A 144,179-nucleotide genomic window follows, 5' to 3' on the forward strand; every position below is an offset into this window, starting at 1 on the left:
GCCACGAAGCCCACTGGGAGTAGGGGAACAAGGGGCAATATGGACACCCTAAGGGTTTATTCAATTTTAGGTGATTTAAATTGAATATAATTCGGATTTCTAGCAATTACATTATACTATTACTCGTTAACTACCAGTTCTGTTTTGAATCGTATTGAAAATAAGGCAATTTCAATCAAATAGGACGATTTTGTAATAGTTAACTTTTCACTACACTCGGGAAGGTAGCGGGGTAGATTGGACACCCCCATGGGGCAGTATGGACACCCTCATAAAATATGAAGAAAATTATCTTACTTGTGATTATATGCCATTGTAACCTATTTTATGGATCATGCAACATAAATATTACCCAATTGTTCATCTTCCTGTCAAGATTTTGTATGAGACACCTAAAACTGTGTTTGGATCATCAACATCCGAAAATCTGTTTTTTCACTCTACTGGCATCGCCAATCCTTCCAATGGGCTGTACCGATCAACTTGCCAACGAGATTGCCAAATCTATACAAAACACTTCCTTTTTTTGTCGCACTTTCAGCGACTTTTAATGTATATATATGCTTCTATGGTATATATGTCATGTACTGGAACTTTTATAGCAATTTATAATTCCGCACCATAAACACACGAAAATAACACTATATGAAAGCCAAGTTCGATGAGTTTGAGGTTATGTTTTTAATTTTTAAGGTGTCAGTTCTACGCCCATATATAGTGTTCAGTTTGCCTCAACAGGAGAACAAATTTAAAAACTGTTGGAAATTTTGTAAAAATCAAGGAAACTTGTCACAAATGCATACCAGAGCACTGTAAATAACAGAATTTTGCTATGGGATGATCAATAATTGAGAAATCATCTTCTGTGGTAAAGTAAAGCTTATTTTATGGGAGGTGAAACTTAATTTTTAACCATTTGGAAGACATTCTAACTTTTTTGTCAAATTTATGCGCTAAGAAAATAAAACAATGACTTCTACGCTATAAATTAGTTGTTTATGAAAGGATTATAGAGTTCGCTGCATTGAAAGTAGAAAAATGATTGAATTAACAAGAATATTGGGGGTGTCCAATCTGCCCCGGGTGTCCATAATGCCCCCTGGTCCCCTATGTATAGGAGTATATGCACTATAAGGTGCCCTCCTTAGCCTAGCGATGCGCGGCTATAAAGCAAGAACCATGCTGAGGGTGGCTGGGTTCGAATCCCGGTGCCGGTTTGGAAATTGTCTCGACTTCCCTTGGCATAAAAGTATCATCGTGTTAAGCCCTCAGTACACTGTTTGTCATGATGACAAATATTTGTCAAGTTTATCCGGATATCTATCAGACTGACCAGAAATCGGCATGGATATCAGGCTGACTTGACAAATATTTGTCATTATGACAAACAGTGTACTGATAGCTTTAGCCTCATGATATACGAATGCAAAAATGGTAACTTGGCTTAGAAACCTCGCGGTTAATAACTGTGGAAATGGTGAATGAACATTAAGCGAGACGTTATTGTCCCAGTGGGGGATATAATGCTAATAATACTAAGAAGATGATGCACTACATGCTGCATTTGACCGGAAGATTAGATAAGCATTTCCCCCCAATATTACACAGGGATTGTCATCTAGCCAAAAAATAAACAATATAATATTTGAAAAAAATGTAGTATAGCTTTAATATTGTTTATCGAGAAAACCGTTACAATTGTCAACAAAATTGAAACAAAAAAGTTCCGAAATAAATACATATGTATTTTTGTTTTCATACCTGCTACAATCATGCTTTATCAGTATTTCCTATGCGTAATCATTATTTCTTAAAAATTTAACATCTACATCAACAGCCCTAATTCTTATTTATACAAACAGGGATTTCATTACAGTACATTTTTGTATCAACTGGTAAGAATTAATATAAATTGTACATATTATATCTGGAAATAGCTCATATTTAATTGTTACAGCATAAATATTACGAATTTCCCAAACAAAGGCTATACCGCCGGCTCCAAATTTTGAGATCAATCACATACATGCCGCTGCAAAAAAAAATGACTAACGGACGGGCAATTTGCAATTTGGAAAAAATGTTAAACAAAATAAATAGAATGATTTGCTTTGTAGCATAAACTGAAAGCATTCCTAATTTATTGAGAATCAAATGACTGAATTCATCTGAAGTGTAAAATATCTAGAATATCCAAGACCAATCGACATGGCAGCATTATATCTTTTAACCCAAATGCAACAGCTTTTGTACACTATGTGTCTAGCTTGCGCCCATTCTGAATGGTGAAGCTAGAAAACTACTACGTTTGGGTGATATTATCAGTGTACTTTTAATATGGTATTATTTTCTGATTTTATTGTTATACAAAAAGTACTTTGTGATGTTATTGCATAGGTATATCGCTTGAATTAAGCATGATGTAAACCAGCAAGTATCTCTATTTTAAGTAAAGGCATGGCGGTTTTGTCATGTTTTGACCGAGGTTTTGTTTAATTCAAATAATATGCAATTCGACCACAAAAATCTTGTAATTTTGTAAGATTCTTCGGATCATATTGGGGCGTAATAGATCTTCAAAAAAACTGACAATAATAGGCCAAACATGCCAAAACCGTAATTTTATCTGCTTAAATAAAATATATTTTTTAGGAAAATCATCGTCATAGAAAAAAATGATACAAAAACCAACCTCTGATTTTCAATAACCATCACGTAACCGATTCGAACAATAAACACCATTATGACCTTAGCATGTTACGTCGCCTTCTACCGAAATTATAATTAGAGGGATAGACGGCTTTGGCAGGTTTTGTTCTATTACTGGCAGGGGGTTTTTGTCGACCAAATTTTATGAAATTTGGCCACAATATTCTTTGATATGCAAAGAATGTTTAGGCCAAATTGGAGCCTAGTTAGCCATAAAAAAACCCCTGCCAATAATAGAACAAAACCTGCCAAAGCCGTCATTCCCCCTATTTATATTATAACCTAATTCGAGGTTGAGAAAATGCATATTTGTGACAGTTTTAGTTAAAATAAGATTTTAATATGTTTCAAATCCTGTGCGAAAAACGTATTCCGGCAAAAACACGAAGAAACAATCAAAAATAGTAACGTGCCCAATAGTGGACCCCCAACCAATAGTGAACCCTCTAGCCATTTTTCCATTATTACAGCACAATGTAAACATTTTGCTATGAAAATCCATCGGGAGAACCTACCTTACAGTCCTGTGATTTGATTACTTGCATTGGAAATGCTATGGAAAGTAAAATTAGATGATTTTTTACAATTCTATAAAAAATAAACACGAGAGTGTTCATTATAGGAATATTTTGGAGGGTCCATAATAGAGAAGAAGAACGTCCCGAAACGGAACATAAAAATCCAATGAAGTGTCGACTATAGGTAAGCAATTTCCTATTACGGACCCACAGGGGGTCTACTATTCAATTCAGTCGAACTTGCGTCGACTTGCGAATTGCGTCGTGTATTTGAGTGTTTTATGTATGTATCGTGAAGAGGAGATGCAGAACTTGGTATTAGGTATCTAGCAGAAATAATATGTTGAAAATTTCTACTCCTTATGACAGGAAGAGCAAAATTCCGCTACTATGGGGTCCACTATTGAGCATTTTACCCTATACTGAAAATTTTCCAACACATGCATTTAGAGTGCGTGATTGGTCGTGTTTCTGGTCGGTATGCAATAAGTTCGCGTGGTATGTAACAAGTAAAACTGACACGGTCACATCACTTATCAAAGTGAATACAGTACCAACGATGCATCTTCTGCTTCTTCTACGGCTCTGCATTCCAACTAGACCTTGACCTGCTTTTCCACTGTTCAATTCGTAATTGAAAGCTTTTCTATGGCCGCCAATGCATGAGTATGTGTGTGGGAAGTACAATGGATTGGATACACTATGTCTATGGAGCCGACAATGTTTTGTACCCATAAACATACTAGGTCAGACCGAGAATCAAACTCGCCATCTCCTGATTGGTAATCCTAAGCCTTTGCACGGAAGGGTTACAGAAGACCCAGGATGCCTACCTAATAATTAATATTACTTCCTGTGATTCTTGTGGAGATGCAGAGGCAAACTCCGTCTTAAAATATCAAAAACCATTCACTAATATTCCTTCCATCTTCCAACTGTCTACAAGGACGTGGGCGTGATCATTTATCATTTGAGTTATTGAAACTTACACACTGAGAATCCCTCGGTCTTAAAAATAGCTGGTGCCACCCAGCAATTCCAATAAGACATTGATGTGAAATGATTCGATATCTGTCGAGAGTAATCTTGCTTAAAATTACTAGATATAAAGTCTGACGAAGACACTGACAGGTCATCAATCGAACTTTCGTTTGCAAGATCCAATCGAACATGACGCTTGCGCTTGAAGCAGTGAAGAGTATCGAAATTATTCCAAAAATATAAAAAGCTTAAGTCCAAAGAAAAAGGTAAACGAATTTGTTCGGATTCGGAATCGGATTTACTAGTTGAGCAGCATTTTATTTGATTTTTTGCGAATAAAATGTGGAAAAGGTGTTTTTTTCTTTGTGAAAGCAACATAGTAAAGCTAATAATCGTGCGAGAGCTTGAACTTTTTCAAGGGATGCCAAATTCTAACAAGATTTATTTCTGATTGGAAAATCTCACGGTTTTCACTCCGCCAGACTTTATATCTAGTGACTTTAATCTTGCTATGAGAGCAAGAGTTATTAGAAAATTATTGAACTGTCACTTTCTTTCTTCAAATAAAGCTGAAAGTCTGTTCAATAAAGACAAAAAAACAAAAACTACACACTACACCCTTTTGTCATCATTATTATTGTCCAGTTTGTATAAAGCACTTGAATTACACAAACGCGGATTTTAATTGAAACGCCAAACCCAACTGAGCTAACTCTCGAACAATAATAGATGGGAAGTTCGCCATTTTGTACTCGCCTTCTCACACTTGTATGTCACACTTTTTGAATGAAAATTACATGGATATTCAATCGTCTTCCTCTCTAAACCCTACGTTATTTATGGATGTTCCCTAAGAAGCAAAATGACAAACTGGACTTTGAGTTGAGTGTGAGATTTTGCTTTTAACTTCCAAAGTGTCATTTCTAACCTAATAGTGTTTATCAGGAATTGCGCTCAAAATTCGGCCATAATTTTTGTTTTTGTTCTACCACGTACTCAAGCAAACCAAATGCCAGAGAAACATAGGAGAAACATAAGAAATTTTTAAGAGGTGAGCCAGCCTAGGGTTGCAAACCTCTTTATTAAAGAAAAAAAAAATAAGAAAATTATTTTGATCTTTTAGTTGTCACTTGTCATAAGACGAGTTCGTACAATTTCATTTAATTCCACCACTTGATTATACCTTTGACAGATACGTATTTCGGATTCAACAATAAGGTCGTTTTCAGTGTCTCGTACAAGTCGAGTCAAGTACGGGACATTGAAGACGGCCTTACTGTCGAGGTCTGTCAAAGGTACAATCAAGGGGGGGATTTAATGGAATTGTGCGAACACGTCTTACGACAAGTGAAGTCATAATGGTTTTATCTTGATTTCGTTATCGATTAACAATTTGATTTTTGTGATTGTCAGATGAATTACAGGTCGCTGCTTTCACGTTATATCATCTATGCATCCGTTCTCATGGTACACTTTCAGTTTCTTTTTTTATGTTGAATAACAGGTCATAAAAAGTATGTTCCGGTAGTCGAGTATAGCACAGTTTCATTTTGATTTTGAACAAAAAAATTTCATTCGTGTTTAAATTACAACAATATGTCCATTGACTTCTTGAGCTTCTAATAACTTTTACCTAAACGAAAGAATTGAGATACTTGCGAGTAGGATTTATACACCGTACTGAAATCAATATACAAAACATACATAAAAAATAGAAAAAAAAACGATAGATTTCCAGTAATACAAAAGTAAGAATTCAGTTTTTGATTCAAATTACAGTTAAACAGCAACTAAGCACCGAACAACCAATTTGTTAACGTTTTTGCACTTGGTCGATTTTCTATCGTCTCATTGGTGGCAGATAGGGCGAGTATGCCGGGTACATGGAATTCTGTTGCGCGCGTTGAATTGCCGAAGGATCCTGATATTGTGATTGCATATTCATAACTCCCATCTGCACGGGAATTTGTGTGGCATTATTTATAAATCCTGCTGCGGGATTGGTGATGTAGCCTCCAGCAGATGACGGTTGAGCAGCGGACATTCGATACGAGTTCAGTGTACTGTATGGTGACATGAGATTTGGATTTATTGCAACGTTTGGACTAACACGACTCGAGCTATTGCTCATGTGTTGAATGGGAGCGGATGCAGTATTCCGAGCTAGGCGTCCACCGCTGTTTTGCGATCCAGTGTAGTACTTGTGGTAATTGAGCGATGGCATCTGCGCTTGAATAGACGCCGGCGGAGTAGAAATATTGCGCACTGCGTTTTGATTAGTCATGTGAGAGGATGGAGATGGTGTAATGGAACCACCAACATGTGAGTGGTGATTTGGTGGAGGAGTAATGTTGACTCCGGCAGGCGGGGTGTTGCACGAAGATCCCACCATATCTACGCTTGTTGTCAACTGCTGCAATTTCGTCAAGCACGATAGGGAGCCCTGAATAACGTTACCCTGACTCACTGTACCCTGTAGGTTCGCAGCCTGGCACGAATTATCCATTTGAGGTGTTGGTGTAGGTGTTGGAGTTGGTGTAGGAGTGGGCGCAGGAATGGGAGTATGGGATTGAGGATGACTTACGTTACCGGACTGAATATAGAAATTGTTTGCCGACGATACCGCACAAGAAGAAGGAGACGGTCCAAGGCGCTGATGTGGACTATGAAGGCTATTCGGTGTTGCAAGGCTTGTATGGCTACCGGACATCCGGTGTTGAATGACCGTTGTCATCGGGACACTTCCATAGGATGTCGGAGATTGGGGATAGGCTTGACTAGAGATTCCTAATTGTGATGTAATGTATCCCGATTGATGCATATTTTGCGAATGGTTCTGATGATTCAGTGATGATCCAGTTATGTGTCCGTAAGATTGGTGCATTTGCTGCTGCAACGCCAACTGATGCTGGTGTTGCTGCTGCTGTTGTTGCTGTTGTTGAGCAACGTTCTGTTGTTGCATTGACTGTTGTTGAGACTGCTGCTGATGAAGCCCTGGACTTGTTAATGGTTGAATAGCATTTCCTACCGGAGGAGTGGCTCGGTTATGATGACGTTGCTGTTGATGGTTATTTACAGGAGTCGCTGTATTTCTGCTAACCTTGGGAGTCAAAGATCGATTCGTGCTTGAATTACGAGTGTTTTGGTTCTGTAATTGTTGCTGCTGAACCTTACCACGACCTCCCCCAGTATTAGAGTTGTCAATATTTGGATTATTATTGATGATTGCCATCGATTGCTGCTGCGGACTAGATGCCGGCACGTGGGTATGCATATTCTGTATTTGTTGCTGCATTTGTGTTTGATGTTGCTGTTGTTGCTGTATTGAACAATCAGAGTACTGATTAACCTGGTGTGGTGCAACACTAGATGGCCTTATACTTTCAACAGAATTTTGAGCAGTCATGTCACTCGATATACTTGCCGGAGACTCTAAACCCAACTGGGCGTCTAAATCACATTGTCCATATTGATGTAAACTATGCACGGAATTTGTTGTTGAATCAGGCGTGTACACACCAATTGATTGCACTTCTTGTGTATTTCCGCCCTGTTTCAAGTCTGTTGCCATGTTGGAACTGCTGTTGGTAGTTTCCTGATGATTAAGATCGTCGTTCGAATAGTTACTTTTGTTGGAAACTATTTGCTGTTGCATATTTTTATTCATAACTTGTTGGTTGTGATGCGCTTGTTGGTGTTGTTGCTGTTGTTGGTGTGGCTGCATAGCAAGCATCTGACAAGAAGCAGACTGTTGGGTGGCATTTGCATGTGCAGGTTGCTGATTCTGCTGCGTGTGGCTTGATTTGTTGCTGATCATGCAGTTGTCATTGCCTTTGTTTTCCATTTTTATTTTGGTGCTTGATTTCATTGAATTATGATTGGAATACTGCGTAGAGCTCAGCGATTTGGCACACGAATTACCTTCTACGTTGACTGTCATATTAACCCCGGCTACATGTTGTGGCGTTTGATGGTCGTTGCCACCACTTTTTATATATTTCTGATCCTCTATTACCTTCGAATTTTTGTTGTGCTTGTTATTATCTGCATTGTTGCTTCCCGCCACTTGATTTGATTGAACTTTCTTGTCCGCTCGCTGATTCGAACGCTCTTTTGCTTGATATGATTGTTGATGCTGTTGGTATTGCTGCTCCTGATGTTGAAGTGCGGTTTGATATAAATTAGAGGAAAAGCTTCCATAGGCCATAGATGTAGCCAAATCTAGATGGAACTTGTTGGGTGACTTCTGACTAGTAGCATCAAGGTGGGACAGGTTGTAGCTTGAATAATACGGGTCTATTTGCCAGTATGGATTCGTTGCATGATAGTTTGGCAGCTGATTGATAGGTGGAAACTGCGGAGGAATTTTATTCAAGTCAATGGTCTTTGCGTCGTGCATACTATGTTTTGCTGAATACTTCTCGGTCCTAGAACTGGAATTAGTAATCGTAGAACTTCCTCCAATTTTGTTGACATCCTGTTGAACATTTGATTTTAGTTGATCTGAACTGAACCCACTCTTTGCACAGCTATTTGCTACTCCTGATGGAATACTTTTGGTTGATTCTTTCTTGGTACTTTCTAGCCTCTTGGAACTTTGGCTGCTGCTACAGTTAATACTCTCCTGATCAGTTTTCAGTTTTGTTTCGTTTTTTGATTCCGATTTAACTAAAGCGTTCGCCATTTTTTTTACATCTGACTTACTCTTTTTTAAGTCTTCAGCACCAGTGCATTTATCTTTCATTTTTTTCGGCTCTGTACAAGCTTTTTGAACAGCCTCATAAATTGCTTGATTTTCTATCAAATTTACAGACTTATTAGATTCAGAAGCCTTGATTTTCTCATTACCGGCCTGTGCTAACTGCTGTGCCTGGCATGCTGGGTCAGATTTCGGAAACTTTCCTGGCAAAGGTTCCTTCTTTATTTCCAGCGCCTTAACCGCTGATGGCAACTGTTCGTCTCGCATGTTAGATGCGATGGTAGCTGATGCTGCCGTTGACTGTACGTTGATGCATTTAATATCATCGCATTGCTGTATGACGGATTTCTCTTTGGATTGTTGTGTTTCAGCTGCAAATTGTTTGTTGGCCTCTTCAGCTGCGTTTTTTATAAACTTTTTTTTATGCGATCCTGCCGCTTCTATCGTACTGACACATGTTATGTTATCCGATAACCCTACTCTTTCTTCTGCATCCGTTTTGATTATCGACTCAGCGGATATTTGAGTCATAGCAACTTTGCTATCTGTTAGATCAAATGTGGAATGTTCACTTTTTAGTTCTTTTTGTGAGTTTTCACTGCTCGATTTTACATCTACAATTATCTTAGGCCTGCGAGATTCCATATTCTTGTCATAGTTCTCGTTAATCTTTAAAACACTTGCCGTATTACCATTTTTGCTACTACTGCTGCTGTTTCCCGTCTCAACTTGATTTGAATTTAGGGAAGGAAAAAACATGTTTACCTGCTGTTGAGTAAGTTCTTTCACGGGGCTTTTTGATTCAACGTTATCCTTCTCCGGCAAAATATCTGCGTTTCCCCTCGCCGGGTCTTCGTTTTTAGTTTCTGTTTCCGATTTTTCACATACAATTCCAGGGGCAGGTTTTGATTCAGTTATAACAGAAATTTTCTCGCTAAAATCAAGGGATTTCTCTTCTATATTTTCGATGCGTTCCTTCGATTTTTCCCCTGGAAGATCAGTCGTATCGTGGGTAGTAATCTGCGGTAAAGCTGGTGATTGTTCATTCGCCGCTCTCTCTTCTATCCTTAAATCTGTACAAGTAGATATGGTTTGATTTAACGAAGGAGTTTCTAAGTGAAGATTTGTTTTTTTCTGAGCTACTTGCGTGTTTTCCGTTACAGGTGTGGAGATTTTTCCGTTGTTATTAACGGAATCATAATTATCACAATTAATGTCAACACTAGACAGCACCACTTCGTCCGTACCGCTAGAATTTTCTTTAATTTGTTGAATACTAGAAACTTCAACTGGACCAGACTCCTCTTTTTGCGTTGGTGGCAAACATGTCTCTGATGGCAACGTTTCATTCAGACCTTCGTCTTCGTTTTTTCTTGTATCGTGGGGCTCACATAAATCGACGCCAACAACACTTTGCTTTTTCGGCGAAAATTTGTTTTCAGGTTCATTTGAATTTACTTCAGCAGGTTTATCGACTTTCTTCGTAGTATCATCTGGTGTTTGCTCTTGAACTTCCCCTATGGTACTATTATCGGTTTCCGTCCCAGGATCGTCACAACTTTGCTCGAGTGATAATTGTTGTAGTGGTTCACAATTATCCTGAAAAGGCTTCTTTTGTTTTTCAATTGCTTCGATGTCTTCCTGATTTTCTAGAATAACATCCTTATTCACTAACATTTCACGCTGGTTACTTGACGCAGACAGGTCTCTGGAAGGTGATGCATACGATTTCTTCCTATTTACAACTTCCTCTTCCATTTCATCATCTGCTTCTCCAGAGGACAGTTCACTAGAAGAATTCAAATTTCTACAACTGCTTCGCCGAGCTTTCCTTTCATCAGGAGAAATAGTTTTTGCTTTTTCTTGTTCCGAATTTGTTTTGGTTGGTGTGGTGTTTTCATGACGAGAGTTTGTATCACACTCTCGACTGTCTTCTGTCGTGTTATGAGGTACCGATTTTGTTTGAGGTACCTCAGGTAGAGTCAAATGCTTTTTTGAAACCTGTGACGTTACAGCTTGCCCATCACTATCGGCATTCGTCGCAGAGGTTGCTGCTATCCTGCTTGAATTTCGACTACTAAACCGTTGCACAACCCGCCTTTTGACCTTAAGGGGTATGTCCGGAGTCGAGAGATCATGCGTCGGGCGATCCTTATCCACTTCATTTGTAGGCACTTCATCATCAGTGGTCATATTTTGATCGTTAATACTGGATTCGGCAACACTAGTCGACGGATCTGGTTGATTCGATAATCGTCTTTCAGATACACGTCGTCTCCTTTTAATATCGAACGTAGGGTTAGGTCCTTCATCTCTGGAGGCATCAACAGGAAGTTCCTTTGACCGTCTTGAGGTAATCGTAGGTTTAACAGATTCTCTTAAAGGTGACTCGCTGTTTTCAGGACCAAGACGAGTTCTTTTTGCTTCACCTCCAGAATGTTCGATATTTTCTGATCGCCTTCGTTTTCCATAGGGCACCTCCACTGACATGTTCGCAGTTTCAACTGTTGATAATTTTCCTCCTATTGCGTCATATGTTGTTTCGTTATACTTGTTAGGCCTTACACGTTTACGCCCTGAGGATGTTGCCTCTAAGATGTTCGGAGGAGGTTTTTCCACTTTATTCTCAACAACTGGGAAAGGATCTGGTTGCTTTTCAGCTGTCAACTTTTTAGGCAGTTTCAATGGCTTAATAGAGGAATACCGTTTGCCTCGTTTTTTGACCCCCCTGAACTCTTCACAAACGTCGCTCTGCAGAGCTGCTACAACCGAAATAGGATGTTTACCACTGTCCGGCTCAGGGGTCTTGACAACTTCATCACACTTATCCAATTTTAATCGTTTGTCTATAGCCGTCGGCGCGTCTGGTATGTTATCATTATCGATAAAAAATGGTACAGCTGATAATAACGGGGTCCACCGTAAACATTCTTTGTCAATCGTTCGCCTAGTTCTCGAGTGTAAAGATCGTTCATAGTGCATTTCAACAATATTCCAATCTACACAAATTACCGGTTGATACAATTTAAATGCACCCCTTACTACCTTTATGTACTTAATGAAGTTTAACAACTGAAAAGCTAAAGCTACATCTGCAATCACAATACCTGTTTCATGTGAAATTGTTTTCAAAGAGACTGATCTTTTCCTGTTTTGATATAAGTAGTCTAAAACTACCGATCGCCAGTACGCATGATACGAAACGCGACCTAAATCGGAGAGAGGTTTCTCTGGAGTACCGGGTTGACCTTCTTCGCGGCTTAACAAATAGCTGAAATCAATCAAAAAGCGACCAAACCCTTGTCGCTGGTATTGTGGCATCGTCATTATGCACGACACGTTGTACTTCTGCTGACAATGTTTCTCTTTTGAGAAATACCCTACAAGATGATATCCTTTGCGGTCATACTTGGTAAGAACGTAGAACAGAAACGGTTCTACATCGTAGTACAATGTTTTATGATCTAAAAACAACTTCGCTAGCAAACAAAGATTTTGGCAATAAATTTTGTTTGAGTTTCCATCTACTTCAAAGATGGAAATATCGTTGCAGCGGTAGATTTCAGTCCCGGGTGGATGCCGCCACGAACATTTGTCCTGATGTCGCTGCAAAACAGCCTTGCTTTTTGTGTATTTCAAGCAAAACTCGCACAGGAACAGCTTTGGTAACCTAGAATCAAAATAAAATAATAATGAAAATTCGTATACAGTCAATCGCATAGTTGAGTGCGCCTGTTTGTTTGCAAATTTGAAGGACAATCAATTTGTTCTCAAGGGTTCTTCTAATTTATTTCAAGAGTTTTTATTTCATTAGAGGGTATAAAAAGTATGAAAATTATCTCCAATGTCTATTTATTTGAAAATCTTTGCAAAAAGGCAAAAAAATATTTAAAAAAAAATTCGCTACCATGGCAATCATTGCTTTGAAGGGAGCTACTCCAAATGACATAATGCCTTTTGACATAAGGGAAGATCCATAAAGTACGTCACGCAAAAATCGTCGATTTTCGACCCCCCCTCGTCACACTTTTTGTAATGAACCTCTACAATTTCTGTATGGATCGTCACGCTGCTCTGAACCCCCCCCCCCCCTAGAGGCGTGACGTACTTTGTGGACGGCCCCTAATTCCGTTTGCTATAAGGCCGTTTATTTGGCGATACCCCGTTTGGCATAATTTGTATGTGGTGTTAAATTGAAAGCCGTTTGGTATAATGGCCATTTGGCATAATGTGCATGCAATGTCGCCGTTTGGCAAAAAGGCCATTTGACATAATTTACATATGATTCCAAATTAATTGCCTTTTGGCATAATTCATATGCAATACCAAATTTAAAATCGTTAATACAATTTAGAAAACACTTAAGCCTTCTTGCGTCAAGGTTAATGATTAAATGAAAAGCTGAAAGTCAAAGAACTGCACATGCAATAAAGAAGGGTAAATTACAGGAAAAATAATAAAAGCTTTGCTATAATGACTTTCAACAAATAGTCTGTCGAAAATTCATTGAAATAAACAAAGAACTGCTAGCGTTTCAAAGAAGGGTAATTTATAGGAAGTGAAAACGATAAGGTAATAAGGAAAATTGGAAGAAATACGTCTTCAGCAGGATATATTCACAATTTTACTTTATACCGTTTTGCGGTGTACGCGTTAGTCTGGTGTAAGATAAAATGTGTTATTTTGCTTTCTTTAAATGCTCTTATTTGCCCGGTATAAGGCAAAACGACATGTTTAGCCTTTCTTAAATGCATGCATTTGTCCGGTGTGTTATTTTGCCTTCTTTGAATACTCGCATTTGTTCTGGTATTGGCAGCGAAACGGTTCACCAAAAACTAGTACTAATTACGGAATGTTATACCACCAAATGATAGGACTAAACGCAGAATGGAACACTGCGTAATGATAACTATCGCGATGTGGTACACCAAGAAATGAATTACCGCGGAATTTGTACCGCAAATTGTCGTACAATCTTTAAAGCTTTAATCTTTACTTAGCATCACGCAGGCAAATTATGGGCGCTTTACCGTAATATAGCAATACAAATATGATGTGAATTATGTGAAATGGCCATTAAGTGATCAACTTATATGAATTATGCCAAACGGCCCTCAATTTGACACCACATACTAGTTATGCCAAATGGCTATTATGCCAAACGGCCCTAATCCCAACTGGCCATTATGACAAACGGCCTTCAATTTGATACCGCATACAAATTATGCCAAAAGACCATTATGCCAAATGTCCCTTATACCAAATGGCCATTATGCCCCATGAAAAAAATTCACAAAAAATCAAAGAAAATTCAGGTAGTATTTCAAAAGCTATGGAAGTTCAGGTTAACTAAGAAATTATTAAATACCAACCGTGTAAAAAAATATTGGGTGTAGTATTTGAAGGCCGTTTGGCATAATGCCATTTGGCATAACGAGTTGAATAGCCAGTGGCCATTTGGCATAAACATAAAAATAATCACAAGGATATTAAGGCCATTTGGCATAATCTTCTTCTTTTTTTTTTTTTTGCTTGTTTGTCTGGCTAAGACCAGGGTTGGTCCATCTTGCCGCTGCTTTCTGTTCTGTGTTTTTTTGGTTGTTTCTTGGTTTTGCCGGTTTTTATTTCTGTGGTCGTCCGGAAAGCCGTTATATTTCCGTTTTGGTTTTCTTTAGGAATTCTGTTATCGCTTTGAGTTCTGCTTCTTTTCCGTCTTTGAGTATTTCGGCTAACGGTTTGTATGATTCCAGTATGCTATATTGTGGCCTGATGACAGCCCACTTGATGCAATGGTACAGGATATGGTCTAACGTTTCTTCTTCTTGGCATAGGTCACAGTTGGTGTCTGCAATCCATCCCCAGCTTCCTTTTCTGTCCTTTGTCATACAGTGGTTTGAACGAATTCTATTCAATGTTATCTTCTCGTCGGTTGTTAGTGCCATGTTTTTGAACCAGATTTTTCGTCCCGGTACCTTCGCAAATTCAAAATGTAGTTTTCCTTTTGTCTCCGATATCAGTGTGTACTGTTCACTCCACTCCTTCCAAATAGTGTATTCTGCTAATCTTATCGTGTCTTCCATCGTCAGTTTTTCAAAGTTGGTTTGTTGTCCTTCTGTTGCTTTCACTGCTAGTTGGTCTACTGCCTCATTCCAGCGTATTCCTACGTGGCTAGGTACCCATTGTACAAAAATCTGTTGCTTCGTGTTTTCTGCCTGGACTATGTCGTTGCTGATCTCTCTGACTATGTGATTCGTTTCTGTGTACTTCTTAGCTTGCAGCATTTTGCATGCACTTCTGGAGTCTGTGACTATTACGGTGTTTTTGTAGTTATTCCTTCTGCACATTTTTACTGCTTCTCTTATTGCTATCAGTTCTGCGTTGGTTATGCTTGTATTTGGGTTGATTTTCTCTGTCAAGTGTTCTGCTTTTTCCGTGTCTAGCACTGCAATTGCTGTTCCTTCTTTATTCTTCGCTGCGTCTGTGTAGATCTTTTTCGAATTACAGTATCTCGTGTTCATCAACTCTCTTACTGCCTGCTGCCATTTGTGCTGGTTGACGTCCGTCTTCTTGTCATTTATGCCCGGAATTGAATCGAGTACTGCGTCCTTTTTTCGTTTCCAGGTTGTCGTTTTTGTCGTGCATTGCTCTGTTCTGTTTGCTAGTTGTGCTATGATGTCCTCGTGTTCTACTATTAGTTGTGTAATATATGTTCCGTTGCTTTTCTTTTCCTGTAATGCCTTCTCCAGAAAACTTTTGTTCGGGTTTCTACTTTGTAGCGTTTTGATGATATCCTTCAGGGTTAGTCACTTCACGCTGTTTGCCATTGGGGACAGTCCGCTGTCCGCCAACATCACATTGACGGGTGTGCTCCTTATGTACCTCATTGCTACTCTGACGTATGCGTTCAGTGTTGTTTCTAATTTCTTCCTATGGGTCTGCGCCGCATTTCCGAATATTTGTGCTCCGTATTCTAGCTTTGATCTGACTACTGCATTTCCGATTTTTATGAGCGTTTCTGGGTCCGATGGACTTGTTTTGTTGGCAAGCATTTTCAACATATTTATACTTTTCGTCGCATTGGTTCTTATGTCTTCTATGTGTTTCCTATGTGTTAAGCTTCTGTCTATGGTGTATCCCAAGTGTTTGTGCGTATTTTGTAGTTCGATGTGTTCTCCCTTCACTGTTAGTTTGATTCGGTCATCTGGGATCTTGCTGAAGTTGATTACCGCGCATTTTCTTGAGTTTATCATCAACCCTTTTTCTTCCATTTTGGTTGCTAGCTTTTGTAGAAATCGGTTTGCCTTGCCTATAACTTCAAACCCTTCTCCTAATACTGCGATTGTGAAGTCGTCGGCGTATTGGTTAAGTATTACCCCCTCCTCTTCTATCTGGTGCAAGTCTGCCGTGTACAGGTTAAACAGTAGTGGTGATAAGGGGCAGCCCTGCGGCACACCTCTGTTAACGGTTGCTTCAACTAACTTTTCTTCAGCCGTGATAACGATTCGTCTTCTTTTCAGGTACTCGAATATCCATCTTCTGCAATCCTCTGGTATTCTTGCTTGTCCTATAACGTCTAGCAGCTTTTGCCCGTCTACTTGGTCGAATGCTTTGCTTATGTCCAAAAATATCACTATGCAATTCTGTTTGTTTCCTTTCGCTTCCTTTATCGTATTTATTAAGTAGTTGACATCACTAATCGCTGAGTGTCCTTTTCGGAAACCAAATGACCGCGTGGGAAGCAGGTTGTTGTTTTCTATCCAGTTGTATAGCCGGTCTTTAACAAACGTATTAATTATTTTTAGGAACACGTTCATCAGGGCAATTCCTCGTTTTGAGTCTATGTCGTCTGGGTCTTTATTTGGTTTTTGGATTAATACCAATTTGCTTGTCCTCCATTTTTCGGGTATCTTTTTCGTTCTCCAAACGGTGTTGAGCTGATTACATACTTCGCTGAGTATGTCTATCCGTAGGTTTTTAAGCATTTTATACGATATATTATCCGCACCGGGCGCCGAATGTTCCTTCTTCTTTTTCAGTATATCCATGAACTCCTCCCATCCTAGGCTTTCTTGTGCTTCCTGATTGTTTTCTCTGCACACCGCTGGCCGCCATATCAGGTCCTTGGTTATTTCCGTATAGTTAACCGCAACAAACTCCTCTGCAATTTGTTGCTTTGGGTTGTGGTCAGCTCCTTTCTTTTTCCCCGTTAGTGCTACGTCTATTCCTCGTATTATGTTCCATATTTGTTTTGGTGGTGTCTGTTCATCAATCTTTTCCTTCAGCTCTCGTTCGTATTTCCTTTTCTCTCTTCTTACCATTCTTTTAAATTCAGCTCTGGCTTTCTGTAGTTCCATTTGATTGTTCAGCGAATTGTTTTTATTGAAGATCCTTAGTTTCCCCCTTTTGATGTTGTATGCTGCCTGAATTGTGTCTGTCCACCATTTTTTTAGGAAGTTGGCTTTGCGATTTCTTATTACATAGCTGGCCTCTTCAATTTTTTCTTCGAAAACTTCCTGCATCTCCTCAGGGTTGTAGAGAAACTGTGGTTGTATCGAGTTTAAGCCTTCTATCGCTTTCGGCACGTTTATTTTTTTTGTCGTCCTTCTTACCATCGGTATCGTAGTTTGTATTTCCATGACGATGCACATGTGGGCGCTACCAAACTCTTCCTCAACTACTGCCCACTCCATCTTCGCTGCGATTCCTTGTGTGGCAAACGATAGGTCTATTGCTGTCGGAGAACTATTGATTCTTGGAATTGTTGTTGCTTGTCCCTGGTTTAGTAGTATGAGTTTTGATGCGTCTAGTTCTGTTGCTATTGTTTTTCCTCTGTCACATGGTCGTGCATTTCTTTCCCATAATGGGTGTCTAGCGTTGAAGTCGCCAGTTAATATTATCTCTCCTGCCAAGTTTTCTATGACTCCGAATAGTTCTTTGATCCCGTCTACTGTCCTCTTTGTATATTCCCTATCCGGTCTTACGTATACCGACACTATCGTGAAATTTATATCTAGATTTTTTGTTTTAACTGCCAGTACTTCTAGGGGCTCCCGGTTATATAATTGGATTTCGTCGTATGTTACTCCTTCCTTAAGTAGCAGTCCCACTCCTCCAAAGCCTTCGTCTCTGCATTTTGTGAGCAAGTTATATCCTTTGATTTTATACTTTTCCTTTGGCTTCAGCCATGTTTCTTGTAAGCTGGCTACTGTTATATTTTCTCTGTTTAGAAACACAGAAAGTTCTTCCCTTGTTTCCGTTGGTCTTATTGACTGTATGTTGTTTTGTAGTATTCTTATTTTTTTATTCTCCATTGTCTTGGCTGTCCTCTTCTGTTGACTTCCTGCTATTTTCTTCGTCTGTAGCCATGTTGTTTACAAATTCTGTGATGATATCTTCGATTACTGTGCTCGTTCTTATTATTAGTTCTTCGTAGCTCCTGTCTGATTGCTTGTTATATACCTCTTCCCTTATAGCGTCCTGCAACTTCTTCAGCTTCCCTACCAAACCTACGTTCCTCCAGAAAGCCCTAATATCCCGCATGAAATTTTCCCGCTCCGTTGATTTGCACGGGTTTTCTTCCAGTCCGCTCCGTTCCGTCCTGCTTTGTCCTTCTGCCTCCTTGCTTGATTTTGGTTTGTTGTTGTTTCGTCTGTTCGTTTGATCTCGTTTAGGTCTCCATGCTCGTCTTGTCGTGGTGCTCGTCTCTGCTACCGACCTATTGTCTTCCGCCTGCAGTCCCGGAAATTCCTCCTCGTATTCCTCCAGTAATTGGAACCTATTCTGCAAGAAGCTGCTTCTTGCCTCCTTGTAGGACACCTTTTCCCGCTGCATTTTCTGTGCGATCAGTCTCTGCTTGTGCCTTTCGGGACAATCTTTACTGTTTGCCGCGTGGTTCCCGCGACAGTTTATGCATTTTGTACGGAAATATTCTTCGCTGGTGTCGTGCTGGATACCACACAAGTTGCATTTCTTTGTCCTTTTACAGATACTAACTTTGTAGCCGTATCCCCAACACTTTTGGCACTGTTTAAAAGGGAACAGGTAGAGCTCCACTTCGAATCTGTATCCGTAGATTGCAACGGTTTTTGGCAATTCCTCCCCCTTGAATATTAGTCTTACGTTCTTTGTCTCGGTCAAATTTTTTTCGCTGTTCATTTTTAAGACCCTTTCTACTTTGTGATGGATACTTCTGCTTCGAGCTCCTCCAATAGTTCCCTGTCTTCGTATTTAAATGGCACCCCTTTGAGCAGTCCCACAGTTTGTTTGAGCATCATCGGCACATAGCACTTCGGGTTGTGGTTCTGTAACGATATCTCTGCGAGTTTCCTGGCTTCCTGGTCTGACGGGAATGTCACTCTATACCGGAATTTCCCGATCGCTTGTATGTCTTGGTACCCAGTGACGTTGTTCTGCTTCAGACATTTTCCAACATCCACCGGGTGCTGCTGAGTCGGCTGGTCGAAGTCCACCGGTTCCAGATATACCATGTTTCCAGTCCAATTATCCGCCTCCCTGGTTGTCTTTTGTTGTGTCCTATTTATCTCCAGCGCTCGTTGATTTTGTGGTTTGTGGTTTTTTTTTGCTAGTTTTGGGTTTAGCTCCTGTCGTCTTTTCGTTTGTCTTCATATATTGTTTGCGTGTTTGAATTTGTGTATTCATTTTCACGGTTTTATTGTCTATAACTTATCTCACTAAAACTTTTCTCTCCGTATTTCTATATACTACACTACACTATCTAGGTGGTGCCACTCGTGGCCCCTCTGCTCTATTTACAAACTGCCGTTTCTGTTGTACCTGCTACTGACTTTCTTGTTTTGCTGCTAATTTCCTGCTTTTCCTCTGAATTTCTCTACTCTATATATTGCCGTTCACTTCACTTCATCCAAAATCTATATGGTTCGAAGCACTTTCCACTAAATTCACGGAAAAATCACTCCTTCTCGAAACATTGCAAAACGCGTTTTCCTATCGAATGTTTATTTCCTGTCCGTAATGCTTTCAGAGCGAGCAGATAATCTTCTTCTTCAACGACTTGGCCTTTTTTCGCAATGCTACTGGAGACCCCGAAATAACCAACAATTGAAAAAAATTTAAAACCTCCAGGTAAACGCGTGCTTTACAGGAGTCATCTGTCTTATTGCCTTATTCTGGACACATGCATACTTTGAAGGAGTTATTAACTGTTTCGCATAATTCTGGGTAAATTCATGATTTAGATGGAAAAATAATATATTCATTTATCATTTACTCTTTTGCCTTATTCAGGGCAAATACGTTCTTTTGAAGAATGAATACAAACATACACTCTTTGCCTTACTCCGGGCTTATGCGTACTTTTGAAGAAGAAATCATCTACTCTTCTGCCTCAGTTCGGAGAAATGCATACTTTTAAAGAAAGTGTCATCTACTATTTTGCCTTATTCCAGTCAGCCTTGCGAACAAAGGCGTAGGATTGCCAATCCGGGGATGGCGAGTTCGATTCTCGGTCCCAGCTTAGGATGTTTTCGGTTCCGGCTTAGAACATTCTCGGTTCCCTACACTCTAAAAAATCATCACGTCATATTCACGTGAAAAATCACGTAACTGATCTGTCTTGAACAAATGACGATTGTTACGTGACGTTAGTAATGCTCACCTTAAATTCACGTAACTTTTACTAAAAATCTTGGTGAACATAACTGTATATCCACGTAAACATTTTAAGTAAGATTGTGTTAGTGTGCCTGCATCTTCTCTCCTTGGAAAAAATGTCAACGAAGGTCGGATGAAACTTATTAGATTCGTTGAGAAATGGCGTGAAAGCAGAGGAAGCTGCATGGACATCTAGAATTACAGTTTTCCGATAGCGTTAGAAAATTACTTTTCGTTTGATTAACAGCAATAATAGTAGCAATTTTTGAACAAGAAAGTGGTTGCAAATTCTCAGCGATACTCATTGCCATCATTTCTCAAGAAATCTGATAAACTATATTCGACATTCGCTGGTATATTTGAATTTTTCTTCAACAGTGGTTCTGCGGTTACTCCGAAGTGCACCAAATGACGGCGTTCCTTTCCAATGATCAAAACACCATTTTGCATCAATAAATCAACAGGGCGAAAAGGTCTCATATTTATGGACAGTCGCTGATCAGTTTTGCATTTATTACAATATCACTATATTGCCAATACATTTCAAAACATGTAGTGGTTATCTGCTGCCATGTAGCTTTCACTAAAAGTTCACGTAACTAGTACGTACAAATCACGTCAGTTTCACCTGAGCAAACACGTAACTACTTTCAAGCTTCACGTCATTAGTACTGGAAGATCCAGTAAGGTTCACCTGATAAATCACGTAACTCAAGGAAACTAAATTTCGTTCAGGTTACATGTCATTCAGGTCACTCTTACGTGAAAAGTATGGTGGATGAGAACCACATTTGTTTTCAGGTAAACGTGACGTGAAGATTTTTCAGAGTGTAGGCACAGTGAATAAAGTGTACTTGCCATACAAGATACATACTCATGCAATGGCTGGCATAAAAAAGCCTCATATTAATAAGTGAGAAAATGCTAATACTAAGTTTGAAAACAGACCAAATTGCTGTTGGAATGCAGAGCCATTGAAGAAGATGTGCGCAAAAAAAACTAAGTGGCTTAGACCTCCTAGACAATGATGAGACAGACATGGTGACGAGCCTGAGAGCACGCGCGCACGTCATACTTTATCGAGCTCCGTATTTCCAGAAAATCCAGGAGGAAATGAGCAGGCTGAAAAACAACAAAGCACCTGGGGTTGAACAACTGCCAAGACTCTCTCCCAAATTTTAAGCCGTCGACTAACACCAGTTGCAAGAATTCGTGGCAGTATCAGGCGGGATTCATGGGCGAACGCTCTGCCACTGACCAAGTGTTCGTCCTACGCCAAATATTGCAAGATGCCGCAAATACAACGTACGCACACATCATCAATTCATCGACTTCAAAGCTGCATATGATACAATCGACCGAGATCAGCTGTGGCAACTAATTCACGAACACGGATTTCTGGATAAACTGATACAGTTTGTCAAAGCAACGATGGATCGAGAAATGGAGAATGGAGAAATTCGAGAAGGCAAAAAATAAATGGATAAATTGACAAAATTTAAAAACTCATCAGTTTTATTTTAAAAACCCAACTTAATTCACCGAGTGGTGATACTGCCTTTCTCGCATTTAGCCAAGACACCAACCTTATATGGCGCTTATATAATTCGATTCCATTTTCTTAATAACTTTTAAACGCAATGGTCGATCGTTACCAAATTCAATAGTGATCAACAAGGCTTTGTCCCCTGTCGAATGCAACTTGTTGCGAGAAAATCGGTTAAGAAATACTATATGAAAAAGTGGCTAATGTTTTTCGGTTTTCGTGTGCACACACACACACATACACACGGACAGACAGACATTTGTTTAGTTCGACGATATGAGTCGATTGGTATATAACATCATGGGTCTCCGAGACTTCTATAAAAAGTTCGATTTTGGAGTGAAATTATAGCCTTTCGGTACAACTTTGTTGTACGAGAAAGGCAAAAATGTATAAAGTTGAAAACTTCATTATTTTACCATTCAAAAATTAAAATATGATCTCCCCTCAAAACATTAAATTTTACCACGAAATTTCGATGGGGGAGAGGACAGATAAACATGATAAAATTTGTTCCGGTCTAATTGAAAGCTTTTCTATGCCTGTTGTTGCATGTATATGTATTATCATCCTTGGAATCATCCTTGACCGGACCGAGAATCGAACTCGCGATCACCGAATTGGCAATCCTACGCCTTTGCTCGCAAGGCTCATTGGGAACCACATAAATTAGCCATCCTCATGGTTTTCCCATACATTTTGTCGATTTTCAAATACCTAAAATTGTTCAATAAGCTGGTGAATATGTCAAAACAAAGAGTGGCATGTTAAATACAACAGATAAAAACGCCACTCAGAAATAAACTATTTAAATTTGATTTTTATCTAAATAAACAGTAGGTACCTTTTGCCTTATTTAAAGGTGTACACACGAATCTGTTTTTACACGGATTTGTAAAATTGCCGTGTAAAAAAAATCCCATACAAAATTTTTGCAAAGTTGCTCCATTTTGCATGATTTGTCGAGAAATCATAAAACTTTTTTTTACACGTATTTTCAAATTTTGAACTGAAAAAAAGAATCGGGTGTATTGTACTCCGATTTGTTGGTAAACAAAGTGGAACGATGCGATTTGCATAAAAAAAAGTCACATGTAGTTTCATTTAAAATAGCAAACCAGTCTCGATAATTTGATTTTTAAAATTATTTTTACCATCACTGGTCAACTATTTTATGCAACCACGCTCTTTGGGTTTGCCGTATTAGGTTGAGCTGATTGGAAGAACCTTTAAGTTACCTTTGAGGAGTCACGGAATCGATGGGTAAAATAAAAATCTGTATATTTATCTGTTATATTTACCTAGCATATTCCTGGGGAAACGGACTTGAATACCAAGTTTGAATTTCATATTTTCCAAACTCTATTGCAGCAGGACACCGTTCTTGGGCAGCCATAAACTTGGAGGGCGATTGCAGTGTAGCAGTGACGGCAGTTTTCTTTGATGGCGAAGAGGTGGGCTCAGGGGTGACATCCTTCATGAATACTTTAGAATCAAGTCGCATCATCTCGGCGAGAGAAATAGCAGCCTGGTCGCGCACCTGCTTGTAAAGGTCGGCATCCTTCCGCGTTACTCCGTTGGGCAATGTAGGTTGCTCTATATTGGGAAGTAAAAGAAAAATGAACATTAAATTTAGCCGCATCAAAATATTTTATTAAATATGTACAGTACAGTCCATATGATTTTGATGATATGCATTAAAAATGTTAATATGCAGATGGATATTGATAAATAGCAAATATAAATCTAGTCTTTTAGTTAATTTTGTATTAAAAACAGATGAAATAAAATCCATCTTATTAGCTATGTACCATGTCGGTAAACCATATAATAAAAATGCCATACCTTGGAACTTCTTAAGTACCTACTTCGAAATCAATTCAGCACCAATCTAATCAATATGTGGGTATAATAAACATTTATCAATATTCCTGTTTACAAGGTTGATATGCATTCTCGATTTAAACAGCATAATGAAATAGGGTATAGCAAAACCAACCCCATTGTATTTTACTTGTATTTTTATAAATAGGGTTACTAATACACCTAGGTTTATTGTTAATTTGACTGAACTTCAACAGCGTTTCAAATACCACCTAAATTTTCTTGTTTGTGGATTTTTTCGTGGTGTCAACTCATTGTTTCATTGACGTTAAGAATCAGAATCGACTTATGCCAACCCACGTAAAAAAAACCTGGGCGAATATAACAAATCAATAACAAACAAAGCCCATAATAATCCACCTAGCGGTGATGGTGCCTTTTTCGTAATAAAACAAGAAAACACATAAAATTACCATAAAAGTACATAAGAGAGGTCAAAATTGCACATTAGATACAGATAGATTCAGTTATTTCCATCAATTCACATTTATTTGCGTTCATTTGAATGCATTGCAGCAGTTTCTGAAAAAATCGATTTCCGACATCACCTCAAATCGTCGAGGTATATAACACTATGAGTCTCCGAGCCTTCAAAAGTTCGGTTTCAGAGTGATCCTATAGCCATTACGTATAAGGTACACCGGGGCAAGTTGAAATGCGGGGCAAGTTGAAACGGAAGCTGTAATTCAGATAGGAAAAGACCGAATACTCTGATATTTATTTTCAACAAACTACTCGTCTAAACGCACCTTCTGACTGCCATTCCCAAAAGATTGCAGCTTTCAAAGGCAATCCCTGCCATTGTTTATTAGTCGCCCTTTGCAAAATCCAAAACAACTATTTGACGTGCCAATGAAACAGGTCTCAAAATAATGTTTGGAAGAGTTTTTCATCAAATTTTCACGGTAGGTAATCATTCAATGTTGAATAAGCATAATGATTAAGACAAATCGATGAAAGACCCGTTTTAATTTTTGTATTTTGGTTGTTTGATATTGCTCTGCATGTTCAACTCATCGGGGCAAATAGAAATGCGTGGTGCGGGGCAAGTTGAAACAACAATTCAAAACGTCACCCTTGCAATTAAAAGTAATTTTTTTTCCAGAATACAGCATGGTTTCAAAAAACATACATTCGAAAAACACAAATTTATAAAAATATGCAAACTTCTGAACATGAATTTAATAAATTTCCGCCCATGCCGTCATGAATGCAACCCTCCTACAATCTCCACTAGAATGAAAAGGGGTCATGCTTAAACTGCAGTTTTGAGATTCTTAATCTACGAGCACTGACTCTCAGAAAAATAAAACATAGAGTATGTAAACATTTCGTTAACTCCACCTTTCACTTCCCCAGCTGCTTTTTTTCCAATCGAAGAGTTTATGAGTGATATGATGGCTGGTTAGTTAATGTGCATTTGTGAAGAAGCCACAATCAAATTAATCAACTGCGCAATATACAAGTGAACCAAATAATGAAGCATCCTGAATAGCAATCCGAGTGGTCACCAGTAGGAGGAAATCAATTTGATAAATTTTCAGCGTAGTGCGTTCTCCAGAATTTGGTCTCTGAAAATACGCTTGGCTTTGTTGTACACTGCCCTTATTTGCCCATGTCGTTTTCGCCGACTTGAGTAATTTGCTGTTGAATTTATCAAACTTGTTTTACATGGAGAGAAAATTAATAAATCGAAAAAAAAAATTGGTACCTCTTCAAAAAATTTACATAATATTCCTTATCCGTATTTATTGCTGTGGGACAATTAAATGGAACATAAACTTATTTTTTTTGTGTAAAAGAGTACCTATCAAAATCTGGAATCTGATTTTTATGCGAGTAAATATTAAGATGGGACAACAAAAGTGGGATTTGTTTTCAAATTTCTAGAACAAAGCCTACTATTTCATTCAATTTTTCTTAAACAGGAGACAATTTACAACTTACAACTTTCTGAAAGAAAATTAAAATCGTCAAAAACTTACATGGGACTCTTATGCGAATCTTGGCAGTTTTATAGTCACCTTTACAACCTCGTGCTTCTTGAGTGTCACTGAGCACATACATTTTATTATTAATACGGCAAAATTAGCTTACGTCTGAATATAACACAGTGTTTCAACTTGCCCCGATTCGCGGGGCAAGTTGAAACGATGCACATAAAAAAATAATTTAAATATTAAAAATATTTAAAAAAAAGTTTGTTAAGGTTGTTTATTTTTTATGTATAATATTTGGCCCGAACTAGCAAACACCGCAAACAGATTCAAAATATACCAAAGGGTGATTTTTTTAAAGCACTTCGAATTTCAACTTTGAAAAAACCGTTTCAACTTGCCCCGGTGTACCTTACTTAGTACATATACGAGAAAGGCAAAAAACAGATTGAGCCGTAATCGTTCCTTTTGCGAACTTCATGAATTGTAGATTTGTAGAATTTTTCGTAATTTCCTTCGTTCCTGTATGTTTGTTATGTAATGACTTTGCATTTCGATAATAATTTGGAATAGGGTTAGGCGGGGCAAGATGGGTCACGGGGTAAGATGAGTCAGGGCCGTTTTTGAGCATCGTATACATTTTAATGTGGAGATTGTGACTTTGTAGGAGGAATAATTTGCTTCTACTTTATTGTCACTCGATTTGATGATAAAATTTCATTTTGGTAGAGTATGACAAAGTAAATTATTTTTCAGCATTGTTTTTTATTCAAGAACATCATTTACATTAAACTCATCTATCTGTGTGTTATTTAATATTGTGAATAAAAACAATTTTAGAATAATTTAAAGGAATTTAAAGGTGACCCATCTTGCCCCGGCATTTTTTGATTGACACAAAAATAGACTTCAAATGAAATAAAAAGTAGAATTTTTGATATTTCATACCCCTGGCTTACAGATTATGAGCTATTTTTATAGATCCACGTTGAAAAGCTACATTAAAATGTTTCTATTTTGAGGCATTGAGGGTTCGCCTTAGGTGACCCATCTTGTCCCATCATACCCTATGTTTGTCTGTCCACTAAATGTCTGTCTCATTTGGAGAATTAAACTGAAATTAAACTCAAAAGTGACATTTCAATAATTATCGAATAACCCTGCTCGCAGAGCAAGATTACTTTTGACAGATATCGAATCATTTTGTATCGATGTCTTATTGGAATTGCTGGGTAGCACCAGCCATTCTTATGGCCGGGTTATTTGCTAATTTTTGAACTGTCACTTTTAAGTTTAATTCTTCAAATGAGACAGACCCTAACGGTGTTTAAATAAGCATAGTTAATAAAATAAAAGTACAATACAAATGAGCGAAACACGATACATAAACTAGATTACTTCTACTATTACCTCAATACCACTCAATCTGCAACAATAACAATGTTCATTTGGCTCACGTTTTGACAGTTCTCAATGCTCGATTGGCTCACAATGGCCGCTTTTGCATATCTCTTATTATAGGATTACTAGTAAAAAACTAGGAGCATCTTATTAATATTGGAACAAATATCCTGAAACTAACAACTTTAGTGTGATCAACTCATAATATTAGGTTTGAAGATTTATTATGCACCACAGAAGTTATGTAATACTATCGACAGACATATGATTTCCGCAAAATGATTTTCGTATCACGCTGTACGCGTACAGTGACAAGATGTCACACATCTTTCCTTTCCAGCGTTGTATCTATTTGACAGCTTTGTTTTGATTCTACCGTTTTCCAAAACTTGTTTTTCATCAAAATGTATAGAAACCATAAACTGTTACTATAGTTTTTATGAGTATTACACAATATTTAGGCCGGTCCCAATGCTAAAGTTGCAGTTGCAACTTGGTTTTATTTTTCCAAAAAGCTAAAACAAAACAAACTAACATTTTTCGCGGTAGTTTTTACCTCGCATAAGAAACGGCAAGAAGTGTGTCTATCATCTAACACACACAAACACTATTAAATGAATTTGAAACTCAGTTTCATTCCAGTTTCAAATCAGCTCATATTTACAACAAACCAGTCGAACAGTTAGTTTCAAAAAGTCAAGAAGTGCAGTCAGTTTCAAAAAGTGCTCGAAAAATAAAATTACAACTCTGCGTTGCAAACTGGTAGTTTCAGTTTCAGTTTGATATAAACCTCAATAAGAGACGTTCAAGTGGTCTAATTCGAATACTTTCTTTGATCCCCAGTAAGGAAGATCTTAAGGATGAGCTACTTCAATTAGACATGAAATGAAATATGTAATTTGAGTCGAAAACCAGCGTTTGAAAGCAAGTGCTTGTAATATTAATCAAAAAGTGTCAAAATACTTCTTAGCAAACAAGTAGATTAATACATATAAACACTTTATATAATTATAGAAACGATGATTATTAATTTTCCAATGATTTAGATGCTTCATCTCACATTAATTTGCACTTATCTATTGAAGCTATTTAGAAATTTAGATTTCAAAACAAAGCAACATTCCCATCATGACTGCTTGTAATGTGACATGTGACCAGGAGCCCGCTACATTATCATCTCGTCTCTTGAAAATGAAAACGCAATTATTTTCGCTTTCACATGACGATCACGAAAACTACTTGTACTGCTCCCTAGTACGAAGAAAACGTTTCGTAAAGCGGAAAATTCTCCACTGATCCAATAAGTATAATTCGGTCGAAAACGGTGATCATGTAATTCCCTTTTTCATTCTTCGGTATTACCTGAATCAGGAATTTCTTCAGAAAGTCCTTTAGGAACTTCTTCATAAATTTTTCCAGGTATTCCTTTGAAAATTCCTTTCGAAATGAATTGTTTTGGTCAGAAATTGTTTCGGAAATTTCATTTTGCTGCCATAAAAAAAATCAGTAACATTTTTACCAAAATTTATCGAGAAAATAATCGAGTGCAGGTGGAATGGTGGTAATCATAGAATATTGCAATCAAACACTGGAGTCGGGTTTTACCCGGAAGATACGGAGTCATTAAAGGAAAAGTCTATTTTTCTTAAGAAAGTTATTTTGAGCTTTTTAGCGGAATGTCTTCATTTGTCATAAGAGACGAGTTTGTACCATCCCATTTAATTCCACCACTTGATTGTACCTTGACAGATACGTGTTTCGATCCCAACAGCAAGGTCGTATTCAGTGTCTCGTACTTGACTCCTTAAGTCACTCAGTCAGACTCTAGTCAAGTACGAGACACTGAAGATGACTCTAGTCAAGTACGAGACACTGGTGGGGTCGAAATACGTATCTGTCAAGGTACAATCAAGTTGTGGAATTAAATGGGATGGTACAAACTCGTCTTATGACAAGTCTATTTTTCTGTTAATAAAAAAATGTCCGATGGCAATAACTTATATCATTTTTACTCAAATCTCGAATACAACTCATATTACAAACACTGGCGTTTTAGCGCCCAAATATTAAAATCGATTTTAGATACGGAGGATCAAAATCACATATACGAATTCAATACTGGAAAGAACTACGCGAACAAAATTTAAATGGTCCTTCAAAACCGAATGTTCAGAATTAGTCATGTTCGAGATTTTAGTCATAACGATACTGAACTTATACTCAATTACTTCTGCAACTAGCGTTTTAACTTCGTAGCTAGTGGAAAAACATCGAATTCAAAATAAATAAAAATAACTGACGCATGTTCATACCTGATTTTTTATATACATCGAGGTACCAAACACTTCCCGATATTGCAACACTCCTCCTGAGTATTGTACGCCTCGCAACTTGCTCGGTTCCTTTTATTTCCTTTAATTTTTATTAAGGTGACTTTCAACTTAAAAATTGCTTTTATCTGAGGAGTATACTACACGGAAGAAAAAAACCCAGATTAATCCACCTACAGTGAGATTTTGACCCTTCCTTAGTTATAAGGAAATTTTTCCAGACTTCAGTATTTAAAACGAGATAAAACTACTCAGCTTCCCACGGCGATTTACCGTGAAAGTGATAAAATAATTGCCTACCCAAAGGCGGATGTCATGGGTTGAGTGACAACTCAACGAATGATAACGTACTGTACTTCATGCTGCCTATCTATAAGGTGCTCGTCGGATTGAATAACTATTGTAACATGGTTAGCAACTATCGTAACGCTGATTGCATATATTGTACTCGTAGTTTCCAGCGCCCTCGATATTAATTAATCCAGAACTAACTAAATCAGTCATTAATCTGAGCAAAACTCAATAGCGTTCAATAATAACATATGGATGCCTAATTTGCTAAAACTAAACTTGTTCAATACCTTAAAAATGAGCAAGATTTTTATGGTAGTAAATTTCAGAATTTTCCCACATACGCACACATACATGCATATAAGTGATCTATTAGTGTCTCAAAACATGCTCACATTTGCTATCTAGCTTCCACTGAAGAAATTTTTGAAATCCCTTTCAATTTTTACGTTTTTGCTTTTCTGAGAAGATTTTTTTGTACATGCTTCTATATGTTCCTCAATTAAAATAATTTGTTTCTTTGAAACAAATCAGAAAAATGGGCATAATTCCATGTTATATCATTTGTTACAATTATATTTTCAATGTCAAAGTGAATTTGTTTAAAATACCATACATTTTATTGAATAATTCACGAGATTTCTTGATAGATTAATACGTAACACACCTGCGTAACGCATACAAAGTGAAATTATAGACACTTCCGAAGGAAGGGTCAAAAAGTACCCAAAATTGAGTATTTTTAAACTTACTTTTGAGTTATTTTTTCTCTTCTCTTTCACCCACTCTTTCTTTTGTTGTCAAAAACAAAAGAGCCAAACAATCCAACGACGCCAGTTTAATACGAGAAGCCAATTTTGAGTTTTATTACCTGAGGTCGAAATTGAGCGAATTAAACTTACATTTGGGTAAATAAATTTTCCGTTGGGTACTTTTTTAACATGGGAGTAAAGGCAAACTACTTCGACCCTACTTACTCAATTTTGGCTTCCCGTACGGATGTTCGAGGTTGGGTGAATTAAACTCACTATTGGGCAGTTTATTTCTTCCGTGTAGGGCACCTCCCCCGAGCCCAACCTAGAGGTCTCGCCATAGCTAAATTTACGAAAACAGTTTAAAACCAATTATTAAATAACGTGTTTCAGCTATATGTTCTGTCTGTAAGATTCTGCCGGCTGTCAGTCTATATTCTGAGTTTCTGATAATTACTGGTGACTTTTGGGCTCTTTTGAGCATAAATTTCGGAATAACTTGTGGTTCCGTGTGAGTTGCTTGACGCTGAGGTTTTTGACGTTTGTTTGGTTTTATTTTTCGTAAAACAGTACCGCCTAGTCCAATTGCGAATGACCCGCAATCCGATGTTTGTACTGCAATCCCTGCCGACCAGTCTCTGAATATTTGGTTCAAATCTTCTCCTGGACGTCGCGTCGGTGAATCCCGTAAGGCGCTACCTTTGACTTACGCGGCCAATCCATGACCGGACTGTATCGGAACCGATCCTGGGTTCATAACTTATGAATTATTAGAAGACCTTCCTACCTATTTATGACGGTCGTACACTCCGTGTTGATCGGAGCAAAACCGAATATAAAATCATGTTCCAGGTCGCGGATTCTTGGGCCGCCAATCGCCAGTCTCCCTGCACAGGCCGAACTCTTTCTCGATTGCACGCAGCCAGCAAGTGTGGGGTCTACTCCAGAGGCTACGTCCTCTTCTAGGTTCTCTGCAAAACAACACTTCAGCCCTTTACTCTTCCGTTATACGTACTACATTTCCATTCTACTGTAAACTGCCGTATTTCATCAGCCTGCTGATGTCAGCATTTTTGTACACTTGGTATAAATCGTGATTCATGCGTCTGCAGATTTTATACCATTTCCCACAACGCCGCCAAGCATTTAACGTAGTGTTTTTGGCACAAATTCTCCGAGAATGCAGTAGTCTGCATCTTTCAACGTCTATGGTGGCCCTATAGAACAACTGGACAACTCTACATATGCGTACAAAGCTAGTTTTGTTCGGGTCTGTAAGCTGCAAGACTTTAGCTGGCTACGCAACTCGCAACACCCCTTTTCCCCTCACGACAATTTTTTTCCTGTTCTGGTGTGCCACTGCGACCACTTTATTGCTATTCGCAGTCTTTGAAATCATTGACACTTGCCTTCAGTGACTGCTTACACGATAGAGCATTTACACATTTTATTGACATCACACATCCATATGAATAGGAAACCCAGCAAAGATGGGACAGATATGCGATTCACGGCAGTATAATTCTGTCAAAATTTGCATTTGACAATAAAATTTTCAGTTAAAAGCTCTATTTTTTAACATTAGGGCACTCACACAACCAATCTTCATCAGTAGTCAAAAATCAGGGATACCAACTTGACAACCATCTCCTTGACGCCGAGTCCCCAAAAAAAAGTCCCCATGCAAAATTTCAGCTCAATCGGACTTCGTTAAGCAGTCAGCTGTCAAAGTTTGATTTTTTAGAAACACGAAAATTTCGGTACAGGATAATTTCGAAATGGATTTTTTATTGTTTATGCCAAATGTCGTAGAAATGCATGAAACGTCGAGATCTGGTGTTAGCCAAAAATAAACAGTTTATCCTTAAACGAAGGAAATTCGAGTCTATCAACCATCTGCAGAGTAAAAAGAATTAAGTTTTTTTCAGAGACTGCATTTGGTAGCGAGAACTGAATACAATGAATCCTTATTACATACTACAACTTATTGCACTAGCTCGAAAAATGGATTAAGCTAGGGCTTGATTTGGTAGATCTTACTCCGTAACACACTACGTAAAAAGGGAATCCAGGCCTTATTATAACTAATATAATATTATTTTAAGCTTTTTATTTGCAATAATAATGAATAAAAAGATAAATAAATGGGAAAATCAAATGTTTTTAGGGTGATTGTAATTAGCAACAAGAATGAACGGAATTAATGCCATTTCAGATTATTGGAATTTGGACCACAGAATTGCTCGAGTTTGTTTTCACTATTGGAACCTAAGTCTATGAATGCATCCCAACATATTTTTTTTACAATAGTATATAGAAAATGACACTATGTAGCAAAATTGCAGCTTCAAAATACTAAACGGCTATTTTTTGAGTTTCTAGACATTTCGCATTGTCTGAGATGAACGGAATAAGGGCCCGGCACGGTATAACGGAACATGCGGAAATGAAACATGTAAATCAAATTGGGGACCATAATACGCAGGTACACAAACATGAACACAACATATGTGTAAGAATTATATTTAGAATTAAAAGTATTCGATACTAGGGACCGAACCCCATCAGCTGATTCAGCTGTCAGAAAGAAGAAGAAGATTGAAAAGTGTAAAACACTTGTAACAAGCATAAAACCCAGAGCAAAATACATTGCGTTCTCTTATCAGGACAACTGTCGAAGCGAGTAGCGTATTTTATTACCAGTGAGAAAATTACAATATGATGTTGCAGAACAACAATTTGTCATGAGGCGCACTCAAGCGGAGCGTAAATTGAACGACTGAAATAAATTCGTCCATTACTAGCACTCAAACCATATTTGATAAGTTTTGCGAATCTGGCAGCTTATTGATACTAATTAATGAGTTTATGTGTGTTACTTCTACGTGAAGTTAAACGATTTACAATGATATGGAAATGCTAATATCATCTTCCAAACTTAGACGTACATGTTCATGATAGAATTAGAGGCGAAAGTATAGAATTGATAGTTCCGTTAGGATACGGCAGGCATGAAGAATGTTTTACACAAAAGACTTTGAAGTATGCTTTTTTGACTATAAAGTATTCAATTATGACTTCGAAGTACATACTCTCTTTCGTGCGAGAATGGGACTACACATAAAAAGGAATAAATATTATGCATAATTATGACTAATCTTTTATTCAAAAATGAATAACATTTATGCATAAAAACAGGAAAGTGTGTAGAACTTATTCTTTTTATGCGTCAAATTTTACTCCTTTTGTGGGTAGTCCCTTTCTCCCGGAAAAGAGTGTATTTCTGCCCAAAAGAGCATACTTTCAGCTGTGCGTGTATAGAATTCGATTTGAAAGCGAGCGGAGGGCAATATTTATGATGGCACATATCGCACGAGCTTGGCAGAAGAAAGGTCGAGCGATATGTGCCATCACAAATATTACCCTCCGCTCGCTTTCAAATCGACTTCTATAAAAACATTCTCCATGCCTGCCGTATCCCAACGGAACTATCAATTCTATACTTTCGCCTCTAATTCTATCATGGACATGTACGTCTAAGTTTGGAAGATGATATTAGCATTTCCATATCATTGTTAGCTTATTGATGTTTATTACCTACACTCTAAATAATCATCAGGTCATATTCAATTTAAAAATCACGTAACTGATCTGTCTTCAACAAACGACGATTGATACGTGACGTTAGTAATGTTCACCTGAAATTCACGTAACTTTTACTAAAAATCTTGGTGAATACTTTTGTATGTACTCGTAAACAATTTTAGTAAGATTGTGTTAGTGTGATTGCAGCTTTGGCATTTGCGGTAAACAATCTTCACGCTAGTTACCTGAAAACAAATATGGTTCTCATCCATCACACTTTTCACTTGAGAGTGACTTGACACGTAAGAATTAATGACATATAACCTGAAAATAATTAGGCTTCGCAGAGGTAAGCGTTATTTCAGGTGCAACTAGGCGGGGATTCTCCGAACCTGCATATTCTCTCCTTGAAAAAAATATCAACGGAAGTCGGAGGCAATTTATAAGATTCGTAAAAAGTGATATGAAAGAAAATGAAACTACATGAAGCCTAGAACTACAGTTTATTCGGTAGCATCAGAATAAAAAAGTTTTATTCCAGATTTAACTTCCAAGGGTGGACTACTTTTTGCGGAAACAGCAGCAATTTTCAAGAAAGAAACTAGTTTCATCATTTCTCAGCAAATCTGATAAATTTCATTTTACATTCGTCAGTAACTATGAGCTATTCTCCAACAGTGTTTTTGTGATAACTCCAAAGCGCAATGGCCGAATGACAGCATTCCATGTCTAACGATAAAATACCATTCTGCATCAAATGCATTTCAACGCATGAACAACGCGAAGAGGTCTCCTCTGCGGCTGCGGGCAGTAACTAACTTATTTTATATTCATTAAAAAACAATTTTGCAATATATTTTAAGCCATGTGGTGATTACCTGATGTTATGTAGCTTTCACTAAAAGTTTACGTAACCAGTATGTAGAAATCAAGTAAGGTTCACCTGATCAAAAACGTAACTACTTTCAAACTTCACGTCATTAGTACTGGAAAATCCAGTTAGATTTACCTGATAAACTCAACGAAGCTAAATTTTGTTTATTGCCATTCAGGTCAATCTCACGTGAAAAGTATGGTGGATGAGAACCACATTTGTTTTTAGGTAAATATGACGTGACGATTTTTCAGTGAATGGGCCACCTAAGGAAATCGTTCCGAAAAGCGCTCAAAAACTAAAAAATCATCAAAATCAATCGAGAAAAATGTCGTAATATGGATGAATATGATACTCCTACAACAGTTTAGAGTATTCCATACAAAATGATGTGGTTCTGGAAAAAAAGTGTTATAATAAATTAAGATTTGTATCAGTACAAACATGGGTGCACAATATTCAATTATAATAGATCTTTTGATTGTGATGCACTTTTGACTTTGAGTTAATTCAGTTTTGTGTCGAAACCCTTTTTTTATAAAGTTCAAATCTTATAATAATTTTGCCTATGCAGCAAAAATTTACATTTTCAAGTGCATTTTCATGTTCGACTTGATTTTTAAGGCGGTTTTCACGTTGAGGCTTGTGTGGAGCATTCTTTTAAAGATAATATAACTTTTACATGCCAACTTGCCAATAAGCTAAAATTGAGGGTTGCTCACATTGCCCCGTATGTTCATATTGCCTCTACTGCCTCTATACCATAATCGAAAATAATTTACCGCTGTAGCTCAATTACTTCATTATGCAAAGGGTCATAACGTAGGGTGATTTGAAATCCAGTGCCTTCGCAAGGCTAACTGTCGGATTGAAATTCATACCTAATTTGTATGATATTTGTATCATGGTCTACTTCATAGTCACATTGCTACAGAAATTATCAATGGCTTTATAAAAAAAAAATAACGAGCTGAAGTATGAATTAAAATTTAAACTCCCAATCATATGTTATACCTACTACATAAGTTAATTGCAGTGTTTTATTTTTACACTACATAGTTTGTATGAAGGTTCCACAGCCACCAACCATGTCTCTTCAAACAATATACGATACAAAATAAGCGGAAAACAAAAAAATGAAGCGAGGTAAACGATGATCGCAATACGTTCTTTCGTGATACCGTTAACAAGGGACGAACATTCAGAATAAAGCTATGGTTACAATACAAAGATTAAATATTTTACCTTCTTTGAAGCAAAAACAAGACGTAGAATTTCATTTAATTCTAGATGTGTACAAAAAAAACTTTTTGTACATTTTCAAATAGAGAACACTTGGCAGCAAGTCATCTTGGCAGACTGTCGGCTGGCAGCTAAGCTATTGAAATAAAATTCCATACAACCATACAACACTAGTAACTAAGCAATACATGATTAAGGTTAGGCTTCCTCTCCTGATCATAATGTTACTGTCTCATGTGCTTCCCCGGACCATTTTGTGTTATGTTTTACACACTAATAAACAATAATACTATTCTGCCACGTGCCTTTAGAGATAGCTGCCAAATGACTATGCCAACCAAGTGTTCTCTAGGCGGAAACAAATCGCCAAGCATATCGTGAAATTGATCGCACGCAAATATGCTAAAAATAATCAAGATAATCCTCACTATGGAAAATTAATCTCTATGCAGGAAGAACAGTAGCTTTCATAATACACCACTGTGATACTAAAAAGGCATGGCATTAAAAGTTTATAGATTTACTTTCATAAATTGGAAAAAAGACCAATAAAAAAGTACCACTAGTTTCTAATTTGCCTAATTTAAAGAGAATGTTTAGTCAATCGTCATATGAATTGTTTGTTCTTACCCAATCTAGAGGGAGCTATGCTGTATGGTGGCAGGTGGTGTAATATGCCAGATGCACTTGCTTTTCCAGCAGGGACAGCATTGTAATCACGTGCGATGGATGCGACGGAATAGCAACTAACAGCTGGTTTTGGCAAAACAACATTACTACTACTACTACCAGAGGGACTAGAAAAATTGTGTGCTTTTGTAGTATTGTACATTTTTAAGATCTGGGGATCGTTACTGATGAGACGAGATTTATGTTGCTGTTCGAAATGTTTCTCATTGATAGCTTTCTTCACCAGTTTGCTCGGGGAGAGCCTTTCAGGCATTCCTTCCTCTCCGATCGAGCTCATGAATAGATTGTAGTTTTCTTTATATAGCTGCTGATTGTGCCTTAGCGAAGAAAAGCATCGACTAAGAATGGTTTTCTTACTGCAGGTTTCCGAATCTTTCTTATTGTCAGGTTTTGCAGCGGACTCAGTATGTTTTCGCTTCATAGTAAGGCGCTGGTCGTAGCTCCTGCAGGTACTTTTTGACTCTTTTAACAGCTTTTTATTAGTTGACCTTGGGTCAAATGTTGAAATGCTTTGTAAGCTAATTTTCTTTTCAACTAGTTGAACGATATTATTAGGAAAATATTGCATCAAATTGTCACTCTGCTTTTTATTTCCTTCCTCTAGTTGGCCGTCTATTTTTTTGAATATTATATTTGTTTTTTTGCTATCACTTTTGGCGATTTCTGGTTTACTTTTTTGACTAAAAATGTCAATATTCTTCTTCGCTTCGGCCGCAAATCCCCATGAATCGCTGGCGCTCATTGTGCTACCAATGAATGACATAAATGATTTGGGATTCTGAACACCAACACGTGGAGTCGCATGAGCAGAGAGTGATCCAAGTTGACTATTGGTGGCTGACCAATAATTTTCACTGTTATCACAGGTGTTAATACTTTTAAGCTTCGTTGGTTCATCATTGTCAGAGCTTTCACTGTCTTCAGAGTCAATAGTACTATCTGAACTTGTGCTACAACTGTCACTTGTCGTATAGTTGTGTAATTCGTTATTACTGCTAGTTGATTCAGAGGATGACTCGGACAATTGCACTGAACGACAGTGTGCATCAAAGACGTTCGTTGAATCTTTGCCTCGACTACGTCTATATTTTAATCTTTTATCGACATCTTCGTCACTAGCACTGCTGGTTTCTGTATATTTGAAAGATTCGTTCAGTTGTTTTGCAAATTGTGCATCGCTTCTTGTTCTTTCACTATCAGACTTCGCTTTAGGTTTAGCTTTCTTTCTGTTTAAAGCGGAAAATCGTGATTTTGGCTGCTTCTCGCATGGCATACGATCGGAATTGTAAATTAAATGTTGCTGGTTTGACAAAGACAGAGGCAAACCTGTCTGTTCGCTGTGTAACAAGCTTTTTGCTTGGCTCAATAACAAACTCTTTTCATTTATCCCAGTATTTTTGGACATCGTCATCCTCATCATCGGATTTGGTACAATAGTAGAAGTAAATTTATTGAAATGTTTACCGGGCAATTCCTCGATCCGCTCCGTAGGTTCTGGTGACGATAACTGGGGCTGCTGCTGCTGCTTGATACGACGTGAATTGTTATTTTTAGACGACGTGCTCATTTTTGGTGTTTTCAATGAAGCACTAGAGCTTCCCTGTACAGGTGATGCTATATTTTTGCGCATCGATGAGGCCTCTTGCAGTAGTTGGTTGTCCAGTAATGATCTGAAAATATTAATAAAAAAAAAAGATGAATCCACCAAGCGGTCGTGCATTTACAATTGTCTTCTTCTTCTTCAATGGCACTACATTATAACTGGAACTTGGCCTGCTTTTCAACTTAGTATTCTATTAGCATTTCCTCAGTTATCAATTGAAAGCTTTTCTATTTCAAGTACAATGGATACATTATGCCCAGGGTGTCGAGAATGTTTCCGGGCCGAGAATCGAACTCGCCATCTCCGGATTGACAATCCTACGCCTTCGCTCGCAAGGCTACTGGAGACCCACTTTACAATTGTATTATGGCCATAACTTTTGAGCTCATAGTCCGATCTGGTCCATTTTAGATAGGCCCCGTTGAATGCAACTTTTCGCGAGCGAGTGCTAACATATGAGCTTGACTTTCTTACATTTCTTTCATACACGCATACAAAAACACAGACATCACCTCAATTCGTCGAGCAGATTCCATTTGTTTATTAAAAATATAACATCAACAACAAGTTGTTTTTTTTTTCCTTTTGTTGGAGCACGCTTTGTCCGGCAAAGATAAAAAGAGTAAATGATTCCATGCATCTTGAAAAGCACGCATTTTCTCGGAATAAAATAAACGAATAGATGACTCCTTTATTTGATTGAAGTACGCAATTGCCCGGGAAAGGCCATATAAGTGATACATTCTTTTGATACACTTACATTTTCCCGGAATCAAACGACAGCATACATGACGCCTTCTTTCAAATTAAACATTTGTCCGAATTAGGGGAAACTAGTAGATGCATTGCTGGGAAAAAAAAGTGAAAGAGTAGATGACCCCTTAAAAAACAATTGCTTGGAATAAGGCAAAGCAGATAAGCAAACATTTTCTCAAACTTACACAAAAGAGTTAATGACTTTCTCAAGCATGCGTTTGGTTTCATTTTAAATTTTATTTCTGTTCCTAAACATCTCGCTTATACCAATCAGATAAAAAGCAGAGATCGTTCATGCCATTCGTTGTCAACAGTTGTAGTTGTGTTTCGAACTAACTGCCAACAATAAGTCTAACTCCCAACCCAACAATCAGTTTATGCTTTGGAAAGGCAAGATGCGTGAACGGTTCTCGTTATTTCTTATCGAAAATGCTTACAGAACTTTCACAGGTAGGGTAGGACGGGGCAATATGAGCACCCTGAAGATGGTACCTAATACCTCCTCAGCAAACATGCTTTTCTATATTGCAATACGCCAGTTCTTTTTTTGTTGCGTCTTATCTAACATCTAGACTAGAACGCGAAATTAAAAAAGAACAGTAATCCCGATAATTGCGAATTAACTATAACTCTCCTTTTGATTGTTTCAAATACACTACGGGGCAAGATGAGCATCTCTATGGGCCAAGAAGGTCACCCTTCTAAAATCAATTTTTCTAACTGAAATGTATTAGACACCAATATTAACTAAAAATAAAAGCTTTTAAGGTGACTCGGCTAGGCATGTAGATTGCGAGTAAGCACGCGCCGGTGATACTTTTTCAAAATCATATTTGTTGTAGGAAAAAAATTAAGCATTCAATGATGAAATGATGACGATTTGATGATTGTTTGTGCTTCCCGTGTCACCTTAATGCGCATTGGATATATTAAAACAATAATACTGTTTTTTTGATCGATAAGTTATTATTTTTCATTGATACCATCAAAATCACATTACCTGGTAGCTTAAATTGTCAAGACTAGAGACCAATACTTAGAAGAACTAGATCTATGTTGACCACTTGAACACTATTTGTTTTAGTATTGTGAAAGCTAGCAGAATCTCAAAATTTCTGTTGTAGAGCAGATTTCCCTTTTACCCTTTTTCATTGTCGTTTTCCCGTCAGTCTGTCAAGCAAATAATGGAAGTTCTAATTTAAGACGTTTTAAACACACAACGAATGTTATCTGGCGATTTGAAATGTAAAATTTGAGCAGAATTTAAATGTAGGGGTGATCGGGGCAATATGGGCCACCTAAGGAAATCGTTCCGAAAAGCGCTGAAAAGCTCGAAAAATTGTCATTCAAATGTAGTTGACTTAAACTAGGGAGTGTTACCTTTCATATTACGTCGATGAATGGTGAAAAATGTGTTTGGAAATTATTGGAATGCACTTTTGAAAATGTATTGATTTCAATGTGTGTTCCCGACTATACGGGGCAATATGAGCCACCATTTGGGGCAGTATGGGCCACCCATCCAAATCGTTTTTTTGAAAGTGTGGTAATCTGGAATAATATGATATTCCTACAACAGTTTAGAGTATTCCATACCAAATAAAATTATTAAACCGCACAACAGCGGACCGAACCGATTTGCCACTCTTCACCGTTTGAATAGCCATATTTCCATTGATCAATAGTCATTTTTCTGTTTCGATAGCAGTAATGCGGTGTTGTAATTTTTCCGCAATGAATATTATATGTAGATGATAATATTCTTGTATTTGGCAACTGAAATTTGAACTTGTTCGCATATTCAGGCCTGATACCTTGCTCTGTGCAGGTATGCCCATATTGCCCCATAGACTGGTTTTGAAAAGATTTTTTTTTGATTAATTCATATTTGTATCAGTACAAACATGTGTGTACAATATTCAATTATAATAGATCTTTTGATTGTGATGTATTTTTGAGCTACATTTCAATTAGTTTTGTGTCAAAACCTTATTTATAAACTTCAAATCTAATAATAATTTTGCACAAGCTGCGAAAATGTACATTTTCAAGTGTATTTTCATCTGTCATAAGACGAGTTTATACAATCCCATTGAATTCCACCACTTAATTGTATCTTGACAGATACGTATTTCGACCTCAAAAGTAAGGCCGTCTTCAGTGTCTCGTACTTGACTCGACTTGAGGAAAATGATCGCAGCTTACACTATTTATACTATGCGTAGGTATAATAATTTATCTAGGTACTTATCTTACTACGGTGCTTCGAAATACGTATCTGTCAAGATACAATTAGGTGGTGGAATTCAATGGGATTGTATAAACTCGTCTTATGACAGGTGAAAACATTCCACTAAAAAGCTCAACATAATTTTCTTATGTATTTTCATGTTTGAATTGAATTTTTATGCGGTTTTCATGTTGAGGCATATGTGGAGCATTCTCCTAAAGATCATATAACTTTTACATGGTAAAACTTGTCAATAAGCTCAAAAAGAGAGTGGCTCATATTGCCCCGTATGTTCATATTGCCCCTACTGCCCCTATAGTTTAGTTTATAGTTTCTTGGAGCCGACAATCAGTACCTAAAGGCAGTCTATGTTGACAACGTGTGATACCATTGCCACCTCCAAGTAACACTTCTTGAAATAGGGATATACTGCCGTGAATCGCATATTTGTCCCATATGAATAGGAAACCCAGCAAAGATGGGACAGATATGCGATTCACGGCAGTATAATTAGATGTTATGTTATTGATTATACCAACATTATTTAAATGGCGAAACACAAGACTAGACCTTAACATAAGTGTTACCGTTACTAGTATCAATATTTAGCACAATTAGTTTATGTTCATGCGGTGAACACTGTTTGTACTGAGTATTGCGTAGTAGCATATTGTCAAAATTTCTGTTATTGTTTATAATTTGTATTTCGTAGTTATTTTACGGTCTTTCTGTCAATTGTTAATCCGGATCCAAAAAAAGTTACAACGAAAGTGAATTAGTTTAACGTGGAGTAGAACATAGGGTTTCTTGGATATGACATTAGATACCTAAAAGCAGTCTATGTTGACAACGGGTGGTAATATTGTCACCTCCAAGTAACCAATCTTGAATAAAAATGTAATGAAATTTTTCAAATTGAGATCAAATCAGCGAAATTCTGCAAATTTTGTTAAGGTAATAAGACATATTCGTTTAAGAGTTGTCTTCATATTTCACACATAGAAACAGGGTTTTGGATAATTGTGTATTTCGTTAAGTCATCATAATATCTGAGTTCTAAGTAACGTCCGATGCTAAAGTTATATGAGTTAAATAAATAGTCAGTATTTTTTCAATATAGTCTGTTGTTGGAGAACGTATCATAATATAAAAAGCAATTTTGAGAATTGCGTCGTCGAGCCATATGAGTTCAACCTATTGTAGCAAAGCCAGGGGATACGAGTGTTAGTAGGTTTAAAAAGTTCATTTCCCAATAAGTCAAACGTTTCACATGATGTCACTTCATTTCACCCTGTTCAATTCACCCATAACCTATCTGTCATTTTCTGTACCTCGCGTTATTCAGTTTAAGTCTATAATATTTGCAAATCATGTTGCGTCAACTGTTAGTTCACTAAACTTCCATTCTTCCCATCTAATACCATTGGTATTATACCAATCTACGGAGGGGTACCTACGCTGTACCTTACCTTCGGAAATAAAAGTCCAACTTTAGCTTTTCATACACAACACAATACATAAACACATTTTTGGCTCAATAAATAGTTCAATGATAATATAAATATAAACAATGTTATTTCAAGTTACCTAGAGTTTAAAATTTTTATTAATTTTAAAGTGTTTGTAGAATGAATTAAACAATCTCAACTATAATACACTCTAATAAAAGAAAATCGGCCTGAGATCATTACGCTAATAGAGGCAGCGAATCTACTTAGTTTTTTTGCTACAAGTTACTAGTAATACTACTCCAGCTACTGCTATTACTACGAAAAATATATTAACTATTAAGACAACTATTACTACTCCTAAGAGCTACTACAGCGGATGATCGTTAGCTTCCGAAGTCTTTCTTATTTATGTATAAGGTTAGTAAAGACTCGTACTGGGCCCTGCCGGCACCTCTAAACTTACGCCTAGTCGGCTGACGATAAAGGATGTGCCAGTGTTCAATGCGCATATTAGGGGCGTGGAGCGTCAAGTTTCAAACGATTTTGTTTATGTAATTAAGAATTGTAAATTACAATTAGTCAACAATTGTATATATGTAATATATGTAATATGCATGTAATTGGAAAATTGTTATGGATCTAAAAAATATTAATAATGCGAACGCAATACAAAGAACAAAATTTATTGAGGGTGAATTTAGTTTAACCACCGACGAACCGACGTGTCACTGGCGCTCTCTGACTGTCTCACGCTTTTTAACGGTCATTCGCTTTTGCGGGCGATCGCTCCTGTCAAATGAGCTAAGACACAACTCCGCTGCAATGTTAATACACGTAGGTTGGTGGCTCAGCTATGAAAACTTCGCGAGCCATTATGGTGGTGGCGGTAGTGTTCGATGATTTTTCATCATGGCGTCGTGGGCAGCAAATTTGAATTATTTTCCATGGAGTGACACGTCGGTTCGTCGGTGGTTTAACTCCATTAATTCATGTTATACCGAGATACTTGACGAACCACCGTCGATCCCATCATCCATGGACAGGGATACCATCAAAATCACATTGAATAAGTAACAAAAATCAGGTTAAAAATCCAGTATATTTGGTAATGTACGTTACCCAACATATTCAGCGCATTATAAATCATAATAGTAGGTAGTGCAAAAGAGTTTTAGTATTTTGTGTATTATTTGATTGTTACAAAATGGGGTGCTCATTTGCTAATTCATGTGTATTTCAGATTAATTTTATTTTTATATGGATGTTTTCTTCTTACTGAAAATCGGCGTGTGACGTCATCGTGGTTTAGTCCATGGCTGCCGTGCGGCTCACCAACACAATCTAACAATTACCCACTTTCTCACTTCGATTAGCACCGAGCAGTTTGTTTGTGATAGAAAAAGTGTCAGAACTAAAGCCCTCTGTACACCTCCCGTGAACATGAACATGAACAAGAGGTGAGAAAGAGCGATAATTTCACAGTGAACATCGTCGTGGACAATCGAGTCTAGTTGGAAGTGTTGAATTATTGCCCATGAATGCAGGCAGCAAGTAAGTGTGCAGTAGTAAACGAAGAAAATTAAAAAAAAAACTTATTGTCGCATATATGTACATGAATTATTTGAGTGGGTAATCTACGGAACGATATTGATCAAGTTGATTAATTTTAATCATCTTTTCGTTTAAATGTTCGGGAATTTTGTTATGAAAAGCCAGTAGGTACATGTACTTAATGATTTCTGAATGGCAAATTTTCAACTGTGCTACCAAATGTATACATTTTGCACCGTTCAAAGCTGAATTAACAAGTTCCGGTGATCAATTGACCTGAATCCAAATATTATCTTTCGATTGGTTCGCATCAAAGGAGTTTTGGCAAAACTACCCACGAAGCATGTAATTCACATGATTCATTCTGTTCCACACATTAATACAATAATGTTCAATTATGCAATTATAGTTAAGAAAATACGAATTTACGAAAAGAGAAGTAATTTCTTCTAATTTTCTATCTAGTGACTTCTATCCCATTTGAACGATTAATTTTGACATGTAGTAACAAGTTTAATTTGATGAGGAGTTTTTTAATTTTTTTTTTACTTTTGCTAGATATCATTTTTGACTTTCTATTTTGGCTTACATTTGTTTAATACTTTTATTCATCTCATTTTTTATTTAATTTATTATTCATTTGTTCGAATAGTGTTAATTACTGTTTGAATATTTGACCAGTTCGCCAATAAAAAACCCAATTTTTGCTCAAGTTTTCGTGTATTAAATTCAATTGATCACGTATCGTATATCCGTACCGTATTTAATTGTTGTGTTTACTTTTGAAAGTCTTAATATGTATTCAATAATTTTTGCTGTGATAAGATTTTTTGATAGTCATTATCCAAATTATGTAAATTACTCGCATAAACTGTTTCAAATGAACAACTTCATTGAATAAACTAATATAGGTATACCTAATCACAAACATTCTGAATGATAATTAATATTAATATCTGTACCTCGTGGATGGTCATAACGCAAAGAGCATACGAGCATGTGTGTACCAAAAAACGAGGGCAGACAGACAGGCAGGATGAAAACGACAGAGAGGCAATCTACACATCTTGTTAGATTCTTCATTCTCCCTGTATTGCTGTGGTGGATATATGGCGTATATGGTGTATATATCAGAGAGAAGAGAAGCTTTCTCTGGTAAATCAGGTAAAAAATTCCACGGAGCTCGTTCACGTTCGAATGGCAAAAGCATTCTGAAAATCTGTTCACCGTGAACGACAGAGACGATGCACAAGCATATCGGAAGCATATCAAATGATTCAGTAGTAGCAAAGCAGAAAAAGTATGCCAAGCATTTATAACCAATATAGCTAAGACTTTGAATGAACAAAAGAATTAATAACTAAATAAATGACTTCAAATTAATGGGTTGATAAATTAAAAACATGAACAATCGATTAAATTACAAAATTATTGATTTGAAAACCTAATAAATGGATAATTTTTTAGATTAATAAATTCAGAAATGAATGAATTTATAAATTATCGAATAAAACAAAATAAATATAATAAAATAATCAAAAATAAAATAGTAAAATAATAAAAAATATTTCATAATAAGTTTATAAAGGTATGTTAATAAATTATTAAATTACCAAATTGATAAATAAACAAATTTATAAATTTATAAATCAATGAAATAATAAATTAATAAATTGATGAATAAAAAATTGATAAATTAATCAATTAATAATTAATAAATTACTAAACTGCCGCTGCAAGCATAACTGTCCAATATTTACATGATTTGCTATCTATATGGAAAAGTTATGCTGTTATGAACAGTAAATTAATAAATTAAAAAGAAATTAATAAACTAATCACTCAAAATCTAATATATCAACAACAAAAATAATAAATCAATAAATTTCTTTTGAAACCTAGTAAATCAGTGACTTAATAAATAAGCAAATGAACAAATTATAATTAATGAACAATAATGATGTTGTTGTAAAAAATACACAAAAAAAATGAAATTTTTTCCTTCATTGCACATTAGGTAATCCGCTTTCAAAAGAGGAAAAAATAATAACTTTCTTTACCGACAACAAAGAGATTAATGGCTTATTCAAAAAGAAATTTTCCAAAGAATTTAAGAATCAAGGACGTGGAACACTTCTGTATGTAGTTATGAGGCTCGTTTTGCCCCAATGTCCCATACATCACGAGTTTACATATTTTTTGTCATTTTATCTTTAGGACATTGCTCTAAAATTGTGTTTATTTCTTCACTGTGGATCGACAGAAGGGCACTACATATATTTTGCTGGAAAAAGTTGAAAATTTCAGGGATTTTGGTGTTTAATAAGCGTCAAAATGCATTTTATTTGAATCTCCGGCCGCGTCAATTTGAAATCGTCGCAAAGCAAATTGTCGCCAGCAAACATGGCCATAAGATCTGTCAGATCAACTACGAACAAAATTGTTTGATTTCAATAATCAGATTATTTCCAGGAATTGAGTACTTTTTTTTGCATGTTTTAATGATTTGGCTTTGCATTAACACAGATTTAAATAAAAGATATTGGCGACGATTTCAAAGGTGCATAAAAAGTGATCGACGCGATTTGTTACCAGCGAAACTAAAAATACTATTAATTTAAATGATATTTTCCAATGATATAATGAAAATAACAAATAATCATATATTTCATTGAATGTATTGAATTATAGGGGACTTTGGGGTCATACGGGTCTAAAAGCTCATTAAATATATATATTTTTTTACAAAATGGGATAAATTTTTCACGGACGACAGAGGAGAATGAGAGCTTATTTAAAAGAAAATTTTCAAAGATATTCAGTGAGTGATTTTTATAGACGCGAGGAAACTACTGTATGTAGTTATTGAGCTCGTTTTACTCCAATGTCCCATAAGTCAATTTTCTTCATATTTTTCGTCCTTTTATCTTTAAAATATTGTACTAAAGTTGTGTTTTCCTCTTCATTGTGGATCCTCAAAAAGCACTATACATATTTTGTTGGCAAAAGTTGAAAATTAAAGTGTTTTTGGGGTAAAATAATCATCAAAGCGCATTTTTGTGAATTTATTTTTAATATAAAATAAGCTTCTGAGCTTGTTGACCTCAAAACCCCTCGAATCAATTTTTCAATGCAATATACGAGTATTTGTTATTTTCATAGTATAATCGACAAATTATTGAGCTATATAATTGCATAGTGGAATTGGGGCGAAAAGGCATGAGAAAATAATATTTCCGATCTCAGCCGATCTATTTTCACATCGAGTCTCAAATAATATAATAACTCTTATCTATTAGTGCGATCGGGTATGGTTTGGAAATGTTCGACATCGGCTCTATCAAGAAGTATTTAAAATTGTATTTAATCCAATAAATCACAAAACAAAACATTTGCGAAATGATTTATGATCAATGTCTGTACAACATTTTTGGAAAATAATATCAACAATTATCTGTAAATATTATTTATTTTTACAGAATACATGAAAAATTCACATAAAACGCACTTTGATGCCTATTTGACCTTCCCTTAAATTTCTAACTATTGTCATATTTAGTGCACCTCTATGGATCCACAGTGAAGAGATGAACACATTTTAGAGAAATTTCCTAAAGATAAAATATAGAAAAAATATGAAAACTCGTTGGAATTTGTGTTGGGAATCCTACACCTTTGATCGCAAGGCTAACTGGAGACCCGTATAAATTAATATAATTTAATAAAAATAAAACACCAATAAAAAACCAAATCTTCCAGTCGTATTTCTTTTGTACATAAATTAACTATTACATCAAATATAAATCATAAAATAAAAAAAATAAAATTATGAATAAATACAATGGTTTCTAGTTAGCCTTGCCAGCAAAGGCGGATTATTCTCGATTTTCGTTGCGGTCTAAAAGTTTTTTTTCGGGTTTTCGGCAATCTCGACTCACTGGGTATAGCGTATCTTTGTACTTGCAACATAAGACACATATCCATGCAATGGACGGGTACAGAATAGAAACATCAAATAATAACTGTTGAAATGTTAATGGAAATTGAGTAAAGAAGCAGGCCAAGATTCAGTGGTAATATAGAGCCATTGAAGAGGAAGAAGAAGAAGAAGAAGAAGAAGAAGAAAAAGAATGAATTAATTTTTTTATGAATGAAGTAATCTATCTATGAAAATATAAATTTTTCGATTGAATATACGAATGATTGAAGTATTAAAATAAAAAATATTTAAAAAGAAAAAATAATATTACCAAATAATAAAAAAGAAACACAATTCATTTATGAGAAACTACTGAGTTAGTTTCCTTCCGACCAAACCGATACGAGTATTAAAATGAGCGACAGCGACACACAAAGCAGGAACCCACCGAAACCGATTCAACGAGAACAGTAAACACTCTCGGTCGGTGTGAACTCCCAATCCAAATCAATCTATTCTCCTTGTATTTTTGAATTCACCACAGCTCCACGTTCATGTTCACCGTCGCGTTTACACTTGCGATGAGTTCACCGCAGATACGATTTCACGATGATTTCACAGGCATGACCGTGGAATGCTCATAAATCTGATATTATTGATGTTTTTCATGTTTTATGCATCTCACTACTAAATGCAGCATCTGCCTTTCATTTGAACATGATTCCCTCACGATTTGAGTATGTATCAAGAAGTTATTATCGAAAAACAGTTTGTTCACGTTCACGTTCACGGGAGGTGTAAAATGCGCTTAAGTTAGAATCTTAATCTACATGTTGATACATTATCGAACCACCTTCTTCTTCATTGGCATTACATGGGGGATGTGCGAAACAAGTTGAAATGCATCATCAGAACCAGTGCCCCCTCAATTGGGGCTTATTAAAACAAATTTATCATGGGTTGTAGCCCCCGAATCAGTTAATTATCGCAACAGCTACCAGACCGCATCGTGCTTTCGTGCTGTGCGGTTCTTTCTCTCTTTGCGGAAGGAAGTTTTTAATACTACCCGAAGCTATTTTAATTTCAACAGTGCTTCTTAGCGCTATTTGTACCCACTGATCCCGTTACGATCTTTGCAAGGACCCGTGCCTTCGTTTTACGTTGGACCCGTTTGCGGAAGTAAAATTCCGACAAGCGGTGGTAATCCTGCAGGGACACCGTTCTGGGAAAAACCCTCTTAGAAGGTCACGTCTCCACGCTCAGCCATGAGCATTAATAAAAACAAGAGGAAGGGTGAGTCTCTGAATTCTCCACTTCCTTCAAAGAAACAAGGTTTCAAGACCGTCCTGTCCAAGCGCGGAAAAAATAGAGGGAAGCTGGAGACTTCAGATATTCCTTCTAAATCTAACGTTAACATTATTTCTTCTCCTATCGAACTAAGCAATCAGTTCGATTTGATTGATGACGAATTTGAGAAAATTGAATCTACCTCTAGCCCAGGTGATTCGATTCATGCGAAGAAACAACGGATTCCGCAAATTGTGGTATCTGTTGCCGAGTTTTCTGGCTTTCGGAATGAAATCTTGAGTAACCTTCAGGGGATCAAGGTTTCATTTCAGATTGCTAGGAAGGGTGACTGCCGCGTTTTGCCGGGATCCTTTGACGATCGCAAACGTCTTCTTCAGTATTTAACTGAGAAGCGCCATAAATTCTTCACATACGACGACAAAACTGAGCGATTGTTCAAAGTCGTCTTGAAAGGTCTCCCCAGTGATGATAAATCACTGGATGAGATTGAAATTGAAATTTCTCAATTACTTGGATTTTCACCAGTCCAAGTAATTAAGATGAAAAAGAAATCCCACTCTGGTACTTCCCAGAGGGGCATTTCTCAAGAATTTTATTTAGTTCATTTTAACAAAAGTGAACTAAATAATATGAAAAGTTTGGAAAAGGCCTGTATTATGTCCCATGTCCGTGTTACATGGGAACATTTCCGCAGGCCTGGGGGAAATTCCCAAAACCCCACCCAGTGCCGTAAGTGCCAAAAGTGGGGTCGTGGAACCAAACATTGTCACATGGATGCTAAATGCATGATTTGTGGTGGAACCTCTCACGCCAAGGACGCATGTCCTGTGAGAGAAGATTTATTTATTTATTTATTTATTGGGAGCAGGGAAAAGCCCGCTTGAGTTGAACAGTTAGAAATTCATTAGCTCTCACTCAAGCGGGCGTGAGATTCCAATAAATTTAAATGTGCAAATAGTGGGGGCAATCATAAATCCAATTGGGTTGTTTAGTGGTATATATGTTTTTACATATTCTGAATCTGCATAAAAAACTGAGACTAACCCCAATTTTTCAGAATTTTTGGAGCCCCGGAACTATTTTTAATTTGCATTTTAAATTTGTATGGGGCTAGAAATTTGTTCTTATGCTGCATGGGCCAACTGTCATTCTATGAATGTTAGTGTCATTCTATCGATTAAAATGGCTTATTGTTTGCTGTATAAAAATGTAAATAAAAGGTTTACAAAAAAAATAAAAATATGTTGGAGATCAGGAGAGCATGCTCTTTATGTTAAACTATAAAAAACTCGATATTTTTCTGAGCTAAACAACCCAATTTCTGGGAATGCCCTTCACGCAAAAAAGTTTTGAATTCCCGTGCAAAATTGATGACGGGAAATTCCACTCGGATCCCAGATTCGACGGGTAGAAATTTTTCAAACGCTCAAATTTCGAAACCAGTTACCGGTCGAGCAATTCATAACCACCAAAATTCACAAACAAATTTTGCCGCTCGTCAACGGGTAGCAAGCACTTCAGAAAATTCCAATTTTTCAAATATACCTACGTATGCAAACATCGCTGCTGGTAGACAAAATTTCTCTTCTCAAAATGAGGTCGAAGTCAAAATAAAAGGTCAAAGTCGAAGGTCAGAGGTCAAAGGTCAAGGTCAAGGTCAAAGGTCAAAGACAAAATTAAAGGTGAAGGGTCAAGGTCAAATTCAAAGGTCAAGGTCAAGGACAATAAAAGGTCAAGGTCAAAGGGCAAAGGTCAAGGTCGAAGTCAAAGGTCAAAGGTCAAAGTCAAAGGTCAAGGTCAAGTCAAAGGTCAAGGTCTAAGGTCTAAGGTCAAGGTCAAAATCAAAGGTCAAGGTCAGAGGTCAATGTCAAAGTCAAAGGTTAGAGATCAAAGGTCAAAATTCCAATAAAGATTTTAAAAATCCAATAAAAATTTTAAAAATCCAATAAGATTTTTAGAAATCCAATAAGAAATTTATAAATCCAATAAGAATTTTAAAAATCCAATAAGAATTTTAAAAATCCAATAAGAATTTTAGAAATCCAATAAGAAATTTATAAATCCAATAAGAATTTTAAAAATCCAATAAGAATTTTAAAAATCCAATTAGGTCAACGTCAAAATCAAAGGTCAAGGTCAAAATTAAAATCAAAGGTCAAAGGTCAAGGTCAGAGGTCAGAGGTCAAAATCAAAGGTCAAGGTCAAAATCAAAGGTCAAGGTCAAAGGTCAAAATCAAAGGTCAAGGTCAAGGTCAAAATGAAAGGTCAAAGGTCAAGGTCAAGGGTCAAAAGTCAAGGTCAGAGGTCAAAATCAAAGGTCAAGGTCAAAATCAAAGTTCAAAGGTCAAGGTCAAAATCAAAGGTCAAAGGTCAAGGTCAAAGGTCAAGGTCAAGGTCAAAATAAAAGGTCAAAGGTCAAGGTCAAAGTTCAAAGGTCAAGGTCAGAGGTCAAAGGTCAAGGTCCAATAAGACTTTTCACATCAAAGGTCAAAGGTCAAGTCAAGGTCAAAGGTCAAGGTCAAAATCAAAGGTCAAAGGTCAAGGTCAGAGGTCAAAGGTCAAAATCAAAGGTCAAGGTCCAATAAGACTTTTCACATCAAAGGTCAACGGTCAAGTCAAGGTCAAAGGTCAAAGGTCAAGGTCAAGGTCAAAATGAAAGGTCAAGGGTCAAGGTCAAATTCAACGGTCCAGGTCAAGGTCAAAATGAAAGGTCAAGGTCAAAGGTCAAAGGGCAAAGGTCAAAATGAAAGGTCAAGGTCAAAGGTCAAAGGTCAAATTCAAAGGTCAAAGGTCAAAGGTCAAAGGTCAAGGTCAAGGTCAAGATCAAGGTCACAGGTCAAGGTCAAGGTCACAGGTCAAGATCAAGGTCAAATGTCAAGGTCAAATTCAAAGGTCAAAGGTCAAGGTCAGAGGTCAAGGTCAAGTCAAAGGTCAAATTCCAACTAGAATTTTTAAAATCCAATACGAATTTTCAAATCAAAGGTCAAATGTCAAAGGTCAAGGTCAAAGGTCAAAATCAAAGGTCAGAGGTCAAAGGTCAAAATGAAAGGTCAAGGTCCAATAAGACTTTTCACATCAAAGGTCAATGGTCAAGTCAAGGTCCAAAGGTCAAAGGTCAAGGTCAAAATGAAAGGTCAAGGGTCAAGGTCAAAATGAAAGGTCCAGGTCAAGGTCAAAATGAAAGGTCAAGGTCAAAGGTCAAAGTCAAGGTCAAGGTCAAAGGTCAAGGCCAAAGGTCAGGGTCAAGGTAAATGTCAACGTCAATGTGAATGTCAAAGGCCAAGGTCAAAGGTCAAGGTCATAGGTCAAGGTCAAAGGTCAAGGTCAAAGATCAAGGTCAAAGGTCAAGGTCAAAGATCAAGGTCAAAGGTCAAAGGTCAAAGGTCAAGGTCCAGATCAAGGTTAAAATAAAAGGTCAAGGCCGAAGTCAAAGGTCAAAATCAAAGGTCAAGGTCAAGGTCAAGTCAAAGGTCAAATTCCAACTAGAATTTTTAAAATCCAATACGAATTTTCAAATCAAAGGTCAAATGTCAAAGGTCAAGGTCAAAGGTCAAAATCAAAGGTCAAGGTGAAAATTAAAATCAAAGGTCAAAATCAAAGGTCAAAGGTCAAGGTCAAATTAAAGGTCAAGGTCAAGGTCAAAGGTCAAAATCAAAGGTCAAAGGTCAAAGGTCAAAGGTCGAGGTCGAAGGTCGAGGTCAAAGGTCAGGGTCAGAGGTCAGAAGTCAAAATCAAAGGTCAAAGGTCAAGGTCAAAATTAAAATCAAAGGTCAAAGGTCAAAGGTCAAAGGTCAAGGTCAAAGGTCAAAGGTCAAGGTCAGAGGTCAGAAGTCAAAATCAAAGGTCAAAGGTCAAAGGTCAAAGGTCAAGGTCAAAATCAAAGGTCAAGGTCAAAATAAAAGGTCAAAGGTCAAAATCAAAGGTCAAGGTCAAGGTCAAAATGAAAGGTCAAGGGTCAAAGGTCAAGGTCAAAGGTCAAAATCAAAGGTCAAAGGTCAAGGTTAAAATCAAAGGTCAAGGTCAAAATCAAAGGTCAAGGTCAAAATCAAAGGTCAAGGTCAAAATCAAAGGTCAAAATCAAAGGTCAAGGTCAAAATCAAAGGTCAAAATGAAAGGTCAAGTTCAAAATCAAAGGTTAAGGTCAAAATCAAAGGTCAAAGGTCAAGGTCAAATTCAAAGGTCAAAGGTCAAGGTCAAATTCAAAGGTCAAAGTCAAGGTCAAAATGAAAGGTCAAGGTCAAAGATCAAAGGTCAAGGTCAAAGGTCAAGGTCAAAGGTCAAAGGTCAAGGTCAAAGGTCAAAATCAAAGGTCAAGGTCAAGGTCAAAATCAAAGGTCAAGGTCAAAATGAAAGGTCAAGGTCAAAGGTCAAGGTCAAATTCAAAGGTCAAAGGTCAAGGTCAAAATGAAAGGTCAAGGATCAAGGTCAAATTCAAAGGTCCAGGTCAAGGTCAAAATAAAAGGTCAAGGTCAAAGGTCAGAGGTCAAAGGGCAAAGGCCAATATGAAAGGTCAACGTTAAAGGTCAAAGGTCAAGGTCAAATTCAAAGGTCAAATTCAAAGATCAAAGGTCAAAGGTTAAAGGTCAAGGTCAAAGGTCAAAGTCAGAGGTCAAAGGTCAAAATGAAAGGTCAAGGGTCAAAGTCAAATTCAAAGGTCCAGGTCAAGGTCAAAATAAAAGGTCAAGGTCGAAGTCAAAGGTCAAAATCAAAGGTCAAGGTCAGAGGTCAAGGCCAAATTCAAAGGTCAAGGTCAAGTAAAAGGTCAAAGGTCAATTTTAAAAATCTAATAAGAATTTTAAAAATCCAATAAGAATTTTAAAAATCCAATAAGAATTTTAAAAATCCAATACGAATTTTTAAAATCCAATGAGGATTTTTAAAATCCAATTAGGTCAAGGTCAAAATCAAAGGTCTAAATTAAAATCAAAGGTCAAGTTCAAAGGTCAAGGTCAAAGGTCAAGGTCAGAGGTCAGAGGTCAAAGGTCAAAATCAAAGGTCAAAGGTCAAGGTCAAAGTCAAGGTCCAATAAGACTTTTCAAATCAAAGGTCAAGTCAAGGTCAAAGGTCAAGGTCAAAATCAAAGGTCAAAGGTCGAGGTCTGCCTTCGTATTTCACGACTAACATTATTATCAGCCGTTAGCAAGGATCCAAGGGAGACGAATTCATCGACCACCTCGAAAATATGTATGTAGCTTGTCTCGATAAATTCACCACCAGTACAACTTTTGTTATTTCACGTTTCAGGCAGGTAAACATTTTTTAGCGCAATATTAGGCAGCAGGCACGAAGGTCCATCACCTTGTCTTATCCCCGGCGCGATTCCAACGAACTGGAGTGTTCGCCCGAAATCTTCACACAGTTTTGCACACCATTCCCCGTTGCTTTGATCAGTCCCAGGGAAGCTGTTCTCGTCCATAATTTACCATAGCTCTACGCGGTGTACAGGGTGTCTGAAAATTATCCGTACAACAAGATAGGTTTATAATCATCCTTTGGAACAAATTGAAAATTCAGCATTGCAATGCATGCTGGTTTTTAATTTGTTCAAAAAAAATAATTATGATAAATTCAATGATGAAGAAGGCAACTCCTTTTTGGCAATCCCGAAAAAAAAACATGCACATAGACTAAAAGTTTTTTTATACATGAGTCCCAGTCAGGGTTTGCAGAAATCGCTCTCAATAGATATTGTGCCTTGCAACAAAATGACAACTTTTGTGATCATTTTCCAAGACTCTCATAGATATGGAAAATTTATCCATAGTACAAAAAGCACGTGCTATCAAAGCATTCATCGTCAAAATCGGTGTCGGAAACAAAAGAACGGTGACGTCAAACTCACACCTCATGGATGAAATTTGTTGTGAGTTTGACGTCAGCAATCAGCTGATCAGAAATGTTTACACTTTTTGAGCTACTAATACGAACAAAAGGCACGCTCAACCGGACCTGTATAAAAGAAATGACATTGGATAAAACCCGTACCGAAAATCCGATAAGAATTGTCGGAAAAGTGTATGTGAAGGATAAACCCTAAAGTAAAAGTGAACACATTACTACATAATATCGTGCTGCAAGGGTCACTGGGTTTGAAAACAAAAAGAGAGAACAGAATTATCTTGTCAGTCACAACCAACACAGCGAAAAAAACTTCGTTTCCGTTCGCCACCCACTAGGACCGCCAGCTGTGAAGCAGCGGTTGGCCGTGTGAAAAGGAAAGAAGTGCTCGTGAGTAGCCCCGTGATGGGGAAAAAAGGGGGAATGGTGTGACAGAAGAAAAGGAAGGAAGCGTAGACGGTTAGCAGGCATGCAGGGTAGAAGTTAAAAGATGGGGAAAAAGTAAACAACCATGTTAAATACGCAGATCAAACGAGGAAAATAAAATGTTTGCACACAGCTTTTCATGAATTGAGGCGGTTTTATGTTTGCTAGCCGGTCCGATCTTTGCTCTTTGCCCCCTGACAAGGACAAATCTAACAAACCCTCAATACGTTCCTCCAGGATTTCCTTCGGAAATTGAGCCAAAAATTCTTTCAGTAATTCTATATTGAATTATCTTGGCGATATCTTCCAGGAATTTCTCAGTGACATCTTTCAGATATATTTATTTTTTCAGGAATTCCTTGGTGATGATTTCTTTTGAAATTTATTCTCGGAATATTTTGAGCACTTTCTCTGGAACTTGCTGTAGGAGTTATTATGGATATTCCTGCAAGAATTCTTCCAGACAACAACTCTGGATTACTTTCTTAAGCTCCTTCAGAAATTCCTCTCTAATTTCCTTCAAGCATTCCTTTGGGGTTCTTTAAGGACATAGTTGGAAGAGTACCACGATGGCAGCCAATATGGCACCGGAACTTCCACGGGCCAACCCCACACCTCCCGCACTCCTCTCCCACCAACATTCGAATGCATCGAACAGCATCGAACAAAAGTTGATTATTCAAATTACTAACCTGTTCACAGCATATTTCCTTACTTCCCGTGATAATGAACATGTTTCTTCAATGAATCCTATGTATTCCGGCTCGAATTGTAGCATAAATCAGCAGTTTCGTGCCAATTTAATAGCCGTTCACGATTTGGTGGGTTCATCACTGCACTTCACTTCTTCTCAAAGGGCATTGGAAAAATCAAGTTTTTACTCACTGCTCCGCACATGAGCAGCCCGAAATGTTGATAGAATACAAATTAAATACCACTTTTTGAAATCAGTCACCTATTTGAACCGAAAACTTAGTATAAACTGCTAGTTTTGCCCGAAAAAACGATTAAAACTGATCGCGGAGCGAATGTAAACACTGCGGTGCACCGGCACCGGCAGCAGCAAACTAATAAGTAGGGTGGTTCAAAAAATAATTTTGCTTCGCCACGCTCAGTTGATTATGATTTATAATTTGGGTGTCATCCAATGATTTGGGCTGGTTTGAATAGAGGCTTACCGTGCGCAGGTCGTTTCAGGTTTGTATGACAGTTGATATGGCAAGGTTGAATTTAGCATTATTCTGATTCTGGCCCTCCGTCATTGGGCGATGGCGAGGGGGGAGACCATATGACTGGATGAAATATTTAAGAGCTTCAACTCCATAGACAATCCATATTGAATGGTCGTTCCAATAGTTGGGAGTCGATTTTAATCGAGGTTGCGATTCTTTCGCATGATAATTAGGCTTCTCAGAAGGCATCAGTGAAACGTGCAATTCAACAAAATACCCAGAATTTGTCTGTGATATCTATCGCACCAGGGGCAGATACTTCTAGTCTAGTCTAGTTTACACTATCGTACCAGGGGCAGATACTTCATACAAAAAGTGTGCCATAAGGGTTAGTGGAGTATAAAATGCTATATTAGCGTTACGTAATCAATGGATCTTTCCTGCGGTGCGGTTTTCGTTCACTGAAGTCTCTGGAATGTTGTTTTCAGCTATGTGGGTTCTCTTTTCGCCAGCGTTTGGAGGGAAGGCGCCGTAGGCAGTGTAATAAAAGGTTTAGTTTCCCATACTAGTTTTCATACAAACTTGAACCGGATTGCGCTCAACTCGTTTTTGTTCAAATCGGTTTTTTGAGGACACTCGGAGCATGGGACGGAATCTAGTGAGCGTGGTGGTGCTGGATCGTTTTTTGAACCACCCTACTAATATTTTTTGTTGTTTCATAAATACGACACCAATACTACTACAGTATATGAAAGTTTTGATTGTACCTATACTATCAAAGCTTTGTTTTGGTACTCAACCCACCTTCACCTTAAGGAATTCGTTCGGAAGATCCAGTAAGTGCTGCAGTTTTTTTGTCGCATGTGCGTGAAACGTTTCAACTTCGCGCAACATTTCGACGTATCAACAATGCAGCGTACGAAGCAGCGTAACATTTCGACGAAAGTAGCATGACCTCGGTCATGCTGACGTATCAAAACGACGTATGTGATTTATCTGTTGCAGAACGTTGTAACATATATTTTTATCAAAATAACTGAATTATACTGAATAAGGAATTCATGATGGAACTTCCGGGGCCATTCCTGGAGAAAATTCCGGAGGAATTCCTGGAGGAAACTTTCGGAGGAATTCCTGAAGGATCTATCGGAAGAATTTCTGAAAGAATAATTTCTGCAGAATTATCTGAAGGAACTCTATGCAGAACCGAAATTTTATTTGGAACTCCTGGAAATGTTCACACGCAGTGCAGATTTCAGAGTCAGTGACGATGAACCTTTTCATAATGTATCGATGAGGTGTATTCAATTGCAACAAAAATGATTAGTTTCTAAATAGGAATAAAAATGAAATCTGAAAACTTCCAAGCTCATTTTCTCAGCTTGATCAAAATGTTACATACGCCGATTTGAAAAAGTTCCCGAGATTTGGTTTGAAGAGAGCAGTGCTCGTGAGTAGCCCCGTGATGGGGAAAAAAGGGGGAATGGTGTGACAGAAGAAAAGGAAGGAAGCGTAGACGGTTAGCAGGCATGCAGGGTAGAAGTTAAAAGATGGGGAAAAAGTAAACAACCATGTTAAATACGCAGATCAAACGAGGAAAATAAAATGTTTGCACACAGCTTTTCATGAATTGAGGCGGTTTTATGTTTGCTAGCCGGTCCGATCTTTGCTCTTTGCCCCCTAACAAGGACGAATCTAACAAACCCTCAATACGTTCCTCCAGGATTTCCTTCGGAAATTGAGCCAAAAATTCTTTCAATAATTCTATACTGAATTATCTTGGCGATATCTTCCAGGAATTTCTCAGTGACATCTTTCAGATATATTTTTTTTTTCAGGAATTCCTTGGTGATGATTTCTTTTGAAATTTATTCTCGGAATATTTTGAGCACTTTCTCTGGAACTTGCTGTAGGAGTTATTATGGATATTCCTGCAAGAATTCTTCCAGACAACAACTCTGGAATACTTTCTTAAGCTCCTTCAGAAATTCCTCTCTAATTTCCTTCAAGCATTCCTTTGGGGTTCTTTAAGGAATTCGTTCGGAAGATCCAGAAGATCTTTCAGGAACCCCTCCGGAAGCTCTTCCAGGAATCGCTCCGGATATTCTTTCAAAAATTCTTCCGATAGATCCTTCAGGAATTTCTCCGGAAGTTCCACCAGGGATTTCTCCGGAGGTTCCTTAAAGAATTCCTCCGGGAGTTCCTCCGAGAATTCGTCCGGAAGTTCCTCCGAGAATTCCTCCAAAAATTCCTTCAGACATTCCTCCATAAGTTCCTTCAGGAATTCCTCCATAAGTTGCTTTAGGAATTCTTCCATAAGTTCTTTCATGAATTCATCCGGAAGCTTCGCCAGGTTTTCCTGCGAGGAATTTACGCAGGAATTCATGATGGAACTTCCGGGGCCATTCCTGGAGAAAATTCCGGAGGAATTCCTGGAGGAAACTTTCGGAGGAATTCCTGAAGGATCTATCGGAAGAATTTCTGAAAGAATAATTTCTGCAGAATTATCTGAAGGAACTCTATGCAGAACCGAAATTTTATTTGGAACTCCTGGGGAAATTTCAGGGCAAATTGTTGGAGGATTTTTTTGGGCTTTCCTTGTTGGACTCTTGAAGGACTAGGAAGAAACTCTTAGAGGATTTCCAGGATCAATTTCTGGAATATTTTAAGGAAAACTTTCTTGGATGAATTTACGGACGATCTCCAGGGGAAACTGCTTTTGAAACATTATTAGGAGGGGTTGCGAGGATTTTCCGGAATATTTGCAAATTGCATTTTGCAAATTCTGGAGGATTTGTATTACAAGCAGCTGAGTGATTTTCAAAAAGAAAAAAACACTCTTGCAGGAATATTGATTGTAATTTCAAGATGAATTCCTGTCAAATAGGGAATCTCCTAGATGAATTTCATATGGAATTCTTGGTAAAAAAAATGTGCACATCATAGAATACCATTATATACATATATCAAACCCAAAGTGAATTTCGCTATTCGCAAAAATCAGTGCGAGTTCTTAAACGTTTTTATCATGATATGATTAGTCGTGGCCATCGCACTGTCAGTCCGGTTGGGTGATCATATGTTTCGAATCAAAATAAACAGGATACTACGCACATCAACATATCCAATGACAGATGGAACTGAAAATGTTTTTTTATTCAGGGTTCGGGTTGGCCTTGGTACTGACCCAGGTTTAAAAACGAATTCGACATTAATAGGGTGGGGCCCTCCTTAGCCGTGCGGCAAGACGCGCGGCTACAAAGCAAGACCATGCTGAGGGTGGCTGGGTTCGATTCCCGGTGCCGGTCTAGGCAATTTTCGGATTGGAAATTGTCTCGACTTCCCTGGGCATGAAAGTATCATCGTGTTAGCCTCATGATATACGAATGCAAAAATGGTAACCTGGCTTAGAAACCTCGCAGTTAATAACTGTGGAAGTGCTTAATGAACACTAAGCTGCGAGGCGGCTCTGTCCCAGTGTGGGGATGTAATGCCAATGAAGAAGAAGAAGATAATACATTTCAGTTTACAAAGATTGATTTTTTAAAGGGTGTTCTTCTTGCCCCGTATGGATGCTTATCTTGCCCCGTAGTAAATTTGAACCCGTCGAAAACACAGTTTTAGTCAAGTCACAATCATAAGCCTTATCGTTCTTTTTTAAATTCGCGCTCCATTCTAGATGTTAGATAAGGAGCAACAAAAAAGAACTGTTGTATTGTAATATAGTTGCTGAGAAGGTATTAAGTCTCGTCTCGTCGAGTCAAGTACGAGACACTGAATACGACCACACAGTTGTGGTCGAAATACGTATATGATGAAATGTATTATAGCACCAATATTAACAAAAAATAATAGCTTTCAATGAGCATTGGCTGTATTAAAAAAAAATAAAAGTGTTTTTGGGATCGACAAGTTATTATTTTTCATTGATACCTTCAAAATCACATTGAATAACAAAAATCAGTTTAAAATTTCAGTAAATTTGGTAATGTACGTTACTCAACAGATTCAACGCATAGTAAATTATGATTGTAGGTATTGCAAAAGAGTTTTAGTATTTTGTGTATTATTTGATTATTTCAAAATGGGGTGCTCATCTTGCCCCATTTGAGTTAAATTATTCAAGTCTTATTAATCATGGTCAAATATTCCATTGTGAATATTTTAAATGGCCCAAAAGTTTTCTTTGAAGACATATAAAATGTGAAATTAGTAAAAAAAATTATGAAAAAAATTATTTCTTGAGCTTGAGCTTGATTGACAGCTCGTAGTTGCTACTCCATTATGACCAGATCAGCTGTTCTTGCACAGGGAACCAACAGATGTTTGCTTGGGAGTTTGGGACTAGCACACATCTTTAATGTACAAGTACTGGTGATCTCATTTGTTAGGTCAAACTGGGGCCTGCCACGTCAGAATGCAAGTCAATGTAGGGAAGGGGGAGGAAATGATGATGCAATCACTCGCCCACTGAAAGTCGAATATACCTCTGCACTTGATACGAGTTCATGCGGAATTTGTTGGAATTTCTGGGTTAGGTTGGAGAGGCAGAGGTCCGTCTTGGTTAACGAGCTGCCAATGTGATAGATAGGAGAAGGTAACTGATGGAATTTCTAATTGGATGTAGGAAACGAGCTCTATAGTTCATTTCCATTTCAAGCAGATTACTGTTAGAATACTCAAGTTGAAGGTATAGGAATAGAAATGGAAACGGTATGGAAGTCCATTTCCAGTTCTAGCGATTGCTAGAACATGAGAAATAAAGAGAAAGATACAAAGTAGGAAAATGGAACGGACCTGGGATTGAATCCACGACCTCCTGCGTATGAGGCAGAAGCAGTAGCCATATGACTACCAAGCCCGCTTAATTTAATGAAAAAAATGATTTCTTATAAGAAAATCAAAGTTTTCACCAAATTTTGCTAATTCATCTGTATTTCAGATTAATTTTATTTTTATAACATCTTTTCATTGTCAAGTCTGTTTAACAGTGTGCGGGGTTATTTAAAGAAAATTCCCTACAATGAAATATCGGTTCGGTATTTTTTCAAGTTGTGCCAGCAATTAGAACGGCACAAATATTATTTTCCCATTGACCTTTAGAAAATGATTTTTCCAAGAGGCCTTAATGCAGAGTCAAACTGATAATTCCAAGCAATGCCAGGTACATACAGCATACATTCATACATATTTAATTTGTCGTAATTTATATTTTGTACAGTTGAGTACTTACTTCTTTTTTTTCTTTTCTTCCTTCTCTGTTTCATGTCGCTTTTTTGGTAAAGGTGTGGTTTCCATTTCCGATTTGATATTTTGACTGTAGAGAGCCAGGCAGGGGGAACAACTGAAAGCAAACCTAATGTATCGCTGACATGGATTATGATTTCAAGTACTAATTCTTACCTCCAAACAGATTTTACTTTTTTGTCGCTAAATGCGGGGTTCATACAGGCGAAATGAAAGTTCTTCAAACAATAGTTACAACTAAGCACACAAGGTCCCTTTTGGTTCTGTGTCGAACAAGCATCACATGACTTACATTCTTCACAGAACCACTTATTGCCTTTTCTCACTAATGCAGCCAATGGTATGTCAGTGTCATCTCCGTTAGCGCACTTGTTATGCAACGACATGCCACAACCGCTACAAGAACTCAATGATTCTGGTAATCCTGAAGGACCCTTCGCATCAGTTCCGAGGCACTCGACGCAAACTGTGTTTGTGGATTTCTGAAAATATGCACATAGGTCCATTGTTATTAAAGTACTATTAAAAAAACATTGATAGCACTCACTTTAGTTGAAATTTCACTCAACATTTTCTCCTTTTTCTTAGGTGAAGAAGACTTTCGCTTGATCAAAGGTTTCACTACGCTTCCAAGTTTGTATAGTTTTCCTTCTTGAAGTAGACTTCCTTCCCCCGCAGCAATTCGGATAGAATTTTTTATCACTAAGCTAAAATCAGTTTCGCTGGTTATATCCAGATTGTTAGTTTGCTGCACATAGTTTTCAATTGACTTCACACTAGACCCATCGCATTCTCCTAGGTCACGCACGGCTTTTACAACAAATAATGACAAATCACTTTCATTTGTAACCAACACGACGCGCCTTTGCATGTTTGATGGAGCTTTATACGAATGTAATCCTTTATTATACACTTTCAGCACTGCTCCAGCTTCCACGGCTTCTTCGAGTTTTTCTGCAACGATGTCTTCATGAAACTTGTGATGGCTACCAATTGCTTGGCATATCCGTTGAACGCTGGGACGTTGCTTCTGGCAACGAATACGGCGTATTGCTTCAAGAATCCATTCCTTCCAAACCTGAGGACTAACATCTGCCATGGTTTCACGCATCTTGCTATTGGGCTAGAAAACAAAATAAACCAACTTTAAAAGGACATACCTATGTAATTTGTCTTGTTTTTTCACGTTAAACGAGTTGTACTGTAAAACTAGAGTAGCTCGCCGAAAATGATTGTTTTTGGAGTCACGTCGACAGTTCGAATCAGCTGTTTTCTTGTTTTTATCTAATGTAACGATTAGTTTGAAATATAGACAGTAAATTTTACTATATATTGCACTTCATAGTGTGAGCCCGTTTGTTTGGTTGTTTCGCGCTGTACATTCTAATAGGTCGCATCATTAATTATACCTGTTTTACTTTTCGGTTAGTAGGGCTTTAGAAGTTTTTCATACGATTTCCAATACGTGTCTCTAGTTTATTGATACCATTGCATTCTACGCATAACATACAGAAAACAAGAATAAAAAATAAAACTTTACAAACATTATTTTGTGTTTGGACGGACCTAACGGAATGTTCTTGCAGAATCATAACAAAACATGAGCATGAGCATGAGCAGGATAACCGTACAATTCGTAGTTGCTACTCCGTGATTGATTAGAACTTGCGAAATTGCACAGGGAACCAATTGAATGGAGCTTGGGTTTAGCTATCATTCTCAATGTGCAAATTTCGGAAATTCAATGCATTTTACTAAGTCAATCACGGCGCCGGCCACGTCCTTACGGTCATCAAGAGAAGGAAGGATTATTAGTTCAACTCTCGTTGCTACTAGAGACCGAATATACCTCTGCATCTCCACGATAGTCTTAGGATAGGATATTGTGTTAGTATGAAGGGATATATTATCTGGATTCACTTTGGTAAGTGATGCGATCTATGGGATAGGAATATATGAATGAGAATTAGAAGTACTAGAGTAATGAGAAAGTATTAAAGTGAATTCTAATGGGATTCATTTTTTACAATTAGAATTTGAATGCTATTGGATTCTAATACCACGCACACGTCTACCACACCATCGCTACCCGCACATCAACCTCACACATTCTTACTTGTATGAGGCCTGCACGAGCATAGCGACCGTATATAGCATTCGTATGCGGGTACAAATGAATACCAATCTATTTTTACATTTTATTTACTGCTACTAAGTAACAGGCAGCTTTTCATAACAATTCTATATTTAGAATCATACTTGCTAGCAATGAGAATTTGATTTGCAAAGAGATTGAGTTATATGATTAACGAAATTATCTAATAGGAAATTGGAAAGGGCCAGGGATCAAACCCTTAATCTCCTGCTTATGAGGCAGAAGCAGTGACACAAGGCCACCAAGCACCCTTATGTTCTTGCAGAATCATAACAAAACAAAACATTAAGGGTCGATTTCTTCACCAGCCGCGCTAGCTTCATAAACCTGGTAGGGGAACGGTTCGCCACTTCATCTCATAGCTCCTATTTCCATCCCATCAAAAACAAAGCAATGAAAAGGAATTTGGTTTGTTTATTATTTTTGTGATTTTTTTCAGCAGTAAGCACGCATGTTGACAAAAAGAAGCGACGAATTTGGTGCCGTATTTCTTTGTTTAGCGATGAGATGGATATATGTACAGTGAGATGGAGATCGGAACAGTTCCCCTATATCGTAAGCTTTGCTTATATTTAAACGTCACTTCTAAGCCAAGCCTAAAAATTGTATTTCTTCACGCGCGCTTAAAGGTTGGAGGCCGTCGCTTAACGAGACGTGTTTAACTAATTTTCTATTATCCTTCCATTACTTTCCAATTGAAACGTCATTCCCAGACTTTTGTTTTGATTGTTGTTGATGCGTTCAATCTTGCGTTATAATGTTCAAAGTGAATTCAAAAGCGAATTCGTTCGGCCAATTTTTCAAAAGAAGAGGAGGAACTGCTGGTACAGCCCGCATTGAGCCGGCAGTGCGTAATCGAGTGCAAGGCGAGTGACGCACAAAGAAACGAAAATAATTCTAAGGCATGGGACGATATCTGTTTCGAATTCAATGCAAACTGTCTTAACACGGTGAGTGAAATAGCTGAATTTTAGTACTTTTTGAGTTTTTGCGGTTTCTTTTTCCGGTTAAAAAAAGAACGCATGCAATCAGTTCAAAAATATTTTTTTAGGTGCGCACTGCAGCGGTACTCCGGAAAAAGTATGAGAATATTAAAAAATATATCGGCCAAAATGCTTCGAAAGGAAAATGTCACGTAAGGCCACCGGAGGTGGTAGAGGTCCTGATGATGTTGAGGAAGCCCACGAGCGAAGTTTTAAAAACACGCAAGAAGCGTCAAGCCTCACGACAAGTGACGACGGTTGAGTCGAAACTTAAAAAGAAGTTGTTGGAGCGTGACCGTGAGATGATGGAAGAGCTTCAGAAATGAAAAGTAGAGCTTGAAACAGCGCATATTACATTCAAAACCAGCAACATTAAGCTTCAAACATAGCAGCTGCGTTACCAGCACATGCGGGAAGAAGGGGAAGAACATGCTGTGCGTATGAAGCTTTTGGGAGTCACAAATTATCAGAACCCAGGAAACCAGAATAATAATTCTGGATCAGAGAGTGAATGAAACTATTATATGTCTATTACAATTCCACATTCCACTTGTTGAATGAATTAATGAAGTTAGAAAATGAGTTGCATAAACTTCGTATTCTGAAATTTCTCTGTATATTGCTGCATTTTTATGATTTGTTCACTTTACTTCCGAATAAAATATTTGACATAGTATTTGAAATTAAATTAGCATCAAAACCGATAGAATTTCTTAGCATAAGAGCCTTTAGGGCTTCATTCTTCTTCTTCTTCAATTGCTATACAATCCCACTGAAACTTAAGCAGCTTCTCCAAAAACTTATTCCAGAGACGGAATTCCGAAAAGTGTTTTTATGGCGCACACTTAAAATAAATCGCCGAATTCGGTGAAATTTAACCGAAATCTCAACAGCAGAATTGTTCGGTAAATAATTTTACTGATTTTCGGTGATTTTGACAGTTCATCAATGGTAAAAATCACAGAAAATCTGTAAAATAATTACCGAACAGTTCTGCTGTTGAGATTTCGGTATAATTCACCGAATACTATGAAATGAGTTGCAATGTGCAATATTTACAGTGAAAAACCCTAGTATCATTTAATATACTAAATGATAATAACACTTATTATCGTTTAGTGTATCAAGTGATACTAGTGTTTCACGCTGTAAATATTAGACATAGAACAATGTACCCTTAGACAAAGTTGTAGAGGGAAAATAGCGCTAGAAGTCCACCATACTACACTTTTCGGAATTCCGCCTCTGGAATAAGTTATTGGCTGAATACTAAATGATAAAGAAATGATAAGTTCAATCCCTGAGCACATGTTTTGAAATAGACAAATTGATATCAAATTTGCGAAAAAGAATCCACGTGTTTCGGAGGGACTCGAACCCTAAACCTCATACTTCCTTTCTAATGTTCTACAAGCATTTTCACAGTTAATAATTGAAAGATTTTCTATGCATGAGTAACTATGTATCTTGTGCGGCAAATATAGGGTGTCCCAGAAAGTATAAGCACGATTTTGATGCGCCCCTATTGTTTTCAGATAAATTTTAAATGGCAGGTTATCACTGAGCATCATAGTTTACGTTATAATCTCTCGCTCTGTGATTCATAAGTGCCATTTGGTTAAGTTTTTACTGGAATGCGAAACTTTTACCTTGAAAAGTGCAAACTGACTTTGTACGAACGATGCACTACTCCCAACATTCATTTAGTCAGATGGCGAGATAATGAGATAAGAGCATCGGAGTAGTTTAGTGTGGATTTTACATTTCAGGACATGAACAAATCTGAACGTAAATTGGTCCCTATGAGCCACATGCTCGATCGGAAAATCTTTCAATCTTTTCCCGTTAAACTGGTACCTCTGTTCAAGATTTGGAAAAATCTGATAACATCGAAGTATAAAGTCGACCAAACGAAACAAGACACAAAATGAACTAAGGACTTTCAGGGAGCAGAAGAAGAAAAAAGAAGTGAATAACATGCTGTATATGTCAGAATATGGGCCCATAAGTTATACAATAAACTTTTGTGTGGAAGATCGTTATGCAAGGTGATGATGATGATAAACCATGAGTGAAGCTCGGTTATAAAATTCTTCCACGGGACCATTTCAAGATGATCAGTATTGGCAAAGTATTGACGATGTTGATAAGCAACTTTATTTAGGAAAATTCTGTAAAAAAGCTATGATCTTGTAAGCAATTTGTAAGTGTGGAGTTCTCTTAAATCCATTTGCAGCGTTCGGATACAGTTGATGTGTACTAGACTTCCCCAGGAAACAAAAGGTTGTCGAATTCTACGGGGCACCCCCCAGGATTGTGCCTTTGGGTAAGAAAATCAATCTCTGAAAATTTCAGCTCAATCGCTTGTTGCATAAGCTGGCGCAATTGATTTGAAGTTTGTATGGTGGTTTTAGCCAAAATGCATAGGAAAATACACCTCCGTCACTCTTTCGTTCAGGAAATTGGTTCGGTATGCCCGATTGAGCTCAGAATTGCAACAAAGACAATTGATATGTTAAAGATCAATTCCACGGAACATTGTACGATAATTAAATGAACTTTTCTATAGTTTTCGGCTGATCTATTAGGGGTTACGTTGTGCACTTTGGAATTCATTGATTGCCATGAAAAATATACGCATGCTATCAAAGATGCCTGCGATGTGTGGTTTCGCGCGCTCTCAAACATATGCAGATAAACGCGCGCCACAGCACATATCTAAGCCACCTTTGATAACATGCGCACTTTTTTCATGACAATGAGTTCCAAAGTGCACAGCCCAACTCCTAATAAATCATCCGAAACTTTATAAAAAGTCATTTAATCACCGTACAATGTTCTGTGAAATTAATCATTAACATATCAACTGCCTTTGGTGCAATTTTGAGCTCAATCGGGCATACCGAACCAATTTCCTGAACGAAAGAGTGACGGAAGTGTATTTTCCTATGCATTTTGGCTAAAACCACCATACAAACTTCAAATCAATTGCGCCAGCTTATAACAAGCGATTGAGCTGAAATTTTCAGAGATTGATTTTCTTACCCAAAGGCACAATCCTGGGGGGTGCCCCGTAGAATTCGACAACTTTTTTCTCCCCATACAAGACTGGGCCACTCTAATGTGTACGTTCAGGAATTCTTGTAGCGGCGGTTACTGTCCATTATCCGAAAGCAAACCCAGTAATATTTTGGCTGGTTTTAATATCAGTGTATCACGCGATGGACACGGTAGTCTGGTACAAAGCAAAAAGAGTCGAATCCGTACTCAAGAAGATAGATTCTCTAAATCATTCCCGGGGAATTCCTATTAGAACTTTTTGTGCTTTGACAAAGGCACATTTGTGAAAGCATATTAAGGAAGCGGACTCCATCATGACTTTGCAAATTGCAAAAAGAATGAAAATGTAGCCAAAATCATTGACAAACGGTCCGTGCTGAAGCTAATGGGTACCATCTGATCAATATCCCAATCCTTGGCGTACGATCAAAAGGATCTCGGAAAAGTGAACTGGTCTGCAGTAAAGCATAGTAAAGGACATAAAAGCGAAACAATAACCAAGTAGGGGAACTGTTCCGATTTCCATCTCACTGTACATATATCAATCTCATCGCTAAACAGAGAAATACGGCACCAAATTCGTCGATTCTTTTTGTCAACATGCAACATAATAAACAAACTAGGAGCTATGAGATGAAGTGGCGAACCGTTCTCCTATTTCCAAAAAACAAAGTCAAAATGTTATTTTTCAATCGTGCTTATACTTTCTGGGACACCCTACAATGGATTCACCACAGACAAACAGACGTAACAGCTAGAACAATTGGTTTTAAAATCCATCGCCCAGCTATTCTACCACCACCTAACGTGCATGTTGTACGAAACAAAGTTTAGTACGATAATGTCAACAGAAGGCGTGTGTGAGATGCCAAATACAAAGGTATACGATGCGCGCGCCCCTGGATGTGAAACTCGCCAGCAGTTGAATTTAAAATGACCGTTGAGCTCATGGTCGATGGGAATTTCCTCAGTGTTACGTCTGTTTGTCTGTGGATACACTATGCCCTGGGAGCCGAGAATGTTTCCCATCCGGAAACATCTAAGATCGGACCGAAAATTAAAATCCCCATCTCCGAAGCTTGAACGTCTTTAGTATATCCCTTGATTGGGGATATTTTTGTTTCTAGCCAAAAATCCAAATTATTCACAAAGTAATAAGCTTCTGTAGAGTCTGTAAAATCCTGTAGAACTAATTGACCAGAGGCACTCTCGAAACCCCGGAATTCGTTATTATGTAAGGTGATGATTGTCTATAAATGAGAAGAAATAAACCTAGTCAAATGACCAGTGGTTAGTTACCTTTTAAAGATTTATTGGAAGTATATCCGTATCTTGCAAGAATGACACGCTGTATGACACGCTTAAGACTTATAAGCGGAACTGGGAACCAACAATTCTACTGAAGAACTATAAGAAGTGTACACAAGTTTTGTTTTAGGGTAGTTCTTGGTCTTTTTATTCGTTAAGAACAACTTTGGAAACAAACCAAATGAGGAATTTATGTATGTATATTGTATTGTCTATCCGGAATAAACATAGAACGCTTTTTATACCGAAGTTGGGTTTTTCTCCAGATACATGCAAATAACCCAACTTCGGAAGTCGTGCGCTGGATTCGCCTAAGGATGCGCTAAACAACGCATCAATCAGTTTGACAGATAAAACTTCGGAAGAAAGTTCGGTTCGGAAATCCCGACTTCCGAATTCTAAGTTGATGCTACGCCGACAATAATGAGTTTAAAGTTGAAAAAAATATTGTCGAACAAAATGTTGCGCTTCTCTCCATGTTGGGGGCATCTGGAACAATAGTGGCAGCCAACATTTCCTCAAAACCTTCGATTTCTTCAGGTGGTTCTTCGTATCAATTGCTATGTTCTGCAATACTGCACATGCTACAATAATCAGTTAAACTGTGGATATTCTAACACGCATGCCTAAAGATGATTGTATGTCATACCCCAGAAACCCATTGCCCAGAAAGTGATTCCCCAGAAATTAATTCCCCTGAATGCACTACTCCCCAGAAAACCATTCCCCAGAATACCACAATCCCCAGAAAGACATTCCCCAGAATGCCCCTATCCCCCGAAAGACATTTCCCAGAATGCCTCCATCCCCCGAAAGACATTCCCCAGAATGTCCTAATCCCCAGAATGCACCATTTCCTAGCTTAGTCTAAATACTTCGTAATTGCTTCATCCCGGGCAAATGCGTATTTTTAAAGAAGGAGTCATGTACTCTTTTGCCTTATTCCGGGCAAATGCATACTTTTAAAGAAGGAGTCATCTACTCTTTTGCTTCATCCCGGGCAAATGCGTACTTTTAAAGAAGGAGTCATTTACTCTTCTGCCTTTTTCCTGGCAAATGCGTACGTTTGAAGAAGTAGTTATCTACTCGTTTGCCTTTTTCTGGGCAAACGCATACTTTTAAAGAAGAAGTCATCTGATATTTTGCATTATCCCGGGCAAATGCGTACTTTTAAAGAAGGAGTCATCTACTCTTTTGCATTATCCCAGGCAAACGCGTACTTTAAAATAATGAGTGATTTACTTTTTACTTTTTCCGAGCAAATGCATACTTTTGAAGAAGTATCCGAGCAAAGATGGAGAGCAAATCGATAACTAATTTTGTTGTTGTGAAATCGCCTAATTTTGATAACTCAGCATGATATCCTTTTGGTCGTTTTAACGGTTAAAATAACAAAATGTATAGCAGAAAAATCTTACTGTGACATCAAATTGAAAATTATTTCTGCTGTCGATGAGAGCAAATCGAAAACTGATATTGATATTGGTTTTGGATAACGAAATAAGTAATCAGTTTAATATCAGTTCATATTATTCAGAAATCAACATCAAATTGATACCTAAATAAGTTATCAATCATGAATATCAAAGTTTATGTTTATGATGTATTGTTTATGTTTATGTTTATGATATGATGTTTATGTTTATGATTAAGTTTATGATTTCAATTTGATGTCGATATCAAAATATGTTTTCTTTTTGCTCTCATTATGATGTCAGGCTTTGCTCGGGTAGTTATCTATTCGTTTGCCTTTTTCCGGGCAAACGCATACTTTTAAAAAAGGAGTCATCTACTCTTTTGTCTTATTCCAGGTAAATACATACTTCTAAAAATGGAAATCATATATTCTTACGACCCATTGCATTTCATATTCTTTTCAACGATTATGCCAAATGGTCATTATGCCAAACGGCTTTATGCCGAACGGCATTATGCCATATGGGCTTCCCCCAATATGAACAACGAGTATAATGGATTATATCCCGGGTAGAGGTGAATAACAAACAAATAACATAATAATAACAAATTTTGCTATGATAACATATTTAGTTATTCTTATGTTATTCATAAATAACATAAAATAACATCCCAACAACAAGTTTTGTTATAATAGTAAAAGTAGTTTGTTTTATGTTATTGTAATAAAGAGCCCAACAACAAATGAAGAACATATTTTGCAATCATAGCAAAGTTTGTTATTCATTTATCATTTACAATTTTCAACATATAAATAATAACTTATTTTGATATTTTCTTTTCTTCGAATATTTTGCTATTGGTTTGTTATTATAATAGCAAAATGAGTTATTTATGAGTTATTTGCTAGTGCAATGTCTGTTATTATTTTTGCTATTTTATCAACTATATCAAACAAACTAATATCAGATTTTGCTATTCAGTTATTCATATATTAATAGTAAAATTTGATATTATTTTCCTTTTTTCTTCTACCCGGGATTCGTTTTGCCTTATTCCGGGCAAATGCGTACTTCAATATAAGTATTTTTGCATAGAAATATAGTATCTAGTATTTTTAATTTATAGAAATGACAGCGAAAAACATAGTTTCTTAGACTGATACCTTTTTCTGGGGAACGGGTCATTCTGGGTTTTTTGGTTTCTGGGGAATGGGTCATTCGGGATTTTTTTTTCTGGGGAATGGGTCATTCTGGGGATTTCTTTTCCGGGAAATGGTGCATTCTGGGGAATATCATTCTGGAGAATTGGTCGTTCTGGGAAATGGAATTCTGGGAAATACCATTCTGGGGAACTGATTCTGGGGATTGGTATTCTGGGCATTGACATACAACCCTAAAGGATTCTATAACATTCCCCAGAAAACCATACCCCAGAAAACCATTCCCCAGAAAACCGTTCCCCAGAAAACCACTCCCCAGAATGCACCATTCCCCAGAAAACCATTTCCCAGAATGAAACATTCCCCCGAAAACCATGCCCCAGAATGCACCATATCCCAGATTTTTTTTCATACATTTAAAAAGACTTCTGCAATAAAGAAAAACCCAGATTAATCCACCTAGCGGTGATGATGCCTTTCTCGCTCATTATAAAATGTGTCATGCTCACCAAATTATTTTATTTATTGCGTAACACAGAGAATACACCTTAACTTCTGAGTCCATAGACCGATCCAGCCAATTTTCAATAGGAAACAATGGGACAAGATTCTGCGTCGAATTCATTTTGTTGCGAGCAAATCGGTTACGGGTAAGTGCCTAGACACATTCCACGTCAAGCAACCGTGCGAGACGGTTGATAAGTCCGCGTGCGCTCATTCTTTTCGGGTTTTCCCAAAGTGGTTTTTACCGAAAATTATATTGGAAGAGGTGCTTTGGACTTCCTTTAAGTGGCCTTCAGCAAGGTTTTTTCTCGGAGCTCAAGGAAAGTGACGCATCCAAAATATTTACGTTATTTTGGTGGCATCGTCACCCAACAAGCTTCATCGCCCCACGCCGGCATTTCAACGAGACCCGATCGTCAAATACCATCGCCAACGATCGGGTTCATCCAACACATACGACCGCCCCTCGTGACTCGTACCATCCAGCTGCAGTGAGAGGTCGTTCAGCGTGATTGGCTTCGATCATACCACGGGTGAGTGGTCGCCCGTCCCGTGTGTGCGGCAACCGGTAGCAGCCGCAACGTAGAAGTGTGAAAGCTAGGTACATACTCACGTCTCTGCTTATCGTTTCCCCCCTTTTTTCAGTCTGGTTGATTAGTTAGAATAGTTCGTTTTTTTTTCTCCATTTTCCATCATTATATCATTATTTTGTGTTTGTGTTTTTTGTCCCTGTAGTAAGTGCTAAACATCAAATTGTGCGCGTTTCGCTGCTGCGGACCACTTCGTGTCCGCAATGCGCGAAGGCGAGGAAGGCGGGGGTTCATCGAACTCCATGTCTCATGAAGTTTTGTTGCATTCTGGTGTACCGATGCAACAGAGAATGGACACTAGCAACATTACCTCTCATACGACCCCCCGCCCCAAGGCCTACCCTCCCGACTCTAGTGGGCCGTATGTTGTTTTCTTCCGACCCAAAGGCAAACGGTTGAATATAAGTCAGATCAGCAAAGATCTGGAAAAGCGATTCTCGTCTGTCACGACCATCGACATGGTTGGGTCTAGTAAGCTGCGCGTCACGGTCAGTGACCGCAAACAGGCCAACGAGATTGCCACCTGTGAGCTTTTCACTCTCGAATATAAGGTCTATTTGCCGTCAGCAGAATGCGAGATCGCGGGGTGGTGACGGAGGGGAGTATGACATGCGACGATCTGAAACAAGGTTTGGGTCGTTTCAAGAACGTTTCTTTGCCTCCTGTTGCAATACTGGAGTGCAAGCAAATGCATTCCGTGTCGCAGGAGGGAGAGAAGCGAGTTTATTCTCCGTCTGAGTCTTTCTGAGTCACCTTCACCGGGTCCGCGATGCCTGACTACGTAGTGATTGGAAAACTTCGTCGACCTGTGCGGCTGTATGTACCGAAGGTGATGAATTGTGTTAATTGCAAGCAGCTGGGCCACACCGCCCAGTACTGCTGCAATAAACCTCGCTGTGCATCGTGCGGAGAGAAGCATGTGGATGGCGCGTGCAAGACGGCACCAAAATGTGTCTATTGCAACGAAAGCCCTCCACATGCTCTCGAAGTTTGTCCGAAGTACATACAGTGGCGAATTCACCAGAAACGGTCTCTTCAACAGCGTTCTCGACGAAGCTACGCCGATATGTTGAGGAAGGCCGTTTCACCGGTAGTTTCAGACACCATCTACTCTACTCTTCCTTTGGACGATCAAGGTAGTTCTGACTCCGAAGTTGGAAATGGAGTTCCCTTTGTTTTCAAAGGCTCAACGAGGAAACGAGTAAAACAGAGCCAGCGACCCTCGAAAAAGCCTAGGAAGCAGCCTGAAAGTGAGCCCCTATCCAACATGGTCAAATCCAAAGTAGGTGGAAATGCTCAAAACGTTCAACTTTTGTGGTTTCACATCAGGATGAACGAGACTTTCCACCGCTTCCGGGGACATCTAAAACCCCAGATGCCCCATTTTTTGCGATTTCTCAGCCAGAAAGAGAGCATAGAGAGCGAGCAGAAGAACCTCTGAGCGCTCCAATGTTCACACTTTCTGGCATCGTGGAGCTCATCCTCAACTTCTTCGATGCTTCCGACCCCGTGAAGAACATGGTCAAAACTGTTCTTCCTATTCTGACTCCTCTCCTGAAGCAGCTGGCTTCAAAAATGCCCCTCCTCAAGTCATTCGTATCCTTCGATGACTAATTTCGTCGATAAGGTTCATATGATTTCGATTCTACAGTGGAACTGTCGAAGTATTCTTCCAAAATTAGTTTTTTTTTAAAATAATTTTTGGTTAACAAATTACAATGCGATGTTTTTGCTTTATGTGAAACATGGCTAACATCAGATGTAAACCTTCATTTTCCAGATTTTAACATCATTCGCCGCGATCAGGCAAATGCATATGGAGGGTGCTTTTAGGGATCAAAAACAGCACTCCTTCTATAGGGTCGATTTTGCTCCGATGTCAAGCACCGAAGCTGTCGCATGTCAGGTGACTATTCGAGGAAAAGACCTTAGTATCGCCTCTATATATCTTCCTCCAAACACCGCGATATCTCGTAGAGATCTCTCGCACATCTGCTCGGTTATGCCCGAGCCACGGTTGCTCTTGGTAGATTTTAACTTCCACGGAACAGGCTGGGGAACTGTACGACGACAACCGTTCATCAATGATATACGACCTCTGCGACGACTTCAACATGTCAATTTTGAATTCAGGAGAAGGTACACGAGTGGCTCCTCCAGCAAGAGATAGCCGTCTAGATCTTTCCATTTGTTCGAGCTCATTATCGTTGGACTGTACTTGGAAGGTGGTCCAAGATCCCCATGGTAGTGATCATTTGCCGATCGAAGTTTTAATTTCCAATGGGCGTAATCAATCCGCTTCTATCGACCTCTCATATGACCTCACGAGGCACATTGATTGGGTGAAATATGGGGAGGCCATCATCAATGGCATACAGTCGATAGAAACACTTCCACCGCGGGAAGAGTACCAGTTTCTATCTCAGTTGGTTATTGACAGCGCTCTCCATGCACAACGCCGGCCGGTGCCAGGAGCTTCGGTTCGTAGGAAACCACATAGTCCGTGGTGGGACACCGCGTGCACACAGTTCTATCGCGAGAAATCCAACGCGTTTAAGGAATTTCGGAAACACGGATCGATCGTTCTTCACAAACGGTACATCGCGCTCGAAGTCCAGTTCAAGAAGCTGGTCAAGGTGAAGAAACGCGAGTATTGGCGCACTTTCGTTGAAGGGTTGTCGCGCGAGACTTCAATGAAATCTCTTTGGACCGTCGGAAGGAGAATGCGAAACGCGTCGTCCGTTAACGAAGATCGTGAAAGCTCGTCGCGGTGGATACTCGACTTTGCAAAGAAAGTTTGTCCGGATTCGGTACCAGTGGAGCAAGTATCACGTGATACTTTTGCTGACAGGGATGATATGGATCACCCCTTTTTGATGATCGAATTCTCGCTCGCTCTCCTTTCATGCAACAATTCTGCTCCGGGGATGGATGGAATCAGGTTCAATTTGCTCAAAAACCTCCCAGACGCCGCGAAGAAACGCCTATTGAATTTGTTCAATCAGTTACTGGAGTGCAACATTGTTCCGGATGATTGGAGAGAAGTGAGGGTGATAGCCATCCAGAAGCCCGGAAAACCCGCGTCGGATTATAATTCGTATCGCCCTATCGCGATGCTATCATGCCTTCGGAAGGTGTTGGAGAAGATGATCCTCTTCCGGCTGGACAAATGGGTTGAATCTAATGGTTTGTTGTCAGATACACAATTTGGTTTTCGTAGGGGAAAGGGGACGAACGACTGTCTTGCGTTGCTTTCTTCAGAAATTCAGTTAACTTTCGCTAAAAAAGAGCAAATGGGCTCAGTATTTTTGGACATTAAGGGGGCTTTTGATTCAGTTTGCGTCGATGTCTTATCCGACAAGCTTCACGCCTGTGGACTTTCTCCAATTTTAAACAACTATGTGTACAATTTGTTGTCAGAGAAGCGTATGAGTTTTTCTCATGATGACTAGGCAACCTCAAGAATTAGCCTCATGGGTCTCCCCCAGGGCTCATTTTTGAGCCCCCTTCCTTACTATTTTTACTTCAGAGACATTGATGAATGTCTCATGTAAAATTGCTCTTTGAGATAGCTTGCAGATGATGTTTTTTTTTGTATCCGTTTCGAAGGCAATCGCAATCGATCTGCAAGGACCATTGCAAGATACTTTGGACAATTTGTCTACTTGGGAATTCTCTTCGAAGAAAACTGAGATGGTTGTCTTTTCATAAAAACATAAGCCGGCTAAGTTCTCGCTTCAACTGATGGGTAAGACAATCACTCATAGCATGTCTTCTAAATACCTCGGGGTCTGGTTCGACAGAAAAGAATCAACTTCATGCGAACAATAACCGGAACATGGTGGGGAGCGCACCCCGAAGATCTCATCACGTTGTATCGAACAACAATTCTGTCGGTTCTCGAATACGGTAGCTTCTGCTTCCAGTCCGCGGCGAAAACACACATGCTGAAGCTCCAACGGATTCAGTACCGCTGTCTCCGTATCGCGTTGGGTTGTATGAATTCGACTCATACGATGAGTCTGGAAGTACTTGCGGGAGTTCTTCCTCTGACAGATCGTTTTGCGGAATTATCGCTCCGGTTCCTCCTCCGTTGTGAGGTGCTCAATCCATTGGTCATTAACAACTTCGAGAAGCTGCTTGAACAAAACCCTCAATCTCGTTTCATGAGTATTTACCACTGGTATATGACGCTGGAGGTATGCCCATCTTCGGTTGACACCAATCGTGCTAACTCCTTAGACTCCTACAGTTCCTCTGTTACTTTTGATCTGTCCATGAAGCAGGAGGTTCATGGAATACCAGACTCTATTCGTGGGGAGGTATTACCTCCATTATTTGTAAGCAAATACGGGCACGCCAGCCAGGAGAGAAGCTTTTTCACAGATGGGTCAAAAACGGATGACTCCACTGGTTTCGGTGTTTTTAACGTTTTTCATAGCGCCTACTTTAAGCTCAAAGAGCCTTGCTCTGTGTATACTGCTGAGCTAGCAGCTATACACTATTCACTTGAGCAAATCGCGTCCCTACCTCCTGACCACTTTTTCATCTTCTCCGACAGTCTAAGTTCACTGGAGGCTGTTCGGTCAATGAAACCGGTTAAGCACTCAGCGTATCTTTTGAACGGGATACGGAAAGCTTTGAGTGCTTTATCAAAACGGTCTTACACAATCACCATGGCTTGGGTCCCTTCTCATTGCTCGATTCCGGGAAATGAGAAAGCGGACTCATTGGCTAAGGTGGGCGCTATGGAAGGTGATATTTACGATCGACAAATCACCTTCGATGAATTTTTCACATTAGTTCGCCAGGAAACCTTGAACAGCTGGCAACAGAAATGGACAAATGGGGAGTTGGGTAGATGGCTGTATTCAATTCGCCCGCAGGTGTCGAAGCGTCCATGGTTCAAAAAATTGAATATGGGACGAGACTTCATTCGAACCATGTGTCGTCTAATGTCCAATCACTACACTTCAAACGCACATCTTTTCAGAGTGGGGCTCTCAGAAGGCAATCTTTGTGTTTGCGGCGCAGATTATCAGGACATTGACCATGTCGTGTGGGCGTGCGATGAGCATCGTGGCCCCAGATCTACGCTAAATGAACATCTCCGGGTCCGAGGAAAACAACGAAAACCTATTAGGGAAGTGTTGGCGGGTCTTGACCTCGAATACATGTCCCTTGTCCACCAATTCTTGAAAGTAGCAGATGTTAGGCTGTAACCATTGTCCCCTTGTCGTACCCCATCACGAATGTCTTTTTCTTGTTGCTCATCAATGTCTGTCGTTATTCCCTCTCGTATTTCTTCCTCTTGTTGTCTCCCAAGAAAATATTTGTTTGTTCCGTTACAGATGAAACATCGTTAAGCATCTAAACCATGTAATTATTAGAATCGTAATTAGTAAATACCTTAAATCCCTTTCCTTTCCCTTTGTATTATTGTATTCCCTAACCTCGACCAAACCGCGAGTTTTTCGGTTCCCCAAAACTAACATTATTTGTAAGAATCAAGATTAAAATTGTACTAGAAACATGATTTTGGCTCCGTAGCGCTTTACGGCAAATGAGCCTTTCAAATAAACAAAAGATTAAAAAAAAAGTGCCTAGACTTTTCCACTCCTTGTTGTATAAAAAAAAGTATTTTGACCATAACTTCTGAGCCCATAGTCCGATCCGGCCAATTTTTAATAGGAAACAATGGAACAAAAGTCTGCGTTGAATGCAACCTGTTGCGAGCAAATCGGTTAAAGGTAAGTATATGAAAAGTGTGCTAGACTTTTTGCGCACAAACACACACATACGACATACACACGCACACACATACACACACACAGACATCACCTCGATTCGTCGAGCTGAGTCGATCGGTATATAACACTATGGGTCTCCGAGCCTCCTATAAAAAGTTTGTTTTTGGAGCGAACATATAGCCTTTACGTATACTTTGTATATAGATTTTCTAACAGATGGCAACTAAAAAACCGTAATGAAAGAATGACTCGGGGAAAAAACACTCATTTGTCTTTTCCGAGCAAATGCGTATTTTAAAAGAAGGAATCATCCATTCTTCTTCTTCTTCTTCTTCTTGGCATTACATTCCCACACTGGCACAGGTTACCATTTTTGCATTCGTATATCATGAGCACGGTGATACTTTTATGCCCAGGGAAGTCTAGACAATTTCCAATCCAATCCGAAAATTGCCTAGCCGGCACCGGGAATCGAACCCAGCCACCCTCAGCATGGTCTTGCTTTGTAGCCGCGCGTCTTACCGCTCGGCTATGGGGGCCCCTATTCGTTAACCTTATTTCGAGCAAAGTCGTGCTTTTCAAGAAGGAATTATTTACTCATTTTTCTATTCGTATGCCTTATTTTGGACAAACGAGTGCGTGGCACAAAAAATAGACTCATTTGCCCTATTCAGGAAAATGCGCGCTTAAAAGAAGGAATCATCGACTTAATTGCCTTATTTCGGGCAAATGCGTGGATCCCTATTGGTTTCCTTAATCAAGGCGTGTTTTTTGTTTGTGGTGAAGCCAGAATAGACGTGACCACGTGATACGACGTGACACGACAGTGCAGTTTGACATTTCATTGATAAAAATGTTATTCCTTTGCGTGAGCCGCTTCACGTCGCATCGCATGTCGCGTTTACTCTGGCGGGCACCTTATGGTCATTATGCCAAAAGGCACATTGTATTTGAAACTAATAGCTTCCAACAATTACCACAGTGGTCCTTACACATCCAACTCATCTCAATACATAATTTTTGTATGGTCTGGCGATGATCTTTGTAAGAAAACAAGAAAATTAAATTATTTTCATCTATGTATTCTGTTTTCTGGGGAACGGTACATTCTGGGGAATGATTTTCTGGGGAACGGTACATTCTGGGGATTGGTTTTGTGGGAAATGGTACATTCTGGCGGTTGGTTTTCTGGGGAATAGTACATTCTGGGGAATGGAATTCTGGGGTATGGTTTTCTGGGGAACGGTTTTCTGGGGAATAGTATAGAACCGTTATTAATAGTTATTAAAATGTGCTGGTCGTGTGATGCTCCCGGCCATCTTGCAACTATATTCAAAAGTTTTAGATTTGCTGAACTCACTGTTTGCACATTTAGTGAGAACACTGAGAACCATGATTTGTGATTTCGATAATTCTCAGCATGATCACCTCCAGGTGATTGCATCTTGACATGTGTACGATAAATCGTACCAATAGTGCGAGAAACTTTAGCAATGCTGAAGAAATCGCGACTTGCAGCGATTAATTGACTTTGGGTGCTTGGCATCTGAATGAAGCGTTGACGTTGTTCAGCTAATGCCAACGAAACTCGCTGAATAATGCGGCAAACAGACGAAACACATACGCCAGCAAAACTCGGCAATCGCTATCTGCATAGATCCCAGTGCATAAAACCGAAGTGTTATCAATAGCTGCACCATCGTGTGAATGTGCCGTGATCTATATGTTAGATATTCAATCAGATTTAATTTAAATATTATGAAAGCTGTGTTCATATAGTACGAAACTCACCTTGTTTCATCAACTTCAAAATTATTTCGAAGACCATTGCGACGGTGATTTTCTGAAGGCGGAATCTCGTAAAAAAAATCCTGATCATCCCATGTATCAATACTTATACGAGTACGTATTTTATACTCACGACGTGCTAATTTTATGCCAATAGTATCGCCCTCGTCTTCACTGTCACTTCCCAAAAATGTCCAACGAGGCCGATCCAAAATGTGCTGACGTCGTGAGTTCCTTTTTAAATTTGCACTTTTTGATACCTTCCAGAATATTCAAAATCTAATTGTCAAATTCTTCAATGCTTTTGCGCTTAGCACTCTATAGCAATGTCAGAACATCGCTTCAATTGAACCTCGCTTATCTTAAGCGTGACGTTTCATAAGCCACGTTTAGTAGTTAAGTGAGGGTGAAGAAATCAAAAAAAAAAAACTAAACCAAGTTTAAGAATTGTTTGAACCTCGTTTAATTTATAGCAAGTGAATAAATTGACTTTGAATGTTATTTCAAAATTATTGATCTAATAGTAATAGTAATAGGGCTATGGAGCCAATGGGAGTTATTCGGAATCATTTTACAAAGCAAAAATTCCGACACGAAGGAAGATGGGTTTTACCCACTGACAACCATAGGACCATAGGTTGTCCGGTAATGCTGGCATAAACATTGATTTCTTGCATATGGTTTGAAGCAGTGGCGTAGCCAGAAAATGGGTCTGGGGGGGTGGGGTTTCTGAACATTTTTTAATTTCGAGAAGGTTCGAAAAAAAATTTCTTCTAAAAATTTTGTCTCTGGGGGGGGGTTTATGTCCAAAACCACCCCCGTGGCTACGCCACTGGTTTGAACAATCAATTTTAATGACATTTTTTACTACTACATTTTCCCTAATCTCCATATAAATTTAAACTGCGGTGTGTAAAGCGAGGATGCTACCAATCGAGCCTATATTTTGCACAGGTGATTGGGGACCCAAAGCGGTTCAGAAAAACTTTGCTCTCACTTGTCTGGATGAAGTTTGCGTTTTCCATACTGCTCTAGTATGTATGAAAGCTATCATTGAGTTATATTCATCAAACATTTATAATGAATCGCCTGCTTTGAGCATGCTTACAGCGGCACACTAGGAGTTAACTTTCTGAAATCAGTATGGCGAAAGGCATCTAAGGCTCGATTTCTCAAAATTAAACAGCTTGATCGAAAAAATATTTGGTAGACGTAGTAGCGGACACCTTCCTACACTACTGGTACCAAATATTTTTTCGTGAAAAGTTCCTACTTTTGAGAAATCCCGCTTTAGATGCCTTTCGCCATACAAATTCCTGACGGTTAACTCATGCTGGCTATTTTGCGCATATACTATAGCGCCTGGATGTGGCATCGGCGAGTAGGAAATCAGCCACTGCCAATAATTCATTGTAATTATTATTTTATTGAATACGATAACTAGTTAGTACAATACTTCTTATCAGGTCAAGAAAGAAGCTATGCAGAAATAATTACATTTAGAAATTAATAACATTAGTTCGTTACCTGAATTAATATTTTGAAGAAAGCTTTAACCCTTTATAAGGCAGACGAATCTAAACAATAAATTAACAAAAACAACAATAGGACACAATGTTGACATGGTATTAAACTCAAATGTATGTTTGTTATAGGGGTAGTAGGGGCAATATGAACATACGGGGCAATATGAGCCATCCTCATTTGGAGCTTATTGACAAGTTTTAGCATGTAAAAGTTATATGATCTTTAAGAGGATGCTACACATATGCATCAACGTGAAAACCGCATTAAAATTCAATTCAAACATAAAAATACACTTGAAAATGTAAATTTTTGCTGCATTAGGCAAAATTATTATAAGATTTGAAGTTTATAAATAAGGTTTTGAAACTGATTAAAATACAGGTCAAAAATACACCACAATCAAAAGATATATTAAAATTGAATATTGTACACACATGTTTGTATTGATACAAATCTGAATTTATCATAAAACTTTTTTTCCCCAAAACCAGTCTCTATGGGGCAATATGGGCATACCTGCCCAGAGCAAGATATCAGGCCTTAAAATACGAACAAGTTCAAATTTCAGTAGTCAAATACAAGAAGATTATCATATATGTAAGATTCATTACGGAAAAATTACAACAGCGCATTACTGCGATTGAAACAGAAAAAATGACCATTGGCCAATTGAAATGTGGCTGTTCAAACGGTGAAGAGTGGCAAATCGGTTCAGTCCGCTGTTGTGCGGTTTTTTAATTTTATTTGGTATGGAATACTCACAACTATTGTAGGAATATCATATTCTTCTATATTACGATACTTTTTCGCCTAAATTAACGTTTTGGATGGGTGCCCATACTGCCCCAAATGGTGGCTCATATTGCCCCGTACAGTCGGGAACACACATTGAAATCAATACATTTTCAAAAGTGCATTCCAACAATTTCCAAACGCATTTTTCGTCATTCATCGACGTTATATGAAAGGTAACATTCTCTAGTATAAGTCAACTACATTTGAACGATGTTTTTTGAGCTTTTCTGCGCTTTTCGGAACGATTACCTTAGGTGGCCCATATTGCCCCGATCACCCCTACATTAAACAGTTCAGAAACATTGAAAAATTGGTGGCAATATAGTTGCCACTGCCCGCAAAACGGTAAAACATTGGTGGCAATATAGTTGCCACTGCCCGCGAAGCGGGACAACATTGGTGGCAATATAATTGCCACTGCCCGGCAAGCAGGAAAACAGGTAACAACAAAAATATAAAAAGATTTTTAAGAATTTGGTTTTACGTAGAATTAGTCAAATCAAGGTACGTTACATTTTTTGGTGAAGAGTTCTAGTCAGAAAACGCATTATAAGTGAAAAAAAAAGTTTTCATGTTTTTTCTCCCAAGGGGGGACACTCTTGGGAAAAAAAATACAATTTCGTCAAAAATCCAAAAACCAAATATACAGAAAGGCAAAGCTTTTTTCACGCTAATCACGTAGTAATCTAACACAGGAGATTCAAAATAATTGATACCAACGGAAAATATATCTTTGTCGTTTTTTTAACGAATTATAACTGAAAATCCTTCTTCCACTCGAAACTTACGATATGTTCGTAAAAAAAACTGTTCTCAAATTGACATTTCAATTTTTTATGGCTCAAATTCATCTGGGGTGTTACTAGGAAGCAAATAAAGTCACTACATGTGAAATAATAAGTAGAGCTCTTGTTAATAAATAGAAAAACATATTAGGGTAACCGTACCCTTAGTGGAGGTAGCACCAATAGTGGAGGTAGTGGGGTTTTAATGAGATTTATCATAAATATACCATTTACAATGGCTTTAGTTGATGCGTCGTGCTTTAAATATGCTGTTAAATGCAACTTATCCTAAAATTTCGCTTGAAAAACTATTAAAAACAATGATTTTCCTTAATAAAATTGACTTCCTTGCACCTATAGTGGTGCAACTGTACCAATAGTGGCGAGTCCCATAAGAAATCAATGGATAGCACCACTATGGGAACCAACATTAATTTTTACCGCCACTAAAGGAACAGTGTACCCATAGTGGCGCAAGCAATATTTGGTAATTGTTGATGTTAAATGACATCAATCTCATTTTTGTTAGCAAATTTATTAGTTTATCTATTGACTAAGATATTAAAGCTGTAAATTTCCCATAATTATCAATTTTTAAAAATATTTTCTTTTGTGGATCTACTAATACCTCCACTATTGGTACCGTTACCCTATTTGTTGGTGGCAATATAGTTGCCACTGCCTTATAAAGGGTTAAATGTCATGATCATTTATACTTGGGCAAACATTCAGTCTATATGTAATGGATTTTATGAAAGTTTGAAAATAAATTTAAAATTTTCTTATTTTTCGTATCAATGTTTTCTTATTTTGCGGACAATGCACTATCCGACAATACTAGCGCGATATTAGCATAATGTAAACACTATTAGCAGATGTTTACATTGTGCTAATTTCGCGCTAGTATTGTCGGACAGTGCATTGTCCGCTAGAACTAGCGAATATATAAACGGGCCATTACTTTTCCTTGACCTTATCTAAAGTTTTATAACTAGCAGGCTTCCGTTGATCAGATAACAATTACAATTAAAAACAGTCCCAATGAAATTATCTAATTTCCATGTCATTCCCAGTTTATCTCGAATGGGTAGCACCTATTCATATTTTTTTACTTCCCTTGCAGGAACTTAATATGCTCATGAGCATTATGAATGATGGGTATTTATCACAATATCAAATCAATCACAATTATTCAAAAACATAAACTTCCGTGCCACTTGGAAGGACAACATTGCTTTTCAACAACAGAAACATTAGCATCAACGTGGTACGGATGTCATTTATGAACAGCCCCTCTATAAACGAGTATTATTCATAATGAATTCACAGACGAATGGACATGCCGACGGCAGCCATCTTGCACATAAGAACTTTTCTTCCTCGCAAAAATGTCTACAGAAAACGAGCAGAAAAGTAACCCACTCACCTGCAATGTCTGCAAAATGGACCTAGACGCAATCCGTACACTTATATAAACAGCATCAATTCATTTGATCCATTGATCTAAGGCCGCTGCTTTGAATCTCCTGGGCCGACGGCAAAAATTCCCCGATGGCTAAAGCCTTCTGTAGACACTTTTCTCCACTGATTTTGATTAGTATTTTCCGTAACACAACAAATTCGCACTTATTTAACACTGTAAATTGGACTTATTTTCGGCAATTTTGATCTTTGAACATTCAATAGCCGTTTACGAAACGATTTGCAACAAATCAATCGTTAATTAATCCCACGATTTGCACAGAATTGTTATTTTATTGATACACACATCGCACTTCAACTGCTGCGTACTTCTTTGACAAAATGGCTAATTTTTTTCATTTGTAAAACGAAGACCGCGCAGTGAGTGGGTTACCTTCAATGCAGCGTTCCCAAATGGTTTTCAACATTAAACATATTTTATTTTGACGTATAAAAATCCCGCCTAAGATACACGACTAATTTAAATCACGTGCATTTTGAGAAAAAAAAAATCATGCAGGCATGATATCTTAGATTAATAATACATAGATACACCACTCAAGGTGAACATCGGGCAACAAAATAGCAGCGCTGTTCACACAACTACCGGTCATTGGGTGAACTAGTTGCTCCCTGCTCATTTCACGCTAACAAGAAACAAATCGAGAGTACTTTTTCAATTGAGACTATTTGTTGAAAGGATGTATTATATTTTTCTAATGTCGAATTTTTAATTCCCATTGCAAACGTAGATTAGCAGCAGTTCCAGCATAACTTCTGTTGATTTTTTATTTACACAGGTTGAATTTAGTTTAGCACTAGTCTAAACCCCAAAACACGTAGTTTTACACTGTGTTATTTTACAGTTTTGCACTTGATTCACCAATACAACTATGTTGGAGTTGCCAAAACAATATGGGTGAAATAAACAAGTAGAAGGGAAAACAATCCACAAAAAAAAACAATCGTTCTATAGCTAGTACAAAATACCTAAGAAATTTGTTTGGCAAATTTCAGAAATTTCAAAAGGAATTCTTTCTGGAATGGTTTCAAAGTTCTTCTGGAATTCGTTCGAAAATTCTTCCATTGATCGTTTTGAGAATTCCTTAAGGAATTATTTTGGGAAAAGTTCCAGGAATTCATTCAAGAAAATCATTATAAAATTCGTATAGATTTTTTTCGTGAATTCTTTCTGAATTTTTTATTAAATTTCTTCGGAAATTCTTCCAGGATTCTTTTCTTGAATTATTCTATGTATCCCATGTATCCTTGTTGAATTCTTCCAGGAACTCATTGGAGAATTCTTTCAGGAATTCATTCATAAATTCTTCAAGAATATTCCAGGCTATGTTATAAATGTCATTGGCATGTCACTTGACTTATTTATTCAGAGCTTTTGTAGAAGCCTGGCTCACTTCATAATTTTTATGAAGCCATAATCCTTGAGTAGCCCAATATTTTTGTCCAAAAGTACATGGCTCTAATACTAAATCTGTGGTTAGAGAGTGGAATCTCTCCAAAATGTCACTTGTCATTTGACATAATGTAATTTGAATTACATTTTGCCTCGCGCCTCAGATTACGATTTAATTGCTACAAGCTCGTTATCATTACTGAACTGTTGTCTATATACAGTAGCCGTTCGATAACTGCAAAATGTTTACTTTTCAGTTAACGAATGCCGTTCGATAACTGCAACGCATTCTAGACGTCAAACGGTTGTCAATCGACGTCAGATGCAATAAAAGTGCATCTAAATGTGCAGCGCAATGCAGCTGTCATTGAGTTTGACATCAGTTTGAAGTTTAGCGGTCCGATAATTGCAAAACTGTTGCAACTATCGAATTGCAGTTAAAAAGCATTGCAGTTAAATGACTTGCAGTTATCGAACGTCTACTGTACTTTTGAAAAACTATAGCTTAAAAAAAAGTTCTAGGAAAATTATACAAATGAAATTTTACAAGGAATTGATGGTTGATTTTCAAAAGTAATTTGCAGAAACAACTCCTGTAAGATTTTCAGGAGAACACCATTTAGATATCTCAGGAATATCTGCAATATTTTTAGAAAAAAAATGTATGAATAGGAATATCAATTAACCACTTGAGCTAAACATTTTACCTCGTTTTATTGTCTCAGTCAACTCTTTGACTTATTTGAGGTTGACTTCACTTAACTCAAAGTTTATGAAGCCTCTAATTATTTTAAAATCTGAAAAAAACGAAAAATAGGTTAATTTGTGAACTAGCCTGATGTTGGTTCAAAATCGAACGAATGTTCAGCCAAACCTAAAAAACAACATTTTGACGATTTTTAGTTTTAAATTTTGAATATAGTAAGAGATGTCAAAAAACATGGGTTCTTTGGGATAATTGACCTTAAACATATCATCGGTTGAGCGAATAAAAAACAAGAAGGGTCAATAAGAAATTCGTAAGAAATCTTAGGTACATTTTGCTGATTGGAAGCCAAAATACATGTGATAGGCCGTAACTCACAATTGTAACCAACCAGGATGAATGAAGACTGCATTCCTTCTCGAATACAACCTGTTGTGATGAAGTCGGATAACGCTAAGTACCCAAAAGTGTGTCACAATATGTTTCCATATATGGAAATTTGGTACTATTGTACTTTTTACTACATGCGAGCTGTCATGTTATGAAATCTGATGTGAGTCCTGGAGGTTTAATAAATTTTATTATATTTTGAGTTGCTTTAACTTCAATTAGGGTAAATGGGTTTGACCGTGCAAGTGTTAAATGTCAATTTGAACATTCAAATCAAAATGCGCCCGACTGTTCTGTTTCTGAATGCGCACCCCACTGTGTTTAGTTCACCCAACGACCGATAGAGTGTTGTTTCCTGTGGATTGCAAGCAGGGATGCCCCAGTGAGCAATCTATGTATTAATTATCTAAGATGATATGCATATACACGCTCATTTCGATTTTACTCACCGGTGAGTAGTTTTGTATTGCCGTCTCTTTTTATCCCATAGAAATTTTACTCACTTTTTAAAGTAAGTTCAAATTTTGAGTGGTTCAACTTTTTATCAAAAGTGAGTAAAATTTCTGTGGGAAAAAAAGAGACGGCAATAGAAAACTACACACTACTGAGTAGAAAAAACTAGCAATGGGTAATGTTTTTAACATAACCGCGAGTAGACGCAGGACTTATATAAACGCAACAAATTTACATTTGACTTCTAACTTTTGGATCTATGGAGTTTGATTATAGGTATAGATATTGGAAATGACAACCTCCATGCTGTGTAGAATTATTATAATAATAGCTATAGCGATATGTTTATTCAAAGCTTCTGGAAATAAAACAAATAAACAAATACATAAATAAAAATATAATTTCTCAGAAAATGAAAAACAAAGAATAAGATTACGTTTATTTAAATATTCTTCTGGAAATTATTTTTTGCGGACTTTTTCAAAACATTTACATGTAATACAGCAAAATTTTCTAGCCTCAAATGGATATTAACCCTTTTGCTGATTGTGCATCTTTAATTGCTAATGCATTCTGCGAATAAATGAAAGTAATTATTTTAATCCAATTTTGATTCTCATCATTGTAGTTGATTTTTTTTTTGCTGGGAATCAGAACTGTTATAGTATAACCATGTTTTAATGTACGTGTCGTTTAGTACCAAGCACAACTTAACATATGGTCCGTCATATGCTATGACTCGTACCCATCCTGGGATAATGTGGATTATGAAACCAATCACTTTTCGTGGATGGGTAGGTTAAATCCCTCTAATTTTATTCATCTTCATCCACCACCACTGCCCTTGCTGCCTTAGCCATCATCGGCCACTAGCCATGAACTCCGAGCGATGGGATGGGCGATTGCATCCATCGCAAACGACACCACTGCATCCGACCATCATCAAGCACAGAATGACAAAAAAATGCGCCCACTTATTTCATGCATATTCGCAGACCCACCCCAATATTATATTCTACTTCTGGCGACTGCATGCTGTGTACGTAAACAAACACAGCGAACGAACGAAACAACAAACGAACAATGCGCGAGCAAACAGCACGTCAGTACGCATTGCTTTCACAAATTGTAATGACTTGCACACGGCAGGCACTGCTTCTTTTATACACGAAGAAATTCTTCCGCTAGACCCGAAGGCCCGTGACATACCGCATTCTGATGTCCGTGTTAGGAATGCACGGGATTGAGTACATATGAAATTTTTGCTGGCTTTGACAAGAATTGAAATTTCCAATAGTCTTTCGTTAAAAATCAAAGTTTCAATGAAATAGGCAAATTGCTGGAGAGTGTCTGAGTCGATTGATATATACTCAATCAAGTTGAAACCCGAAATTGGGTGCTAGCGAAGTTGGATTTTTCTCACAATCCGTACGTTAAACCTAACTTCGGAAGTGGTGCGCTGAATAGCTCTTCGCGATATGAAAACAGCGCACCACTTCCGAAGTTAGGTTTAACGTACGGATTGTGAGATAAATCCAACTTCGCTATCCCCCAATTCCGGTTTTCAACTGGATTGAGAATATAAATATTAAAAATCCATCGAAAGATAAAGGCGCTAGTAACGTTTGAAATCTTCCCTTCCAGCGTAACGCTCTCGATTTCCAAAAATCTAAATGACACCCAGTATAGTAAAGAAAGACGTAAGTCCTACGTCAAAAATGAGCGTGTAGGCCATTTCATGTGACAATGGGCCTTTTCACGAGACGTTTAAAAACAGCTGATTTTATCGTCAAATGACAGTTCTTCTATGAAAGTGACAGCTTCGGACTTGCAGGCCTGTTCAGCGGTTGTAAACAAGTGCAGTCTCGGCAGTGTCACATGAAAAGGCCTATTAGGGTCTCGCCGACATTTCTCACCAACACGATCGCAGGTTCGTGGTTGCAAACAATCCCATTTGATTTTGCCGTGACAGCTGCTCGTGGTTGCAAACAAACCGAGTAAAAGTGTGAGTGAAACGTGCGTGTACGTACACGATCGCTGAAAGCCTAATGCCGGGACTGCACTTGTTTACAACCGCTGAACAAACCGTTCAAATCCGACGCTGTCACTTTTATATAAGAACTGTCAATTGACGGTAAAATCAGCTGTTTTCAAACGTCTCGTGAAAAGGCCTATATCGATATTCGCCTCCACGTTAAGTGTGAAAACCCAAAATTAGGTAACTTTTTTTTCTGGAAATAAATTTGCATTAATATTAGAGCATTAATTATCGGTCGCGAGCATTTTAATCACCCGCGCAGCGCTGTAATTTTAGTTTCGTCACTCGTTTTCGTATCGGTCACTATTTTCGGGTCTCAATTTGGTTGCTGTATTCCGTACCGGTGACGTTTGACAGTTGACAGTTTATCAAATAGCTGCGCTGTTACCGCACTACCAAATTTGGTCAGTCGCGCAACTGTTATAGCAGCGCGTTTAGTAGCGATCGGTAAAGTGTCAAATAATGATACTGCGCTGCCAAACGGCTTACACTCACCACCGGTAATCTTCACACCCGTTTCAAATCACTCAGAGACTGAGTGAAATTGTATTGCCGTCTCTTTTTTCCCACGGAAAAGTTACTCAATTTTCGTAAAAAGTGGAACTACTCAAAATTTGAGTAGTTGAAATGGGCGTGTTGCTCTTAAGAGTCTGTCACATATTTGAAGAATTATTAACTCACTGGCGAAAAGACCTTTTTTCCCTTCCCCTCACCCAGGAACGACAGTGGGCTTTCCTCCAGCTAGTGTCAAACAGTACAGTGACCGATTGATTTTTACACACCGACAAGCCGCCATTACCGAGCGTGGAAAGCTGGATATTATCAATTTCCCACCTTATCGGTCGCGACGATTTGAAATCGTCGCAAAACAAATTGACGCCAAAATCGTCGCCAGCAGAAATGGCCATAAGATCTGTCAAATCAACTGTGAACAAAATTTTATATACTCAATAATCACATTATTTCCCAAAATTGAGCCCTGTTTTTAATGCAGATTGACATTATTTCCTAATAAAACTAACATAATTTTAGAATAAAGATGTTGGCGACGATTTTGATAGTGCCTAAAAAATGGTCGGCTCGTTTTGTTACCAAGGAAACAGACAATATCAGTGCACTGTTTGTCATAATGGCAAATATTTGTTAATTCAGCTTGATATCCATGTCTATTTCTGGCTAATTCTATCCAGCTTTCCACGCTCGGTAATGGCGGCTTGTCGGTGTGTAAAAATCAATCGGTCACTGTACTGTTTGACACTAGCTGGAGGAAAGCCCACTGGCGTTCCTTGATGAGGGGAAAGGAAAAAAGGCCTTTTCGCCAGTGAGTTTTCCGATTGATTTTTACACACCAACAAGCCGCCATTACCGAGCGTGGAAACCTGGATAGATATCCGGATAAACTTGACAAATATTTGCTATTATGATAAACAGTAGACTGCGCAATAGAGACCGCGGGCTTTATGCTACATTTATGCTACTATAGATAGTGGAATATATAGATGAGCGAAGATAAATCCTCTGTCTCCAAACGAACTGTCAAACGTGTCTCCAAACGAGCATGACGTCACGATTTCAATGGAAACGTAAAGGGCTGTGACGTCATATGCGGGTGTGCACGGGCAAAAAAATCGACACAGCCATGCTTTCGCTCATCTATAGATTCTACTATCTATATATGCTACGTTCACACACAAAAAAAAATCGTTGGTGAAAATAAAAGAAACGTTGGTAAAATTAAGAAAATTCGTTAGTGATTTTCAGTAGAAAGTATAAGACTGTTAAATCTACCAGAATAAAAATGTCACTTTAGGAAGAACTTCTACAAGAGCCAACTTTTCAAAATGACATGTTCCTCTCAAAACTAATTGTGTATTTTACATTTGAATCAACTAGTGTTGTTTTCAAAACAACAAGTAGGCTGCGCTTTCAATTTGAATCCTGTGCTTTAAAATCAAATTTTATATATTTATTCAAATTTATTAATTCATTTCCTTTTTTTTTATTCCTAATCAGTTTATTTGTTTCTATTTTCATTGATATTTATCCAGCTTTCCACGCTCGGTAATGGCGGCTTGTCGGTGTGTAAAAATCAATCGGTCACTGTACTATTTGACACTAGCTGGAGGAAAGCTCACTGGCGTTTCAGGGTGAGGGGAAGGAAAAAAAGGCCTTTTCGCCAATGAGTTTTCCTCCAGCTAGTGTCAAAAAGTACAGTGAGCGATTGATTTTTACACACCGACAAGCCGCCATTACTGAGCGTGGAAAGCTGGATAAATATGCCATTATTCTGACCCCCGCACCCCCGCCCATCGTCACATCCTCCGCAAGCACCGTGGTGGTGGTGGTGCTGTTGCCGCCAACACCGTGCTTTTAGTTGTACTGGTGGTGATTCGGTCCGCCTGTTACGGTTGTTATCCAGCTTTCCACGCTCGGTAATGGCGGCTTGTCGGTGTGCAAAAATCAATCGGTCACTGTACTGTTTGACACTAGCTGGAGGAAAACTCACTGTCGAAAAGGCCTTTTTCCCCTTCCCCTCACCCAGGAACACCAGTGGGCTTTCCTCCAGCTAGTGTCAAACAGTACAGTGACCAACAGACATCATGCACGCGTACAAAAAAAGATGAGATTGAGCAACGACTGCTACGCGCACATAAAATTTAGCGCGCGCGAGTCTCACGAAGCTTGTGTACCTCATATTAACATTGGTGAGTCGCATTGAGACATCTCAATGCGATCAGCTCATGCGCTGTTTGCCATGGCAAACCTTAGCAAACAACAGCGGAGATGCGTAAAACAACTTGGGTGGGAATTTTTCATTCAATAATATCGTCGCCTAAGTAACGCCAGCTATGCGTTTCTAGCGCATGAGATTAGTCTCATGAGACGTATATTGAGACACGCTCACTTAGTTATTTCATGCCGCGCTAGCTTCTCTCGTCGCACTGAATCGGTGCTACGTGAGCTTTTGTAGCTCATGGCACACTGTCTCATCCATGTATACACGAGAATTAAGAGACTCTGGTGACCAATTGATTTTTACACACCGATTAGCCGCCATTACCGAGCGTGGAAAGCTGGATACATTCCGTCATGTCCTTTTCCATTCGACGAATATCAACGGGGTGGGACTCGATACTCTCCGCAGCTTGAACTTTCTCTAAAGCTCAGGTCCAGCGTCAGCTTGCTGATCCGGTCGCCCTGGTTGCGGTATAGGTGTAGTAGCCTTTAAATGAAAAAGAAGAATATTACATAAACAACAACACAACGAAACGCTAAATAATTCCGACAGGTTTGAATGAAGGACGAAAAGATTGAAGGATAAATAAAGAGATGGCTAAGAAATTTGCGTGCTCACCGTTTAAAACACATGTTTATCCAGTGGCTCCTCCGCTGGCGGATTCCCATTATCTTGTCCTCTTCCGATTTTGATTTGTTGCTGACAATACTCTGATTCTGGAACTCTCGTCGGAAACGCACCTCTAGGATCATCATCGTCGCAGTGTCTTCCCACCGGCGGATCGATTTCGTTCCCATCGTTGTCGAAGTACGAGTGCTTGTTCAGCAGGATGTTTTTTTTTCCGGTAGTTCTTCCGCCGGTTTTGTTGAAGTTGGCCGATGATCTTGGGTGCCACTTCTGATTTTGGTTTTTTTTTCAAATTTCTCTTCTGACAGTGTTCATCGTGGGCTGCCAGTTATCCAGTTTTCCGCGAGCGGTAATAGACCTGTGCAGGAGTTCATCAAATTCACTCACTCGATGGATTTTGACATTTGAGCGGGTCGTCTTCTCGAACAAAAGTTCATTTTGCGTTCATTATGCGACCCGCTCAAACGTCATAATTTCTTGGGGGAGTTCATTTTGCGTTAGTCTATAGCCGCCAGCTTGCCTGCGGGCAGAGATGCCAGATTTGAAGACATGTCTTCAATTTGAAGACATTTGAATCTCCGTGAAGACATTTATTTTGTGAAGACATTTTGAAGACTTTTCAAAATATGTGAAGACTTGTACACTTATTTGAAGATACTTGAAGACAATCAATAAGCCAGCGAGAAAATACAATTTTATTACTTATAAATTCTGCTACCTCTATATGTAAACTTAATAAATATTACATAAGTTATAATAGTGTTTGTCTTGGGCTTAGAATCTCAAAATGTATATTTAATATAAAAATACATTCACATTAGCCGATTGATAACTGTAATGCATTTTAGACCTCATGGCGGCGACGTCGTTTTTGGCGTGTCTGTGAAAAGGTATTTCGACCATTAAATCGGAACGCAATGACCGATCTAACATGCGGCAAACATAGACAGAATTCTTCTATGACTAGATTTTGTAGGTTTTCTACGGTTATAATTGAAAACGAGCAGGTTTTACAGATAAATTTAATTTATTCGAACATTAAAACACACGGTCGCGGCGAGTCGTTTAACTATACATTTTTGACACCTTACTAACAGTCAATACATGTGTACGTTCAGAAGGTACAACGATCAGCACTGATGTCAATCAGATCTCTTGCAGGGTTGGAAAATACTTCACCTACAGATTTAATCTATTCAACCGTTGAGCTGATTTTTTTTTCTAAATTCCTTCTGAATTCATCTGATCTTTTCGGCATTTCCATTCCATCATTCCACATTCCTCTAAATATCCGTCAGGAAACTCTTTGAATTTCCGTGGATTTTTAAAGAATTTTCAGTGAAAATTTAATAGAATTTTCGTGTAAAATAAAAAGAATTTCCGATGAACTCCCACAAAAAAATCCTTTTCAATTTCCACAAGAATTTTGTCTCAATTAATTTCCATAGAAAACTCTAACAAATGTCAACAAGAAATTGAAATTGTTTTGGTGTTAAAAAAATATTTCTCAGGAAAGAGGTGAGCCAGCCTAGGGCTGAAAGCCTCTGAAATAAAGATAATAATAATAATAATATTTCTCAGAACTTCCATGGTAAATTACTACACGAAAATGTTCTTAAAACAAATCCCGAGGAAACTTGATACACGCTTTCGTAAAATTCTTCCTTGAATTCCTTTGGTGATTCTTCTATCAATATCTTTGGTCATTCTTCTATTATTTTCTCTGAGAAAAATCGTTCTGGTATTCTTTCTGAAATTTCTCCTAAAATACCTCAACGAATTTGTCCGGAAGTTTCAGGGATTTCCCCAAAAAATCCTCCACGAATTCCATTGGAATTTCCTCTAAAAGCTCCTCCGTAAGATCATCCACGAATTCCAGCGAAAGTATATCCGAAGGAAGATCCTCCATAATTCCTCCGGTAGTTCCTTCACGAACTCCTCTAGCAGTTGTTTTTAGGAATTCCTCCGGAAGTTCTTCCAGAAATTCTTTCGAAAGTTCCCCCAGGAATTCCCGTGGAAGCTTCTTTAGGGATCCCTCCGGAGGTTTCTCCAGGAATTATTCTGGAAGATTCTCCAAGAACGTTGGCGAATGCTTCTCCAAGAATTCCTCCGGAAGTATACTATGGAATTTTTCTGTTATTTCCTCCAGAATTTCTTTCGGAAATTTCTGCAGAAATATCTCAAGAAGATCCTCTAAGAATTCATTCAGAACTACTTCCAAGGATTCCTCCGGAAGTTTGTTTAAAAATTTCTAAACAAGAAGGAATTCCTGTAGGAACTTCAGGGTAAATTCTAGAGGGATTTTCTGGTGAAATTCCTGAAGGATTTTCTTGATGAATTTCTGAAGGATATTCTTAGGAATTACTGAAGGAATTACCGATGGACACCGGGAAATACTTCAGTGATTCCTAAGGAATATCCTTCAGAAATTCATCAGGAGAATCCTTCAGGAATTTCTCCAGAAAATCCCTCCGGAATGTATTCTGAAGTTCCTACAAGAATTCCTTTTTAAGTTTCTTCAAGAATTTCTCCTGAAAATCCTCCAGCAATTCCTCTTTTAAGTTCCTTCAATAAATCCTTTGGATGTTCCAACAGGAAATCTTCGGGAAATTTCGTCAGGAGTTTTAGAAGTTATTAGAAGCTCCATCCAGAAGAAATTAGTATAAGTAATAAGAAGCTCCATCAAGGATTTATCCGGAAGTTGCTCCAGAAATTTATCCGGAAGTTCCTACAAAAAATCTCATGGTAAATTTTGAATCCGTACAGGATATTCTTTAAAAATAATTTGGAAGAATTCCACGTGGAAGTTCAGTAAAAATAGCCAGTGGAATTTCAACCAGACTCAATAAAAAATCCAGCGAAACTCGTTATACACTATCTCGTGAAAATTTTAAATTAAATATAAATATTTAAAAAATATTCTCTAAAATTCTAACAATTTAAGTATTAAAAAATAAACATTATTCCACATCAATAAAATAAGGACTTGATTGAATTTACAGACCTATTGGATTTTGAAATTTTTCGCTAATATTCATAATTTTAATATTGAAGACATTTGAAGACATTTTTAAACGACTGTGAAGACATTTGAAAATATCATCTGGCATCCCTGCCTGCGGGTCAGTCTCTGATTTGACGTTTCTGGAGGTCAACTGCACCCACCGCTCTGAGCATTTTGACCAATGTTGCATATAAGAAGGTGCTGATTCGATGAATTCAAGCCTTCTTATATATGTACCACATTGATCAAAATGCTCGAATGGTGGGTGCAGTTGACCTCCAGAAACGTCAAATCAGAGACTAAAGGGTCGAACACAATGCTGCGTCATCGCAGACTTCAACTTCATCGCATATGGGTCCGGCCATATGCGATGAAGTTGAAGTCTGCGATGACGCAGCATTGTGTTCGCCCCATAACCCGCAGGCAAGCTGGCGGCCATTACCGCTCGCGGAAAACTGGATACATTTTTTGGTTGCCAGGGTTGCCAAAAATATGAAATATAAAAGTTAGTTTGATTATTTTACTCCTTTTGTTCTGATTGGCCTCACTGTAAAAATAACAATTTTACACTGAGAAAAAAACTTTCAAATCAAATATTTTGTATTTAATTCAATTATTTTAGCATTCAAAAATACCAAACTTTCCTTACTTTTGAAATAAGATTAGAAATTATTAAAATCACAACTTTTTTTCGTTCTGTGTTTAGACAATGCAAGTGAATCGAGCAAGTCGCTTGAATCGAACGCGAACTGGACGTGTAAACAACTTAATTCAATTCACTTGAACGAAAAGAAAGTCGATCATGATCAACTTTTGGCAAGTCAATTGAATTCAACTGAGTTGTTCAACTCACTTGCCATGTCAAAACGTAGCATTAGACAAGGCAAGTGAATTGAGCAAGTCGCTTGAATCGAACCATCTCCTTTTGGATTTCGTAGAGACCTGGAGCCAGAAAACGTACATCCGGCGCACGAGCTCCCAGGTTCGTCACCATACCCTCGACCATACCACCATCATTGTCTGCCACATCGCCGTTCAGATGCCGCTACCTCTGGATGAACTCAGACTCGTTCGTAAGAATGTTCCCGTTTAGGTCCCTACACATGTCAGGCTGTCAGGGGCAGCAGGGACTATGTCCAAGGGATTTAAGGTAGCCTCACACCTCGGGAATTTGATCCGCAGATGTTTTCCCCATGCATTTTTAGCATATGCGATGTTTTCGGGATTTGGACACGGAAAATCAAAATCCCGACCACCTTTAAAATACACGGGGTCCAAATTCCGGCGCAAAACTTTCCCGAGGTGTAATTATAATTTTCATTAATAGACTGAAATCCAAAATTCAAAAAATGGCCAAAGTAGATATAAAACTTGGTACCACCCTCGTTCAAATGTACGATGGGGCACCGGAGAATTTTGATTCTTTTCTTGATGCAGTAAGCTTATTTCATGACACTGTTGAAAATGAATTTGCAACCGCTACTGCTGTTGAAAAAGCAGCAGCGCAAACCACAGAGTTAAGATTTGTAAGACTAACTGGCTTAGCTCGACAGATCATAACTGGTGCAAATACTTTACAAGAAATTACAGATGCACTCACACAGCACTGTGAATCGAAAATTTCATCAGATGGATTAATTGCAAAATTGAAGGCTATCAAGCAAAAGGATTCAACCGAAGCCTATTGCAACGACGTAGAGAAATTGACGTCGCAATTAAAATCTATTTACATCAGGGAACAAATCCCTGTTGAGCGAGCTAGTATAATGTCCACCAAAAAAGGAGTCGAAGCTCTTATCAGTGGTTCCAAGAGTAATGAAACTAAAACTATTTTGAAAGCGGGAAATTTTGTAAAAATATCAGACGCAATTCAAAAAGTAATGGAAAACGATACCCCTAACAATAACTATAGTAATGGATCAACCAACACTAACGCTCAAATATTCACTAGTAGAGTGAATTTTTCACGCGGACGTGGAGGAATGAACCAACGAGGACGTGGAAATTATTCACGATGGAATAATTACTCATCCAATCACAATGGGCAAAACGCTAGGTTCCATAATTTTCAATCCTATTGAGGCAACCACGCAAATCATAGAGGACAATGGTCTCAGAGAGAATTTTGTGCCAATCAAATCGTTCCTGCTCCAAGCAATCAGCATGAAAGTACAGCCGCTGTTAGCATTCCCAACACCGCCACGTCCAATCAAGCCGTCTCCGTTCAAGCCACATCCGATCAAGCCACCTCCGTTCAAGCCACATCCGATCAAGCCACCACCGTTCAAGCCAGTTCAGTTCAAGCTTCCTCCGTCCAAGCCACACCCGTTCAAGCCACCACCGATCAAGTCATCACCAATCAAGCAACCTCCGTTTTATCCACCGTCGATAAAGCCACCTCTAATCAAGCCAACTTCAATCAAGCCACCTTTGCTGCTGTTGTTGCCGCAGGAAGATATGTATCCCCAAGCATCAGTAGCCAATCAACAATCAACATCGATCATGCTACACCATTGTCATTTCCAGCCACATCAATGAACATTCCATCGAATGTTTCACCTGCTCCGTTGCATCAACGAGCTGTTTCCACCACAGTTCCAGTTGAATCAAACCAAGTGAGATCATTTCCCATGCCATCAAATAATCAAATTTCGGTGCCTTTCACAAGCAACACACACACTATCCACAACAATTGAGTGCTGCATCTCATAACGTTCAACACTCTACTAACAAAGTAAGCACAAGAAGAAACCCACAAACAATGCCTCCGACCGCTCCTAGTCTTTCTGTGGCTCCACCGTCCACTTCGTTTAGGTGGTACTACCTAACACGATTCTAGCCTCACGAGACACCAGACAATATTATTGCATTCATCGCCAGCAAAGTGGGATGTGATCGTTCATTAATCAGCTGCCTCAAGTTAGTGAGACACGATCGCCCTGAAATCATGCCACTAACAATTGTGTCCTTTAAAATAAGCGTTCCTACTGCAATTGAAGCAATAATAAAATCACCGCATTTCTGGCCCACTGGCGTGTCCATCAAACCTTTTTCGTCACGGAACACTTCAAATCAACATTTTTTATCGGCAGGACGCATTCGCATGTCAGCTCAAAATACTCCCTCGCCGCGTCAACGCATTACCTCTCGGGCACGAGTAACCCACCAACAGCAGAATTTTCCTCCACTCCAATCCCCCTTATCGCTACCGAACAACACTGTACAGCCTCAAATTTCCAATCTGGCCCAGCGCAAAACAATACCCCAGTTTGCAGGAATGACTTCAACAATGGTATAATTCAAAATTTGTTGATTTATTACCAAAACGTTGGAGGAATCAACACGCGTATCTCCGAGTATCGTCTCGCCTGCTCTGATTCTCTTTACGATGCATATGCTTTTAGTGAAACATGGTTGAATGAAAATACCATTTCCAATCAGGTTTTTGGTGGCAATTACAACGTATTTCGTCTGGACTGTCTGTGTGAAATAAATCGTATGGTTCTCAATGCTGATAAATGCACAGTGATTTCATTTTTACGCAAGCGCTCTTCTATCGACTACTGTTACAAGATAGAGACAGCAAATCTTAAAAAAGAATGTGTCGTTAAGGATCTAGGTGTACTATTTGATTCAAAACTATCTTTCATCGATCATGTCGCTTTCGTATCCTCCAAAGCTTTTAAGATGCTTGGTTTCATTTTCCGTTTATTAACAGATTTTAGGAATATCCAATGTCTGAAAGCCCTGTATTGTGCTTTAGTAAGGTCGATTGTAGAATTCTCTTCAGTCGTTTGGGCACCGTTTTATAAAAACAGTGTCTCGCGTATCGAGGCAATTCAACGCAAATTTGTTCGTTTCGCCCTAAGGCATCTCCCCTGATGGAACGATCCAAATAATCTACCCAATTACACCGACCGCTGCAAGCTTATTGGTTTAGAATTGTTAAGTGAGTCGTGACGTATCCAGGGCTCTATTTGTTGCGGACCTTCTACAATCCAGAATTGATTGCCCACATTTGCTCTCCCTGATTAATCTAAATGTTCCCTACCGTCAGCTTCGACTCAATTCATTTTTGATTCTCCAGGGTGCACGCACAAATTATGGGCATAATGAACCATTCACTTGCAGCCGGGTGGCATCCCTATCTCACACAATAGGTTTGTTTTGCAGCCAACATTACGCGACTGTATCCCACTGACGGTTCTGTATCCTAATGAGAATCAAATGTGATGTTTGTAAACAAAACAAATACTATCATGAATTTTACATTGAGATGTTGGCTACAAAAACATTTCGTCGTGCCACCGACCTGTTCACTTGGATGTGCCGCATTTTTAATCGTTGTGCAACTGAATTTGATTTTCATATCTCTCGCTCCAACCTTCGGGAAAAGTTTTGTCGAATACTTGCCGCCCCCCACTCTCTAATTTTAATGTTTAGTTAGTCAGGATATTTAGTATTAAGAATCTACAAATTGTAATAGTTTTAAGTAAACAGATACTGTTGGAAAATGTAATTTCTGTGGACATGAAAAGTAGAGAAGGTTTTGCGCCCGTTTGAGGAAGGGATATGCTCTACTCAAGCGGGCTTTCCCTGCTCCAAAATAAATAAATAAAACTAATAAAGAGAGAGGAAATTTCCCAAATAGAGGGATTTGGACTCAGCGAGAACGGGTTTACTCCGAACATGTTTCTAGCACAAAATAATAGTAATAATTGTCAACAAAATGCGCCAATGCCACAACAATTCCAACAATCATTCATACCACCAGACCAACTGCAACAGCAAAAATATGTCCCTCAGTCATTAAATGTCCACCCTTTAGGAGTACAGTTAGGGCAGCATATTCAATAAATGTGACTGCCACAAATTATGTTCAGCTGATGGTTGATATGTCAGATCTGCAACTATCTTTTATTGTTGATTGTTGATCTGATATATCTGTTATATTTTGGTTTATGAGATATTAATGAAATAACAACTCAGTTATTTATCAGATAATAACGAGAATAACAGGGTAGTATAAAACTGTACTTGTTTATTTGGTATCGTATAGAAAAGTCCAACAAAGAATAGATTCGATACTGAATGGGGCAGTGCATAGATTCATTATTATCAATTCAGTGCAAATCCGAATTATAGCCGCTAACGAAGTTGGATTTTTCTCACAATTCGTACGTTAAACCTAACTTCGGAAGTGGTGCGCTGTTTTCATTTGGTGATGTGCTATACAGCGCACTACTTCCGAAATTAGGTTTAACGTATGGTTTGTGAGAAAAATCCAATTTCAATAGCGGCTATAATTCGGTTTTCTACTGAATTTATAATATTTGACTTTTGAGCGGTGCCGAAATTCATTTTGAATGAACTCGATGTATGAAAGAGTGTTCATTTTTAGTAAACGTCATTATGTTCATTCGATGCATCTCCCCATAATAATGTAGTGTAGCCAGCATGTCAGAGAGATGGAACGAAGGTTAATATTAATATAGGTACGCATATATGGTGACGTCAACACTCCTCCTTAATCTTTACCGAATGTTCCACAAAACTCGCTGTAGGATATATAATTAGTACGATCACATTGAATACCAAATTTAAACATTTATGAATAGTTTATATAACTGTGTACTTTGAACGGATACTTCTGAAGGGTCGTTGAACGCAAATATACCGGAAACGCTCTTAACTGAGAGGTCGGAACCTGGGACGTCGGAACCAATTTGGTGTGCGACAGAAAGAGAGAGAAGTAAACTCGTATAAAACGATACATGTCAGTAGCTACACGACAAGGAAAGAGTGATCGTTGAGATGCAGCGATGTTTCCTTGGTGCGTGTTGTGAAGAACAGGTTCGTGGCATTCAGTGTATGATTTTAGGAGAATTAACATCCGCTGGATTGGATCCGTGTTTTAAACCAGAGCAAAAAAAATGGACGGTGAGGAGTACCACACTCGCTTAATCCCATTTGCATGGATAGCTCTCGGTTTCTGATCGTTCCAAGTGGTTTCGTCAGAGCGTCTGCGATCATCTTCTCCAAACGAAGGTACTGCAGAGACATTACTCCTTTCTCGCACAAGTCACGTACAAACATTTTCTTCGTCTCTATATACTTGGATCTCTTACCGACCCGCTCAGACCGTACATAGGCAATGCACGATTGGTTGTCTTCGTGCAACATGGTTGGATGTTTCTGTTCAAATCCCAGGTCACCTAGTAATCTCCGAAGCCACAGTAGCTCCTGCGTTGCTTCACTGAGTGCGATATATTCTGATTCAATTGAGGAAAGTGCCACTACGTTTTGCTGTTTACTTCGCCATGATACTGCTGTGCCGCCTACGGTGAATACGAACCCGGAAACTTTTCGAGCAAGGATCGAAGTCGCAGCAGCTATATCTGGTCGTGCGTTTACTGAAACGTACAGTAAAGCTCCCACCAAACTCCGAAACTTGACGTTATCTGGAAGTGGTGGACTTGGCATGTCACCTCGAGCATAAGCTTCGTCCATTGGTGTTCGAGAAGACTTTGCATCACCTAGCCCGAATTGCTGCGAAATTCGCTCAATGTACCCAGACAAACATATATTGTAGTTACCAGCTTCACGGTCGACTTCAAGGCATAGGAAGTATTTTAATTCTTCCAATTCAGATGTCTCAAAATGCTTACTTATGTCTTCATGAACTCGATCAATCTCCTTTTCGTCCTCACATCCGATCACGCAATCGTCGACGTAGAGCACTATGTAAACACGCTAAAAACCAGTTTTTTACAGACAGGGGTCTGCCGAGCTAGCAGTGAATCCTATCTTTTTCAGCACTTCGTCCATCGTGGAGTCGAGGTCTACCCAGACTGAGGCCCAAGGATTCGCGGACTCGGGCAAGGTCGAATCGACCGAAGGCGTGCCAGCGAAGACGGTGGTACCAAAGTCTACCCAGACTGAGGCTCAAGTATTTGCGGGTACGTCGGGGGTGACTGCTCCAACGGAGCAGACACAAAAACGGGGGAGACAGTCTCCTGGGGATGAGCTCCCTGGGGGCCGCTCCAAAACGCGGAGGGTTACTACCCCGAACAAGGGTAGTGGGGCTGGGAAGCTGAACCCCGGCCAGGTACCTCCAAAACCGGGGGAGGAAGGACCTGGAAATGTCCGTCCACTCAGAAAAGACGGTGGTAAGGGGTTACGGCAGGCTGAAAGTTCTCAGCCGCACCAGACCAGGGAAATAGAGGGGGATGACGCCTCCTGGACCCTGGTCAAGAACAAGAGGAAACCGAAGACGTCAAGGGCCGAAAAATAGGGTAGCAAGAAGTCTAGGGTAGGCGCCAATCGCTCCAGGGGCGATGCCCTAGTCATCACGGCGAACGAGGCTAAGTACTCGGACGTTTTGAAGGCGATGAGGAGTGACGTCAAGCTCGGTGAACTCGGCGCCGACGTACGTCGAATAAGAAGTACTCGGATGGGCAAGATGATCCTCGAGCTGAAGCGGGCGTCTCGCAAAAGGGCGCCGCCTACAAGAAGTTGGCGGAGGAAGTTCTAGGCGAGACGGTCAAGGTCAGGGCACTCACTACGGAGGTGAATACCTGGACGAGATCACCGAAGTCGAAGAGCTCGTCACGACACTGCGGCGACAGTGTGAAGTAGAGACGCCCACCGCAGCCGTTCGGCTACGGAAAGGTCCGGCAGGGACGCAGGTAGCATTGGTTCGGCTATCTGCAGCGGACGCCTCCAAGGTAGTCAAGTTAGGGAGCGTCAAGGTGGAATGGTCGGTATGCCCTGTGGGCATATACGAGCAACCCGAAGTTTGCTTCAAGTACCTGGAACCGGGGCACAAGCAATGGGACTGCATAGGCCCTGACAGAAGCAATCTTTGCCGACGCTGCGGATTGGAGGGACATAAGACACAATGCTGCATGAACCCTCCCAATTGTTTGATTTGTTCCAGCAAAGCTGTGAACAGCAAGCACCCCATGGGGGGTTCGATGTGCCCGGCGTTTAAGCGTGTTGCAAAATCATAGTGCAGGTAGCCAGCTGCGTTACCTTGGCCTCGCCCGAGTGTTTGGTGTGCGCAGGTTTATAGGAAACGGCGGAGCACGTATTGTTCGTGTGCTGAAGTTTTCGCGCAATGCGTGACCACATACTTGCCACATGTGGTCTGGACACTACCCCGGACAACCTAGTTCGGAGGATGTGTAAAGATGAAGTTGGCTGAAACGCCGTTTTATCGGCTATCGCCCAAATCGTCTCGGAGCTACACAGAAGGTGGCAAGGATGGCTAGTTCAGGCGCAAATAAGAGGTGGTCCAAGGGATCGGAGTCGGCTTCATGGGTCATACCGGTGGTCATGCTCTGTGGTCGAACTCGATCCTTTTATCGAACAAGTGGCCGCGCGAAGAACAACATGGTATCGTCGCTTTCGCGGCGTCGGTCAACCAGGCGGGTTCCGAGCCCGAGGACGGAAAGGGGTCCTCGTCAAGGCTGGGGCAGGCGTAGGCACCGCGCCGGCAAGTCCCTCTGTGTGCTGGCGAATAGGCCCTATCGCAGAAAGGTCAATTTAGGGTGCACGCGGCATCATCATTCTTGATACCAGTCGTGCAGAGGGAAGCAGGCGCGAAGTCGACCCTTCCCACCTTCCGAGGACATAGGGCGTGGTAAGGCCACCTGGAAAGCCGGCAACGTGCTGGCACGATACCATGGTGTTCTTCTAAAAAAGCGAGTTACGATGTTCGGTGCTGCAAGGACACGCAGCTAACCTCGAGGGTGCGTTGTGCACTGGCCCCCCTTTGAAGCATTACTTTCTGGTTGTACCGAAGGGACTATGGGCTTGGCGGCAATGGAAACGGTTTAGCGGGTCGGGGATGTAGTCCTGCCTCCCTCGGTGATCCCTAACCCCGCACTTCCTGGTCAACCCAAGATGTCTGTTGAGCAGATTCCCCCTCCATTGCTTAGGAAGAAAAAAAAACACACACACACATACACACAGACAGACAGACATTTGTTCAGCTCGACGAGCTGAGTCGATTGATATATAACATCATGGGTCTCCGAGACTTCTATAAAAAGTTTGATTTTGGAGTGAAATGATACTTGTCATAAGACGAGTTCAAGACAAAATTTTCAAAACGACTTATCTGCTTTTGTAAACAAAGATTCAAACGACGATTTGACGAATCTGATAGCTCTCCCACGCAAACCAACACCACCAATAAGTAGGTGAAGGTTTCCTCTACCTGTTGATTGTGTTGGTTTGCGTGGGAGAGCTATCAGATTCGTCAAATCGTCGTTTGAATCTTTGTTTACAAAAGCAGAAAAGTCGTTTTGAAAATTTTGTCTTGAGTTTGTACAATCCCATTGAATTCCACCACTTAATTGTATCTTGACAGATACGTATTTGGACCTCAACAGTAAGGCCGTCTTCAGTGTCTCGTACTTGACTCGACTTGCCGTACGAGACACTGAAGAAGGCCTTAAGAGCCCCGCACATAGCATACGTTTGCGTTGCGTTTGACAGTTTTCCCATGGGAAATATGTCAAACGCAACGCAAACGTATCCTATGTGCGGGGCCCTTTCATTGGCGTAAATAAGGGGGGGCCTGGCCCACCCCAGACCCACTTTTGCCCCCCCCCCCCCGAAACAAAAAAAAAGAAAATCCGAAACATGTAGGCAAAATCAATTACCATATATATACATATTTCTGCATTCAGATTTGGAATGTTGTTATAATTTTATGACTTTTATGACGAAAAGTCAAAGTTACAGTAAACTCTTCACATCTCGATATCACTCCCTATGTAGATGGTTTTCTCAGCCTATTCAATCTACATATGTACATTTGGACTTTCTACATCTCGATAACCTCCATATCTCGATAACCTCCATATCTCGATAACCTCCATATCTCGATATCTCCCTATCTCAATGTATTCTGGTTATATTTTGCTCATGATTATCTCTCCCTATGTCAATATATTCTAATTTGTAGGCCATTATACCATGTTTGGACAATAACAAACACATAAAAAAACATGATATGATATTTGTTTTGTTTTCGTTTTTTAAAACAACGAGGTTTTTCTGAAATTTCCTTCTGTTCCTCTAGACCTCTCCTAATCTCGATGGACCCTTCAAAATCGAGATGTGGAGAGGCGACTATGAGACGACGTATTTTTTTTTCTATTAGGGGCCATGGTCAACGAAGCGTATTTTCAACGCCAAGTGCATGCACGCCGATGCAGATCTGTTTAAATAACATAGCTCTGCATCGGCGCGGCTTCGCTGCGTTACCACTTTTTCCCTTTGTGCATATGCGTCTTTTTAACGCAGCGGGCACGCAGCGTTGGAAAAACGAGCCTAGGAGCATCGAGCCTAGATGGCAAATGCAGTCGCGTTTAAATGAAGTTGGAACACTTTTCGACTACAAATGAATGGAAATCGAGGGCGACAACTGACTTCATATAGTTATTGTTGGATGCAGGTAATTCCGGCTGATGAAAGCTCAAACGATAATTCTTTTAAAAACCTTCCAAAAATAGATATTGGTTATTATTTAAGCACGTCGCAAAACTGTTATTCAATTCATATGAAGATATTCAATGGAATGTCTTTACAAGCCGAAAAGACTAGTTTCCCGATTTAATATAATTCAGCCCATGTGCTTTAAATTCGAACAACATGTACACATTTTAATTATATTGTAGAATAAGAAAGAATAGTCGTCCTGTTAACCAGTTAAATTATACCACGATTTGCTCATTTCACGATCCCTTTGTATTGCCATTTTGCAAATTACACAAATTTAAAACTCTGACAAAGAAAATTTATCTGATTTTCCCACGACACCTCAAAATTCTCTTTGAAATCCCTGGAACTCATGCGTTTCCTATTTGTTGCTTCAATGTGCCTTTCGGATCTCTAAAATATTTCAAAATCATTATTCCGATAACCTTTAATTGTATAACAGGAACTGTCTCTTCCGGCGGGAATCTAATGAATGTTTTTTCAAAATTTCCAAAACTAAAAATTTGTTTGTTGGGAACTTTAATTAAAAATTAACGTTTCACTATTCAAGTTTCTTTCTTCAAAAGGCGATCTTCGTAACACAAGTTGTAGTATACTAATTAGCTCTTATAAATGTTAAGAAATCCATGGATTACTTGTACTAAACATGACGAAATTTTATTAAATTTATTCTACACCCTAAGATTTAAAAAAAGAGCACTGAGCATAACTTTTTTTAAATGTTCAAGAAATCTTAGAAATACAATAAAATACACCAGATCCAGCCTGGACCACCCATTCATACCAGAATCGCTATTTATGCTTTTTACACGCAAACAAATTTTTCGTCTAAGAAAAATCTATTATACCAGCTGATGCCATGGCCCCCCTAGCCCGTGACTCTAGTTACGCCTATGGGCTCTTTACTTTTGAGGTCGAAATACGTATCTGTCAAGATACAATTAAGTGATGGAATTCAATGGGATTGTACAAACTCGTCTTACGACAAGTGAAGACATTCCACTAAAAAGCTCAAAATAATTTTCTTAAGTGAAATGATAGCCTTTCGGTACAACTTTGTTGTACGAGAAAGGCCTCTGTTCTCGCAATATATGTGGACAAAGAATCAGAAGGAATAAATTTTGGCTGTTACGCCTTTTACAAATGTTGGTCTAAAAGTGCTTAATGAACACTAAGCTGCGAGGCGGCTCTGTCCCAGCGTGGGGATGTAATTCCAATAAGAAGAAGAAGATGGAGCTCTACATTACGCCAGGCATAGGTGTATCAACACTGTAGTCAACCAGATAGATAAGGGAAAAAAGTGATAAATTCATGAGTGCGTCGAAAATAAAACACTTACCCTATATAAACTTGAAGGATTTCTTTCAAAATTATTTAATTCATATCACTGCTGCTGATTATCGTTTATATTTTATTGTTTTTAAATGGTATAGCTTTAAATGATTAGGCATTCACAACTGAATTATGGATGAAAGACATGTCTGCCGATGTTTTGTATTCTGGAATAGTGCCCTAATGAGATGTTTTATCTCATCCGCCTTGTAATTCAATGTGAGTGGTCCTTTGCCTTCCGCCCACAGTTCAGTGATTTCGATTAAAGATGCATCAAGTATTGTAAGCAACTGCATAAGTTTTGTCCAATTCTTGACCACAATTGTAATATCCGTTGGATCCTAGAATATATAAGAATGTGACAACATTAACTAAACAACGGTGACGTCACACGTCGATTATCAGTTGGAAGAAAAAGTCCGTTGTGAGCAATGTTTACACAATATGTACTGTAACATGAGCTTCCGGTGAACTGAAAAGCAACGTACTCACTAGAATATAAATTTGTTGACAGTATCTTCCGCACGCAACGAATACGCTAGGTGAATAAATGAATGCTGTCATCAAAGGAAAAGCAAAGTCCAAAATCATGAAAAATTACAAGATGTCCGCCCGACAATGAAATTTAAAATAATTTTAAAAATTACGAAATGGAATTTGTTTTAAAATCATTCATTACGCTAGGTTAGAAATGCAATAAACATTCAAACTAGTATCTTTTCCGGGAAAAATCTTCAATATCATCCACAAGCAAATAAATGTATCCTTTATGTCGATATTTAAAATTCAAACCTCCTGCTTCGAACACTCCAAATAAGCTAAAAGTTGTTTCCACCTGAATTTTCAGGTACCGGAAATGTCACTTTTAAGTATAATTCTCCAAATGAGACAGACCGTGATATCTACACACATACTTCATTAGCAATGCGGTCGATCAAGTCAAGGTGGGTGAAGGTTGTTTGATTGTTGTCAGTTAAAAACTGAACTCGAGTTGCGAGCTCTAACAACATTTTTTGATGTAAGCTACGTCTAAGGGGAAGACATATCACGAAGATATGTAAGATTTCAAATGTTAATAGCGCTTTTTTCTTTTGATAGATTTTTAAGATTTATATATATAGGGTTGATAGACAAAGATGTCGCTTTGCGCTATCAATCAGAACACAATTGCAAGCGATCAAATAGAAATATTGCGGCAGTTCCATCAACACTTTCCTCACAAGACGAGTTGTTCGACCAGGCCGAATTCCCACCGTTAAATACAAATCAAACACCATCAACGCCTCCTACAGCAGCAGCAGAAGAACGACCGCAAAACGATGACGAGTGGACTGACATTGAAGACAATGCATCTAATTCATCGTCCGAATATAACGAAGTAACGAACAAACGCCGGCGATCAAAGTGAAGCAGAGAGATGGATGCAAAAAAAGCTTGTACGGATCAGTGTTTCCTCAACGCGGATCAGATGGAAATTGTTGAGAAGGTTAAACAAATTTTGGGAGATAAAAATGGGAAGGGTTGTAATACTAAGTAGTATTAGATGAATATCGGCTCTGTTAAGCTGAATACGGCGAGTGAGCCTTCAAAAAATGGAATAAAAAAAAAAGATTTATATATCAATCGACTCGAAAACATTAACCTTTTACAAATTAATGATTTGAGTGTATTACTTCTACGTGAAGTTAAACGATTTACAATTTACAATAAAAGCGGACGAGGCTAAGTACTCGGACGTCTTGAAGGCGATGAGGAGTGATGTCAAGCTCGGTGAACTCGGCGCCAAAGTACCTCGAATAAGACGTACCCGGATGGGCGAGATGATCCTCGAGCTAAAGCAGGGCGTCTCGCAAAAGGGCGCCGCCTACAAGAAGTTGGCGGAGGAAGTCCTAGGCGAGACGGTCAAGGTCAGGGCACTCACGACGGAGGTGAATCTAAGGGTTGAAGACCTGGACGAGATCACCGAAGTCGAAGAGCTCGTCACGGCACTGCGGCGACAGTGTGAAGTGGAGGCGTCCACCGCAGCCGCCCAAGCAACCAGAAGTTCAGATTTTACTTAAATTTACTCTTAACCGAACTAATTGGTTCACTATGGTTCACATCAAGTTCCAAGCATCCTTAACGGAACTTTAAAGTTCACTTAAAGTTCCGTTACATACAAAAAATTGCTTAAAATGAGAGCTGATTAAGCCAAAATAGCCCTTCTTATCCGAACTTCTGGTTGCTTGGGCGTTCGGCTACGGAAAGGTCCGGCAGGGACACCGGTAGCATTGGTTCGGCTATCTGCAGCGGACGCCTCCAAGGTAGGGAGTTAGGGAGCGTCAAGGTGGGGTGGTCGGTATGCCCTGTGGGCATATATGAGCAACCCGAAGTTTGCTTCAAGTGCCTGGAACCGGGGCACAAGCAATGGGACTGCAAAGGCCCTGACAGAAGCAAGCTCTGTCGACGCTGCGGATTGGAGGGACATAAGGCACAATGCTGCACGAACCCTCCCAACTGTTTGATCTGTTCCAGCAAAGCTGCGAACAGCAAGCATCCCATGGGGGGTTCGAAGTGCCCGGCGTTTAAGCGTGCTGCAAAATTACAGTGCAGGTAACGCAGCTAAACCTGAACCACTGCGATGCAGCCCAGCAACTGCTGTGTCAGACAGTTGCTGAATGGGGGACGGATATCGCCATCATAGCAGATCCTTACCGGGTACCCGCCAGGATCGGTAATTGGGTCACCGATGGGTCTAAAATGGCGGCGATATGGACAACAGGGAAATACCCAGTCCAAGAGTTGGTGTCTTCGACACACGAGGGCTTCGTCATTGCCAAAATCAACGGGGTCTTCTTCTGCAGCTGCTATGCGCCTCCTCGATGGTCGATCGAGCAGTTCGGTCGAATGCTAGATTGTTTGACGGCTAACTTGGTGGGGCGTAGGCCGGTAGTTCGAACTGGAGGGTAGATGATGGCTACACTCACAGCGACCACCTGGCGGTTCGCTACAGTATCGACTATACGACCAACATTCAGCGGACGGAAGAAGGGGCGAGGCCTAGCCCTCGTATGTGGAAGACATCATACTTCGACGACGAGGTGTTTAAGGAAGCGCTCCGCCGCGAGCACAATACTCTCGGTCTGAGCGGCGAGCAGCTGGTAACAGTACTCTCGCGTGCATGCGATGCCACCATGCCTAGGAATGGGAGGCCACCGGCTTACTGGTGGACTCAAGCAATTGCGAACCTGCGCCGCGCCTGCCTACGGGCAAGGAGGCGGATGCAGCGAGCACGCACAGCCTGGTGGCCGACGAGGGAAGAGCAACTGTGGGGATTGCACAGTCCCTTAGTGTAGGTAAGGCGCCAGGACCGGATGGTATTCCGAGCCTGGCCATCAAAGCGGCCATTGCTGAGGCTCCCGAGATGTTCAGATCTGTCATGCAGAGATGCCTGAACGAGGGAGTCTTCCCTGAAGCATGGAAAAGGCAGAGTTTGGTCCTACAGTCAAACCTCCATGAGTCGATGTTCTATGACTCGATATCGACTCAAGGAAGCAAATTATGCCATATTAAAAAATATTTTCTGGGTTACTGTGATGGTCCCTTCAAACGGCTTTCCAAAGATTTGCTATTCCTCATCTCGATATTTCCTTAAGTCGATGGTCCCTTCAATATCGACTCATGGAGGTTTGACTGTATTGCCAAAGGCGGGAAAACCACCGGGGGATCCGTCGACATATAGACCAATATGCCTGCTTGATACGGCGGGGAAGGTGCTCGAGAAGATCATCCTCAACAGGTTGTTGATACGCACGGAGGGTGCGGATGGTCTATCGAGTAACCAGTTTGGCTTCCGAAAGGGTAAGTCGACCGTAGACGCAATCTTGTCGGTTACCAAATCCGCGGAGATAGCTATCCAGCGTAAGAGGAGGGGAGTTCGCTATTGTGCAGTAGTGACTCTCGACGTAAGGAATGCTTTCAATAGTGCCAGTTGGGCAGCTATTGCAGATGCGCTCCTGCATCCTGGAATTCCCGAGTACCTGTACAAGATTCTCGGAAGCTACTTCCAGAATCGAGTACTGGTATACGACACGGAGGCGGGTCGGAAGTGCGTTGACATAACCTCAGGGGTTCCGCAAGGTTCCATACTGGGTCCGGTGTTATGGAACGTCATGTACGACGGTGTCTTGAGGTTGAAGTTCCCGGTGGGCGTGGTAATCGTCGGCTTCGCCCGAGTGTCCGGTGTGCGCAAGTTTAGAGGAAACGGCGGAACACGTGTTGTTTGTGTGCCTGCGTTTTCGCACAATGCGTGACCACATGCTTGCCACATGTGGTCTGGACACTACCCCGGACAACCTAGTCCGGAGGATGTGTAAAGATGAAGTTGGCTGGAACGCGTTTTATCGGCTATCGGAGCTGCCTCGGAGAGAACAAAGCAGAGAAAGGCACTGCTGCTGTAGCGTCGACCAACAGCTGAATTGATGGATGCCCCCATCAGGGGTAGTACACTAATTAATGATTTGAGTGAATTACTTTTACGTGAAGTTAAACGATTTACAATGATATGGAATTAGAATATAGAATTAGAGGCGAAAGTATAGAATTGATAGTTCCGTTAGGATACGGCAGACATGAAGAATGTTCTATCATGAACATGTACGTCTAAGTTTGGAAGATGATATTAGCATTTCCATATCATTTTAACCTTTTAGTTTTATTGAAACTTTTGATTATCACGTTAAACTGTTGAAAATTTACATGTAACACTGCTTCCCAGGTGGGCCCTGTCGCGTTCGGTTTCGCCCACAACCATATACTTTGTCTTCGATGCTTTCACCACAGTCCAACTTTTGTTGCTTCACGTTTCAGGCGGGTGTTCAATTATGCCATGACACCTTCCAGCGCAATGTTGAACAACAGGCACGAAAGTCCATCACCTTGTCACGCGATTCGAACGAACTGGAGTGTTCGCCCGCAATCTTCACACAGTCTTGCACACCATTCAGACTGGTAAGTTTCCAAGGGAAGCTGTTCTCGTCTATAATCTTTCATAACTCTACGCGGTCTATACTGTCGTATGCCGCCTTGAAATCAATGAACAGATAGTGCATTGGGACCTGGTATTCACGGCATTTTTGAAGGATTTACCGTACAATAAAGATCTGGTCCGTTGTCGATCGGCCGTCAACGAAGCCGGCAAATTCGTTACTGTTATCATTGCCGGGTCCATCTCATACGTCGGAAGATGATCTGGGATATCACTTTGTAGGCGGCATTAAGGATGGTGATCGCTCGAAAGTTCTCACACTCCAGCTTGTCGCCTTTCTTGTAGATGGAGCATATGACCACTTCCTTCCACTTCTCCGGTAGCTGTTCAGATTCCCAGATTTTGCCTATCAGTTTGTGCAGGCAAGTGGCCCACTTTTCCGGGACCATCTTGATGAGCTCAGCTCCCTTACCATCATTACCACTTGCTTTATTGGTCTTTAGTTTAACTTCTCTCAAGGTAGAGGCTGGTTGGCTTCCATCGTTCGCTGAACTGACGTAGTCATCTCCTCCGTTGCCTTGACTTTCACTGCCTGTACTCTCAGCGCCATTTAAATGTTCCTCGTAGTGCTACTTTCACCTTTCAATCACCACACGTTCGTCCGTCAAGATGCTCCCATCCTTATCTCGTTATGCGGTAAACTTCTGATAGAGCTTGCGTGGTTCTTGAGAGCAGCACAGCTGTTCTATCTCCTCGCACTCCGCTTCTTCCAGACAGCGTTTCTTCTCCTGAAAAAGGCGAGGCTGCTGTCTCCGCTTCCGTCTATAACGTTCCACGTTCTGCCGGCTTCCTTGCTGCAGCACGACCACCCGCGCTGCGTCCTTCTCCTCCAGAATCTGTCTGCACTCTTCGTCAAACCAATCGTTCCGTCGATTTCGACCCACATACCCGACGTTGTTCTCCACTGCGTCGTTAATGGCTGCTTTGACTGTATTCCAGCAAACCTCAAGAGGGGCCCCATCGAGCTCAGCCTCTTCCGGCAACGCTGCCTCGAGATGCTACGCATATGCAGTGGCGACATCAGGTTGCTTCAGTCAACACAAAATCGCATATGCTAGCGAATAAGTGTACATGGTGGAGGCGATATAGGCGCATTCCTTCATTTGATTGCGTGCAAAATGTGCGTATATGGCCTCCACTTTGTACACTTATTCCCTATGATATACGATCTTGTGTTTGCTGGGTAGGTCGTATTGCGGCGGCCGTCGTTGATGACGGATAGTGTTGAGCGCAGTTTAACCATAACCAGATAGTGGTTGATTTTTTATTCTGTCTGCAGTGGTGATCTCCAGGTATACCGATACGGAAGGCTGTGTTGGAAGTAGGTGCTGCGAATGGCCATATTCTTGGAGGTAGCGAGATCAATTAGTCGTAGATTGTTTTCGTTCGTCAGCCGGTGAGTGCTGAACTTTCCAATAGTCGGTCTAAACTCATCCTCTTGGCCAACATGAGCGTTCAAATCTCCTATGATGATTTTGACGTCGTGGCTTGGGCAGCTGTCGTACTTAGTTTCCAGCTGCGAGTAGAATGCTTCTAGTGCTTCCGGAGTGTGGGCTATGGACGTTTATTATGTTGAAATTGTTAACTGGATCGTGTGTGTTGGCGCAGCTCTGGTAAATGGTATGGTTACCTCTAAGCGTTCGCACCATTGATCCCTTCTAACAAACCTTCTGCAGCGCTACGATGCTGAATCTACGGTACTTAAGCACATCGGCGAGTATGCGTTCCGATGAAAACCCTTTTACATAAGTAATGATCCGTTTTATAGTCTGGAGAAGTGTATCCTACACACTTAAATCATTTCACAGATTTCGGTGAATTTTGCTTCAATTCACCGAAATCTCAACAGTAGAACTGTTCGGTAATTATTTCACCAAATTGTCTGCGATTTTTCCTTTGTTCAACTGTCAAAAACACCGAAAATCTGTAAAATTATTCACCGAACAGTTCTGCTGTTGAGATTTCGGTGAAATTTCACAGAAATCTGCGATTTATTTTAAGTGTGTACGCTGATTACACTCCAAAAATATTGGCAATTTTTTTAGATCCAATTGATTCTGAAATTGGTGGGACAAATTTACGCTAGTTTGATATTTTTTGACAAAGTTTACATGGTACAGTTGCGTAGAACAACCCAGCCCAACTAAAGCCCATCTAAAGATAGCCCCACGAGCGAAAGTTGACTGTAATCAAATAAAATATTATATACTATTCAAGCATGATGGTACTTCAAACCTTAATGCACCAGACTGTTTTACGTAGATTGCGTCGGGCGGTCGTGTCTTGTACATAACCCTTATAACTTTAAAGAATCTTATCCCATATCTTACCGTGGAAATTTTGTCATGATTCTACTTTTTATCTGGATGACAGCGCTCATTTTTTGGAAGATTCAAATATGACGTTCACTGCTTTACGAGATTTCTTCACAAAGCAACCCTTCCCCCCTCTGTTACGTTTTAATAAAACATAAAATAGTGGACGTCATAATTAAACCCCAAGAAAAATTAATTCAGTATTTCACGCACGACTTCTTCTTGTACTTTTCTGTTCTGTAATTTTTTGACATCTGCCTTAGGTTTGACATTCCGTTTTCCTGCTGTTCCATTCAGAAAACGTGTCACGGGATTCAATAATCCCCCATATATTTTCAAAGGGGCGGGAATTTCATTTTTCGCGCCCAAATCCCTTGAATCCCGCCCTTTTAAAAATGCATAGAGATGAGTGACGTTTAACGCTCGCACGTTAATGTGCAGTTCGGCATGTGTAAATACATTTTTTTTTCTGCTCATAACCTCAAAATTGATTGGGTCATCAAATGATTGCATAACAGTTAAAAAATATATGGAAATATACTCATTTTAGCCCAAGCTTTGCTGAGTTGCACCATCTACGAGTGTTTGTTTTCCTTTTATCGCCACTCACACATTCTCTATTGAGATTCTCACGTCCGAATGTGTAAGTGCCGATCGAGTGTATTACATACACTCTGGTGCCGATAAAAGGAAAACCAACACTCTTTAATGGTGCAACTCAGCAATACTTGGGTTAAAATGAGTATACTTCAATACCGTGGACCCCCGATAATTTGAACGGTTTCTCATTCAAATTAACGGGGTTCATTTTTAATTTGAACTTCTGGTTACTCTATTTGCATCAGAAAAACTGGTTTCTGGCCGCTCTCTTTGCTGGTTTGTTTTGATTCTGCGTTCCGTTTCACGATGTTTCATTTTTCTTCTCTCGATTCCACGTGCTAAATGACGTTTGAACCATTTTTAATTTGAACGATGTTCAAACCAACGGGGTTCAAATTAAAAGGTGTTCAGATTAAAAGCGGTCATATTACCGGGGGTCCACGGTATATGTTTTGACTCATTTGACATCATTGTATGATGACTCATAAATTTTGAGGTTTTGAGCAGAAGGAAAACAAACATATGTTTACACTATAGACACTATAGGTTCCATGGTCCAATGCACCGAGTTCATCATTGACGTTTGAGACGGGCGCTATTTACTAAGAATGAATACTTTTTCATTCATCGAGTTCATGCAAGTGTTCATTTTTAGTAAACAGCGCCCGTCTCAAACGTCATTGTGTTCATTCGGTGCATTGGACCATAGACGAGCTGAGGCGAAGGCGAGTGTAGCCAAACGAACTGTCAGTTAGTGTAGCCAAACGAGCATGACGTCACGATTGCAATCCAAGCAAATGGAAAAACACACTTAATCGAAATTACCCAACCGTTCCTGCGCTCGTCCTGAGACGAGACCTGCAAAGAGGAAAAAATGTAACTTCAGCTGCTGCCAGTCAACTGCTGTCACGAACTGTCAGGTGCAACCAGCAGCTTTTTGAGTGAAAGTATTGGTATCCCAAATAAAATATTCCACATCATTTTTGTTTTACCAAGACTTTTTTACTTTAGCGAGTATTCCAAACCTTCCGTTTAGCTTGTTAATAATCAGTAATAAACCTGTGTTTTGTTCCCGGTATAAAAATCCTTATGAAAATGAATTAACTATTTCGTTAATTGGATACACTTTTATTGTGCTCAGAAGGGTCCACCTGGGGCTTAGGTGAAACAGTCAAGTAAACAGTTGAAACTCGATGGTCAACTGTGATGAAAAGAAGAACAAGTGTCAAAACAAGAGAAAAGAAGCAGCGTCTTTGCAGGTCTCGTCTCAGCGCTCGTCTATGGAACCTATAGTGTCTATAGTTTACACCTGTTTACACTAAAGAAGCTGCACTCATAACAAAGAGATGAAGTGTCAAAATTGGAACAGCGCATTTGCTGTCAAATCGGTTGTTCCAATCGAGCACAAGGTTGTTAAAGGTAGGAGTATTGCGTCTCTTTGTTTTTAATCCAGGCTCGTTAGTTTACACATGCCGAATAGGCGGGATTTAAGGGATTTAGGAACGGTAAATGAAATTCCCACCCTTTGAAAATATATCAATTCAGTGCAAAACCGAATTATAGCCGCTAACGAAGTTGGATTTTTCTCACAATTCATACGTTAAACCTAACTTCGGAAGTGGTGCGCTGTTTTCATTTGGTGATCTGCTATACAGCGCACCACTTCCGAAATTAGGTTTAACGTATGGATTGTGAGAAAAATCCAATTTCGATAGCGGCTTTAATTCGGTTTTCTACTGAATTTATAATACATGGGGGATCAAATCCCGTGACACGTTTTCCGAACTGTAAGCAAGCTTTAATGGTGACCAGCGGAAGTTAAAAATCATTAGTGTACTTTTGAAACCTAGTTGCGGCTTGACATTTCGATTTGCCGCTCCCCTCATGATTCTCGTGTGAAAATATAAAATTTAAGTCAGATGTCAGAAAAGTACAGGGTCAGACACACATTAAGGGCGACCAGCAAAAGCTCAAAAATATATCCATCATCGTACCTTTTGACAGCTAGCCGCGGTTTGACATTTTGATTTCCCCCTTTTCATCCTGGAACGGAAGGAAAACGAAATGTCAAACAAGCCAAAGAAGTACATGGGCAGACACATTTTTTAACCCATATACGCCGCCAGTACCGTGCACGAAAAGTTGCAATGTATTGTCGTGTGAATAGTAAATATTTACCATTCAATAGATTTTACCTTGAAAAGCAATGGAGCCTTTTCTTTGATAACATTAATAACGTTGACTAAACCACTGCCTATTTCCGCAGTAATATCTTCCAAAATGAAAATCCTTTTAATGATTTCAACACAAAAAGCCGTAACGAGTCCTCCGATACTGCTTTTATAGATGTACTCTGGTAACACTGTTTGCCACACGCTCTTCAACAAATCGAGTTGTCGAATGCATTGCCTAACCGCTTTCTGTGGTTCGGGTCCAAGTTCCACGATGCCATTACTGAGTTCTGTAAAATGATAATTGATCGGTATGTAAAAATTAGTATAAAAATATGAGAAACATGAATCAAATAATTTAAAATTATGTAAATATAAAGAATGGTGATTGAGTCAGCTTTAAGCTTTAATAAATTTTCGAATAAGTTCAAGTTTTTGGGTTTTACAATGTATTACTTACAATTAGTTTACCGTAGTTTGCAAGGTAAGAATGTTTAAAAATGTATTTCATTTGTAATTACTTACTTTTCTATAGTACCTTTTAATTTCAAGTATAGCTTTTAGAATAATTATAGCTTTTAATTTGTAAACAATTGTAACGTGTTTTTCACCTGCACAGTATTTTTTCCAGGTATCTGGCACCCCCAATCCTACCCACTACGTTTGGCAATAGGAGTTTCCCATTGTTCTATTGAAATTGGGTTTCCCACTGACAATTTTATTTTGTAAACAAACCACTATTCCGAAGTGATTTTTTCCAAATAGACGTAATTATTTTTCATCATTTTTCAAGAAATTGTGCGAAAGTATGAATGCGAGGTGTATTTCAACAAGAATATTGATGTCTTTAATAAGTTTTCATATTTCAATCGGCACTAAGCGCTCTACTTCGCCAAAATATCATGATATTTAAAATATATTTTCAATGGCAGGTTTCAACGATTATGATTACGCCTTCGTATTAAATTAATCGATGATTTTGATGCTGGCATCAGAAACATGGCCGCTTCGCAGACCCCTGATTTTTTCATTGTTCATATTCGGTTGACGTTATATGACAGATTTACCCTATCCTATCACGAATTGTCACAGCCCTATTTAGCCTCTACTGTTGAACGCAGGGCCGTATTGCCAACACTCCGCCACCCATATTGCGCGAAGTATATACCGCTATACCACTATCAGGCTTTTGAACATCTAGAACAGCGATTAGAATTGCCGGCCGTTGAGTGACACCAGTTGACGATTGAACATCCACCTTTCGAACGCGTTTTTCCCAGGGTAATCTCGTACAATATTTCCTCTCGTCTAGCTATTCCTTTTGCTGTTCTGGACAATGAAAACCAAGTCTCCAACTTGCAATGGCCTGACTTCGTTGAACCACTTGATGTTACAACAGGCAAGTATTCTTGAATCCACCTTGTCCAAAATCGATCCAACATAGTTCGTGCAAGGTTGCAGTTGGACCGTAAGGGGTAATAGGAGCAAGAAATGGTTTAGTATCAATTCCTCCGTCTCCGAACTTTCCAGGGATAAGTAGGTCAGTTTCGTCGTCTGGATTTCTGCATACAGGCAAAGTACTGAGAGCCACTTTTACGGAACGAACAAGCCTTTCCTAGGCTCCTCCCCTTTGGGGGCATATGGTGGATTGAACCTCCACTGCGTATTGGCATTCGTAAACGTACCGGTTAATGAAGTGTTGATGTCAAGGATTTCTTTGCGAAGCTCACGACTTGCTCCTTGGAAGTTCGTTCCCTGATCTGAATAGATTTCTATCGCCGCTCCTATCCGCTCAATAAAACGGCGAATGGCCATCTTGAAGGTTCAGTGGGCTACAAGCAACTTGCAAATAGATCGTACAAACATTCAAGCACGTAAAGAGTGCCACGCATCGTTTTGCATTACTGCGCCAGATCTTTACAGTAACTGTTTAGCGATACACCTTGAATCGTTGAGGCAGCATCTTTTCCGGTTTCTTCGGGTTCACAACGATTCCTAAGGGCAAGTACCAAACCAGTTTCGTGATTGTTTGGGTTAGCTCTCTTTCCATTGCTATATGGGCATAAGGAGCATCCATAAATTACGTAACGCTTAGAGGGGGAGGGGGGGTTGAGTGAAGTGTGACAACATACAAAAAGTGTGACATAAGGGGGAGGGGGAGGGTGTTGAAAATGGTGGATTTTTGCGTTACGCAATTAATGGATATTCCCCTAGCCGTTTCGTTGGTACTGAACGATCTGCTGCTTCACCTTGACATACATTTTTTATTTATTACCAGACTAAGACTGGAGTGACCTGTGCAATACCACCTTGCCCGCTGTACACCTAGCCTTTCGTGTTCCCGTCGGATCGTCGTCGAGAACCATTTTCACCGAATTACTGTCCGACATTCTGGCTACGTACCCGACCCACCACAGTCTTCCAATTTTCGCGGTGTGAACGATGGATGGTTCTCCCTACAGCTGATGCAACTCGTGGTTTATTCGCCTCTTCTACGTACCGTCCGCCATCTGCACCTCATCATAAGATGGTACGCAGCACTTTCCTTTCGACAACTCCCAGTGCCCGTTGGTCCTCCACGAGCATCGTCCAGGTCTCGTGTCCGTAGAGAACCACCGGTCTAATAAGCATTTTATAGATAGTCCAGTTTGGTACGGCGGCGAACTCTATTCGATCGGAGCGTTTTGCGGAGTCCAAAGTACGTACGATTTCCTGCCATGATGCGTCTCCCAATTTCTCTGCTAGTATCGTTATCGGCGTAGGTTCATCGAAGAGCTGTAGCCCATCAAGTATCAAGTAAGTATCGTTATCGGAGGTCACCAGTGAGCCCAAGTACACGAATTCATCAACCACCTCGATTGCGTCACCACCAATACACGTGGTGGGTGGCTTACGTTGTCCTCTCTTGAGCCTCTTCCTATCATGTACTTCATCTTAGACGCTTAGCTTCGCTTTTCAGCCTGATGTAGACTGCCTCCATCCTCTCAAAGTTACGTGCCATAATATCAATGTCGTCGGCGAAACCAAATAACTGGACGAACTTCGTGAAAATCGTACCAATCGTGTGTTAGTCGGCATAAAATTTGGGAGAGTACCTTGTAGGTGGCGTTCGGCAATGTGATTGCGCAGTAGTTGCTACAATCCAGCTTATCGCCCTTTTTCTAGATGGGACACATTACACCTTCCATCCACTCCTGCGGCAGAACCTCATCCTTACTCTCAGATCCTCACCAAACCAAACCAGTGCCTCACCACCGTGTTTAAACAGCTCTTCTGGTAGTTGGTCAACAACTTGGCTTTATTGTTTTCAGCCGGCCTATCTCCTCCTGGATATTCGGAGCCTAGAGTCGCATGTCCTGCGTGGGTGCTCCTAGGTTCATTACCATACCGCCATTCAGGTGCTCTTCGTAGTGCTGCTGCTACCTTTGAATCACCTCATGCTCGTTTGTACTAAGGTTCCCGTTTATGTCCTTACACATATCGGTCTGTGGCTCGTGGCCTTTACATGAACGGTTTAACTTTTCCGTCTCTTTAAGGTATCGATCTTCCTGCTGGCGCTTTTTCCTCCGAAAAATCGAGTCTGTTCCGCGCCCGTTTGTATCGTGCCTCGTTGGCCCTCGTACGGTGTTGTAGCAATGTCGCCCACAGGGCACCGTGCCAAGTGCAGCGGTTGCGGTGCTTCCAATAGCGGAACGAATATCTCTCCAGCCATCTTCAAGAGACGATGCGCCTAGCTGCTCTTCCGTTGGGATAAGTCGTATACCATCTTGTAGCTGCCCAATGTTTGGTCGCGGCGGATGACTCCGATGCGTGGTGTTCACCGTCGAGAGTTTTGAGCGCAGACATATTGCAACGGAACGAGCTAGTGGTCGGACTCAATATTCACACTGCGGTAAGTGGAAACGTTCGTGATATCAGAGAACATTCTGCACATCCTTGCATTGATTGGCTGCTACCCAATCACGCGTAGGCGCATCTTTCCCAGCACTATGAGGCCGATTCCCAGCTCGTTGGTGGTGCCACAGCTTTGGTAGAAGGTAGCCGCTCGTTGCCCGCTTTTCCACACTTTCTGTCCTGTCCAGCAGATTTCCTGCAGCGCTACAACGTCGAAGTTGCGGGATGTAATTCAACGTAGATTATCTTGTCACAACATTAATTTTTTTCCAGGTTCGGACTACCAGGGGTGCTAGTCACGGACGGGGGTCCTCCGTTTAACATTCATCAATTTATATCATTCATGGGAAGACATGGCATAAAAGTTTTGAAAAGTCCACCTTACAGCCTGAGTGCAACGGGCAGGCGGAGAGAATGGTGAGAACAGCTAAAGATGTTTTTGATAATTTTTATTAAATCCTAGTCAATGGAGACCCTCGAAATAGAGTAGCGGTTCTCAACCTGGGGTACATGTACCTACCCCTGGGGATACTTTTGCTGCCCCAGGAGGTACCTCGGACGAGGATGAATAATGGCCGAATTCCAATCAAAACAGATTGATAAAGTCTTGATAATTGCGTAATATTTTATTTCAAAGTTTTGTCCCGTACATATTTTTTTCCTGTTCGGGTGTGCCACTGTGACCAGTTATTAGATCTATTGTAGCGCTACCCGTATCCTTAGTGTTCAGGCGCATGTCGAATTCCTCCATTACTATTGATAAGCAATGCATTATCGGTTTCGATACAGTTGTTGTTTTGTTTTCTCAAGAGCACCATGACAAGGTCCCACTATTTAGACCCTGCACAGAGAGCAATCCCATTGAAGGCGCACCCCTTGTCAATAGGAAATCAATCCTTTCTTGAGGAAACAGAACAGTAATACTGTTTTTAGCCTTGCATCGGAGCCCTAGCCATATCCTTGTCTTGCTCCTAGAATATCACCAGTAAAGCTACAAACCCGGGATTTAGCTCTGTCTACAATACCATTTCAAGCAAGAGAATTTGTTCAGTAATAAGAACTTCCGTGTGTTCCTCTCACTACCATTGTTCACCAGTTCAAGAAGAGTTAGTACGTATTTAAACCCTTAACTCGATTTTTCCAGAAGTTAGTTTAGCCTATGACCGGATAACGAGATTTTTTTCAACTAATTGCTTGAAAAGTTGTTTCCGCTGCATACAGTTTAGCCTCAAACAAGAGGAATTCGAGTCTTTCAACTGTCTGCAAGGTAACATTAATTATGTTTTATTTCTGGGACTGCTGTTGGTATTCATTCATTTATTTAGTCTACATCTAAACAGATAACACTGAATCAACAATTCCCAAGTAACCACTAAGCACTATATTCCGCCAAATCGGCCATATAGTGCTTATAAGTTTTTAAATAGCCATATAGTGGCCCTATATGGCGGTTTGGCGTAATATAGTGCTAATGGTTACTTGGGTTGGACGCCACAATACACGGTTCGAGGTCGCATCTCTCCATCCTCGAATACGTCCTCGGCTCGCCAAGTCGTTCGCACCTGGTCTGCCCATCTCGCTCGCTGCGCTCCCGTATCTGCCGGATCGGAAGCGAACACCATCTTTGCAGGGTTGCTGTCCGGCATTCTTGCAACATGCCCTGCCCATCGTACCCTTCCGGCTTCAGCTACCTTCTGGATACTGGTGAAACTGCTGTTGGTAGCGAGGACTAAATACGATGAATCCCTAATTACCACAACTTATTACCCTAGCTAGAAAAATGGATTAAGCTAGGGCTCTGTTTAGTTGATCATACACCGCAACATACTACGTCAAAGTGATCTACTGTGTTACGGGATGTCTTGTACATAATAAGCATAGCGATCTGTGAATCAACGCCTGTTGAATCCTGCCCTTTAAAACCAGCACAGTGTATGAACGGCTGTGCGACAAAAAAATCAAAAGGACAAAATGTTGAATGAAAAAATAAAAAAAAACCTTTTATGGAATCTACATATTAGAAACAAAATATTGAATAATAGGTATGTTAACAACATGCTTCTGAACTAAAATCTAGTGTCTGAAGGTACGGGAGCCGCCATTTAAGAGGCATAAAGGCTTTTTTTCGAAAAGTTCAGTTGCTTTCGTTGCAAGAGAATTGGAACCATCCTTCAACCCCGAGTAGCACATATGTTGTTAACAAGTTTCTATTACTCATAAACAATCAAATTCAGTCATATATGAATTCCTGCAACCAAATCGGTCTAAATTGGGCTGCTAGGGACGCTTCTTGGAAGCATCCATCCAAGCAACTCGAACCCTCCTTTCAAGAGACTCGGAAGCATCCTTCAAGAGGTTCGGAAGCCTTATTCAAGAGATTCGAAAGCTTCCTTCCAAGAAGCTCGTAAGACTTCTTCCAAGAGGCTCAGAAGCCTCCTTTTAAGTGGCTCAAAAGCCCCCTTTCAAGAGGCTCGGAAGCTTTCCGTCGAGTGGCTTGGAAACTTATTTTCAAAGAGGCGCGGAAGCCTACTTTCAAGAAGCTCAGAAGTCTCCTTTCAAGAGGCTCGGCAGCCTCCTACAAGAGTTTCGGAAGCCTCACTTTAGAAAGCTTGGATATTTTTTCAAGAGGCATAGAAGACTTCTTTCAGAGTCGTACTTTCAATATGCTCATAAGCCTTCCAAGAGGCTCGGAAGCTTCCCTTCATGAGGCACGAAATTCTTCTTCGGAAGCTTCCTTTTAAGTGGCTCGAAAGCCGCTTTCGAGAGGCTTTTGCCTCCCTTCAAGACGCTCGAAAGCTTCCTATCTCCTATTAAGTGACTCGAAAGCCGCCTTTCAAAAGGCCCTGAAGAGTCCCTTCAAGAGGCACGACATTCTTCCAAGAGCCTTGGAAGCGTATGCTTAGAAGCCTCCTTTTAAGTAACTCGTTTTCAAGAGGCATCCCTTCAATATGTTCGGAAGCCTAATTTTAAGAGGTCCGGAGCCTTCCTTCAAGAGGCTCGTAAGCCTTATCTCAAAAGGCTCGGAAGCTACCCTTAAAGAGGCTTGTAATTCTTCAAGAGGCTTCGAAGCACACATCAGTAAGCTCAGAAGCCTCTTTTTTAGTGGCTCTAAAGCCGCCTTTCAAGAGGCTCTGATGGCTCCCTATAATAGGCTTGGAAGCCTTCCTTCAAGATATATATATATATATATGTGTGTGTAGCAGTGGCGTAGCCAGAATACTTTCTATATGCTGTATTAAAGCAATAGCGTACTGATGAGTAATAAAACAAGACAAAATTTTCAAAACGACTTATCTGCTTTTGTAAACAAAGATTCAAACACTACTTGCGAAAGCTCTACAACATTGGCTCCATAAGAGACGCCCTGAAGAACGATACCACCAGTGAGACCACCATACTATGTTTCCTGAAGGACGCAAATCTATTCAACGATATTTAAGAAACTGTGCTACCTGAAAGAACGCTGTATTACTTTTGTATAAATTGTATTATATATAATAATTGTAATATATCCAGGAGGCGTATTGTGCCTCCCTTATGTATTTATAAGAGGTGAACCAGTCTCCGGCTGAAAACCTCTTAAATAAAGCTATAATAATAATAATAATAAGATTCAAACAACGATTAGGCGAATCTGATAGCTCTCCCACGCAAACCAACACCACCAATAGGTAGGTGAAGGTTTCCGCTACCTGTTGATGGTGTTGGATTGCGTGGGAGAGCTATCAGATTCGTCAAATCTTCGTTTGAATCTTTGTTTACAAAAGCAGATAAGTCGTTTTGAAAATTTTGTCTTGAAAACTAGATTTGATCTCTTATGCAACGTACACACCAGTCAAGCAGTTTGACGAACATTGACTCCGCCCCCAAGAAAACGCTTCGGTTGCTGCTTTGTTTGAACGTGTGTGAAGTTGTTCGAGCAATCATTTGGCAGTTGGCGGTTTGGTTGGAAAAAATTAAAACGGTTTGATTTTGGTTTGAGTTGTCGGGGGTGGAGTCAAGGTTCGCCGAACATGTGTGAGCATTTGTAGTGAAGTTGCACAAACCCTCATATATTTTTTGATGGTTGGTGCTCAAGTTGGCGCTTCGGTCGTTCGTGTGTGATATTGTTGGTCGAATAAATTGGTTGTTCGTGCCGATGTTGGTAAAACTTGATGGATGTTTGAATAAACGAGAGGTGGAGTCAATGTTGGTCAAACTGCTTGACCGTGTGTACGTTCCATTAGGCTACTTATCAACACATATTTTTTAATCAAAATAATTCAACTTTAGTGTTGCTAGTCTAAAAGTAAATGAAATATCTATCTCGAGTTAACGAGTTAATAAGCATTTTAAAATTGACGTCCTATATGCCTATGAAATAAAAAAGCATCACCATGGTGGCTGCAGCCACCATTTTGTTTTCGCGCTGCCGTCAAGGCCAATAGTACACGGAAGAAAAAAAGTATCAAGCGTTGAGTTTTTTTAAACTTATTTTTGAGTTATTTTTTCTCTTCTCTTTCATCCACTCTTTCTTCTGTTGTCAAAAACAAAAGAGCCAAACAATCAAACGACGCCAGTTCAATACGGGAAGCCAATTTTGAGTTTTATTACCTGAGGTCGAAATTGAGTGAATTAAACTTACATTTGGGTAAATTAATTTTCCGTTGGATACTTTTTTAACATGGGAGTAAAGGCAAACTACTTCGACCCTACTCACACAATTTTGGCTTCCCGTACGAATGTTCGAGGTTGGGTAAATTAAACTCACTATTGGGTAGTTTATTTCTTCCGTGTAGCGGACAAGGGGTCGTTCACTAATCACGCTAGCACATATGGGGGGAGGGGGGTCTATTATGTTCTTACTCTTCATATAAACAAAAAATCATTTGTATAGGAAAAATATTACAAGGGGAAGGGGGTCCGAAAAATTCAGAAAAATGTTTACGTAATTATTGAACGACCCCCAACTTACTGCATAACTGGTACCAACTAGTTTTTTGAGAAAAATATCCTACTTTCGAGAAAACCCACGTTATACAGTATTGACCCGATTTTGTCACTCCCCGATTTTGTCTACCCCCGATTTTATCACGTTTTCGACTCGATTTTATCACGTCCCGATTTTATCACGTTTTCGACCCGATTTTGTCACCCCAAACCACACCCCCCCCCCAATTGTCATTCTTTTTATTTTCGTAAATAATGCCACAAGCAGCATTGATTTTCATGAAATAACTTTCACCGCCTGTAGTTTATTACGAACGACTTCTGAGTACCTGGGAAATATTCTGTAAGCAATTTCGACAAGAAATAACGGGTACCGTTTACGCATTTGGCCTTTCCAAGGCAAAAAATGATTGATATTTGTGGAATGAATTAAAAAATTGGAAATTTTGTTTTTTTCCAATTTTGTCACATACCCTGTTTTATCACCCCAAAATTCACCAGGGGGGTGATAAAATCGGGATATGGCGGTACCCCGTTTGGCATAATGCCATATGGCATAATGCCGTTTGGCAGAATGGCCATTTGGCATAAGGGCCGTTTGGCATAATGACCATTTGGCATAATATGTATGCGGTGTCAAATTGAAGGCCATTGGGCATAAAGACCATTTGGCATAATTTGTATGCGGTGTCAAATTGAGGGCCGTTTGGCATAAAGGCCATTTGGAATAATTTATATACGGTTCCAAATGAATTGCCGTTTGCAACAATTCATATGCAATAAAGAAGGGTAAATTACAGAAATAGTGAATAAAAGGTTTGCTATCAAGGCTTTCAAGAAATGGTCAGTTCAAAAATTCCATTGAAATAAACAAAGAACTGCTCGCGTTTCAAAGAAGGGTGAATTATAGGAAATCAAAATGATAAAGTATTGAAGTGAATAATCTTCAGCGGGATATACAGTGAACCCTTCAAGAGACGATGTTCTATGACTCGATATCGAGTCATGGAAGCAAGTTATGCCATATTATAAAATATGTTATGGATTTCTGCGATGGTCCCTTGAAAAACCCTAGCAGCACATGTTTCACATAGATTGCTGCAATTCATATGTGACCAGATTTGGTCACAAACAAGTTGCTACAACCATTTTTGGCTGACTTTTGTTTGCTCGGGTAGCTTTTCAAGGATTATATATCCCACTTCTCGATATTTCCCTGAGCCGATGGTCCCTTTATTATCGACTCATGGAGGATTGACTGTATCAACAATTTTACGGTGTACCGTTTCGTGATGCACGTGTTTGCCTGTTATAAGGCAAAATGTGTTATTTTGCCTTCTATAACTGCTCGCATTTGCCCGGTATAAGGCCAAATGTGTTATTTTGCCTTCTTTGAATACTCGAGCAAAACGATTCACTGCAAAATAATTTTAACTGCGGAATGATACAAAACGCAGAATGGAATATTGCGCAATGGTAATGCTCGCAATATGGTACATCAATAAATGGATTACCGCGGAATGTTGTACCGCAAATTGTTGTATAATCTTTAGAGCTTTAAAGTCTACTTAGCATCATCGGAGTAATTCACCTCCGATGATGGTAAGTAGATTCCTGGGCAAATAATTTGGAACAGTATGTAAATTATGCCAAATGGATATTATGCCAAACGGCCCTCAATTTGACACCGCATACAAATTAAGCCAAATGGTCGTTATGCCAAACGGCCCTTATGCCAAATGGCCATTATGCCAAATGGCCTTCAATTTGACACCGCATACATATTATGCCAAATGGCCATTATGCCAAACGGCCCTTATGCCAAATGGCCATTATGCCAAACGGCGTTATGCCAAACGGCATTATGCCAAACGGGGTACCGCCGTCAGCGCCTGGGTGCTGGCAACGGTGGGTAAGAAACTGTTGCTAATTTATTAAAGGATTTAACAATTCATTGATAGCGTTATTTCTTCTGATAAATTTGTTGCGTGGTCGCGTTTAGACTCCTATTTTGACATTTTGCGGTTAACATAATACGGGAAGCACGGAAAACTATTGAATCATCATTAATATTGCAGTACAAATCTCTGTTCCTCCTGCAGACAGATATGACTTTGTAATTGAAACAAACAATAAACCAAAGTTTGCATCTAGCGATAGCCGGGCAACGCTCAGGATGGAGATCTTTCAAGTCGGCCCTTTGCACCACCGGAGGTGTACAGGACCCATAAGTAAGTTGCATCTAGCTTATCATGTCATGAAACAGAAACAGACGAAAATTGCTAAAAATTTAGGAGGATTATTAAAATGGCAAATGCAATCGTTTACGCATCGGGGAGTAAAAAAGTCAAAATTTGAATCACTCTAATGGATACCCTAAGGTTTTAATCAATATCAGGTTATTTAAATTGAATATAATTCGGATTTCTAGCAATTACATGATACTATTACTCGTTGACTACCAGTTTTGTTTTGAATCGTATTGAAAATAAGGCAATTTCAATCAAATAGGACGATTTTGTAATAGTTAATTTTTCACTACTCTCGGGAAGATAGCGGGGTAGATTGGACCAAGATTTTTTTATGTACAGGTTATCCGACTTCGTCAGTAGATGGGAATAACCAGCGCGGGGGGGAAACATACATTTTCAGTGCAAAACGTAAACAAACGAGCATAAATTTCATACAAAAATCCAAAATGGCTGAGTTGTGGATATTCACAAGTCGGATAACCTGTACATAAAAAAAATCTTGGATTGGACACCCCCATGGGCCAGTATGGACACCCTTATAAAATATGAAGAAAATTATCTTATTTGTGATTATATGCCATTGTAACCTATTTTATGGATCATCCAACATAAATATTACCCAATTGTTCATCTTCCTGTCATGATTTTGTATAAGACACCTAAAATTGTGTTTGGGATCATCAAGATCCGAAAATCTATTTCCCTCTTCTTAAGCGAGGTCGTTTTCTATATTAATTCCATGGTGAATAGAAGAAGATTGATTACGTAACGCAAAAATATGCCACTTTCAGCCGACCTCATACATGTATGTCGAACTTTTTGTATGAAGCATATAATTGTTTTTATATGGATCCTCACACTTATTGCAAAACCCCTTCCCAATCGTCTCTACTCTAAGCATTGCATAATCTATGCATACTCTTATTCACCCTACTGGCATCGCCAATCCTTCCAATGGGTTGTACCGATTGCCAACGAGATTGCCAAATCTATACAAAACACTTCCTTTTTTTTGTTGTACTTTCAGCGACTTTTATGGTATATACAGTCCCTTCCCGATTTTGGCAACACGACCGGATTTTAATGTTGCCAAAATGGGGATGTTGCCAAAAACGGGAAAAAAATTCATACAAAATTTCAATTTTTTTTTGTTTGCATGATTGAAGCTAAATACTTGGAATATGTACTACAAAGTATGTGGAGTGTGTTTAAATGATGCACGTGCATCATAATTGACATTTTTGCGATATTATTCATAACTCGGAGATTGTAGTTTAAACAAAATTGAAACAAACTTAAGAATGGTAAACAAACGATATTGTAACTAAAAAGCCAACTTCGTAATAAAAATTTAATAATAAATAATATTTGAAATTAACATTAGCGTCGGCCACGTCCTTACAAAAAATTATGGTGTTAAAAAAGCTTTCTATTATTGTAGTCCATTTAAGTGCTGAATTCAATCTAACATCTCATATAAATTTGAGTCCACCAAAAATGCTTGTTTTTATCATAATTCACTATATAAATCTTATAGCGATCCGACGGATGTACTAAAAATGTGCTACAAATTTCGAATTCTTATATAATGGATTTTGATGGAGGCAAACTTTCCTGTGGTCGGTGTGATTAAGAGTAAAGTTCTGTGCACAATTTTCGTCGACATTATGGAAAAAATGACCGCAAAATACTTTCCATTGTTATAGAAAATGGTAACGAAAATCTGCATTCTGCACATTGGTCAAGCGTATCTAATGTAGTGTTTGTATGCGTTAACTACACTCGACTCACTAAAACCAAATCCCTTTGCACTAGTCGGTCTCCTAGCACTCAACCCAGGAATATTTCAGGCGGCAATGATTGATCCATGAGCACAATGACCACCTTGCACTACGAGTGACAGTGTGGCCAAGTGGAAGCTGGATGACCATTTGCGACATGCCTCCTCTGACACTCGACAGCAGTCAACCTACGAACAAACTGGTGCTCGCTGCAGGTCATCGCACTCCAGTTCTCCATGCACTACTTTCATTATTATAATTTTGAACAGATGGAAGAATCCTACATCAGACTGAAGAGGGAAGCTAAGCAGTTCGGACTAGTCATTAACAAGTTGAAGTCGAAGTACGCTCAAGAGAAGACAAGGGCCATTCACCAGAAACTTGAATCATTGGCGACAAAATCAAGATGGTTGAAGAATTCGTGTACTTGGGCTCACTTGACCTCCGATACCAGCAGACAAATTCGAAGACGCAACGTGGCAGGAAATCGTACGTACTTTGGATTTTTTTTAAAATACTCCGATTGAACCGAGTTCGCCGCCGTGCCAAACAGACTCCCTCATAAAACTGGTGGTGGTAGTCCTCCATGGACACGAGATCTGGACAATGCTTGTGGAGGACCAACGCGCACTTGGAATAAAAATGGTTCTTTACAACGATCCGACAGGCACAAGAAGGCGAGGTGTGCAGCGATCAAGTTGGATCGATCAGGTGGAAGACGATTTACGGACCCTCCGTAGACTGCGTGCCTGGTGACGTAAGGCAGTGGACGGAGACGATTGTTATGTACCGACGAGGCCACTCCGACCTTAGGCTGCATAAATAATATATAAACCACCACATAAATAATAAAACCACATGTTACGCATCACTCGTCTATTAAAGCAGCTAGAATTACACCTGCGATCTTATGGGAGTTCTAAAGGAGGTACTCCAATTCTGATATTTCGACATCACATACAGAACACTCGAAAACAGGCATTAAAAGTGTGAATGAGCATTGTGAGCATTGATCTATTGCAATCGTAGCATCCATAGCCAATGAGTAAACTCGCTTAGATGGATTCCAAACAACGAGTAGGAGCAATCGTTGCTGTGATAAACAATGAGCACTACTGTCTAACAAGGCAATCCGTGGTGAGGTATCCATGTGAGCTACGATTTTTGCTTTCGTACCCCGCTTGCTCTATTACAATGAAACCAAACAATCAAACCACTTCATGCGTTCTACTTTATTCGCTCTTCTTTCAAGGTGACAAGATAGTCGAGAGAAAGTATCAACGCCTCCAGTTCAGTGTGCTAGAGATCAAGATTCATAGAGATCTTCATCATTGTTGTGTTACCAAGTGATTCGCTTCTCTCAATAGGCTTCTTATGGTGAGCGTTGAAGATCCCTAAACGGTAAATCATCGAACGTCCAATTTCAGAGATCTTAGGAAGCTCATAACTTACAAGCATCAAGTTGGCAGAGCATCAAGTTGGCGTAGATTAACCCTATTTTTTCTCATGATCTGATTTTTTTCAATGCCTGCTCAAGAGCCTTACGGTTACATGTTACCAAACTCTTACCATTACTGTTGAACTGTTGGCAAACATGCTGGAATCAAAAGGCTCATTATGCAATTGACACATTAGGAAACAGTGTTCTGATATTAGTCGCTAAACCAATTTGCGTCAATTTTAAACAAGGGGCCGTACACATATTACGTAAGCACTTAAGGGGGAGGGAAGGGGGTCGATCAATATCTTACGCTCCATATAAATAAAAAATCATTTGTATGAAAAAAATCTTACATGGGGGGAGGGGGGTTCGAGAACCCCAGAAAAAATTGCTTACGTAATAAGTGTTCATTTCATTCATTCATTTATTTAGTTAACATCTAAACAGATAACACTGAATCAACAATTTGACGCCACAATGCACGGTTCGAGGCCGCATCTCTCCATCCTCGGATACGCCCCACGCTCGCCAAGTCGTTCTGCACCTGGTCTGCCCATCTCGCTCGCTGCGCTCCACGCCGTCTCGTACCTGCCGGATCGGAAGCGAACACCATCTTTGCAGGGTTGCTGTCCGGCATTCTTGCAACATGTCCTGCCCATCGTACCCTTCCGGCTTTAGCTACCTTCTGGATACTGGGTTCGCCGTAGAGTTGGGCGAGCTCATGGTTCATTCTTCGCCGCCACACACCGTCTTCTTGCACACCGCCAAAGATGGTCCTAAGCACCCGTCTCTCGAATACTCCGAGTGCTTGCAAGTCCTCCTCGAGCATTGTCCATGTTTCATGTCCGTAGAGGACTACCGGTCTTATTAACGTCTTGTACATGACACATTTGGTGCGGTGGCGAATCTTTTTCGACCGCAGTTTCTTCTGGAGCCCGTAGTAGGCCCGACTTCCACAGATGATGCGCCTTCGTATTTCACGACTAACGTTGTTGTCAGCCGTTAGCAAGGATCCGAGGTAGACGAATTCCTCGACCACCTCGAAGGTATCCCCGTCTATCGTAACACTGCTTCCCAGGCGGGCCCTGTCGCGCTCGGTTCCGCCCACAAGCATGTACTTTGTCTTTGACGCATTCACCACCAGTCCAACTTTTGTTGCTTCACGTTTCAGGCGGGTGTACAGTTCTGCCACCTTTGCAAATGTTCGGCCGACAATGTCCATGTCATCCGCGAAGCAAATAAATTGACTGGATCTGTTGAAAATCGTACCCCGGCTGTTACACCGTAATAAGTGTACGACCCCCAATAAGACTCTTTGAAATATTTTTTTTGCTTATTCTCTATACGAGAATGCTGCAGAAAGACGGATAAAATGATAAAATTACGGTTTCTCGGCTGATACTAGAAACGAGGTGCATAATGAGCAAAACGACTTGATGGTTTATAGCGCATTTAGAAAATCGAATGTGCTAATCACTAGCAATTAAACTTACTGGAGCTTGCTTGTTTCAATAGAAATTGTTTGCAATGAGCGGCGATACAAGTGGTGGTTCATTATTTTAGTGAAAGTGCCCACTATTCGAACGGAGCCCATAATACGCATATGAACCTTAATGACATTTACTTTTGGTTTTGTTTATCCTATTACATATTAATAAAAAAGTTTTAGCTCTAAAAAGTAATAAAAAAATATTTTCGAGGTTGTTGCCAAAATCGGGAAGAAAATGTTGCCAAAAACGGGTGTTGCCAAAATCGGGGGTAGACAAAAACGGGTGTTGCCAAAATCGGGATGGGACTGTATATGCTTCCATGGTATATATGTCATGTACTGGAACTTTTATAGCGATTTATAATTCCGCACAATGATAACACGAAAATAACACGATATGAAAGCCAAGTTCGATGAGTTTGAGGTTATGTTTTTAATTTTTAAGGTGTCAGTTCTACCCCCATATAGATTGCCCCAACAGGTGAACAAATTTAAAAACTGTTGGAAATTTTGTAAAAATCAAGGAAACTTGTCACAAATGCATGCCAGAGCACTGTAAATAGCAGAATTTTGCTATGGGATGACCAATAATTGAGGAGTCATCTTCTGTGGTAAAGTATAGCTTATTTTATGGGAGGTGGAACTTAAAATATTAAACCATTTGGAAGACATTCTAACTTTTTTTGTCAAATTTATGCGCTAAGAAAATAAAACAATGGCTTCTACGTTATAAATAAGTTGTTTATGAGTTGATTATAGAGTTCGCTGCATTGAAAGTAGAAAAATGATTGAATTAACAAGAATATTGGGGGTGTCCAATCTGCCCCGGGTGTTCATAATGCCCTTTGGTCCCCTAGGTAGTCCTTCCCCGATTAAACTTATCTCTGTACGTTGATATTATTTTACTCACCAAATCCTTTTAATGACTGCAAGAGTAATGAGCGTTGATTTTGCAGCTGATTGTTGAATGTTTTAGTGCCCTGGTCGCGGAGTGCACTTCCGATAAGCATAAATGAATTATTGCCGCTCAGTTTGCTGGCATTTTTCTGCAGCCAAAACGATAAGTACATACAATTATTGTGGTATAACGCAGTTTGTTGGGGTATTTTCAGCAGCAGCTTTTCATGGTTTTGTTCAACTTCAATGCAGTAGCGTTGCAGGATCGTTGCTATAGTTTTCATCAACCGCTCTGAAAGCTCCTTCTCTCCCGAGGAAACTTCGGAAAGAATTTTGTCAAGCAGCTTCTTAAGTTCGATCGTACTTTTCGAAACCATGCAACTCGAGAACATAGCTGATCCGTTAGAAAAATGAGTTTCACGCTCCTCGACCAGTACCATATCATGTAGATCCTTTTTCATTATATCAGAAGCGGTAGATACAATGTTTGTGCAGAACTTTTTTTGAAAGAGAAGCTCTATCTTACTAGCGTACTCATCGAGAATGGTGTCATTTTCGTGATCAAGGAATAGCATTTCTGTCAGGAACTTATTAAATTCCTGGATCGACTGTACTATGCTGGATTGATTCATTTCATCTATTGTATCGGGTATATCATTTTGTAGACAATTTTCAATCAGAAACTTACAGAGTGAGCCTTTGATGTGCTTTGCGATGATGGAGAAAATGCATTGCCGATCAGAAATGAGAATGTTCATATGTCCCAAACAATAAAAAGTCTCCATCATGCGTTGGAATATGATCTTGTAGTTCGGTCTCAGTTCATCACTGAATTTTAGCTGATACGATAATTGAATGCTGACAAAGTCTCCATCATCGTCGTTGCAAGTAAGAGAGACCGGTCGTGTGATGATTGGTTCAAAAACATTATCCATCAGAAATTTGCACATTCTTTGAATATTGTAATTGGTATTAACCAATGCAACAATTACTTGGTGTAGTTGATCTTCGTTCTTTTTTATCTTAATAGTGATGGCCTTGGTGTTTTGAAATGGTTTCTCGTTAAACTGTATAAGCGATTCAAACTTTTTGTTCAAATTGTAGAGCAGTATTTGATATTCTTCGTGATACCTCAATCGGATGCTTTGGTAAGAATCCAACTTGGGAAACACAGGATCGCTTCCATCGTTCAACAGTAGCTTGATTTTATCCAAAATTGTAATTAATTTCTGATAATCATCGCCGCTTCTTGGAATCATTTCGAATAAGCTGTGGATTGTCTGCAATTTGTAAGAAGTCTTGTATCCTGCAATAGCTTCACTAAGTTCTTCTCTTAGCTGCTGAATATGCTCCTGAGCCATTGAAAGTTGCCACGTGGTATCTTGATTTACCATTGAAACTATTTTGTTTATCTCTTCCTCTAACATTTTTCCATTTTTCATAATCGCCATATTGTCGTAACAGTTGGGAAGAAAATCGATATAATAACTCGAAACGATCTCCTTTACTTTGTCTTGGTAGTCTTTGATTCTTGACATTATTCGACTAATTTGCTTTCGGGCGTCTAAATCTTGCTTAAGAATCTCCACTTCCATACTTTCGTCCAGTTCGGCCATTCTGGTGTATATCTGAGGAAACAAAGAATATTACGGTATTGGGAGATGTCATAAAAATGTCATGGGAGTGCTAATTTGTTAATAACTTTTTTCAAAGTTACCTATTTATAATTCGTAATTTCCGATGAACATGGAACACGCAAAGTATCATAGAACATGCAAAGTATTTGCATAACAGATCATTTATACATGGTGGAAGGCATGATAGTGAAATTGAAAAAAAAAACGAACAGTGGGTAATGTCTGTGACATAACCGCGAAGTGGACGTAGGACTTGACTTGACCATGCCTTTGAAGATGTATAATATATCCAAATCTCTCACATCACCTAATTTGTATAAAAAATCGGCGATAACAGCCCAAACAGTATTATAACAATTTTCATGAGCAATATAGGAAAAAATATCTCAAAAAGAAAAGCTCTCAATCGATTTTTCATCTAATAGTGGATTTTTTTGTGATTTATTTCATTATATGTCACAGTTGGTTTTTTTTTTTAATTCCCGTTTATTTAAGGCTCACTCGCCGCATCCAGCTTTACAGAGCCGATATCAATTAATACTACTACTAGTACTAGAACCCTTCCCATTTTTATTACCCAAAATTTTCTTCACTTTCTCTACAATTTCAATCTGTTCCGCGTTGAGGAAACACTGATCCGTACAAGTCTTTTTCGCATCTTTCTCTCTAATCCTCTTTGAACGCCGGCGTTTGTTCGTTACCTCGGTGTACTCGGATGATGAATAGGAATCGTTGTTTTCGATGTCGGTCCACTCGTCATCGTTTTGTGGTCGTTCTTCTGCTGCGGGTTTATTCATAGTTGCAGGCGATGATGGCTTTTGAATGTTGTTTATTGGCGGGAAGTCGACCTGATTGAAAATCTCGTCATTTGAGGTAATTGGTGACGTCACTGTTGCAATTGTGATGTTTGCTTCTTGACAAGTTTTTTTCGGGTGCACTGTCTGATGACACCGGCGACATATTTTTGGCTGATTACAGTATGTTACCATCGTATTGTGTTCTCCGATGGTTATGTACGACGGAATGTGTTGAAGTAAATTCATTCGCAGCACTAACACACCATTCGAAATCCCCGGAAAGTAATGCTTCCATGCTTCGTTCCGGATGGAAATAACCTCACCATACTTGAGCATGGACTCGTGTACGGCACTGTGACTTATCGTTGTAGGTAGATCGTGGATTCTAACGACCACCGCCTCACTATCAACGTAAACCGGAATTTTGTATTCCTTCTCTTTACACACAATTACTCGCTTGCCATTGTGCTCGGATTGATAGCGCAAAGCGACTTCTTTATTTGTCACTCCTATAAGAGCACAATTACGGGTGTTATGAAGCTGAATGCTTTTAACATGCTCGTAATTAATCTTCATTTGATCTTCTAAAAAATGTTTAACCTTTCCAACATCGGGACGAATAGGCAGCACACTGAAATCGATCACCAGTGTAGATTCCCGCGCACTGTCCATTGGTAATTGGTAATCAGTAATAACAAACGTTAGTAAGAGAGTAGCAACGAGAACGCGTCCGCCGTGCGCGATGGCAAAATAAAAACTGGAACACAGTTCTTGTTATGTAACGGTTATGAAAAAATCTTGAAAATCTGCTATTCGCGTATAACATTTTATCTCTAGAGTATTTTAGAATTTTTAAGAACTCTTTAGTAAGTCTATCAATGGCTCTCAGAAAAACCGTATGCTTTGAAAATAAACATTTTCTATGTCCATCTGTTGCGTCATGTTGCAGTGGATTGTAAAACTAATGTTGGGTGCTCCGGGTGGAGCGCGAAACCAAAGCTGTCTTCATGCAGTGTAGGTATGTGCCGACGTGTGTTGTTTCTCCAGATGTAACCAGCGCGATACGAACTGCCGACCGATGAACCGGTGACCAATTGCGAGCATTATCATTATCTTTCTTGGCCCTGATAAGGGCCAGAAATTAACTTTTTCATGGACAACTGGTTGACCGAAAGAGTTTCTTGTTCGAAACACACACACGGTTTCTTCAAAAGCATCGCAATTCGTTCTCTTGCTTTTCTTCAGCCTGTCTCTGATCGATACTGATGCCGGCCGGCCTCGGCTCGACTCTGCTGCTGTTGCCTGTATCTGCTCGGCATTGCTGCGGTGTCGGGTCTGTGGGGTTGACTGCTTCTGGAACTTCTTCTACTGCTGTACTGATGGCTATGCTTCGGCTGATGTTGGCCTCGACCAGGGATTGAATCCTAAAGAGAAAGAGTAAGTCTCTCACTTATCATCTCTGTATACATACATATACGATAGGTAGCATACCGCGAGAAACTTATTTGGCAAGCTGTCATGATAAAGAATTGATTCAGGAGGGTATACCTTATGATAAATTTCTTTTAGAAAGCTCCAAATGCGGGAAGCACTGGCTCTGATGATGCATTTTAACTTGTTCTACACAGCTGTGCAGTAACCAACACGAAAGGACAAAGCGAGAATCACCATTTTTTTGTTGGGGGCTGCCTATCCGATTCTGTTTTTCGCACTTGTATACTAGTTTGATAAATTTGTTATCATGGCTTGTTATGATTCGGAACAGTTTTTGCCTCTCTTTTATCGTTGTTCGTTATCTATTGAGAGCGATTTCTTCAAACCATGGCCTCGACTCTGCTGGGCCGAAAAAGTGGATAGTATGGACGATGCTGCCTTGCTAAAAGGTCTCGGCTCAACACTGATGCTCTTCATTGATGCCGGCTAGTTTCGGCTCGACTCTGCTGCTGCTGCCGGTATCTCCTCGGCATTGCTGCGGTGTCGGGTCTGTAGAATGGGCTGCTTCTGGAACATTTTCTGCAGCTGTACTGGCATGCTTTGGCTGATGGTGGCCTCGGCGCTGCCGGGCCGAAAAACGGATGATGCGGACGATGCTGTTTTGCGAAAAGTTACGAGTGCTGTCGAATAAATGCTGCTGTGGCTTTGCTTGTCCCGGTTAGAATGAAAGAAAAATATCCCGTTGGAAGTTCTGAACAGAATGAGAAGGAAGATTGCGTCACCCTCTTTTATGGCTTATTTTGGTGCGCAGTTGCAGCTTATCTGCTAGTGTCTGCACCCATCAGAATCAAGCGAACAAATGACGCGAGGAACAAGCGGCACCCATATTTATAGGTTTCAGTGCAGTCAATGTTTTGCTTCGAAAACAGTTTTAGGCCTATTGAAACAAGTTTCTCGGGTCATATCAAGTATGAATATGAAAGGCATACTTAAGATCTGTCGATTAAGGGGTTTTCCGAAGAGATCCGTTCACTGGGACAAACGCTATTATCATTCAAAATCTTTCAACACAGCGTAACGCGGTCGATTTAGAAATATTGAAATGACACCCGGTATAGTGAAGAGAGACGTAAGTCCTACGTCAAAAAAAAGCGGAATTTCATGACATTGGGCTGAAGGCTGGTTTACAGTTCGGAAAACATGTCACGTGATTTGGTCCCCCACGTATTTTCAAAAAAAAAATCGATTTTGAATTTGGGACCCTTGGGAAAAATGGGGAAAAATCAATGGTTTTTTAAGCTCCGGAACGCAATGGCCGATTGGGCCAATTTTCAATAGCAAAAAAATAGGAAGGATTCCGCATCGGATGCAACCTGTTGCAAGCGAATCGGATAAAGTTAAGTACGAAAAAGTGAGTCTCACATTGTTTTTTGTACACACACATACATACATACATACAGGGCAGCGAAATGGTGAGTTGACGTCTGCAAAGGAGCGACCTACACAGCTCTGGTCTTCACAAGTTCCAATCTCACTTCCGATGACAATCGACCGCCAGCTAAGGGTTTTGTACTTAGCTGGTAGTGCAGCCTTCAGCTAGAGTGAAGGGGTGCGACCAAAGGGACCATCGTCCCTAACCCCTAATCCCAAGGCGTTAAGCTACCCGTGCCAAGGGGATGCATGGCCAGGGGGGTGAAATAATGAGCTAGGCCTCTAACGGAGCCTGTGGGGTACCAGGGCACCCTCCACAGTAATTGTCCCTTACCGCGTCATGCTGGGCTCTGGTGTGGTGGACCTCTTGAAACATGCTTGAATCATACTTGAAACATTGATCCTCGCATGCTTCGATATTCGCGTTAGCATCCCGATGCAAATAAAGACTTGAGACTTCAACTTGGAAGAGTGGTGACCAACTGTAGCGAAGACCGTTAGTGCACTCTATAGGGATTATCTTCAGTATGCGGTGTTCATCGGTCGGAGACCGTGAATCGCAGTGAAGCACAAGAAGTCGTTTGAAGACTGATCGTACACTGATCAACGTTCTATGTATTTCGAGCCTTTTTATCTATTTTAGACTGTATGATATGGGATTGCATATTTAGCTTTGCGTTCTGATCGTTGTTGGGTGAAAGTGTAATTGACTTTTATGATGAGAGAAGATGCATAGCACACTCTTTTCCCGAGCAACTCGTGAGACCAAAATGGAAAAACAAGTCAATTCTTCAATTAGTGGTAGTAGTGTAGGTGACAACCCCATCGCAAGAGGTGGGTTGTTCAGGTCTCCGCCTTGGAGGCCAGAGGCAATAGTCGGCAGCTCAGTGCGCAGCGCCAGCGTGGGTCACTACCTTCTCCTCGGCTACGCCGGTAGAGTTTATGGACGGCCCACGGCTTGTGGGGGCGATGAACCGCAAACGCGATGGATTTTCGACCTTCGAGGTGACGACGGAACAGCTGGACGCCATCATCGACTTTGCGTCATCGAAGCATAATATCAGTAAGGACCTCAAAGGGAGCTTGCTGAACCTTCGAAAATCGATGTTTTACGCCAAGCTGGAGAGGGCTGTCCGGACGGCCAAGTATAAACCCATGAAATCCGTGGAGTCGAGGTCTACCCAGACTGAGGCCCAAGTATTCGCGGACTCGGGCAAGGTCGAATCGACCGAAGGCGTGCCAGCAAAGACGGTGGTGCCAAAGTCTACCCAGACTGAGGCTCAAGTATTCGCAGGCACGTCAGGAGACAGTCTCCAGGGATGAGCTCCTGGGGGCCGCTCCAAAACGCGGAGGTTACTACCCCGAACAAGGAGTAGTGGGGCTGGGAAGCTGAACCCCGGCCAGGTACTTCCAAAACCGGGGAGGAAGGACCTGGAAAGGTCCGTCCACCCAGGAAAGACGGTGGTAAGAGGTTACGACAGGCTGAGGCTCTCAGCCGCCCAGACCAGGGAAATAGAGGGGATGACGCCTCCTGGTCGCTGGTCAAGAACAAGAGGAAACCGAAGACGTCAAGGGCCGAAAAGAAGGCCCAGGCGAATGAGGGTAGCAAGAAGTCTAGGGTAGGCGCCAATCGCTCCAGGGCGATGCAATAGTCATCAAGACGGACGAGGCTAAGTGCTCGGACGTCTTGAAGGCGATGAGGAGTGACGTCAAGCTCGGTGAACTCTACGCCGATGTACGTCGAATAAGACGCACCCGGACGGGCGAGATGATCCTCGAGCTGAAGCGGGGCGTCTCGCAAAAGGGCGCCGCCTACAAGAAGTTGGCGGAGGAAGTCCTAGGCGAGACGGTCAAGGTGAGGGCACTCACGACGGAGGTGAACCTAAGGGTTAAAGACCTGGACGAGATCACCGAAGTCGGAAAGCTCGTCACGGCACTGCGGCGACAGTGTGAAGTGGAGAAGTGGTGAAGTAGGGCCGGGGAAGGTTCTTTAGATAATGATTAATTATTTTAGAGCGTCTTAGGGGAAATGCTACAAGGTTAAAAGACTATTATTCTTCCATTTACTTCCACTATTAACTTTTTTATGTATCAACAAGCAGATACGTATTTCGTTTCCTACTTGGAAACTTCTTCAGTGTTTGTTATCGACAATGTTTGTTAGTCGATAACAAACACTGAAGAAGTTTCCAAGTAAGAAACAAATACGTATCTGCTGTTGATACATAAAAAAGTTAATAGTGGAAGTAAATGGAAGAATAATAGTCTTTTAACCTTGTTCTTTAGATAGTTTGAGACCCCTCCCCTCTTTGGAAAGGTGGCTCCCATACAAATGATTGCATAACTCGAGAACTAATCAGACGATAAATCAATTTTAGACGAAACAAAGCTCGTCGAGCCTGCTAGTTATCAAATGAAGGCACCTAAATTGCCGCCGCTGCGATGCTTTCAAAGAACGTATGCAAGAGACGATCAGAATACGCTGATTTGTTTGCTTTTCTGAATTATCCTGCCGAAAAATAATTGATCAGACATGATTTTGGCAAAGAGCAACTCAGCAGTTGGCAACTTTGATGAATTGCTCAGTATGATATGTCTACTTAAATTTCACTTTGCCCAGCTCAACAAGCAATGGTTTTTACACTTGAAGTTTATCGAAAAATATTGTTTTTCGTCCAAAAGTTCAAACCAAGGTTTTTTTTATTTCTGCATTTTTCACAAATACCTGTTTTTACCGGTATTTCTGGTATTGACTCCATCAAATACCGAATACCGGTATTTGTCAAAAATGGTCAATACCGACCAACAATATGCACTACATATAACATCATCAGTACCGAACCACTTCCAGTCGACTTGCAAAAACTGATCCACACAAACACAGTTTACTTCAGTAGTTGACTGGTAGTCGGTCAATCCGGTAGCTGTCAGAATAGATGGTTACATATCTGATTTATTTTATAAGTTCATATGGTAGGTATTTTATTCAAAATTGTGGTGTTTTATTAATATGAAAA

At 39.5% G+C, this 144,179-nt stretch overlaps 2 protein-coding genes across 7 annotated transcripts in view; both read right to left on the reverse strand.

Moving 5' to 3' along the window:
* Positions 1-1,644: 1,644 nt before the first annotated feature.
* On the reverse strand, positions 1,645-86,252 carry LOC134211815 (histone acetyltransferase KAT6B). 6 transcript variants are annotated; one of them, XM_062689090.1, is made up of 8 exons: positions 85,821-86,245; positions 63,119-63,694; positions 62,728-63,053; positions 62,558-62,668; positions 38,535-38,740; positions 37,011-37,133; positions 23,386-23,680; positions 1,645-12,577 (listed from the first exon to the last, which is right to left on the reverse strand). In XM_062689090.1, the coding sequence occupies exons 2-8, from the start codon at positions 63,680-63,682 to the stop codon at positions 6,049-6,051; spliced, it is 8,154 nt and encodes a 2,717-aa protein (XP_062545074.1). In that variant the 5' UTR covers positions 63,683-63,694; positions 85,821-86,245; the 3' UTR covers positions 1,645-6,048. The 6 variants fall into 6 exon arrangements, with proteins under 6 accessions (XP_062545074.1, XP_062545071.1, XP_062545072.1 ...); XM_062689089.1 differs by having other exon boundaries at positions 7,169-7,308; positions 7,383-12,577; positions 37,011-38,740; positions 85,821-86,252; XM_062689087.1 differs by having other exon boundaries at positions 37,011-38,740; positions 85,821-86,249.
* Positions 86,253-109,124: 22,872 nt separating this feature from the next.
* LOC134211817 (centromere/kinetochore protein zw10) overlaps positions 109,125-144,179 on the reverse strand; it is a 71,154-nt gene continuing 36,099 nt past the window's right edge. The window contains exons 2-4 of the mRNA XM_062689093.1: positions 135,877-137,491; positions 119,205-119,470; positions 109,125-109,409 (exon numbers count right to left, since the gene is read on the reverse strand). Of these exons, the coding sequence (XP_062545077.1) occupies positions 109,188-109,409; positions 119,205-119,470; positions 135,877-137,479 (2,091 nt within the window). The 5' untranslated portion in view covers positions 137,480-137,491 and the 3' untranslated portion in view covers positions 109,125-109,187. The remainder of the gene's footprint in view (positions 109,410-119,204; positions 119,471-135,876; positions 137,492-144,179) is intronic.

The sequence above is a fragment of the Armigeres subalbatus genome, chromosome 2 (genome assembly GCF_024139115.2).
Source record: "Armigeres subalbatus isolate Guangzhou_Male chromosome 2, GZ_Asu_2, whole genome shotgun sequence".
Lineage (NCBI taxonomy): Eukaryota > Metazoa > Arthropoda > Insecta > Diptera > Culicidae > Armigeres > Armigeres subalbatus.

Bases quoted from the DNA above. Each gene is read 5' to 3' on its own strand.
- LOC134211815 (XM_062689087.1), bottom strand. From the start codon at position 63,682: ATGCGTGAAACCATGGCAGATGTTAGTCCTCAGGTTTGGAAGGAATGG. The intron at 63,054-63,118 runs GTGAGTGCTATC...GCATATTTTCAG, and splicing joins TGAGTGAAATTTCAACTAAA to AAATCCACAAACACAGTTTG. The intron at 12,578-23,385 runs GTAAATATAACA...TTTTGATTCTAG, and splicing joins TTTCCCCAGGAATATGCTAG to GTTACCAAAGCTGTTCCTGT.